General features: G+C 41.9%; 2 protein-coding genes across 4 annotated transcripts in view; both read left to right on the top strand.

The window, feature by feature from the left end:
• The first annotated feature begins 4324 nt into the window (after positions 1-4324).
• MECP2 (methyl-CpG binding protein 2) lies at positions 4325-62293 on the top strand. The gene is made up of 3 exons (XM_089669164.1): positions 4325-4438; positions 47309-47647; positions 55375-62293. The coding sequence occupies exons 1-3, from the start codon at positions 4407-4409 to the stop codon at positions 56390-56392; spliced, it is 1389 nt and encodes a 462-aa protein (XP_089525290.1). The 5' UTR covers positions 4325-4406; the 3' UTR covers positions 56393-62293.
• Positions 62294-137463: 75170 nt separating this feature from the next.
• Positions 137464-144179, top strand: part of IRAK1 (interleukin 1 receptor associated kinase 1) — a 135431-nt gene continuing 128715 nt past the window's right edge. The window contains exon 1 of one of the 3 annotated variants that reach the window (XM_089669166.1): positions 137464-137720. In XM_089669166.1, the coding sequence (XP_089525292.1) occupies positions 137618-137720 (103 nt within the window). In that variant the 5' untranslated portion in view covers positions 137464-137617. The remainder of the gene's footprint in view (positions 137721-144179) is intronic. The other 2 variants (XM_089669167.1, XM_089669165.1) reach the window with 2 other exon arrangements.

Raw genomic sequence — 144179 nt, forward strand, 5'->3', positions numbered from 1 at the left:
AGAAAATATGTGGAAGGGCAATGAGCAAGTTATGTTGTGTCTGTGGCTTCCTCTGCTAGAAATTCTGCTACAAGATATTGGCTATTCCTGCCTGCAAGTTTATGGTCCCTTTCCTTTGCAGTGTGTGAATTAAAGTAGTCGTAATCTATTCAAGTAGCAGCAATAGCACGCAGAGGAACAGAGCTCAGGTTTTAGGGGCACATGGGACATTCTCCAGCATACTGGTGAAAGACATGTAACTTGCTGATTACTTTTACCTCCCTCAAATGTGCAAAGATACTTTTTGGTGTGTTTTAAATGCCAAAGTCAACAAACTTTTTTTTTTTAATTTTTGTCTGTGGCAAACATAGGATATTTTTTCATAACTTGTCCCTGTTACACCTGGACTAGAAAGTGAGAGAACAGTTGTTGCAGGGACAGGAAGGAACAGAAACTGCCAGGGGTTTGAATTCTTTCCCATGCTACTAACAATGTATTTTTGTCAGGGGCCCCATTGGAGAAATTTCCCATCATTTCCTCTTTTTTGAGAAATCGGGGCAAATCTCCCCAAGAGGGACATAGGCAGCAATAAAAACAATAGAGAAGCACAAAGCCCTTACCATTTTTAAAAAGCTAAAAAAAAAGGTGTGTCTGGAGTTAGGCTTTAAAGTCAAGATGGCTCCAAGATAACATTCTTCCAATGTGTCTGCTCAAACTGGGAAAAGACCATATGCCCTTAGGTACGCTATGACTTTATCAAACATCCCCCAAGGAGCATACCTTGAAGGAAGAAGTAACAGGCTGGGTATATTTTCCAAACCCGATCATCACTGGTTTTGCTGAGGGCCCATCCATGGCGGCGTAAGACATGCTAAGCTCCTGCTTCTGCCTGCGGAAAATCCTCTCTCTGCTCCTCCACAGAACCCATCTCCTCTCCCTTATAGGCTATAATGGGAAGGATCACACAAAGCCACAATATGATAAGCTACCATCCTGGGGTACCTTTTTCTCCCCTGAAGATCCACCATTCTACATTACCTGATTTCTCGAAGATAGGTGCATCAATTCACACTTCAAATTACCGATTTGTAGGTACACTGACACACATGACTCCATTAAACTGATGGAGGCCCTAGAAAGTGAACAAAATGCCCAATAATGCAGTGCTGGGCAGAAGCTCCTCCAAAGAAACACAGAAGCATCTTAATCTAATCTCAAATATGGGTTAAATTCACTGAAATTACAATGCATTTGCTTGTCTATACATAATTGTCTCTGTCCCTATGTCACCTGTGCAGAAGAGCCCTGTTGAAGTCTATAAGACTCGATTTTGAAAGGCGACTGCACAGAACACCTGTCATTCCCCAGATTCATAAACATGGCCCTCTGCACAGCCTCTCTCAACCTTTTCAACACAGAGGAACCCTTGAAATAATTTTCCAGTCTCTGGGAACCCCTGCTAATAATTACTATATCTATAACTAACTCATGATACCTTAGTGTGACGATCAGTGGGAGGAATGCCCCTTATATTTGTGGTTATTGGGAAGAATTCCTTACAGATAGCTAAACAGACCAATGGTGTCAGTGGGAACTTATCTGAGAAGAACTTGCTCATTGCTCAAGGAACCCCTAACAACTTTTGGAGGAACCCTGGTGGAGTAGGGGTCAATGCATACAGGATAACTCCTCTTTGTCTGAAAGTGCAATTAGCTCTTGGGTAAACATGGCCCTCACACGGGGTACGGATGCATGTGCCCCATGTGAGGGTCATGTTTATCCACACAGAGAGGCACAGGTGTTCTGACCCATTCACGGGGATGCACAAAATACCTGTGCACAGGGTGGATAAAAATCAATGATTTAAAAAAAAATAAATAAAAAAAATCGTATTTTTTTTATTTAAATCAGATTTTTTTTATTTAAAATCGGATTTTTTGGAATAAAATGCTTTTTGAGGAAAATATATTACCATCCAAAGGTTATTCCATCATGAAATAAAGATTAGTTTTTTAATTATGTAGAATAAGGCTGTATATGTTTAATTTTTTTGGTAAATAAATTCCATGAATCCATTCACAATGTCATGCTCTTCCAGAGGTTTTTGTAAGATTATTGGGCAGTTTCTCTGCCTACAAGATATTATCACAGATGCTCGGTTTACTTTTGCAGTTCTCAAAACTGAATTTGACTCAGCGGAGATCACATGCCTCTTCTTCACAGCAAAAATGTTATAACATGAACAGAGTTAAGAAAAAGACCTTCATCCTAACTTCTACAAACCTATGAATACAGAATCAACCCCTTCAGTGCTAAGTTTCAAGAAGTTCAGTGAATAGAATAGAAAGAATATTTTTCTGATTGTTTGGAGTGGAATAGATCTGCACAAGAAGAAAGTGAAACTAAGTGTGAGGAGGAAGGGGCTGACAGTCTAAGTTTCTTAAAAAATATATATTTTGTTTAGCCAAATTAGTTAACAAACATGGATGTTTAAGCAAATCACATATGCTGGAATGTTATTGTTTCAGTTGAATAAATCTATTTAAATTGTTATTATTAAGGTAATGATTATTTTTCTCCTTCCTAAGTACAAAAAGTTGTCCAAATATGAATGATTAACCTATTAAACTGGGGATAAAAAACTAATATGAAAAGTTGTTATTCTAAAAATCTTCATCTACTTGCATATTAAAGTTATACCAGCAAGAATTAGTCTTTATGTAGAAAACTAGGATTTAAATCAAGCCTTACTGACTAGTGATTTAAATCAGTTTGATTTAGATCAAATCCACCCTGCCTGTGCATCCCCGTGCAGGTGAACACAGCCCTTACATGCTGCATAGATGCATACTCCCCGTGTGAACGAGGCCATATTTTTTAGGTCTCTTGTGCACAGGGCCATCTAGCTGCAGTGTGTCTCTCTGGGAGGTTTAGTGCACCCGGGAGGAATAGGTGCAGCGTCCAACCCCGCTGCGGGCAGTCTATCAAAACCTAAGGCAGGCTGTGGCTGGACACTGTACTGAGTGGTACTTGTATTAAGGGCCTAATGTGTTCAGGAACAGGGATCTGCTACTACAGTGTTCAGCCCGTCCACCCATAGACTTTGACAGGCTGCAGACAGCGGGATGGACGTTGCACCTGACCTAGACGTCTGGCTCTTACTGTTCACCTCTACCATCATAGGAGTGAGCTCTCAAACGGAGCTCAGAGCCACTGCATCAGCAGAGATAAAGCGCATGTAAGGGGGTTTGAATCATAAAAAGAGCTCACTCCTGTGATGGTGGAGGTAACCAGTAACAGCTAGGTGTCTCTCAGCAACATCCTGGGATTTTCTAGTCAGACTTCATGAGCTACGTAAATGGCCTACACCCATAGCAAGGACATTATTCAACTTCAGTCAGATCTGCGCAGTTTGCTTTAATCTACAGATGCCCCTTAGCTGCGTAGGCAGATTTTGTTTTTTGTGTGAAAGTGAACTAACCCTTTAAATGGTTACCAAAAAACTTTCTGCGTGGATAATGGTTGTCTGTAGATGAAAACAAACTGTAGCTTTGACCAAAGTTGAATAATGGCCTATTCTATTGGTGGAGGCACCTCATGAAGAATGACCTGAAAACTGCCAAGTGAGGCCTAGCTGTTGCTGTCCACCTCCGCCATCACAGGATGATTCAAACCCCCTCATGCGCTCTCTCTCTCCCCCTTGATGCAGTAGCTCTGAGCTCAGAATTTGAAAGCTCACTCCTGTGATGGCGGAGGTGTACAGTAATAGTTAGGCCTTGCTCAGCAACATCCTGGGAGTTTTCAGATCAGGCTTTGTGAGGTAGGTAAATGGCCTACACCTATATCAAGGACACTATTGGACTTCAGTCAGACCTGCACATTTATCCAGATGCCCCTTACCTGCATATGCAGCTTTTTGGTAAAGGAGGACTAACCCTTTAGTCTATCAAAACGCGCCAAATTACATTACCGCCAAGCTGTCAGGAATGAATTCTCCGCGTTTTGTATAAACACATACGTTCCATCACAGTGGAATTCTGCTGCTACCTTTACAGTCAGGTCTTATCTCTATTTAAGCCGGGAATGGGTGTCTAGAGGCACTACTGTTGACCATTGAGGAAAATCAGGGAAACATCTCCCCGTTCCTCACATTTTACTGGCTGCGTCGTCCTCTCAGCGTCTCCACAGTACTTGTGACGCACAACTTTGTACCGAGCCTCACACACCCCCCTCTCTCTCTTCTCCTCAGCGCTACTCAATAAAGGCGGGAACGCGTGGCCCCGCCCATTTCCTCTGTACAATGGCACGTCCCCTCACACGAGAGAGAAGGGCAGGTAGGCTCGGCGCGGTGACGTCACCCTTCGCGGCTGCTCTCGTGCCCTGCCCACCCCCCTTCCCTCCTCAGCCTGTGGAGGAGCCGTTAGAAAATGGCCGCCGCGCCGAGCGGAGAGGAGAGACTGTGAGTGCTAGGATCTCGGCCGGTCTGTGTCCCCCCCCTCCTCTTCCCGCCACCCTCCCATTCCCTTCCTTCCACCACCTCTCCCGCCTGCCATTATCTCCCTGTGTGTGTGAGAGGAGGGGGGCGGGTCTGACGGGGTGTCTGTGTTTTTTTTATTTTAATAATGAATCCCTGAGGTGAGGGGGGCGGGGCTGTGTGAGGAGAAAATGTCCCTGTCACTTGGTGCAGATGGCTGTCCTGTGTGCTGGGGGGGCTCTGTGGGGTCAGTGTGGCTCCTCCATCCCTCAGGCCGGGGATGACATTAGCTCAGTGCGTCATTGAAGCCCCTGTGTGAGGGGAGGCCTGTCCTGTCCATAGTATGAGGAGAACACAGGGGCCTGGCAGGGGGATCACTGCAGGACACACCCCTCTCCATACACAGATGTGTCAGGACAGGCTCAGCTAGTCCTGATTCTCCATCACTGAGCCTGCTCTTCTGGGCTGCAGTCACACCGTGGTATGGGTCATGGCTTCAATTTCTATCACAAATGAGCTGAGATCTGTGCGCCGGCACCGCGTGCGGCAAGTCCTGGTGTTTGTGAGGCGCGGGTGCCCAGTCCAGCCTGTCAGATTCAATGGTGAGCTATACTATGCGGCAGCTGGACGCTGTGGTGAGCGGGACGTGCGTTTAGGGTCGTAGACGCCCCGAACGCAGGAATTCTATGTTCCCAAATGCATCCAGCTTGTCAACATCTATGGCGCTCGGTACTGGTGCTTAGGGTTGTATGCCCCAAACGCAGGAATTCTACGTTATGGACGCACGTCCCCGAACACAAACCGCCATGTATTTCACACAGAATCGGCGGCAGGCTGAAATACATGGCGGCTGGATGCTGTGGCGAGTGTTACGCACGCTTAGGGTCATATGCGCAAAGACACGTATGTTCGGAGTGCAGGAATTCTCACGTCACGATGCGGTGAGCGGTTTGTGCGTTTAGGGATGTAGTCGCAAAAACACGTATGTTCGGAGTGCAGGAATTCTCACGTCACAGTGCGGTGAGCGGTTTGTGCGTTTAGGGATGTAGGCGCAAAGACATGTTCGGAGTGCAGGAATTCTCACGTCACAATGCGGTGAGTGGTATACGTTTAGGGATGTAGGCGCAAAGACACATATGCCCCAATCGCAGGAATTCTACATCCCTGAACGCATACAGTACAGCGTCCAGCCTGTCAGGGTTTCTGGTGAGCTGAAATACGCAGCGGCTGGATGCTATGGCGAGCGGTACACGCATTTGGGGCTATATATATATATATATATATATATATATATATATATATATGAAGATACGCATGCTCTGAGCTGAAATACACACCGGCTCGAGCAGTACGCATGTTTCGTGCTATATGCATGAAGGCTTGTACGCCCCGAATGCATATGGTACAGCGTCCAGCCTGTGTTTTAACCCCTTGCCCTCCAGAGGATTCCCCCCCCCCCCCCCTTCCTGACCAGGCCATTTTTTGTGATGAGGCGCTGACAATTGCGCGGTCATGCAACGCTACACCCAAATTAAATGTAGGTCCTTTTTTTTTTTTTTCCGCACAAATAGAACTTTCTTTTGGTGGTATTTGATCGCCTGTGCATTTTTATTTTTTTATTTTTTGCGCTATAAACAAAAATAGACCGACAATTTTTGAGAAAAAACAATATTTTGGAATTTTTAAAACAATAGAAACCTCCTGCGCTACTCAAAATTGGATTATTAATTATGGGGAGGGGGCTGCTGTCACCCAACCATATAACAAATGGATAATGTGCAAAATCTAAAGTGAATTGGTGCAGCGCTACTCCAATACTATACTACTCCCTTACTGCCTTATCCCAAAACACAGATAATTAAACCAATATATGATGTACGATAAATATATAGAATAGAATGCACATAAACAGTTTAGGACATAAAAAATATTCATAAAACCTAAGTGATTAAAAATGCCACCAATGCAATGCAGTGATAACAAATCAATCTCATTAAGTGAGCTCATCTACTAACATGAAAAAAATTAAATAAATAATGTGTAGAAATAGAAACGCCAGTGAGAAAGTCCTGATGGGACTTCAATATATATGAACTATAATAAACAAAAAAGGTGAATCCCTGAATGTGGGATCAATAATCACACTGATAAGAATGGTGACCACAAAGGCTAGAAATTAGCCAATTAAAGTGAAAATGTTTTCATGAATCCCTTAATGTGGGATTCAATATATCACACAATAGTGACTAGTGTAGTGAAATATAGTGATCAACATGAAAAGTGAATCTCTAAATGTGGGATCGAAAATGCATTACTAATGATTAGTGACCATAACAGCCTTAAAATAGGCAGAATTGGTCAAAACAAAAAATCATGAATCCCTAAATGAGGGATTAAATATATCACACTTGTAATGACAATTCAGTGATAATGCAACAAAAAAAAAAAACTATAAATATGTGATATCACACCAAAAAGGTGATATTCAACAGACAATGTTGATATGTCACATTAAAATAGTCAAAAAAAAAAATAAAGTTCAATGTTGCGTATAAACCACCAAATAATACTGCGACTCAGAAGGTGCAGGTGATAGAATTCGCGTGACAACCAGAAGGAAATAATCTATAAACGGCTGAATTGTCCCCTCCTCTCCTTGAACCGACCCAAAGGGCCAAAATGCCTTTTAGCAAACAAGAATGACCATCCACAGCCTGGTCAACCCCTCTGCAGCGGTGGTGTCCCCTTCACAGATTAGTAAACGAAGCAGCAGGATCCCCCTCAGGGATGATATGGTATAATACAGCCAGCTCACGTCAAAAGGTTAGGATATAAAATAAAGATATCTCCCATAGTGTAAATCTGTTTAATATTCGTTAAAACCTATATAGCCAAATGCCCACTCACTTACTCCCAAGTATACAACAAGCTGAAGCAAAACCTCATGCTATGGGTGTACTTGCATGGGCTTATTGGGTGTAGCAAGATGGTGTCCATGCCGGAAATACATCTCCTACGCGTTACGTCCCGTTATCACGTGGCTTCCTCAAGGAAGTCCTTTCCTGAGGAAGTCACATGATAACCCAATTTTTTTTTCACGTTAGATCAGCTCACTTAATGAGATTGATTTGGTATTAGTGTATTGCATCAGTGGCATTTTTAGTCACTTAGAAGGTTTTATGAATATTTGATATGTCCTAAACTGTTTATGTGCATTCTATTCTATTTTACATATTTATCATACATCATATATTGGTTTAATCATCTGTGTTTTGGGATAAGGGAGTAGTATAGTAGTGGGGTAGCGCTGCACCAATTCACTTTAGATTTTGGACTTTTTGCTATTAATCAGGTCCAATAAAAAATTTTAAAACAAATTTTCGTCATAAATTTAGGCAAAAAATGTATTCTGCTCCGTGTCTCTGCTAAAAAAAAAAATCCCAATACGTGTAAATTAATTGGTTTACGTGAAAGCTACAGCGATTACAAATAGCAGAATATATACTGGAATTCTTTTTTTTTTTTTTTTTTTTTACTAGTAATGGCGGCAATTAGCGACTTATAGTGGGACTGCGGCAGGCATTTTGACACTGGGAGGAACTGACTGTGTCACTGACATCCCCAGTGACACCAAAACAGTGATCAGTACTAATAAAAAGCAGTGACACTGTATTAATGGCACTGGGCAGGAAGGGGTTAAAATCGGGGCGATCAAATGGTTAACTGTGTTTTACTGTGAGGCTGTGTCTGTACTTTCCACTGTAAGCACACTGCTTTGTATTACAGGCTGTGCTATGCAGAGCCATACAAAGCAGCGTGCTGGAGCTGACTGGAGAGAACTGTATTGTTTACATACAGTTCTTTCCCCCCACTGGTATTCCTCGGCGATCACCGGATGCTGGCGAGTAGTCACCGGCTGGGAGCCGGTGATTGACAGCCCAGGCCGCGAATGGCGGTGCAGGTAGGGTGCTCGCCCCCTACCTGGAAATGCAAAATATGTGTGTGTGTGTGTGTGTGTGTGTGTGTATATATATATATATATATATATATATATATATATATTTATGTGTGTGTGTGATTTTGCGCACTCCTGCTGCCCTGTAGCAGTATTTCTGCTATAGGGCAGCAGTAAAGTGGTTAAAGAAAGACAGCCTGTTTAAAATCTATGGAGAGCTGAAATATGCAGCAGCCGGATGCTGTGGCAAGCAGTGTACATGTTTAGGGTCATATGCGCAAAGGCACATATCTTCCAAGTATAGGAATTTTACATTCTTGGCATATGTCCCAATGCGGTGAGCAGTATGCGCATTTAGGGTCATGCACGATGGCCCATATACCCTGAAGTACGGCGTCCAGCCTGTCAAAATCTATGGCGAGCTAAAACACAGGGGCTGGATGCTGTGGTGAGCGGTATGCATGTTTGGAGCATATGTGCCTTTGCACATGCAACCCTAAACACAGGAATTCTACATTCTGAGCATACATCTCTGAACGCATACAGTACAGTTTCCAGCCTGTCGGTTTATGGCACATTTAGGGCTGTATGCATGAAGATGCACATGATCCAAACGTAGGAATTCTACATCCCCGAGTGCATATAGTACGGCGCCCAGCCTGTCAAAATCTATGGCAAGCTGAAACGCAGTGGCTGGACGGTGTGGTGGGTTGTACACATGTTTAAGGTTGTATGTGCAAAGGCACGTATGGTCTACACACAGGAATTCTACATTCTGGGTATATGTCACAATGTGGTGAACAGTATGCACGTTTAGGGTCATATGTGCAAAGGTAGGTATGCTCCAAGCGCAGGAATTCTACATCATTGAACACAATACAGAACAACATCCAGCCTGTCAAAATCTATGGCACATTGTGGTGATCCGCACTTGCATTTAGAGCTGTATGCACACAGGCATGTATGCCTCAGATGCGGGGATTCAACATTCTGGCCATACGCCCCGGAACGCATACAGTACAGTGTTCAGCTTGTTAAAATCTATAGCGAGCTGTAATACGCAAAGGCTGAACAATGTGGCAAGGGGTAACCGTGTTTAGGCTAGAATGCATGAAGGCATGTATGCCCCAATTGCTGGAATTGTAGATCCCTGAATGCATATGGTACAGTGTCCAGCCTGTCAAAATTTATGGTGCACTGAAATACGTGATGGTGGAACAATGTGGTGAGCAGTATGTGTATTTATAGCCACGTGTTGGAAAACAGGTATGCTCCGAATGCAGGAATCCTATGTTCTGGGCATATGTCCCTTAATACGTACAGTACAGCATCCAGCCTGTCAAAATCTATTGCAACCTGAAACATGCAATAGCTTAAAGGATAAGTTCACCTTTCGTAACATGCTACATGTTACACCTATATTCAGGGTGTAACATAGTTAGTCTGGCTGAAAACAGACAAAAGTCCATCCAGTTCAAGCATATAAAAAAAAAAAATATTTTAAATAAACGTGGCCGTGCGGGGCTCCACCTGCCCGGCCACATCACTTATTCACAGCATTCTGTGAATGAGTGACTACAAGTCCCGACAGCCTTAGCGGCTGTCAGCTTGTAGTCCTCAATGAACTACATTGGAGCGTCGTGGTAGTTCATTGATTCTTCCTGTCAGTCTATTTGCTTACCTCATACATCCCGTACCGCAAGCAGATATTCTGACAGGTCTGCAGGAGACCTGCATGGCATCAGCAATCTACTGATCACTGGTGTAATGCTTTCCAGGCTCCTGCAGACAAAAATAATAAATTCACATTTTTCTACCTGCAAAAAATGTGCATTTATTATTTTTGTCGAAAAAGTGAGCTTTAACAAGGTAGTGAGCGGTACAGACGCTTAGGGCCATATATAAAAAACACGCAGCGGCTGGATGCTGTGGCGAGCGGTACGCACGTTTAGGGTCGTATGCGCAAAAGGCACATATGCTCCAAACGCAGGAATTCTAATCTCAGGGCATATGTCTCTGAATGCATACAGTACAACAACCAGCCTGTCAAAATCTATGTTGAGCTGAAATACATGATGGCTGAACAATGGTGAGCAGAACTCCCAAATGGGCTGCCCTGTGCATGTCTTGGGAGAAGCACACAAAAAAAACCCGCTTTCCCGCTTTGCTAGGTGTGAATGGGGTCTTGGGGCACGTTCACACCTGCTTTTTTTTTTCTTTGCAAAGCAGTCAGTGATCCTATGTGGTTGTGTGACCCCAGGAGTCTGTCCCTATAAGCTGAATTCACGCCATGGCATGTGTCATGTCACTTGAATGGGTCATGTTCATCTGCTGCTATGCCCACCGAAAGTGACAGGGGATATAATTTCTGCTGTGGCTACGAAACAAAGCATCCTGCCTGAGGCATCTGTACACCCCCAGCTGAGGAGCGGTTGAGGGGAAAATGAAAGGATTCGCAGTGAATCGTTGGATTTGGTTGTACGCAGCAACTAGAAATGAGCCCAGGCATCCTCTGAACTCTTTCCATCTGAACTTTAAAATCGTACTATTTTTTTTGGTTTGTTCAGCTGCGGGCCAGATCATTCACCATCTCAAAGGACATGTAAACAAAGGGGGGTGCTGGTGGCGTTGGTACCCTTATCTAGATATATGGCCGTAATTAGTGACTAAAATAGTGCAACTTTCATGTTAGGATAGAAATGAGTGTGGAGGATGCCGAGCTCATCTCTAAGTAGCAACTCAGTTGGCATTTAGGGCTCATTGAAGTCAGGTGCGTTGCGCTTTATCAATGCAGGCTCAATGCATGGACACTTTAACCCTTTAACCCATGGACACTTTAACCCTAGGTTCACACCTAAGCGTTACTGCCGCGTTTTGCAGAAATGCAGTACAGTCCATTTAACATGATTTCCTATGGGACACGTTCACATCTCTGTGTTTTTACCCGGTGCGTTTTTGGAAAGGGTCAGGGACTTTTTTGAACGCAAAACGTTACGTTTCTGGTTCTATGGACTTAAATGGGAACGCTTCAGAAAATCATGTATTGCGTTTTTGATGTGATTTGCGTTTTAAATCTGCCTAGCAACAAGAAAAAAAAATGCAAAACGCAATGCAGAAACGCATCAAACGCAACCTGCATAGGTGTGAACCTAGGGTAAGGGCTTATTCACACTAGCTTTGCTCTATGAAAAGCAAACCACATGCGGATTGCTCTTTAGAAAACTTTTGAAAGGGAGTGAGGATGCATTGTTTTGCTTCTTCACTGCCCCTTGCTACTCTTTGAACCCTGCACTAGAAAGCGTAACCACATGCAGTTTCAGGGCACTTGCAGAACGGCCCCATTCACTACACACTAAGTCCACTGAAAGCGACAAAGGTTACGATTCCTATCACGGCCACAAAGCAAATGATCACAGCCACGAAAATGGGTACACCCCTGGCGGCTGCCTGTGCAGCTAAAGGGGGAGTAGGGGGGCTTGCAGTAAAAATGTAGCTCAACTGCACAGCTTTACCACCTCTCAACCACTAGTGTGACCAGTCCTTTAAATAAAAAAAAAAAAGCACAGGGAACCAGTGGATTGGTTGTACATATCAAGTATAGATGAGTCCAGGCATCCTCCAAGCTTCCCTTTATCTGAACATAAAAATCACATTATTTTCTAGTCTGATCCGGCGGGTCGTTCACCACCTCACAGGACATGTAAACAAGGGGTGGGATGTAGGTGGCGTCAGTGCCCTCTGCTAGACACATGCCTGTAATTAGTCATTGACACAAAAAGCGTGATTTTCATGTTTAGATAGAGATGAGTTCAGAGGACATCTGAGCTCATCTCTAGCAGCAACCCAGTCTGCTTTTAGGACTCGTTGAATTGGTGAATGCAGGCTCAACCCAGGGGCGCCTAAGTCCTCATGCACACCAGACTTTTTTACAGCGGCTGTTTTTGGCTTTTTTTTTTCTACAGTAAGCCCCCCAGCATGTTATCCTATGTGTCCATGCACACATACACTGTAATCAGCGTTTTTTGGCTGTAAAAAAACCAGGACTGGTGGGTTTCTAGAGGAGTTTTTTTTAGCTGTAAAAACAATGTTACCAACCTTAATAAAACACCCCGTGTGCATGGCGTCTAAGAGTTGATGAGTTTGAGATTATATGCTCTAATGTAAAATCCCAATATTTTTCTGTGCCCAGGAAGCTTTAGATGGCGTTTGCCATTTGCTCCAGTATGGCCGTGTACAGCCATACACTTCTATGGCCAGCTGTATATGTGGCAGCTGCAGCTCCTCCGGTGTGGGTATTGGCAGACATGGGTCAGGCGAGCAGTATACATGTAGCCTTTAAACAAAAAACAAGGGAACTAGTGGATTGGTTGTATGTAGCAATTCCCCTGTCAACTTCTTGTGCTTGTTCACACTAGTGGTTGATGGGTGGTAAAACCCTTTGGGTGAGCTGCTTTTTACCACCCCCACCAGCCATTACCCCCTTTAGCAAAATAGGCAGTGGCTGCAGTTGTACAGTACACATGCTATGCTTGAATTATTTTCCTTTTGCTTTCGGAGGAGCGTAACACCCTCCGAGTGAGACCCATTCAAGTAAATGGGCCACTCTGCAGTTGGCCTGCAACTGCGCGCATTGGACGTGGTTGCGGTGCAAAGGATTAAAGCACACGTTGAGGAGGCAATACAATGCCTCCACTCCACCTGTCAAATGCACTCTGAAGGGTGATCCGAATGTGGATCGCTTTTCAGAGATCAAAGCTAATGTGAATGAGCCCTTAGGTGGCACTGCCTGTTCAAGTTGCACATTAAGGTCATTGGGGCCACAACCTAGAGTCAAACCCTTGATTTATGCAAGCTATTCCCATGTAAATTCCCCTGCAATTGAGTAAAAAAAAAAAAGAGGTGCCTCTCAATTGCGTGCAAATCTTTTCACAACTTGTTCCAAAAAGCAATCCACTGCGGGTTGCTTTTCAGGAGGGTCATTCCTCAAACTGTAAGCTGGCAATAGATGTAAAGATTTCTGAGTGTAATCCATAGATTCCCCCATCCATTCTAAACAGTGTGGATGGGGGAATTTCCCTCTGTTGTAATCTGACAGCAAGCACCCGTGGCTGTCAGAATACCCAAACAGTGCTTGCATCTGATTGGCTGTTGTCACTGTTTGGCCCCTTGACTGCATAGTACAATTTATTACAAAAGTGAGCTTAGCCTTTCAGATGAACGTTCAGATACTTTTGTGAGCACGCTTACATGCGCCTTGCAAGAAAATTCATAGTCTGTTTACCTTGCAGGCCCCCACCCCTTGAAAAGGTTCTGAGCAGTACTGATTATTGAAGCACGCAGGGTTTCAGGCTACTGGAAACCTGGATCTCTAGTGTCCTGCCAGCATGGATCAGCCTAATATAGCTGTAAGGCATTAACACATAATAAAAAAAAACAAACATTTTTTTCTTAACACAATCCGACTAACTATAAAAACAAATAACTTCAAGTGAGTTTAAGAAAATAAATAATTAAAAAAAGGAAAAATACTCCCCTCATACCCCAGATTGTGACATCACTTGGCCTTTTTGCAGGATCCTGGGAAAGCAAATGATCCCAAATCCCATGAAATTATATCTGTAGAAGCATGTTCTTGCAGGATTTGGGATCATCTGCTTTCCATGGATCCCGCAGGAAGACCCGGTGATGTCACTCTTTCCTAGGCTTGTATGTCAGAAGTTGTGTGTGCGGTGAACATTTTTAAGTTTTGTTTTTTTTTTACTGTTTAATTTCAAAGTGTAAATGAGTGGTGTAACCCCTTGATGCCGACATAACATATATATGTGGCCCCAGTGCACTGGGCTTTTTGCCCATGGGGCTGCATATTTGCATATCTCCCGCACAGGTTGTTAGGAGGCGGTACTCCACGTTGTCCTATCAACCAGTGACTCTCTCTTCTGTCAGCGGGGGTTGGTGGGGCTGTATGTACTGCAAACAGGGTGGTGGTGGTGGGGGCGGAGAAGGACAGGAGAGGAACAGCTTGTATAGTGAGGGAGCAGTGTATACAGACCGGCTCCCCTCATTAATCATTTGCTGGTTTTTTTCTCTTTATAGTGCCTAAGGAGCTGTCATTCCACTGCTACTGAAGAAAACAAAGGGGCGGGGTCACTGGGGATGTCACCGGGTGACCCCACCCCTTTGTTTACTTTAGCAGTGGGGCGAATGACAGCTCCTTCTATGCACTGTAAAGTGTAAAAAAAAAAACAAAAAGCTGACAATTACATTTAAAACTAGCAAAGACAGCACAAGTGAGGGAGCCTGTCTGTATACACTTCTCTCTCATTGGATACAATGTTCCTCTCCTCTACTGCCCCTCTTCTTGCACACACTGCCTCCCCTTCCCCACCCCCACAAAGAGGACCTCTCACTTATATGCTATCACTTAGGGACTATTAGTCCTCTATGTGATAGAAATAAATCATAAGTTTAACAAAAAAAAATTAAAAGATACATGAAAAATATATCTATTAAAAAAAACGTGAGCCTTCCCACATCCACATACGCAGGCATGCATAAAAAAAATGCAATCGTTGGGTTGCCTACACAAAAAAATGGCAATTGTGCTAGACATGTTGCATATCACTGTTCACGCCAGAATGAGATCAATAATTTTAGCACCAGAACTCAAGGGTAACTAAACTGATAACCTGTAGGGGCTTTTAAAGCATCACCTATGAAAAATACAGGGTATTGACATGCTGTTTCACGGGTGTACGCAACTTTAATGCTTGACATTGTGGGTATCTATTTACTCGGTGCAACTTCATATTTTATATTTTACCAAAAATTGGGTAAATTATTGTGTTTGTGTGCCCTAAAATTAACTTTAGTGTATTTTTTACTGACATTTTGCATTTTATAAACCGTTGCACTAAGATCATGTGACATAAAGAATTGGAACTACCACAAATTTATTAGTTAGAGCGTCTGCTTTCATAAAATGTTTGGGGGTTTTAAGTAATCTTCAGGCCTAAAAAGGCTCTGGGACCCAAGTGGTTAAGTGGATGTTAAAAACTGATGTAAACAGATTTTTTTTTTTTTTTAAATGTGACTGATCTGATAAAACGTACGGTCCACAAGTGTGAAAGGGGCCTTAGTGTTGTGGCACTTTTTTTTGTAATGGGAGGCAATCATTTTAATTTGCTGTATTGGTGTTTAAATGATGCAGTTGGAAAGATTATTAAAAAATGCAATTGTAATATTGTGTTAAATTTTATCAATATATTGATGACTTGAGGACGTTTACGTAATGTTACAGGCGTAAAGTTTAACTGTTGCATCTCAGTTTGTCCTGATGACTGTTGTCTTTGGTACACAAAGTGATGGGAAATCAAAAATTCTACCATTGTTACTGGAACAAGAAGGGAGGGGAAATCCTTCAGTAAGTATACAAAATGATATTCCTTATTTTGGAGAGATTTCCTCTTTAAGTTGCATCTCTGGGACTAGAAGTGAAGGGAAATCTACTGAACAGGATATAAAAAATGGGGTCTTTATTCCCCTCTTTATCCAAAACTAAAAAGAAATTTGAGCTTTAGCACATGTGCATTAATTCGTTGTTTTAAGGTAACCCATTCATTTGTTTGGGCTGCCTAATGTACCAAAAAGGGTGCATGTATCACTTTTGGCAGCGCACTATATTCTATTGGCAAGGTGCATTGGGTGTCATTCAGAATGAATGGCACCACATCACAACAATGTGCGTAATGTGTTTTAGTACAGTAGTGTGAACAGATCTCCCGCTGCGGGTACTGAATTGTGCTGCAGATTGCCAGAATATCTGAACAGTGGCTGCATCTGATTGTATGCAGGCACTGTTCCGTCGAAAAATTTCCGTTTGGATCCTTCAAATTTGTAATTGAAGGATGTTGGATGAGTGGTGCTGACAGGACCACCCACGGATTGAATTATTGCCTGTTCATTATGAACCCAGCTTCAGTGTATGGCCAGCTTTAAAGTGAACCTTTAACAGTAGGTCTGCTTTAAATGCTCTACTACTATGTGGTTGTAGGAAAATGTTATCTATGGATGAGTTACTCCATCATCTAAAAGTAAAAATTTTCACTTGAACTATAATTGATGCATGTTTTGCCTTTCATACATCCTTGTTTTGCACCGGGTTCAAAATATGGTACTTTGTTTTATGCACTGGTACCTACACATCTGATTCCCCTTGAATAATGATGTTGGACTGGCTCACAATAGTAGTACTAGATCCCCAATTTGCTTTTACTGGTACCACAATTATTAGGAGAATAGGACTCGAATTGTCCAAAAAATCTAGAGTCTCTTGTTCATCTACATTAAAATATAGAATATTACTAAATGAGATTCAGTGCCATTTCAGAAATATTCTTTTTGCATTATTCAAAATTATCTGTAAACACATTATTCTGCTTTCATCTTAAAACCTACTATTTGGCTTCTTTAACCGCCTCCCGCCTGCCATATAGTACAATGACGGACGAAAGGCGGTTCTCTCGTTCTGGGATGACGTCATATAACGTCCCCCCATTCTAACTGTGCATGCGCGGCTCCGGGAGCATGCGGCAATCAGCGGTGCGCTGATCAACAGAAAGAGCCGAAGATGTCAGCTGGGTCATGTGATCAGCTGTGTGCAATCACAGCTGATCGCATGTAAATAGGGAAATGCCGGGTATCGGCATTTCTCGCCTCACGAGCTGACAGAGGAAAGGAGAGCCGGTAATCCGCATCCCTCAGAGGGGACATGTACACTGATCATCAGGGCACTGATGATCAGTGTGCCCTGATGATCTGTGTAGCCCCAGCAGTGCCACCTGTCAGTGTCCATCAGTGCCAGCTGCTAGTGCTCATCCATGTCACCTATCAGTGCCACATTTCAGTGCCTACCAGTGCACATCAATGCCACATATCAGTGCCCATCTGAGCTGCCAGTCACTGCCGCCTATCAGTGCCATATATGAGTGCTGCCTTTCAGTGTCCATCAGTGCCACCTATCAGTGTCCATCACTACAACCTCAGTGCACATCAGTGAAGGAGAAAAATCACTTATTTACAAAATTTATAACAAAAACTAAGAAAAAACTTTTTTTTTTTCTTCAAAATTTTCAGTGGTTTTTGGTTTGTTTAAGAAAAAATAAAAACCCAGAGGTGATTAAATACCACCAAAATAAAGCTCTATCTGTCACAAAAAAATGATAAAAATTTCATATGGGTACAGTGTTGCATGACCGCGCAATTGTCATTCAAAGTGCAACAGCGCTGAAAGCTGGAAATTGGTCTGGGCAGGAAGGGGGTATAAGTGCCCTGTAGGCTAGTGGTTAAAGCAAGCAGTGGGTTTTAAAACAATAGGAGGATAATGAGTTTACAGAGAAGTATGTTTTAATGTATGGTACCATGTTAGGCATGTGTTTAGCACACTGCAGCTCCAATGTGTTATTCACCCCTTCACCCTTAGCCTCTGACCCATATTTATTAAAAAGCTATATAGCCATATGTACTAAAAACCCTGGCCATATACATGGGCAGAATTTCAAACAAAAAATCTTAAGAAAAGAATTTTTTAATAATAAAGTTTGCTAATTTTTGTAGTGATTAGTGGATCAAATTGATGTATATGTTCAACCACAGTAAAGAGAAAATTCCAAGGAACAGGATTGAAAAGTTATCTTGAAACAGGCAATATTTGGCCTGTGTATACCCAGCTTTAATCCTCCACTCAATACCCAAATCACACTTTTGTATATTTTAAATGGCACAGCAGTGTAGCTCCAATGCACATGAGTTGCACTGCTATGCACAGTGAGATACTGCCGTGCGTTGTGGTGCGCTGCATCAGAAAAAATGCTGCATGTATTTTTTTTCTGTTTTGTTTTGAGCTACCTTAAGACAACATATATACAGCAAAGTGTGAGTAGGCGTGAACACTTACCCCCTGGAATATTCTCCTAATATGCTTTCTAACACTTAAACTTGACCATAACCGTTAAAGTGCTAGTTAACCATTTAAAAAAAGTGAACTAACAACTTACACCCTCCCCACCCCCTGTCCTTGCTGTCTGTGGGTGCTGAGCTGTCAGTGTTCACAAAGCTGGTGCAGCAGTCTGAGGATTTTAAAACCTCACTTATCTCTCTCGCAGTGCTTCCTGGACAGATCAGAACGATGCTCTGTGTTGGCTCTGACCAATCAGAATCAAGCTGATCCATCCAGGAAGTGTTGTACAGCGAGGAGGGAGAAGAGCAAGGATTTCAAATCCCTGGGCTGCTGCACCGGATGTGTGGGCACTGACAGCTCAGCACCCATGGAGATAATTACAGCGAGGACTGCAGGAGGGGAGGGTGTATGGTGTTAGGCCACATACAGCTCTCCTGAATGCCTTTCTTCTAGCAGGAGAAAATCCGCATTATTTCATTGGCCAGAATAGTAGTTTATTCTGGCCACTAAAATTAAAGAACGCTGAAACGGTAAACGCGTCTATTGTTTCTAAAATTAGAGGCCCTGAAGAATAAGATGATTGTACGATATTTTCGCTACCTATATTTACAGTAAAAAACATTACAGTACAATTTATTTCAGTGCACACAAACTCATTGTACTATTTTTGTAAGATGTAAAAGAATGAGGTTGTGCTGAGTAGATAGATACCAAATATAACAAGCCTCAGACTTGCGTGTGTCAACAAAACTATAACAAATGATGATTGCCAAAATGATCCAAGTCTGACCTTCCTCCCCTTAACGGTCTCCTCCTCCCCCAGATAATGTCACGATCTCCACCTCAGCCAATCAGAGGAAGCCTAGTATTCATAAAAATACAAGGCACCCTGTGAATGGCTGAGCAGTGTTCAGCCGGACTAGATTTTGTGTGGGGAAACGAGACAGGAGGTCCTCATACTGCTGACGGAACATCGCTGTGTGTAGCCGATGCTGCATATAGTTTATACAGTACTTACAGCACGCACATGTGTTAGTGAGGGAAATCATTTGTGTGAACCAGCATGGTCCAAACAACTATTTTAAGGTTTAATTGTATGTTGACCTTTTCAGAAAAAATTAAAAGGTCAACAAACATACCACAATCTCCCCATCCCCTTGGTCCCCACTGTATTTCTGTGGTGCCCACGTAACTGGTGCAGCAGTCTGGGGATTTGATACTCCGACTCATCTCCCTCTTTTTTTTTTTTTTCTGCAGCGCTTCTGGGATGGGCCAGAGCAATTCTGACTGGTCAGTGCTGACACAGAGCAGTGCTCTGATCCAATCCACCCCGGAAGCCCTGTAGAAAGAAGTGGAAGAAAACCAGGGATTTAACATTCCCCCCCCAAACCACTTCGTTGGCTGCATGGACACTGACAGATCATAACCCACAAAGGCAAGTACAGTGGGGACCATGGGGGGGTTATGGGGTATAATATTCACCTTTTCATGCTTTTTCTGAAAAGGGGAACTAAACCTTTAAATGAAACATGGAGTTCAGCTTTCAATAACGAGCAGGAATCAAAACATGAGAACCCAAATAAAGTAATTAAAAAAAGACACTTCATAACAGTTGCTGTATTCTTATGAAAATAGGTGACTGGGATTTTTCTGTTCATTAACCACTTGCCCTCCAGAGGATTTACACCCCCCCTCTTCCTGACCAGGTCATTTTTTGTGGTACGGCGCTGCTTTACTTTAACTGACAATTGCGTGGTCATGCAATGCTGCACCCAAACAAAATTTACACGCTTTTTTTTTTCCCCACAAATAGATCTTTCTTTCAATGGTAACTGATCGCTTGTGCATTTTTTTTTTTTTGCGCTATAAAAAAAACAATTTTAACCACTTGAGCTCCAGAGGATTTACCCCCCTTAATGAGCAGCCTCTTTTTGCTACTCGGCGCTGCACTAATTCAACTGATAATTGCGCGGTCATGCAATGCTGCACCCAAACGAAATTTACGTCCTTTTTTCACACAAATAGAGCTTTCTTTTGGTGGTATTTGATCACCTGTGCGCTTTTTATTTTTCACGCTATAAACAAAAAAAGGCCAAACATTTTGAAGAAAAACAATATTTTTTATTTTCAGCTATAAAAAATATATAGTAAACTCAAAGTTGGTTATAAATTTAGGCCAAAATGTATTCTGCTCCATGTTTTTGGTAAAAAAATCCCAATAAGTGTATATTGATTGCTTTTTGTGGAAGTTATAGCGTCTACAAACTATGGTATAGATACTGCAATTTACGCCATTTTTTTGCTATACAGCGCTGCGCTAGTTTAACGGACAATTGCGCGGTCATGCAATATGGTACATAAATGAAATTTACATCCTTTTTTCCCTACAAATTGAGCTTTCTTTCGGTGGTATTTGATCGCCTGTGCGGTTTTTATTTTTTTGCGCTATATAAAAAAAAAGGCTGACAATTTTGAGGAAAAAAAAAACAATGTTTTGGATTTTTTTGCTATAACACATGTCCAGTAAAAAAAAAATGCAAAAATCAAATTTAGTCATAAATTTCTGCCAAAATGCATTCTGCGACATGTCTGTGCTAAAAAAAAAAACAATACGTGTAAATTAATTGGTTTACGTGAAAGTTATAGCGTTTACAAATGGCGGGAAAGATACTGGGATTAGGTTTTTTTTTTATACTAATAATGGCGGCGATCAGGGACTTATGGCAGCGACCAGCGACTTATGGCGGGACTGCGGCGGACATTTTGACATTGGGGGGTACTGACTTGGGGTCACTGACATCCCCAAAAACACTAATACAGTGATCAGTGCATAAAAAAAAAAAACTGACACTGTACTAATGGCAATGGGGAGGAAGGGGTTAACTTTATTTTGCAGGGAAGGGTTATAGGAGTGAGGGGAGTGTTTTACTAGGGGGCGGGGGTGTGTACTGGGCGGGACAAGGCTGATCGAGAAAGAGAAACTGTTCTTTCTCGATCAGCTCATCCTCGAGCTGAGAAGGAAGTGACAGACAGCACAGCTACTGCAGCTGTGCTCTCTGTCACTGTTTGCCGCCGATTGCCGGGACATAGCCGCTAAGGAGCGGCTGTGACCCGGCGACTGACATCTGCGGCGGTGATCCGCGGGACAAATAGGGCGGCGGCGCGTCTCGCGCGCGCCCCCTATTTGTTTACAAAACACACGTCTTAAAACGTGCTTTCGCCTGTGAGTGCCGCCCTGCCGCCGTATATGTTCAGTGGCTGGGCGGCAAGTGGTTAACAGAAAAAAGTCATAAATATTGTTTTTTTCTCAAACATGTCCAGTAACAAAATGTAAATCAAATTTCATCATAAATGTAGACCAAAATGTATTCTGCGACATGTCTTTGCTAAGAAAAAAATCCCAATACGTGTAAATTAATTGGTTTACATGAAAGTTATGGCGGTATATATACTGGGATTTTTTACTAGTAATGGCATCGATCAGCGACCTATAGCGGGACTGTGGCTTGCATTCTGACACTGGGGGGGAACTGACTTGGTGTCACTGACATCCCCAGTGACACCAATACAGTGATCAGTGCTAATAAAAAGCACTGACACTACTAATGGCACTGGGCAGGAAGGGGTTAACATGCTGGGCGATCAAAGGGTTAACTGTGTGTAGTTTTACATACTGGGCTGCTTGTGCTTCACTGTAAGCACAATGCTTTGCATGAGCCATGTGCAAAGCAGTGTGCAGGAGCTGACGGGAGAGAATTGTTTTGTTTACAAACTGTCCCCCCCCCCCCGTCCCCCCCCTTCCTGTCGGAGGAGTTGCTTGGCTCTAGTAATCACTACCCGGGACCCGGTGATTGACAGCCAAGGCAGGAAATGCAAAATCATGTGTATATATACGTGATTTTGCACACCTGTGCCACCCTCCTAGCAGTACGTCTGCGGACAGGAAGCGGTTAATCTGCAAAAAATTTAACATAAATTTGAAAAGTGCAGGTTATATAATATTCTTGCAATGGAGATTTGTTTTGTATAAAGTTAATAAATTCCTTCTTTTTTTTTTTATTTTATTTTTTATTTTTTTTTAATTTCAGTATTGACAAACTTTCTTCTTATAAATATGAGATGTCAGCTGCTTGTGGTATTCTTTCAAGTATAGGGATGGGCAGCAGTATTGTTATGGTTTTCTTTCTGTACAGCTGCATTTCTGATCTGATATTGAGGTTAAGTGGGTTTTCCTGTGTGAAATGTGTGTGCATCATCTGCATTTTGCAGCGATATACAGGAACTAAGACCAAAGCATATGTTGTCCAAAACAAAGTGCATCAACATGATAGGTTAATTGTATTCAGATAATAGAAGGTTCTTTTGAAAAAGAAAGATATAAAAATGACTTGATCTCTTCATTGCATCTTTACAGTGACACAGAGGTGGAAGAATTAAAACAGCTGTTATACTTCACCTACATCAATAAAAGTCCGCAATAGTTGTTGCTGTTGTTCAGTATGTTTTTAGCTATGCATGCATTATAACTACATATTTGTTTTACTAAGATTACTGCTTCCTCAATTAATTCCCTTTTTTGTTGATTTTCCCACTTGTCCTGCATTTTCTGTAAAATGCTAACTTTTATTTTTTTTTCCCTTTGACCCACAAACCACTTATCCCACCAGTGTCTGTTCTGTTAGTCTTTGCAAACAATTAATGGTAGAGAAGGATTATAAAAATAATTACAGAATAGTTATGTTTATCTTTGTAATGTAATGCATATTGCACAGTCAAGGGGCCCCAGTACTTGTTAAAACTGAACCTCGCAGAACTAAAATGTTCTACATTGCAATGAGGCTGTGCCCTCACTGTAAGGGTTAATGGTTTATTTGTGACTAGGGAGACAAGGTAAAACCACTTTTATTTACCCAATCCTCCGCTCCAGCAGGCTCCTCTGCATTGCTAGACCAGTCCCTGCAGCCTTTCTCTCCTGCACTTGGGTGGTCTAAGGTCCTCTGACATCATCAAAAACCAATGCATGGACCATAGTTCTCCACTGGACGCAAGGATGCCGAAGTACAGTCCTCTGCCAGAGGATCAGATAAGTAAACATGATCTTACCATCCCCTAGACTATGCAAGTAGTTAACCCTTGCAGTGCAGGCACAGCTTCACTGCAAAGGAGGAATTCTGTTCCGGAGTTCAGCTTTATAAACATTGTGTAGCTTTAAAAATTGAAGTTTAATTTAAGCATCATATTTGTAGGCCCATCATGACTTACCCACAGCCTGAATGAGAAACTACTAATAGGAAAGATGTGCGCCATCCTGCTTGTGATCAGGAATGCCCTGTACATTGGGTATGCTCCCAGCATCACTGAAATGAGCACTTTCCCTCTTTGCACAGTTCTCCTCTGCCACAGAAGCAGGTGAGCTCAGCAGTGCTGTAACAGGAGGGAGACCTCAATGCACAAGACTTGGGCCCTTTTCACACTGGTGCACTTTCCGGGGTGACTAAAGTGCAGGAAAACTATTCCCCATTTAATCCAATGTAACTGTTAACACTGCAGGTGCGCTGTTTTGAAAAGTCCTGCATGCTGCATCTTTGATGTAGGTTTTCAAAGCCCATCAAAAAGCATCTGCGATTATAAGTCAATTGGAATGTATCAAAAGCGCATCATTGTAAAAGGGCCCTACAAAGAGGGAGAGTGCTTGTTTCTATTGATGCTGGGGGCATCTTCACAGACGAGGTGTCCCAGATCACAGGCAGGATGGCACGATGGATCGCTCCCATAAGTAGCTTTTCATCCAAGCTGTTCAAATGAATGCATTGCCACAATCAAAAAAAAAAAAAACGCTCACCTGGCCACATCATTCATTCTGTGTATGGAAGAACTACAACTACCATCAGCCATTGTGGCTAACGGCTTGTAGTTCTCATTGGACTATCAGGAGGCTGATTAGCACTCTAGGTAGTTCATTGTTGCTTCCTGTCATTCAGTAACTGCCTGCCCATCAGAAAAAAAAAGGAGGGGAGAAGGATGGGACTCTTTAGGTACCCTACAGATTTGTTTGGGAACCATTGAGGCAATCTGGGAAGTTGTACGTCTGCAGGGTGCAATTTTTGGCAGGTATATGCCTTAATCTTCTTGCTAATAGAGGCCATGCGTTGTGATGTGTGGCAGATATATGTAGCACCACCTTTGCTTTGAACCCAGTGTGACCTTCCACGCAACCCCCAGATTCACATTCTGTGATATTCTGGTTTGATCTTGCTCTATATGTTGCCTATTGACCTTTTTGGGTGCATGAAGCATTGGGATGGGTGCTTATCTATTGTGACCATTTTCAGGATTCTTAAAGTCAATATCTATTACATCTTGATTCTGGCTTGTTGCCTTTATCTATTGTGCTAGCCGGCTAGCTTTATACTCCTTGTACTTTACCTGAATCTATTCAAGGTCTGCCATATAGGACATGCATCTTTCTTTGTGTGCTATCTTATGTACACTTTTCTAGCTCCTGATGAAGGCTCGCTAAGAGCTGAAACACATTGAGATTCCAAGGTCTCTGAATCCATCTGGAAACTTTTCTATGGATGGAATGCAATCTACTAATCTTTGTAGTTCCAATCCAGTACAAACTGGTCCAGCATATGTGTTTTGTATTATTTGTAATTTTGCTTAATACATTTTGTATTTATTTATTTTTTATTCTAATGATGTTGGACCTAGAGTTCCACCCTTCTCCCCTCCTTTTTCTTTACTACAATTTTTGGGATATGATACTTGTGTTATTGACAGTCATAGACTTGGCACAATTTTATAGTTTACCCATATGAGGTACGGGCAGACGGCTACACTGACAGCCTACAAGAGCCTGAGATTGCACGCACGATATGCTGATCGTGGGTGCAATGCTTTACAGTCTCATAATAAATGCACTGTTTTTTACCTGCAAAAACATGTGCATTTATTATTTTTTTAAAAAGGTGAAACGATCCTCTGCCAATCCCTCCACTGGCTTCCCATTGGCCCATGAATAAAATTCAAAACATTAACAATAACATATAAAGCCATTTATAACTCTGCTCCAAATTACATCACCAATCTTGTCTCCAAATATCACCAAACCGTCCTCTCCGCTCCTCCCACGACCTCCTGCTCTCTAGGTCCCTTGTCTCCTCCTCCCATGCTCATCTCCAGGACTTCTCCAGAGGCTCCCGCATCCTCTGGAATTCTCTACCCTAATCTGTCAGACTATCGCCTACTCTGCTCACTTTTAGGCGATCTCTGAAAACCTATCCCTTCAGGGAAGCCTATCCCTCCTTCAGCTAATAACGGAATCTTCTATTCCTCCTATCAGTTCATCCCCCACAATTGTTACCTTTTGTACCACAAGCCCCTCCCTCTTAGATTGTAAACTCCAAGGATCAGGGCCCTCCTAACCCTCATGTATTGAACTGTATTGTTGCTGTATTGTCTCCATTTATATTGTAAAGCGCTGAGCAAACTGTTGGCGCTATATAAATCCTGTATAACAACAATAATAATAATATCCTTTGAGAATAGTTAAAGCAATCCCTAGGGCGTTCTTTAGATGTATGGCATGCAATCTCCTAATTTAACCACTTCCCGACTGCCCTATAGCAGAAGCCGCTATTGGCTCCTCGACATGTCAATCACCGGGTCCCGGCCGCCGATTCTCTGCTGGGACTTGGTGATTGTCAGCGGAGCTGCCAGGGGAGAGGGCTGTATGTAAACAATACAGATCTCTTCCCTGTCAGCATGAACAGGCTGCTTTGTATTGCTCTGCACAGCAGCAAAGCAGCTTGTCTACACAGTAAAACAGCACACAGTTAACCCTTTGATCACCCCATGTGTTAACCCTTTCCTGCCCAGTGTATAGTACAGTGTCAGTGCTTTTTATTAGCACTGATCACTGTATTGGTGTCACTGGGGATGTCAGTGGCAGTCAGTTCCCCCCCAGCCTCAGAATGCCCGCCCCAGTTCCGCTATAAGTTGCTGATTGCCATCATTGCTAGTAAAAAAAAAAAAAAAAAAATCCCAGTACATTTGTAGACGCTATAACTTTCACGTAACCAATTCATTTACACGTTGGGACTTTTTTTTATAGCAAAGACATGGAGCAGAATACATTTTGGCCAAAATTTATGACGAAATCTGATTTTTAAATAAAAATTTTTATTGGGCATGTTTAATAGCAAAAAGTAAAAAATATTGGGGGGGGTTCTCAAAATTGTCTGCCTTTTTTTGTTTATAGTGCAAAAAATAAAAACACAGAGGTGATCAAGTACCACCGAATGAAAGCTCTATTTGTTGGGAAAAAAAGGACTCAAACTTAATTTGGATGCAGCGTTGCATGACCGCGCAATTGTCAGTTTAAATAACGCAGTGCTGTAACACAAAAAATGGCCTGGTCTGGAAAGGGGGGGAATCCTCTAGAGGGCAAGTGGTTAAATAGCATTTCTTCTACATTTTTGTGTTTCTATTGATTACTTTAGAAAATTTAGTTAAACATCTGATTTGTATTTGCATCATAAAAGCCTAGTTTAGGTCTCTAATTTATTTAGCAAAGCTGTTCCACCTTCTTAGAAAAATAATATAAAATATATAGCACACACTCATACACACAAACATTTTCAGACAAGATTCACACTTTTTCACCCAGGATTCTCAATGTGAATCTTCAGTGAAAGTTATGAATCTTAGGTTAAAACATTTATAAACAGACCCCTTATTGTTGGCCTATTTTGTAATTCCCTTGATGTCTAGGAATCCCCTTTAAAACAATCTGTACACTCTGTATCCATTAATAGTAGTCACTGAAGTGTTTTAGCATGTGTTTGTATGTTTTCAGTGTCCTCCTGCTTCTTACTAATGTTCCATTCTTGTTCACAAACTAAGAACATTAGAGTTTTTGTTTTTTGCTTGCATTGAAAACAATTGCTGATGCAGTATTTTCTATGTACCATTTAGAATTTGATTTTCTCAGTGCAGTATCGATCTTACATTGCTTTTACTGCTTGGCTTTCACTCCTTAAAGTTCAACTCAAAGCAGATAAAAAAAAAACAACTCCAATGAATGTAGATATGTATTCATTAAAAAATAATTTAAATATATGAACACAGTCAAAGAAACGCATGAATACTTGCCTGTCCCTCTGCCATATTCTCAGATTTTTAGTAGACCTACTTGCTGAAAAATATGCCTTTGACATTTCGGGAGGTGCTGGATGCCCGTGTTCTTTGCTAAGCTCTGGGGTTCCTTCTACCAGCCCCTATGCCCCTACAGGATACAGTAGCCACTGGAAGGAACCATAGAATGTGAAGCAGGGGACTGGGCATCTGATGCAACTGACAGTGTGACTTATGTGAAATGTTTTCAGCAAGTTTAAAGCAGAACTCCAGTCAAAACTTTTATTTTCCCATGCAGTGGGGCTGTCCAGGGGCTCAGGGAAAAGCTGTACTTACCCATTCCTCCAATTCGCTGGAAAACCGCTCTTTCCCATGTCCAGTGGGGGAATGTTTCTGCCGTCCTCACATCCGGAGCTGGTGTATGGGCATGACGATGTCAGGAACAGCCTGTTTTCAAGACCGTTAGTATGCGGGCACAGCCCCACTACATGGGAAAATAATAACTTTGCCCAGAATTCTTCCTTAAAGGTTCACTTCTTCTGCAGATGTAATACTAAAGTATACAAGCAACTAAGAACTGCAATGTAAATTGCACCCAGACACCCCCCCCCCCTCCATGCTATAGCATGACAGTGGGGGAGCCACTGCAAGTTATTACATGAAAAACGTCTGCAGCTTCACATGCAGTGAAAAGAATGATTGAGAGCACTCAAACCGTTAATCTCAAAGTTTTAGTCAGGCAAACCTAAGCAAGCAGCATCCATAGTGTGTAAAAGGCTTTGTCATGTAACTATAAGGGCTCCTTTACACCATAATCCTTGTGTTCAATGTATGATTCCACATATGCGTTTACCTACATTTATAATGCGTTTGAGATGCAGTTGTGCTGCACTTTTCGCCATTATTTATGATTTTTTTTTTTCATGGAGTTAACAGTGCATTCACGTGTGCTCTGGTATGTTTATGTGCAAAAAATGCAGCATGGTGTTTTTTTTGTTTTTTTTTACGCACATAATGTGAACTAGGCTGCTTGAAATAGATACATTTTTCTTGCAGATGCCTTCATACTGCAATTACAAACACATTCAGCTGCATCTGGTATACAGGAGCCCTTTAATGTGTATTTGTAATACGTGTGTGGATATATATAAAACAAAATACTAGGGGGTTACATCACAGAGAGCATAATTTATTGCCGCATTAAAGAACGATCTAGCAACTTCTGCATCGCTGCCCTTTTAATTACTGACCTGCACTATGCAGTAGAAATGGAGATATGTCTGTGACTAGGTTCTGAACAGTTTCCATGTGTACAATACTTGAGATGCTAAAGAGGTGTAACCACATGTTAACTCTTACATATTCATAGCAAACTCCTGTTTCTCTAGTTCAGCTCTTTGGAGGTATGTAGAAAGTCCAAAGAGTGAAGGGTCAAGCACAAGCTGATGGCTTGTTTTTCCACCCCATTCCAGCTGTAAAGTGAAAGTGCTCTGTTGCCTGTATTGCTGACAATACCTTTTACAGTGTGGGCAGTGTGGTGCAACATAAAAAATTGCAACTATTTTTTTTATTCTTTGGGTCCTCTGCTTTCAGAAAATATATAATTTTCTGGGGCCAAAAATGGAGAGCTTTGCATGTAAAAAAAAACCCCAAAAAAATGCTCTGGTCTCTTCAAAGATAAGTGTTGGATTGTTTTTTTTTTTTTTTTTTTTTATCCTACTTACCTAGGTGGATGCAGCATTGGTCTCCTGCCAGATCACGTGATCGCTGAGTTCTCACAGCCGCTCTGAGCAAAGAGTAGTGACTGTCAGTCACCGGTGTCTGCTCTGCCCAACTCCACCCACCCCCCTTTAAAGTTGGAATCTTTCCCCAGCCTGGACCAGCTAAGTGACGTCAGCCGACAGCGGGCTTTAGTTGAAAACGAGTCACAGCAGTGCAGAACAAACTGCACTCCTATGATCCACAGGAGAAATACAGCCAAAAGAGCTTTGGCTGTACGTTTTCCTTTTTAAAGCGGAGCTCCACCCAAAAGGGGAAGTTCCGCTTTAAGGACTGCTCCCCATTAAGGATTGGCACCTTTGGGAGGCAGGGGGAGGGGGGGAGCGGGTACCCGAATTTGACAGGTACCTGCTCCCACTTCTGGTCCGATCGCCTAGGTGTTCAGAAACGGAAGGTGTCGTCTCTCCCTGTAGTCTTTTGGGATACGTGACAGGTCCCAGAAGACTAGAGGACCATTCATGAAGCGCAGTGCTACTCGCGCATGTGCAGTGGGTACCGGCTGTGAAAAGCCGCAAGCTATCACAGCCAGGTGCCCACACTGAAGATGCCAGTGCCTGGAATACAGCACAGCCGGTGAAACGGGCTGCGGGGGACACACCACGGGACCGAGGGGCAGGTAAGTGGCTGTTTTTTAAAAGTCAGCAGCTACAGTTTTTGTAGGTGCTGACTTTTATTTTTTGACAGGGTGAGTGGAACTCCGCTTTAAGGCTCCATGCACACTGGACTTTTTAATAACGTTGGTAACGTTAGCTGTGTAAAGTCGCATCAAAAATGCAAGTTTTTCAGCGTTTTTGCATTAGCACTCACCCGTGTTTTTCCGCATTTGTGTTTTTTTAGTATTTTTTAGTGGTTTTTTTTTTACACAAAAAAAATAAATACAATTTTTGCAAAAAAAAAAAAACGCCCATAAACACTGGTTTGCCGCGTTTTACAGCGTTAGAGCATTTTTACAGCTAAAAAACTCCTCTAGAAACCCACTAGTTCTAGTTTTTCTACGCCCCTACCAAAAAACACTGATTAAACCCTCTGTGTGCATGGACACATAGGATAACATGCTGGGGGGTTTATTGGCTGTAAAAAAAAAAGGCCAAAAGCCAAAAAACAGCAGCTGTAAAAATGTCCAGTGTGCAGGGGACTAATTTCCCCGCCAGGGGCGGACTGACAACTCATGGGGCCCCCGGGCAATAGGGGATCATGGGGCCCCTGTCCTTGCCCAAACTCAAAAAAGCCTATGAAAAAGGTACCAAGGGCATCTCATGTGGCCCCCTACTGACCCCGGGCCCTTGGGCAGTGCCCGAGTTTCCAAATGGTCAGTCCGCCCCTGTCCCCCGCTGATTGCAGAGTGTGGGCAACCCTTAGGTAACCTACAAGGGACAGGTAAGTGGCTGTTTTTTAAAAGTCAACAGCTACAGTTTTTGTAGCTGTTGACTTTTATTTTTTGACAGAGTGAGTGGAACTCCGCTTTTAAGTCGGCCTTTCTCAGCCAGGGTTCCATGGAACCCTGGGGTTCCTCCCGAGGTTGCTAGAGGATCCCTGAGCAATGACCCATCTCAAATAAGTTCCCAGTGACACCATCTTTTTAGCTATCTTCCCAATAAAAAAAAGTTTACTTTTGTTGATGGAATTGGTTTAGTGTATGCATTAAGCGAAAGCTGTGATAGTGTGACATAACAATATAGTGATATGTGTTATGTTACAGATCTCTGAGGTAACATCTGTTTGTCACAATGGTAATGATCCATGGTTTGCTCAAGTATAATTTATTGTAGTTCATACATCTGTAATTTCATAATGTGAATCTAAGGGGCAACTGTTTACCATTTTCTTTAGCCACTTGAAGACCAGGCCTATTCTGACATTTGTTTACATGTAAAAATATGTATTTTTCGTTAGAACCCCTCAACATATGTAATTTTTTAAGCAGAGGTCCTAGAGAATAAAATGGTGGGTGTTGCATTTTTTTTAAAGTCACAAAGTATTCACGCAGCAGTTTTTCAAATGCAATTCTTGTGGAAAAAGTTAGAATTCTAGTGCACACAAACATAATAAAATACCCAATTTTTTTGTAAAATGTAAAAGATATTACGCCAAGTAAATAGACCCCCAACATGTCACACTGTAAAATTGCACACACCCATGGAATGGCAACACGCTACGTACATTAAATTATCCATAGGTGACGCTTTAAAAGTCTTTACAGGTTTACCACTTTAGATTTACACAAGAGGTCTGGTGCTATTATTATTGCTCTCCATCTGATGTTTGCAGCGATACCTATATATATATATATATATATATATATATATATATATATATATATATATATATATATATGTATGTATATATATGTATATATATATACATTTTTTCTTTCATCAACTTTATTGCTATTACAAGGGATGAACAGCATTGAACACTTGATCTCGCCTCTGCCCTTAAAGCATTGGATCAAACCAAGATTGGTTCTGATGCTTTTCCTAAGGCAGTAATGGTTTGTTTACAACTGGCAAATGATGAAATGCTCATTGTTTCCGGTTTCTTAGACCATAGAGATGATCAGGTATGTTTCGGTCCTTGATCAACTCTATGGTGAGCTGGCTCCCCGGGAGGGGGGGACATCCTTCCGCTGCCAGTAAAGGCGATTCAGCGGCTTCCAATTTGATGCTAGGATTGCTTTTACAAAAAAAAAAAAAGTGCTCCACCAGCTGGAAAGAACAATGCCAGAATGATGCCTGTAGCTGCAGGTATCATTCCGGTATAACCACTCAAACTCCCGTGACAGATACGTGACGTATCTGTCACGGGAGTTTGAGTGGTTATACCGGAATGATACCTGCAGCTACAGGCATCATTCTGGCATTGTTCACGGGTGCTGAAGTGGTTAAGGGCTGGTTCACACCAGATGTTTTCTAGTCTGTTTTTAAAAAGGCATCTGAGATGCATGTGCAATAATTGACATGTGTTCCTTTGGCCCTAATTCACCCCAGTGTGGTCAGTTCCAGTTTTCAACAAAAGTACAACTTGCTGCATTTTTTTCATCTGGAACACACCAAAATGCACATAAGAAACCATTGTCCTAAGATTTTTCAAAATTAAAGAAAAAAGAGGGAAAAATGCACTGGAATGCATTCAAAAGTAAAACGCACCCGGAACGCTGGTGAACCAGCCCTTGATCACATTTCCTATTCTATCCTGTACCCAGAGGGACTGATCACAACAGAACAAAAGAAACAAAGATTTCATGCTTAAAGCAATTAGGTTAGTTTTAGAATTTGTCATTTTATTGGAAATGTTAAACTGTTTGTAAGGGCCGATCATATCTATCTATGTAGAGGTACCCTCACACAAACCTGCCCGTACTCATATCAACTTTCCTGACTAAGATCATACCCACTCCATTGTCAATGTATTTACATTTGCTATTCATATGCACTGCTGCTTTCTTTCCCTTTTTCTCTATTGATTGTGCCACTTCTCAAGCCTTTCCTCATTTTACCACTTTGTTTATGTTCATTAGCTAAACTCTGTGCTAGTTGCAGAAGTAGGATAAAGAGTTATCTCAACACTGATGACGTGGACAAAATTACACGTGGCTACCTTCACCAAGTTACACATGGATACAAGTGCTGGCCTGTGAACATTGTACTAATGTAGTTTAACTTGTCTATTTCCATTCCAGAATAACGAGGGGCTGTAACACTTAAAGCGGAGTTCCACCTGGAAAAAAAAAAGTCAGCAACTACAAAAACTGTAGCTGCTGACTTTTAAAATACAGACACTTACCTGTCCCGGGGTCCAGCGGTGTCCTCCCCACCGCTGGTTTCACCGGCCATCTTCTCTCCCCTGTGCCGGCACCTTCAGTGTGGGCACCCAGCTGTGACAGCTTGCGGCTCCACAGCTGGGTGCCCACTGCGCATGCGTGAGAACCGCTGCGCTTTGTGAATGGCCCCGTAGTCTTCTGGGACCTGTCACGTGTCCCAGAAGGCTACGGGCAGGGAGAGGGGGGAAGGAAGACTTCCGCTTTTGACATTTACGTCCTATTTTACCCATGAATAGAGCTTTCTTTCAGTGGTGTTTGATCGCCTGTACGTTTTTATTTTTTGCACTACAAAAAAAAGACTGACAATTATGAGAAAAAAAAATATATATTTTTGGCTTTTTGCTATTAAACATGCCCAGTAAAAAATAAAAAAAAAATCAAATTTTGTCTTAAATTTAGGCCAAAATGTATTCTGCGACATGTCTTTGCTAAAAAAAAAAAAAAAATCCCAATACGTGTTAATAATTGGTTTACGTGAAAGTTATAGCGTCTACAAATGGTGTATATATACTGGAATTTTTTATTTTTTTTTTATAATACTAGTAATGGCAGCGATCAGTGACTTATAACGGGACTGCGGCGGGCGTACTGACACTGGGGGGAACTGACTTGGTGTCACTGACATCCCCAGTGACACCAATACAGTGATCAGTGCTAATAAAAAGCACTGACATTTTACTAATGGCACTAGGCAGGAAGGGGTTAACATCTGGCGATCAAAGGGTTAACTGTGTGCTGTTTTATTGTAAGTTGTGTGTGTGCTTTCAACTGTAAGCACACTGCTTTGCATGGCTGTGCTATACAGAGCCATGCAAAACAGTGTGCAGGAGAGAACATACACTTCTCTCCCTCCATCGGTAATGCTCCTCGATCACCGGGTGCCGGCGAGTAATCACCAGCCGGGACCTGGTGATTGACAGCCAAGGCCGTGAATAGCAACGCGAGAAGGGCATGCATGCGGCTCGCGTGCCCTACCTGGAAATGCAAAATCACGTATATATACGTTATTTTGCACACCCGTGCCGCCCTGTAGCAGTATATCTGTTATATGGCGTACAGGAAGCAGTTAAGGGCCAGTTCACACTACATGCATTTTAGTGTGCTCTTTTTTTTAATCCAAAATGCACAGAAAGTAGATTGAGGTTGTCAATGCCATAGTTCACATCAGTGCTTGCAGCTCCAGTACATTCCAGATGCAGAAAAAAAAAGTAGAACAGGTTGCATTTTTCCTGCACAGAACTGTACTGGAACATGGTAAAACACACTGGAACGCATGTATCCCTATTTAAATTGAAGAAAAAGAGATAGAGGATAAAATTACTGGAACGCATAATAAATGCACCAGAACGCGTCAAAAACGTGCATACAGAAATGCATCTGGACTGTTTCTGTCGTGTGAATCGGCCCTTAATGATGTGTAAAAGTCACATAAGAGCATCTAGCACAGTTGTTATAAAACAAATCTGAGTGCTTGGTGCAGAGATTGCTGCAAGGTGAATCATAGATCCTGTTGGTTTTCATTTGATGTAATATAATATAAAAACACAAAAATGGACAGTGTGTACGATTATTCAAGGTTAATAACATTAACATTTTTTAAAAATAAAACGTCTTGATTTTGAAGAGTAAATCTCCAAAATATAAATTGCATTCTGCACGACTATTGAACTACAGGCCTTTAGTAGAAATATGAAAGGTTTCTGTTTTGCATATAGTAGCCAAACATTCCACCCGGCCTCTGTTTTCTTTCTTGTGCAAATTTGAGAATGTAAATAAACGTCTGTGCTTTGGGCAGCATGAATATTATTGATTCTGTGTAGGAGGCTCAATGGAAAAGCAGCAGATACATATTTTGAAGTAGAATTGTCAGTTTATAATTCACAAACGTTATAAGTGATATGTATCGGTATACTAGTACCATTTCTACTTCTCGTTTGTGTAGCACAGACAATTCAGGACTCGCTGTGTATGCAGGGTTGCAGAAAAGTTATCAAGAGTCAGAGCTGTGTTACATTATTTGTGAATTGCAGCTTTATTCACCTTTTCCATGTCTGCATGCAAAAATTAAACAAACTTGTTTTGGGCCCTTGGCTGTACTTGTCACAGACAGCTTCCTCTTGCTATATGATTTTGATTTTTTTTTCTTTTCCTCCTAAACTGTAAGTGGCATCTAACTCTGCAGTTTTGTTATGCTTTCTGGATTAATTAGAATTTAAGTGGAACAGGATGGAGTTTTTTCTTTTAACATTCCTATACATCAGTTATAATTGTATCACATTGATAAGACACTAAATGCATATGAATAATCAGTAAATCTGACATTCACTGCAGGTCAATCTTCTAGGTTTGTGTTTCACCGCCAGCAAATATTTGGTTAAAGTCACATTGACTGCTTTATACCTGTGCTCCTTTAAGTATCCCCACTTTTTCATATACAGTAGAGCTTTACAAAAGCAAGAAATTCTCCCAGTGTCATTGCAGATGATTATCTACCCGAGGTCCTCACTTCAGCTTTCTCGTTATGCTATATTTGGACCATTGGTTTGGAATGTCAGAGGTGAGAAACAAGATATACACTCATAATAAATATATGTACGTACACAGGGGTTGTTTTACTAAAACTGGAGAGTGCAAAATCTAGTGCAGCTGTGCATGGTATCCAATCCGCTTCTAACTTCAGCTAGTTCAATTAACGCAGTGTTTCTCAACTCCAGTCCTCATGGACCCCCAACAGGTCATGTTTTCAGGATTTCCATTATTTTGCACAGGTGATTTGATCAGTTTCACTGCCTTAGTAATTACCACAGCTGTTTCATCTGAGGGAAATCCTGAAAACATGACCTGTTGGGGGTCCATGAGGACTGGAGTTGAGAAACACTGAATTAACGTGTTATTAAACCCAGGACCCTGCATTCACTATATCTGGTCTCTCACAGTACACACAACATGGAAGTTCAATTGGTTTAGTAAACATAAACTGCTGAATACCTTTTCTCATCAGCAGTTAGAGCAGTCTTGTGACTTCAGCAGAGTATTGGTTAAAGCTTGTAGGATGAATTTTTGCTCTAGGAGGATGTGAAACCTCTGACCCTCTGTCTGGATGGACAGTGCTGATTGCCCCTGTGCTGATCATATGCACTCTCCCAAGAAAAAAAAAAAACCTTTCTAGCAATACACACCACACTGAGCATGTGCATGTGACTACGGATTCAGTCTGTATCAGGAGGTCATTTCAAGAAGAGGAGGGGCAGAGGAGAAAGGATCAAACAGCCTTCTTACACAATGCAGAGGATTAACCCCTTAGGTTCCACAGTGAATATAACAAGCATGCTTTACTGCATATACAGACTGATTGTACTGTTGTGGGTTTACTTTAATCTATGACAATAAAACCTGGAAGTTGATTGGTTTCTATGCAGAGCTTTACCAGATTTTGCATTTTCCAGTTTTAGTAAATTGACCCCTGTGTGTATGTGTATGTATATTTATCAGTATTTTTTTTTTTTATTGTTACTTGGTAATGGCTTTGTTGCCCATAAATGCTTTAACACCTGAACCCAGTTTTGCCCTGGCTCTCGTTTTTATTTTGTTACTATGGACCCTTATTTCACTGTGATACAGAACCGACTCAAAAAGTTGAGTTATATACAGTGCCTTGATAAAGTATTCATACCCCTTGAAATTTTCCAAATTTTGTCATGTTACAACCAAAAATGTTAGTTTTTTTTAATTGGGATTTTATGTGATAGACCAACACAAAGTGGCACATAATTGTGAAGTGGAAGGAAAACGATAAATGGTTTTCAAAATTTTTTTTAACAAATATACTAAAAGTGTGGCGTGTATTTGTATTCAGCTCCCTTTACTCTGACACCCCTAACTAAAATTTAATGGAACCGCTTGAATTCAGAAATTACCTAATTAGTAAATAGAGTCCATCTGTGTGTAATTTAATCTCAGTATAAATACAGCTGTACGGATTCAGGTGTTCCAATCCCCTCCATGGCCACAGGTGTATACAATCAAGCCCCTAGGCATGCAGACTGCTTCTACAAACATTGGTGAAAGAATGGGTCGCTCTCAGGAGCTCAGTGACTCCAAGCGTGGTCCCGTGATAGGTTGTCACCTGTGCAACAAGTCCTTCCGTGACATCCTTTCTACTAAATATTCCACGTTCAACTGTTAGCGGGATTATAACAAAGTGGAAGCAACTGGGAACAACAGCAACTCAGCCACCAAGTGGTAGGCCACGTAACATGACAGAGCGGGGTCAGCGCATGCTGAAGCGCACAGTGTGCAGAAGTCGTCAACTGTCTGCAGAGTCAATAGCTAAAGACCTCCAAACTTGGTGTGGCCTTCAGATGAGCCCAACAACAGTGCGTAGAGAGCTTCATGGAATGGGTTTCCATGGCCGAGCAGCTGCATCCAAGCCTTACGTCACCAAGTACAATGCAAAGCGTCGGATGCTGTGGTGTAAAGCACGCCGCCACTGGACTCTAGAGCCGTGGAGATGTGTTCTCTGGAGTGACCAATCACGCTTCTTTGTCTGGCAATCTGATGGACATGTCTGGGTTTGGCGGTTGCCAGGAGAACAGTACTTGCCTGACTGCATTGTGCCAAGTGTAAAGTTTGGTGGAGGGGGATTATGGTGCGGGGTTGTTTTTCAGGGGTTGACTTGTCCCCCTAGTTCCAGTGAAGGGAACTCTTAAGGTGTCAGCATACAAAGACATTTTGCACAATTTCATGCTTCCAACTTTGTGGGAAGAGTTTGGGGATGGCCCCTTCCTGTTCCAACATGACTGTGCACCAGTGCACAAAGCAAGGTCCATAAAGACATGGAGGAGCCAGTTTGGGGTGGAGGAACTTGTCTGACCTCAACCTCCTGACCTCAACCCCATAGAACACCTTTGGGATGAATTAGAGCAGAGACTACGAGCCAGGCCACCTCCCCCGACATCAGTGCCTGACCTGACAAATGTGCTTCTGGAAGAATGGTCCAACCTTCCCATAGACACCCTCCTAAACCTTGTGGACGGCCTTCCCAGAAGAGTTGAAGCTGTTATAGCTGCAAAGGGCGGGGCCAACTCAATATTGAACCCTATGGACTACGACTGGGATGCCATTAAAATGTGCGTGTAAAGGCCGGCGCCCCAATACTTTTGGCAATATAGTCTGTGTCAGGCTATGACATTAGTATTGTAAGACAGAGAAAACTGATTAAGTTACAGAGTCTGTTTGCTGTGCCAATATTTTGCTTTAAATATCTGAATCTTTCAGACTGTAACTTTGTCCATTCAGGACCCTGAATGGGCAAAGTGACAAGAGATTCTGAAAGATAATCAAGAAAGAAATTTGCCATCAGAACCACCACATGATTAAAAGCTGATTTGGATTGTATAATGTAGGTGGCTGTTCACGGATTAAAGTCAGGCCCCATTAACAAAATGAAACTAAATCAGAAAGAGACACATACAAGCTTTCTGGGTAATAAAGGTAACTGCGGAGTCTGCTCTTAGGCAGAAATTTTCCTTAAATCTTAACAGAAAATATATTCAATTTAAAGGAATAAAGGAAAATTATAATGGTATATTTTAGAGGTTTTTTTTTTTTAGACATCTAAAAGTCAGTGGGATGTATTAGGCAGCAAGTAAACATGTTGTCCACGAAGTTAATGCTTTGAAATCAGAAAAATGGGCAATACAGTTTGTTGTGTATGAGGCTGCGTAGCCATAGACTGGCCAGGGTGCCCATGCTGATCCATGTCTACTGCCAAACGCTCCTATAAATGGACACGTTGAACATCAGAACTGGACCATGGAGCAATGGAAGATGGTGGCCTGGTCTCAGGAAACCTGTTTTCTCTTACATTATGTCGATGGCTGGGTGTGTGTACACCTTGGGGAAGAGATGGCACCAGGATGCAGTATGGGAAGAAGGAAAGTCAGTGTGTTGCTTTGGGCAGTGTTCTGCTGGGAAACCTTGGATCCTGCCATTAATGTGGATGTTACTTGACAGGTACCACCTACCTGTAAACATTGCTGCTGTTTACCTTATCACGGAAACTGCCTGATAGCAGTGTCCTCTTTCAGCAGGATAATGTGCCCTGCCACACTGCAAATATTATTCAAGAATGGTTTGAGGAACACAATGCGTTTGAGGTGTAGACTTGGCCTCCAAATCCTCCAGATCTCAATCCATTGAGACTCTCTGGCATGTGCTGGAAAAACAAGTCCGATCCATGGAGGCTCCACCTTGCAGCTTACAAGATTTGCTACTGATGGCTTGGTGCCACATACCACAGAATACCTTCAGAGGTCTAGTGGCATCCATGCTGTGGCAGGTCAGGGCTGTTTTTGTGGCAAAAGCTGGACCCACTCAATATTAGGTGGGTCATCATAATTTTATGGCTGATAGGCGTGTATTAGACATTTAGCAGATAACAAAGGATTCCCAGAGCATTATTGATCAGCTGAAGAGGCAGCAAAGCAGATGCTGCTTTGTGCTGCAGTTTTTCTGATTAAGGCTGGTTCACGTCTTGCTTTTTATTTAAGTACATTTGAGGATCTTCAGAAATACACTACAATCTATTTAACCTTATTTCCTATGGGTCCTGTTCACATACATGCCATTTCCTGCAATGCATTTTTTTCCGAGAGGTGCATTTTTTTTTTTAAATGCAGCACAGTGCATTTTTGGCTCCATTTCTACTGAATTGCATCAAAAACATATTCATGCATATTTTAATGCATTTTCCTGCATTGCAACAGACACAACCCTCTAGCAATATCAACACAAAACCCAAAAAAAAACACATCAAAAACGCACATGAAGAAAAGCAAAATGCACTGGAAAATGCTTCACAAAATGCATCATCCGCACATGCAAAGATATGAACCTGTTCTAAGGAAGTGGACTGAGCTCTGAGCTCTGTAAACTGACATGAAGCTAAAAACTGAAATAGGTATTTGTGTGAAATGAGGATAATGCTCCACCTACTGATTTAAAAGCATAAACTAAAATATTAACGTGGTTCTAAAGGCTGAATGTTTTTTACTTTCATGAATTCAATGCATGAATGTAAAAAAACCTTCAATGTGCAGCTCCCCCCTCAGCCCTTCCAATACTTAACTAAGCCTATATATCATAAAAATGCAGCGCTATGAGTAGATGAGGAACTGATACATATACAATAAATAGAGGAATTAGTCCATGTAGCAGTTGATAATAATAAATATAAAGTGACTTCAAGTGCTCTCCTTTAATTCGTATTCAGGCGTTGTGCGGAACGGTGCAGAAGAAATGCACACTCACCAGAACGCACAGATAAATGAGCGTTTGTATAACATATATTCCCCTCTGGATCGCTAGGAAAAGGTCTGTGATGCGATAACCTCCCTCCAGGACTCCTGGGTGCTCCTGCCTGTTCCCTCAAAAGGTGGCTTGCGGACTTCTCCTTACAACACGCCCTTGTCCAGTGAATGGATGAGTTGCTGAAAAATTGATGCTCCCCAGGGGAGTCAAGACAAGGACATACCCATAGTGTAGTAGGTGATAAAAGAATTTATTCGTATAGTAAGCTACTCGATGATATACAGCTGTATATAAAAGCAGATTATGGACTAACCGTCCAGATTGAAAGATGGCCGCCGGAGCTCCACGATGCTCCGACGGCGTGACGTCACGGCGTTCTTGGCTCCTCCTACGCGTTTCGTGCGCACGCACGTCGTCTGGGGGGAATTGCCAGTGCTCATTTATCTGTGCGTTCTGGTGAGTGTGCATTTCTTCTGCACCATTCCGCACAACGCCTGAATACGAATTAAAGGAGAGCACTTGAAGTCACTTTATATTTATTATTATCAACTGCTACATGGACTAATTCCTCTATTTATTGTATATGTATCAGTTCCTCATCTACTCATAGCGCTGCATTTTTATGATATATTTGGTTTTTAGGGGGTTTGGTTACCTTATGTTCAGCTGCTATTTATTCTTTATAGGTGCGCTCGTTTACATCTCTCTTTTTACTTAACTAAGCCTGATTACGATCCACTGCTGTGCACGAGTGCCTGGCTTTCCTGAGTCTTCCTCACCTTGTTGACTGAGACAGAGCAGCAAGAGCCATTGGCTCTTGCTGTTGTCAATCACAGCCAGTGAAGAGGGAGTGGGGCTGAGCCACACTCTGTATTTCTTCGGGACATACAGGGCCGGCTTGGGAGCATACATAAGTGCCCCCAGAGCAAGCAACTTGCTCTGGGGGCACTTGCTGAAGAGGAGGAGCCAGGAACACCAGCGGGGGGGGGGGGGGGGGGGAACCCAAGAAGAGGAGGATTGGGGCTGCTCTGTGCAAAACCATTAAACAGAGCAGGTAAGTATGGACATGTTTGTAAAATGGGGGTTTTTTTGTGTTGTTTTTTTTTTTTTTTTTAAATTAAAACAACCACCACATCGGCCTCCTCCAGGCTGCAATTTGTATATTCTTGTTCTCTGGCGCAATGTTCCATGCCTACGATACATTAATATTTTGCATGTCTGTTGGCTCTCATTTCCACCTGTCAATGACAGTTGGGGTCTGTACTGCCGATCAGTAACCAGTCATGTCCCTATGTCATCTCTGAAATGATCATTGGCACACACAAAATTCCGTGCGCTTGGAAATGGGCTCAAGGGTCACAATTGATTATGGCTCCATCCTGGCTTTCATAGATGACACTCGCCTTTGTTATTGAAATAATGTTCACATGAAGGTGTGTGTGTTCGTGTTCTGTTGCTCTGTAATATCATAAAACAGATCAGGTTTTTTTTTTTGTGTGTGCCAAAAATAACTTACATACCCTTAAATATATGTATAATATTTAGATATGGAGATAAGTCATAGAGTTATTATCAAAGTGACCTTATCACCACAAAATAAAACAAAAAAATATAAAAAGAAGCAAAATACTCTAAAAGACGTCCATCTACACTTACCTCTCTAGCAGACTGTGTTCTTGAAATGCTGCTCCTTTACTGATCCCTGGCTGCTGAAGGTAATCCAAACTTTCAATCAAACCTTCAATACAGGACCTGTGAGCCAGGCAGGTAAGACCACTGTAAGCAGCAGAGAAAATTGGTAACCAGTCGATTTAAGTTAAAAAACACATGATAGTAATGCTAAATTTGGCCTGGGCAGCAAGGTAATATTTACCTCTGATCACAAAAGGATTCATAAATACGATAACCTATTTACCTGAAAATATCTGCGCAGATATGCACAAAACCACTATACATTCATTTTAAGAGAAAAATAATGAACTATAATTGGGACTTCCAGATTTCCTAAAACTTAACTGACAGATAAAGCAGGTTCCATGGTGCTCCTGCGACCTGAAGCTGGCATATATGACGTATAGCGGTTCTGCCTCGGAGAGACTGATGACATCAACATCGTAATTCACTGTTACTAAAGATTCTGATGTAGCTGCACATTACCTGACATGACCAACTAGTTGAGCTCCAGAGCCAATTAGCTATTAAGCCATCAATAACTTTATTGCTTAAAATACATAAACCTACTAACAAACATAAAAAGCAGGTGCACCTGCTTATGAAAACATCAACAACAGACATATTGGGTATTGCTGCACATGCCATCATTTAAGTGCTTGCTATGGGGGCACCTGAGCAGGCTTGCTCCTGAGCTGCTGCTCTGTCCATCCAGACAGAGCGTGGCTTGGCCCCTTCCCTGCTCTCTCCTTATTGGCACACTGGCTGTGATGGACAGTAGCAGGAGCCAATGGCTTATGCTACTGTCTCAGCCAATAAGGACGAAGAGACCCCGGAGAGCCGCTGCTCTTGTGCACATCGCTGGATTGCACTGGGGTTCAGGTAAGTTTGGGGGGCTGCTGCACCCAGGTTTTTTACCTTCATGGATAGAATGTTATGTCTTAACTTTTTGTGTTGGTGTTAAGTGTTAGCTTTAATTTGTATGTTGCTTAAAGGAGAAGTACAGCCGAAGCTCTTTTGGCTGTACTTCTGTGCAGTTCATTGTGCACTCCTGTGACCAATTTTCAGCTGAAGCCCGCTGTCAGCTCACGTCACTCAGCTGGTCCAGGCTGGGGAAAGATCCCAACTTCAAACTCTTCAGAACTTGTAGAAATGTGACATTTATATACATTTCTAAAAGAGAAAAATTAGTGAACAGTGTGATGTCCTGGAATTGGCAGTGTATCCTTCCAGTGCACACCAGCAGCCTTGTGTTTAATGTTGCTGGTGTAAAAGAGCCTTAAAGTGTTACTAAACCCGGCATTCACTATATCTGGTCTCCCCGGACCCTGCATTCACTATATCTGGTCTCCCAGGACCCTGCATTCACTATATCCGGTCTCCCCGGACCCTGCATTCACTATATCCGGTCTCCCCGGACCCTGCATTCACTATATCCGGTCTCCCCGGACCCTGCATTCACTATATCCGGTCTCCCCGGACCCTGCATTCACTATATCCGGTCTCCCCGGACCCTGCATTCACTATATCCGGTCTCCCCGGACCCTGCATTCACTATATCCGGTCTCCCCGGACCCTGCATTCACTATATCCGCTCTCCCCGGTCCCTGCATTCACTATATCCGCTCTCCCCGGACCCTGCATTCACTATATCCGCTCTCCCCGGACCCTGCATTCACTATAGCTGGTCTCCCCGGACCCTGCATTCACTATAGCTGGTCTCCCCGGACCCTGCATTCACTATAGCTGGTCTCCCCGGACCCTGCATTCACTATATCCGCTCTCCCCGGACCCTGCATTCACTATATCCGCTCTCCCCGGACCCTGCATTCACTATATCCGCTCTCCCCGGACCCTGCATTCACTATAGCTGGTCTCCCACAGTACACACGACATGGAAATGCAATTATTTTAGTAAATATAAACTGCTAAATACTTTTTCTCATCAGCAGTTAGAGCAGCCTTGTGACTTCTATCAGTGTCCAGCAGAGCACTGGTTAAACCTCATAGGAAGAGTTTTCATTTTCCCCTGATTGTCCTATGAGGCTGCAGGAACCCTGACTCTCTGACAGGACCCCTGACAGCGCTGATTTTCCCTGTGCTGAGCACATGCACTCTACCAAGAAAATAAAAACTCTCTAGCAATGCACACCAATCTGAGCATGTGTAGCTTGCCCCCAAGGCTCTGTTCCATCAGCAGATGGATTGGGGACAGTAGAAAAAGGGGAGGATCTGAGAAGTCAGGATCAAACATCCTTTTTACACAATGCAGAGGATTAACCCCTTAGGTTCTACAGTAAGTAGAACAAGCATGCTTTACTGTATATACAGATTGATTTTATGGTTGTGGATTTAGTAACACTTTAAATTTGTGTTGGCATAAATTTACACTGAAAAAATTCCTACAAACTAATGAAAGGAAACAAAAAAATGATATATGAACATTAGAAATGCTAGTAAAGATGCTAAGGAGAACACAAGAAATGCATTTATTAGAGTTTATTCAATGGAAAATAGTCTTTCCGAAGGTTATAGGAGACTTATTGCAACAACTGTGTAAAAAAAAAAAAAAAAAAAAAACAATCTTCAATTTGCTGTATTTTACTTTATCAGCTGCAAATGTATACATTGTATTTGGGACCATTTACACCATTGCAGTGCGTGACGCACATGTGGTAATGAGTGTTGCATTAGGGCAGCCCAGTCATTTGAATGGAGTGCCTAATGCACCAATGCACCTCTATCAGCAAGGTAGGATGGGGTGTCATTCAGAATAAGTGGCACAGTATTGCACTAATGCATGGAACACGTGTTCCAGCAACACAGCAGTGTGAAGAGGCCCTTAGTGTTTGCTTACATTTTTACAAACACTGACAAAGAACAGCTGTTTCTGCCTATCAGACCTGAAATAGCTGCTCATAGCAGTTATGACACCCTAGTTGTCAAACTGAAAGCAGGTCTGGCTGTAATGCATGCCCTAGGTCCTTAATAGGCTAAGATGAAACATTTTAGTGATTACATTGTAAATAACAGAATGTCAAACATAATACAAAATGTATTTATAACGTTTGTATTTATTTCAAAGAATGTGAGATCAAGGTGTCCCTGTGCATCCACATAATTTTCTCTTCAGATTTTGTCATTAGGAGAAAGTGACTAACATTGCAGACTCGATATATTGGAGAAATAATACAAGTGTGTTTAAAAGAATAAGTTCACCTTTTTAGAAAAAAAATAATAAATGCACATATTTTTGCAGAAAAACGTGTATTTTTAATTTTTTCCTGCAGGAGCCTGGAGAGCATTGAACCCGTGATCAGTGGTGCAATGTCAGGTTTATGCAGACAAGCCCTGCAGCTTTCTGCCTATACGGCCATATGAGCTGTCAGTTTGAAAGCTGCAGAATTTGTGAACAAATTATAAGGGTGCATGTCAGTGACCTTGCAGTTGATGTAGAACTACAAGCTGTCTGTCGCAGTGGCTGGTAGTACTTGTAGTTCATTCATTCACAGGAAACTGAATGAATGATGCAGCCATGTGAGCGGAGCCCCGTACAGCCACACAGTTTTTGAATTGTCACAGCGGATACAGGGAGAAGATCCCCCACCCGCTGTCACACATACGGGGGGATTGGTGAGGAAAGGTGGCAGGAGCTTGAACATGTTACACCCTAAATACGGGTTGAACATGTAACGTTTAAAAAGGTAAACGTATCCTTTAACCACTTCCTGTCCGGACATTTTTACCCCCTTCCTGTCCAGGCCAATTTTCAGCTTTCAGCGCTATCACACTTTGAATGACAATTGTGCGGTCATGCAACACTGTACTCATATGAATTTTTTAGCATTTTTTTTGAGACCGTTAAAGCTTTATTTTGGTGGTATTTATTCACCGCTGGGATTTTTTTTTTTTTTTGCTATGTAAATGAAAAAGTCCAAAAATTTTGAAAGAAAGTTGTTTTTCTTTTAAAATTTTGCAAATAAATAATATTTCATCATAAATCTTGGCCAAAATGTATTCTGTTATATTTTTAGTTAAAAAAAAAATACCCAAATTAGTTTATAACCAAAAATCATAATTTTTAAACATTTTTTTAATTTTTTTTTTATATTTTGTATTTATTTTTTTTACATACTGTCAACCTAGCAGTACAGTGTCACCATGGTGACACTGTACTACTTGTGGGGGTGATGATTTTTTTTTTTTTTACTATGATTGCTTTTACACCCATAAAGGATGTAAAAGCAATCATTTCTCCTTCTCTCTAGCTGCATTCTTGCAGCCATTGAGAACTACTGAGTGAGCTGTGATTGGTCACAGCTTGTCACATGGTACAAGGCTGTTGTGGATAGCCTTGTACCATGTGACCTCTGTGATCATTCACAGATTTCACACGTAGTGAGCAATGATGTCACAAGTGACATCTTGCTTACTATCTGCATGTGATCACTGATTGGCCAATCAGTGATCACATGATCGGGACCTCGTACAGGGGTCCCGTCCGACGATCAGTGTTCCACTGTTGCCGGAGGCCACCCGACCCTGCACTGCCACCGTCCGGCTGTTTATATACAACGGCAGGACGGGAGGTGGTTAAGGAAGAAGAGAAGCTGTAGTCTTTTACATTAACAAAACATTAAGAATAATGTAGTATTCAATAAATGGATTCAGTAAGAGGCGATGCTGTGTAACAACAGTTATAGGTTAGTCATCTATCTTATTTAGATCCTATGGATCTTGGATAACCACCCTCTATTAATTTAATATCATTTTAGGCATGTAAAATAAAAAAGCTTGACTATACTTGTGACTCAAGGTTCTCAAAAGTGCCTAATAGTAGATTTTTTGGGTTAAAGGTCATCTGAGATCTTCTTTCATCATGAAGAAATTTGTTTCCAATAACCTTGAATGCTTGGGCAAGTCTATAGCAAATGTAAAATGGTTCCTGGGTCGGAGACATTATTGGCACAACTTGTTCAGTGTATAATGTATACACGATTGAGCTTTATTAGCAGATTTGAGAGTACACGATTTTATGTGTGTAGGTCCTCAGGGCCAGCTTTAAATAAGAGCTCCAAATCCTGAGATTTCTTTGTTTTCATGTGTTCCACAGCATTGGAATTTGACTTCATATGTGACAGAGATACTTTGTGTGATTGTATACATTTTGTAAAAGAAATTGGTAATAATCCTATCGTCTTCTCTTTTTTTATTTTTACACCCAAGGGAAGAAAAAGAAGATTTAGATCAGAAAAACAAACCACCAAAACTCAGGAGAGTTAAAAAGGATAAAAACAGCGATGGAGAGCTATCTGAAGGAGCCCATCCATCAACACAGCAGTCAGGAAAACCCACTGAAGCACGGAAAGCTGAAGTACCTGAAAGCACAGAGGCTGCTGAACCTGCTGTCCCTGAAGCTTCTGCCCTCCCTAAGCAAAGACGGTCTGTGATTAGAGATAGAGGACCTATGTATGATGATCCTACTCTTCCTGAAGGCTGGACGAGAAAGCTGAAGCAGAGGAAGTCAGGGCGCTCGGCTGGAAAATATGATGTTTATTTGATCAAGTAAGTGATTAATTGATGATAATGAAAGTAGGCCTGTCATTTTGCAGTAGATAATACCACAGGGGGGAAGGGGTGAGAAAGGAGGTCAGTGCCACATTTATTTTTCTTCAAGACTGGTGGTACTCTGGTGGCCAACTCTTGATCTAGACTTTGTTGCAAAAAGGTGAGGATTTGTCCCACAGAGTATTTTCTGGGGTGAAATCCTTTCTCGCACCAAGTATACCTTATGATGTATGATGGTAGACCTTGCAATAAATAGACGTTCTGGCTTTTAACATTGTGGGATCCACCATTTTTTAAATATCCTGTCCTTCAAGACTTGGACTTCAATAGTTATGTTGTTAAAGCCTGTGACTGTGAAGTGGGATGGTAAAACTGTCCTTAGGATTGAAGGTCCTAATGATTTGGAAGAGCCCATGGTGCACCTTCCAGGAGTCTGATTAGGTTGAAAAACCACATCCACCAGTTCTTATGAAAAACTTGGAGAATCACCAGAATGTCCTCTATCTCGACCCTGTAGAGCAGATGAGAAAGGCATAGAGATCAGGCTGTTCTGATCCCACGGAGCCAGCAAAGCATCTGCTATAGATAGAGGATCTCTGTATTTAGAGACAAAGCTGCCCAGTTTGTATAACCTGGACAATAAAAGGTCCACTTCTTCCGTCCCCCAGTTGCGACACAAGCCCTGAAATGCCTCCAGGTTTAGGAACTCCCCATGATTCAGGTGTTGCTGGCTGAGGAAGTGTGCCTTCTGTTGTCCATGTCTAGGATGTAAAAGGTGGACAAGCCCAATACGGGAAGTTCTGCCCATGACAGAATCATTTCTACTTCTCTCGCTACTGGAATACTTCTGGTTCCTCCCTGATGGGATGTATACTACAGCTTTGGCCTTGTCTGACTGGATCCTGATCTGATGACCATTCAATCATAATGTCCAGTGCCTATAGGGGCAACCAGTTCACTTAGAGCTCCAGAATATTATTCTGGAGATGAGATTCCTCCAGTGTCCAAGTCCCCTGCACTGACAAGGTGTCTAGGACTCGTCTTCAGCCTGTCTGGCTGGCATCCATTGTGAGAATTTTCCAAGAGATCAGAGGGAAGGATTTTGCCAACCCCAGAACTGGATTCCTGAGTCACGGGACAACACAGTGTTTGTCAGTTTGTACAGAGACTGAGCTAACCAAGATGACAGGATGTTGAGTTGCAGTGTTCTGGGAAACTTGAGTTGCCTTGTATGAGACTGCTATCAGCCCCAGGCCTCACATGCAGAAGGGAAGAGTTGGGTGACCCCTGGACAAAGTCTGGGAGCCTTTTGGGAGAGAAAACTCTGGCTCGAGCTGTTTCTAGGATAAGACTGAGATACTCTTATTAGTTGGCCTCAGTGCTGGCTTCTAAAGGTTCAGGATTCAGCCAAACCTTTGCAAAGTCTGAGTTGACCATGCCTTGTCATCAGCCAGCACCTGTGCTGACTGTTCACTCAACACAGGTTCTCCAGATATCACACAATAGGATCATCCTGGGGGATTAGTAATGCTAGTACAGGGGCCAGAAACTGGGTCCACAGGATAAGTCGAATGGCAGGGCTACAAACTGGAAGTTCTGGGGCCTCACAGCAAAGTGAAGGAAGTGCTGATCTACTAGACAAATGGGGACATGCAAGCATGCATCCTTGATGTCCACAGGGGCCAGAAAGGTTCCCTGATTGAGTGCGGCTATGACAGACCTGGTAGATTGCATGCAGAATTTTTGGAACAGAATAAAGATATCTTTTGGTTTGGGGACTTAGTTTATAATCCCTGAAACCATTCAGCCGCAGGAACTGGGTGATAGCCCTTTCTGCCCCATCAGGTCATGTGATCCAGCAGCTCCGATTTCCCTGTGTCACTGAGCTGCTGCTGCCGGGAGCGGCGGCAACAGATGGGCCAAGGGGTGATGTCAGCTCCGGGAGTTCACAACTGTTGTTGAGAGCTCCCTTACACAGGGAAGCCAGAACTGCTAAATCATGTGACCGGATTGGAATAAAAAAGGTGAGTACAGACTTTTTTTTTTTTTTTTTTACTGGGTATGCAGGATAGGAAGGAGGAGGGATTAGGGAATGGTTTGGGAATAGTTAGTTAGCCTTTTCAAACACTTTAACCATCAGAGCCTCTGGATGAAGCTTCAGAGACCCATTAGACCACAGGCAGATCAAACGATTCTGAAGGAGAAGTTAGCAATCAGGTCATTCATGACAGAGCGAAGGAAGACTCTAGAAGATGGCAGCATTGCAGGCTCTCAGTGTCATGCACTCAAATGGGTGCACTGCAGGCAGCCCAGAGCTGCTAATGGACTTTGGTCTGGAAGAACATATTACAGTAGGACTGTTCCTTGTGTGTCTGGGATCTGACATATGCTGTAAGGCAGGTACAACAAAGCTCAAGGTACAACTCTAGGTCTTGAAGACGTACAAACTAGTTGCTGGTAGCAGGAGTCTTTTTTCAGATGGCCAGAGGTGACTAGGTAACAGTAGATGGGCAGCAAAGAGTAACCTAAAATGAATCCTGTGTCATTTGTGATAGGACTGTGGCAGGACTGTGTTACCCCATGCTGAATGTCGAGCGGAAAAGTGCAGCACTCTACCCAAGGAGTTATTTCAGAGCTCAGTCCCTCAGCATTAACCCAGTGAAAAAAATAGGGATAATAATGACACCCAGCAGTTGTATTCTTCGCTGTGCCATGGCTCTAGGCTCAGAAAGCACCTTACTGCTAACACCGTTCACTCGGGTCTTCAAAGGGCCAAAATGCAGAGCCCATTGGCTGAAGATCTCTTTCCAGGCTTGCCCCACAATTGTCTAATCCAGCAGGGTCTGGGTACTGCCTCCAAAACTTTTGTTGAGGATACGATGATCCCGATAGCTGGGCATAGTGACTAGATCAAGCATTGTAATAGAATCTTTACTGAAGTAAAAAAACTATATATATTCTTGAGTGTACAAAAAAATGCCTATGAAAAAAACAGTCAAGCTGTTCTCAGTAGAGATGAGAAATCTATACTCTTAGGAAACTAGCAAATAACTGTGAAACTAGCAAAAGCAAAGTGCTGGGAGAGGAAGGGACTACACCAGTGCTTGACGGGAAGCTCAATGCACTATGAGACTCACCAGAGCCCCCACAGTTCATTGAGAACTACAATACTTGTAGGCATTCATTCACAGAGCTCTGTGAATGAATGACGTGGCTGTATGGGGGGAGCCCCACATTGTGACAGCGGGTGTGGCTGCTGTCACGGGAGGGGGCTGTCGGGAGAGCTGCAGGAGCATGGTACATGTTCCACTCTAAAAACAGGTGGACTTTTCCTTTAAATCCTTGGTTCCCTAGTGAACAAAGGAAATATGTTTATGATTCTATCTGCCAAATGGTTTGTGAGTTTGTACAGCCAATATTGTGATTTACACACATTTACCACCCTGCCAATTAGGCAGGTGGCTCTACCTCCAGTTTGCTCATTGGACTGTTAGTCAGCATAAATACTCATGTTCATTTAGCAATGCTAAAAGGTGTGAAAAAAACAAGGTTGGTTGTGCAGAATTACAAATCCTTTAAAGGTAGAATAGCATGGCAAGGTTACATAGTTTGTCTGGCTGAAAAAAGACAAAAGTTCATCCAGTTCAAAAAATAAAAAAGAAGTTCTAATCCTATACCCACAATTGATCCAGAGGAAGGCAGAAAAACCCAGCAAAGCATGAACCAGTTTGCTCCTGCAGGGAAAAAAATTCCTTCCTTATCCCCTAGATCAGGGGTCTGCAACCTTTAAGACATAAAGAGCCACTTGGACCCGTTTCCGAGAGGGAAAAAAAGACTGGGAGCCGCAAAACCATTGCAACATTTAAAACAAATCCGACACTGCATATATTGCAAAAAACGCTCTGGTCATGAAGGGGGTTTAAGGGCCCAGTAAGCAAAGGGTTAATCAGGGCCACAGTGTATCGTCATCACAATCATAGCCTTAGGTCAGTGGTGGGCAACCTTTTTTTTCGACTGAGCCAAATCTCGCCAAAACCACGATTGAAATTTATTTTGAGAGAAACATTTTTAAAACTGAAAATACATCCCCCATATAGTAATTCATCCCCCATAGTAATTCATCCCCCATATAGTAATTCATCCCCCATATAGTAATTCATCCCCCATATAGTAATTCATCCCCCATATAGTAATTCATCCCCCATATAGTAATTCATCCCCCCTATAGTAATTCATCCCCCCTATAGTAATTCATTCCCCATATAGTAATTCATTCCCCATATTGTGTGAATTCACTTACCTTTGCTCCGCTCCTCTCGCTGGGTTCCCGCGCCGTTCTGGTCTTCAGGGCGGACTGTGAGAGGAGAGGAGTTCGTCACGCTGCCCCGCCTACATCCGGGCTGCCCCGCCTACATCCTGACAGCCAATGTTTGCCAGCGGGCGCCCGGCACACAGAAGAGCTGCATTAAAAGAGCCGCGGCTTGCCGACCCTATTGCCTGTCACCTGGTGGGCAGTGTGCTCCGGAGCCGCAGGAAAGGTGAAAAAGAGCCGCATGCGGCTCCGGAGCCGCGGGTTGCCGACACCCGCCCTAGATCAACTTTACCTATAAATATTAGTATCCAGTTATATTCTGTGTATCCAAGAAAGAATCCAAGCCCTGGTTATCCCCACTTCAGCGAGGCAATACTGCTGGGTCACTGACCAAACTCAGTAATTAGGCAGAATTACTTCTAGAAAGCTGACCGTTCACTGTAAAAGTAAAAAAAAAAAGGAAACACCCGGCTGCTGTTAATACGTTGGTGCTGCTGCCAATGTAATCCTTACGAGGTTGGGTGAGAGTAGAGAGTCTAGAGCAGAGGAATGAATAAAAACCAGACAATATTATCATTTCAGCTTTTTCTCTGTAGCTCCATGTCTACAGATCCTGTAACGTTTCATGTGAGCTGCAGTGTAATAAAGAAACCTTTGTAAACAAAATAACTCCCCCAGTCTTTCTCACCTGCAGCTCTTATAACTAGGACTGCTGGCTTTTTTTAATTTTTTTTCTAATAAAAACTAAATATGCTTAGTTTCTAATCCCCCTGTTTTGGGTGAATGCAAAGAAACTATTACAATATTTTAATCAAAATCTGATACCATCTTGCCTTGCTGTTAAATCCCCTTAAAGAAAATGTGTCACAGATGCAGGGAATTCAACAGAGCTATGATAAGAAGATATATGAAAACATTTCAATATAAACTGCATGTCATAATAATCTAGTTTCAGTCCGTTTTGAAGTGATATGTAAATCTCAGCATGCTATGAAAGTCAAGGTTGGTTTTGCCCCATCCCACCTATTGTGCTGAAGATGCAGGAGAGGCTGCTGTGAGTTCAGCATTCATAGGAACATTCAGGATTTTCCTGAACTTCTGCTGTGTGTAGCTCTACATCCACTCATTGTTTTGATACATTTTAATTGAAGGCAACTTGCTTTTGCATTTATTCATGATATGTTGAGTTTGAATTGCCCAGGTTTATCTAAACTAATCCTAGTTTACAGCCACCTCACTGCTGGCATAGACCTAATAGGTTACATGCACCTAATAGAGAAGGCAGAATTTTTTTAAAAAAAAAATTCTCTGAGTACCTTTTTACCTACCTAAATCCACCCAAATTAGCTGCTAACACTATGATTAGAACAAGCAGAATGGATAAAAGAAATCTATAAATAGTGCAGCAGTTTTCCTTAAACCCAATACTAGCCATCTGTGTAAAATTAATCATACAAAGAGCTTAAACAGGAAAAAAAATGATCAAAGTAAAAACCATTAAACACTGGTACAGATCTTTCCTTAGTATATATCAGTCCACCCAATGCAATAACAGTCCACAATATAATCTCTTGGTGTAGCTTTTTCTGTACAGTGCATCATATAAATCCACTGTGTTGTGTGCTTGCAATCCAAACCATACAATATCTGCTCAATGATAGTCCCCCTTGATACCCCACTCACTTTCTTGCCTGGATCTAAGCTAAGTCAGGCATGCTTAGAATGGTCATCCTACCCTGGTATTTTACTACTTGGTTAGTCAAACTCCTCTCAAACATTTGTTATATATCACCAGGTTGCCAGGACTATGAAAGTCATAATCAGGGACTCGTTTTAATAGTGAAAGTATACATAGTGGGGGAGCCTGAAGAGTGCACCATCAAAAAACAGTTCTAGAGTAGTGACTTCCATATTTCTTCTGCAACATACTGAACAGCAGCAACCATAGCTTGCACCCTGTAAAAAAGTGATCTCAGCATTTCAAGTGCCTGTATACTATTTTTTTAGCTGCATATTGTGTTTTACCCTCTCTGTGCCAAGTGTATCAAATATGCGGTCTTTCAGCAGGTGGGCGTTGATGCCTAGAGGCCGTATATTTGTGTACCAAGATGTAAACAAACCTGTTCCCAGAGTGTGCACCCTGTGCGCTCCCAGAACAGTTGCCAGGTCCTAACCGCTCCCGATCGCTACTTGTGATCAGTGTGACAGCCAATCACGGCGATCACATGATAATAAACTAAGCCTGCTTCCCGGCATCATAAGCCCCTTAGAGGGCTGGGAGGCGCTGGCATTAAGGGGTTAAAATTGCATAAAGTAAAACTGTAGGCAAAACTTTTTTTTTTTTAGATAGAAAGGGAGAGTTGTAACCCATCAGATTCTTCCTGTCCCATTGCAGAGCCATAGCCAAAACAGGAAATGAGAGGAAATCCCTGCAAATTAAGGGAATTCCTTGGAGACCCCCCTGGTCACCAGACCTAGTGTCCCCATTGGAAGATTTCCCCTCTGTTACATTTCTGGAGACAACCCAAAAGTTTCGGATTTTCTTTTACTTTCACTTTCAATGACAATGATAAACAGAACAAATAGAGAGGGTGAATATCCTTAACGGAGGTGCAGACAGCAAAAATAAAAACTTAAGAGATGTTCTAGACCCTCTCTACTCTGTCCAAAGCTAAAATAAAGAAACTTTTGCCTTTAGATATACTTTAAGGCTTTTAAACCAATTTTCTGATTTAATTGCAATTTTCTCTTTTTCTTCACCCTCCTCTGCATGCATTGTTGTGAGCTGTACCGAAGTTATAGTTGCTTAATGTACCTTTTAGCTTTTTTGTCACTTCATTATTCTTCCATCACTTTTGTTCACAAATCACCATTTAAAAAAATGTAAAAAAAAATTGGGCAGGGGCCAGAAAAGTGCCCGTTCATGTAGAGGGAGGAAAGAGTAATTATATTCTACAAGGGAAATCTTGGAAGTACCACAAATATCTCATAGAAAATATCACAGAAAATGTAAAAAAGGTGAATTAGGGGTTTAAGTTGCTCGTCATTACTCTTTTTATTAACCAGTTGTTACTTTGATACACTCACCATTTGAGGCCTTTCTGGGTTTTTTTTTTCTGCTTCAGCACAGGAAGCAATACAGTGCACTCAAACTTGGCAGACAGCGCCACCTACAGAGCATTAGAAGGTATACATGTAAGCAGGTTTTCCTTCAAAAATGACCAATATTTCCTCCACATATGACTACTTACACATTTTTCTATACACGCGCTCTAAGTGTAAATTTGTATTGTAATTTATCACAACGTGTGTTTCCAAAGATCCATATGCTGATATGTAAGGTATGCACTGCTTATCATACTGTGTGTTAATCTTATTTTGTTGTGTGTGTTTTTTTTTTTTCAATAAATAGCCCAAGTGGAAAAGCTTTTCGGTCCAAAGTCGAGCTTATAGCATACTTCCAAAAAGTAGGCGACACATCCCTCGACCCCAATGATTTTGATTTCACTGTAACCGGAAGAGGAAGTCCTTCTCGAAGGGAACAAAAACCGCCGAAAAAACCCAAAGCTCCAAAACCCACCGGCACTGGCCGAGGAAGGGGAAGGCCAAAAGGCAGCGGGAAGGCAAAGCCAACAGTCAAGCTAGAGGGTGTTCAGGTTAAGAGAGTAGTTGAAAAGACTCCAGGAAAGCTTCTGGTCAAAATGCCTTTATCTGGAAATAAAGAAGAACCTGATGCAACCACATCAGAACAGGTCCTTGTTATTAAGCGTCCAGGTCGGAAAAGAAAATTGGAAATTGACCCGTCAGTAGCTCCGAAAAAACGGGGCCGCAAGCCAGGTAGTGCCAGTGCTGCTGCTGCAGCAGCAGCCGAAGCTGCAAAGAAAAAAGCAATCAAAGAGTCTTCCGTTAAGCCCCTATTAGAGACTGTATTACCCATAAAGAAACGTAAGACACGGGAAACTGTGTGCCTGGAAGTTAAAGACATAGAGACCCCGGTGATTCCACCTGCTGTCACCGAGAAGAGCGTGAAAGTACAGAACCCTGCAAAAAGCCCAGAAAGCAAAAGTAAAGAAAGTAGTCCTAAAAGCAAGAGCACTCTGCCCAAAAAGGAGCAACAGCATCACCACCATCATCACCACCATCACCACCACTCCGAATCTAAGGCATCCACAACTAGCCTGGAGCCAGAGACTTCAAAGGACAGCATAAGTGCCCCGGAGCCACAGGACTTAAGTGTCAAAATTTGCAAAGAGGACAAAGTACCCGAAAGCGATGGTTGTACACAGGAGCCGCCTAAGACTCAGCCTGCAGATAAGTGCAGAAACAGAGGGGAAGGTGAACGAAAAGACATTGTTTCTTCATCCGTACAACGGCCGAGCAGGGAGGAACCTGTTGACACCAGAACACCGGTGACCGAAAGAGTTAGCTGACTTTAAGAAGTTTAAAGAGAAAAAAAAACAAAACATTTAAATAAAGGCAGCTGTTGTCTTTTCTCCTTGTGGGTAGGGCTCTGACAACGCTTCCCTATAAATGAAGTAAAGAAAAGTCTATTTTTCCTCCTGTAGCTTGGAGTTTCGTAGCTTCAGGGTGGGAGTGAATGTCAGTTGTGGATCTTTTTAATACCGACGAGCACAGTGAGTCAGGGGTGAAGACTTCTAACAGAGACAGAAGCAGCTTTGCACTTTTTTTTATACTAAATAGGCTCCTTTGAACATGGCTTACTCTGCATCATACTACTGACCAAGGTGGGCTGTCTCCTTAACGTTTTAGGTATGCCAACTTAAGCTTTGCTCCTATTTAGCACACTCCAGTCCCCATGTCATCTGTAGTGGCGGTCGTGTTGCTGCAGATCAGAATCTTGCATATTTACTTTACCTGTGGTAAATATAAAAGTATGGGGTTTGATTTAGTCCAGACCACAGTATTGCCAAATGATTGTGTCCCATGGACTGAGCCAGGGTATACAGAAGCCTTTTAGCCTTTTACATAGGGTACCATATCTGCCATTTCTACATTCGATCTTTACCCAATGCTCTCTTAATTCTCCTTTTTAGTTTTCAGTGGCAGCTGGCATATTTAAAGGCTATGTAGATATTTTTGTTATTCTTGTGACTTTAGTACATGGTTAGACATATAACTAAAGGGGGGATCTAAGCTTCTTGTGTGAGCCCTTGAGTATTTAATTGAGACTATACTGTTTGAAAGACTATTTTTTAAATAAATGACCCCAGCTCCTTAAAAATGTATTATTGGTGATTGGTCTATAAAATGGTGGCAGTTTGGCAATAAGTTATTTAGTGAGAATTGAAAGAGTGACAGTGGAAGGGATTTTAAGAGACCAAGGGTACTTGTAGTTACAGTGAAAGTTTTGTTTGTCATTTTAGTTGTGTAAAGAACTGTCAGTAATGTTTGTGGACATACATGTAAAAAGAGCAGAAATTAATAATGTTTGATAAAAAGTTAATGTGGGGGTGATAATTAGGTATGCACAATAGACTTCCTAATGAGTAAACTCCTTGAACACTGAAAGCAACTTCTTGATAGCCTGAAGTGGCTGAGAGCATAAATCAGGAGATTTCCCTAAACTATGAAGGTATAATGTATAGTAGAGTCCAAAAGTCTGAGATTAGTATCCAAGAACTGTTTATTTTATCATTTTATATGAAAAAGAGATCATTTGTTTTAACCTAAGCGAAACATTTCAAACAAGTTTATGTCATTTGTCACTGCAAATCAACAGAAATGTATTAGTATTGTCAGTATTTTCAGTGTGCAGTTGGTCCTGTGTACATTTGTTCCATAACCAGAGAATCTTCCCCACTCCTGAACATTTCCGCCACCACGTTTGGGTATAGGTTTTATATGCTCTTGGTGTGATGTGGCTGTATCCTTGCATAAGCTTAACTTAAATACCAACTCCAGACAAAACCTTGTCAATTAATACCTGATGGGTATTGCCTGAGAGGTTCTCTTATTTCTCTCTACCAAAAACATCAAACATCAAAAAATGTCAGTTTTTTTTCAGTCATCCATATACAAACCTTCAACAGTGATTTTTCTGTATTATTAACCCTTACTTTATTTGCACATTTGTTATGTTATCAAAGAATTTATATTGGAAACTGCTGCTCTCCCAGTCATTAGCTGACTGCAAGTTTACTAAGCAGAAATTAACTTTTTTTTTTTTTGTTCATCTGGATATGAATATCATATGATGGTCTTATTTTTTTGTAAATAAGTTCATTTGGTATGCTAGTTTTAGGTTCTTTAACCTCTTCGTGCTGGCGCCTCCCATCCCTTTTAAGAGTTTCAGAAGCTGGGAGGTGGAGTTTTGGAGTTATGTGACTGCCGTGAGTCGCCGTCACATGATCGGAAAAGGTCTCGATCAAAAGGGGAGATCCGGAACCTTTCCGTGAGTCGTGGACATATGTGTTGGGAGCACGCAGGGCGCGCGCTTTCAGCACATATGTATTTTCTAATTGCACGCAAATATGCAGCCGCTCGGCGTCAAGGCCGAGCAGCCGCATATTTACGTGTGATCGGCGTCAAAGGGTTAATCACTTTAGAACTGCATGGTTTTGCTTTGGATTCATTTTAAGGATAATGCACTAGGCCAGTGCGCCTCTGTCTGTTATTGCAGTACCTCTAGACTCCCCCATTCTTGCGAGGGCAGCAAGGCGAGTGCATCTCATGAGGGTCAAGACATGACTGCAGTCTACTAACCTTTTTGGGCCTACTCTCTAAGCACAGGAGTATTAAAGATTTCCAGTTCTTCAACAATACAATTCATGGTATAGCGCTACCATGCAATATGGTGCACTGCAACGCACATCCATTGGCACAGTGAGGTGCCATTTAGAATGAATGTCACTGCGGTGCACCAATACATCTAAAGCAGTGTGATGGTTGCGAATGGTGGCTTAGTGAACTATTAGCGAGAACCTGCAAAAATCTGATAGCTCACTAAATAAACTAACAACCCGTCCTAAACTGCTACAAACATCAAGGATATATCATGTGAAACAATAGATTGTTTTACATATTGTATCTTGAAAGTTGTTAAGATCTATAGAATTCACACATTTATTTGGGGCACAATTGTTACCATGTAAATAATTTGTTTTAAAAAAAAAAAAGTAAATGATATAAATTGTTGATGTACAGGATAGGTACATTTTGGTTTTGCACAAAGCACTTTCAGTACATCTCCACAGAGTTAAAAAAAAAAAAAAAAATTTGAAATAAACATTGTTCTTCAGACTTTTGGACATTACTGCATACAGTTCATTTAGAGATTTGCTGTTGAGAACAAAACACCCTCGAGATAATGCTGTGAAGGAAGCAGCCATTCACCAACCCAAGTTCTATGTATCCGTTCACTGATACATTATCCTGTTACCTGTATATAGTAGTGGGAGAATGGCTCCTATCAGGGCTTAATCACAAAGGTGTTTTGTTTCATTGCCAAGTCTGCTAAAGGATGGCAATTGTCTCTTAAAATTGGCAACATTTTACAATTGTACCATATGGACATCGATACCAAATGTTCTTCCAGTTCGTTGTAGTACAAGTAGATTTCAGTAGTGATAATGTTTGTTGCACTGCTTTTCTTCCTCCACAGAAGAAAAGGCCAAAATGGTGAATATTTAAAAGGGGAAATAAATTCTTGTTTTTTTTTGTTTTGTTTTTTAAATATAATTTTGTAGCTCTATTTAGCTGGACACTTTTTTGTTTTCTTTTAAGTCACATGAAGCTGCGAAACTCTGAGGTTTTTTTTTTTTTTACTTCATTTGTTCTTTCACTTGGCAGTTTTATAAAGACTTCCTATTAGAATTAATTCTGTCAGGAATATTCTAACAAAAAAAACAGCTTTTAGCCTAATTTCACACATATGCGGTCCAAATTTAATCAGTTTTGGTGCGATCAAATTCAGATCACATATGTGGTTCACATATATACATTTTTAAATGTGGTTTACACTTTCCAAATTTGGTTGGATGGCCGTGTATTGAACCGCAAAATTGGACTGCACTGCCCAGAACTCACACATGACCCTTTTTGCAAAACGTGTCTCAACCGCATATATCTGAAACCCCCCCCCCCCCAAGGAACACATTTCAGTTCACTGTCATCCGAGTTCAGACAGTGCAGACCACATCTAAAAAGGCATATATGTGCACAGGGCTTAGTGACCAGTCAGATTCCAGTTGTCATTTTTAGGTCTGTATTTATTTTAAACAAGCTCTGTTCCTTCCACATCGAGCATTGGGAGGATGTACAGAAATGACGCGATCTATAATCAGTAACCACTTGAACTGGCCAGATTACCTTATCAACTGCAATATAGATCTCATCGGGCTTCTAATTGCAGTCAGCAATGGGCTGATAGTACCAAGAGACGTTAATTCAAGATGCATAAAGTTGAACTCCATTTAGAACGAAAACGTTTGCAGTAGTTATGCATTTAGATTATTATCAAGTTACCAGTGCCCACATAATGGAGATATTCATGGGGTTCTTATACATTTAACTTGGCAACTCAATGGTCAGGTGACCCCACAAACACTGCTGCACCCATCCATGCCCAAGTTTCTTCTCAAAGAGCTTTGTGTCTTGAAAAATGATATGGGCATGCATCAGATGAATACTTTGCATCATGCACAAGATAAAGTAAGCTAGAAGGATGTCAGGGTGAAACCTCCCATTGGCTGCCGTGATTTCTGACAATTACATTCACAAATAAGGCACCATATATATTATTATTTATTATTCCTTTGCTTTTATTTAACTGGGGGGAGGAGGGGGGGAAGAGATGCATTTAGTGTTTGTGTTGGTGTAAGGAGGATGGAGCTACACTTTACACATAGAAGTGCGAAACAAGAATGTTGTTCATCCAACTTTTTCTAGTGCAGGCTTAAAAATGAAGAACCTGCTTGGTTGCCAACGGTACACCTTTTTGTCTTTCCACGTTTTACGTACCTCTGTTCAATGTAAAATTCCGCAGTTGGCAGAATACCACCGCTATAGCAATTTAAGTGATGCCTAGAAGTTTGTAGAAGCGGTTCTTCAGCAATAGATGTAAGAGTCTCATCTCCCGGTTAACTGAATGAATGTGAGTTTTGTGTTTTTTTGTTTTTTTTCTGTTTTTTTCCTTAAAGTGTAACGTGAAGGCCTTTGTATTAGTTTTTATCTGATATTTGTTTGTGAGGATGCTGTGGGTTTGCATGATTTTTATACTTCAAAGATGTGCAGAACTCCTAGTAGCTGTTGTATCGATATGTATACATATGATATTTATCAGCACATACCTTCTTGCTTTACAAAAGTATAAGGGCCATGTAACATGTTGCATACATGAGCAGACAATGTTGACCATGTTTTCTTCATGTTCATTCCAAAGCATTTTTCAGTATACTAGAAAAGAAGAAAAAAACATCATGACTACATTGTACTTTATACTGTTCAAAGGATTATTTACATACTTGTTCATGATTACAACATGGCCTACTCTGGAAGTCCTTATTAACCTGCACCTTACTATTTTATTTTTTGGAAAAGCAAAAAAGAGGAAAATATTTTGTTTACAGAGAACTGAGTTCTACAAGTGTGTTGAATGGCAGTGAAAAAACCTATGTATCCTTAGATGACACAAGGAGCATATGGTACTCGGCATGAACAGGAATGAAGTTGCAAAGGGAGGCGGAGCCCTTGTTGATCATGTCTACATCCTACAAGGAACTGTCAATTCTGTGCAGGTGTTCAAAAACCATGTAATGTTTTACGTTGTACAAGTCATGGAATTAATTTTACGTAGGATTATTTTATCATCATTTGAGACTTTTTACATTGTCTTGTTTTATTTCCACAAAAGGTTCTGTTTGGCATGCAGGAATCCGCAAACTAGAAAACAGCTTCAGTACTTTGCGCTCAAGAATACATATTTGACAGTTCAGAGCAACAACCACAGACTTTCTGTAGATTTAGCCTGGTGGTATTGTGTTTTTGTTGTTTTTTTTTTTAACTTCCATATACTACTGGGCTGAAATGACAGACAACTGCTCTGTAAATATGATTTTCAGTACATTGTCACATTTTGTTTTTCTTCCATGATTTATGAGTTGTGCACTTATTTTTTTTTTTTTTTGTAAAATCAGGTGCCCTTCTCAAATGCCTTTTCATAGAGAGCACTTTAGTTATGTCTTGATTGTGTGATTATTATAAGTGAAAGTACCTGTGACATAGGAAAGACTTTGTATCCATACATAAGGAAATAACGTGTGTAAATGTCTGTATACTGAAATATACCAAACAAACTTTGCTTCTAGCATTCATTCAATGTTTGGCCTATTGATTTTCTTTTTTAACTGATTTACGCACATGAAAAAGTTCAAATAAGGATAAGCAATGACTCTGTGGAGGAACTACATGTCCGAGCCTAGCTGCCTAAGGGGTGCCTGGTTACCTATCTTTAAAGCGGAACTACACTGCATCTGAGCACCACAAACCAAAAATGCTATTTTATTATTTTTTATTATTCAACGCAAACTCCCCTATCCATCCATGTCTTCATGCTTTGTTTCTAGTCATGGCCATTTTAAATAAGAACAAATGATTCATCAAACTTTTATTTCCTGAAATCCATCTGCCAGTAGTTCAGGCATGCAGGCAGGGGGGGTCTTCTTAGCTAAGAATGGGAATATATGACATAATTTGCCTAGACCTGGAAACCAGGAAGTAACTGAAGAAATGTTTAAACAAATACATAAATAGGATATACTTTCCTATCTTTTTACTAATGTTAGTAGCATTAAAAATAGTCATTATTGAGAGAGTGAAGTTCCACTTTCACCTAACTAGGCTTTTCTGGAAGTTCCGTCTTTTTTTCTACCTATACATACATAGCCATAAATGTATAGACTGATACCTTGCACTATTTTCAGTAGAGCTACAGTCTATTCTCTTACTCTCCAGGTATCAGGCTATTGGTTTTTCATCCTTTTTACCCAAGGATCTGTTACCATTCTCCTACCATTACTTTTGGCAGCTAGGAGAATAAGCCTCATCTCACATTGTATGATTGTCCCACTTAGCTGTATAAAAATTTCTTGGAAAAAGCGCCAGTATATTTCATATAGCCATACATCTCTCTGCTTTCTGCATCAACAGTCTAAAAGCCATTAAGACCCGTGGAGCTTTTTTTAACATCAGAACTTCTTTTCTCCCTATACAGGTAAATGGAAACGCAGAAGCTATTTAATGCAGCAAATAAACAGGTCAAATGTAAGCCAGAAGTAGGTCAACTACAGGTAAAATATACCTATTGGTGAATTTTAAAAGTCTCAAGCTGGTATGAAATACTAGCAGAATGCACCTAGATGCACTCTGATTTGAGCCCTGGCTCACATTATACGTATCCTGCGGCCTGCATTTGCCCAGGTATGCCAGCCCATTCATATGAATGGGCAGCTGTGCCTGCATTTACCGTAGAAAAAAGGTGCATGCAATTTTTTAAAATGCATGGTCCTTTTGTCAATGCGATTTCTGTGTGGTTTCTGCAAACGCACTGCAGGCTAAGATGCATGGGGTGGCCATTCACAATGAATGGCAGCCCCACGCATCTCATAAGAGCAGCATGATTTAGGTGCAGGAACAGATGTGATTCCCACAACCAGCCCGCACAGTGTGAACCAGGGCTTACCCTTAGGGAAGCCCTTAGTGTGCCTGTGTCATATCCAAATATGTAAAAGTATCAATGGTATTCAGAGGCCTGTTATGCCACACGTAGTCTGTTTATTGCAATGCCCTAAATTATAGAAAGGCAGTTTGAGTGACTGCTATGGGTTCTACTGAGAGGGTTATTAGGGACCTCGGGCTTGTTTCACACATGCTTTGGCTTGTATAAGAACAGTGTGAACAGCAAGCTTTGACAGATTATTTGCAGACCTTTCACAAAGCTTTTCTGAAGCTTTTAAAGTACCATTCAATTCCAGTTTGTAAGTGTTGAAGTCAGAACCTAATAGGAGTGTTGATTGATTGCCATTTTAACCAAGCTGCTAGCAGGCTTCAGCACTTCTTGCAGCTTGTTGAAAGCCTGCTAGCAGCTTGGTTAAAGTTAGAATGAACATTCCCATTAGGATCTATGTTCAATATATACAAACAGCAGAGCTTTAAGCAAGCTTTGTTGAAGCTTTAAAGTACCATTCAGCTCCAAATACTTTGTCACAGCTTACTCTTCACACTGATCTTACGCAAGTTGAAGCCTGTTTGAAACAGGCGGCATCTTGAGCATTGAAGATAGGGTCCCGAGTTTGCAGCAGAGTCTGCATACATGGCCTGTTTAATTCCCTGTCTCGTTGTTTTATCTTTGCTGCATACACACATTAGCAATTTTATTTAGCTTGTGGAAGAGCGTTTAAATGAATAGTAAAACAAAAAAAGTGTTCTGAGTTTACTTTTGGGCCTCTAGGCATTAAAAGTTCCACTTTTAGGAGCAATAGACTTGGGCTTTTACAGGCATTTAGAGAGAAAAATAAATGCTGCCACTGAATGAGCAGCAGCGTTCTGACAGAAAAACTCTTGATGAGCCTAAACGTGTTAATGCTAGGCACGTTCACAGCTTGAACGCTCATCTCACTGACCGGAATTAATCATTATTCTGGCTAATGAAATGAATTCACGCCCAACACATTTACAAAGACAGTGCTTTAGGGGCATTTTGTACGCTGCTTTTCTCCTGCCAGGGCTAGCACCCAGCGTTCATGAAACTTTATACATTTTTGCAGGAGTTTGTGATTGAATATGCATTAAATTATGCTAAAATTAGTTTATTGGCATCAGTTTAAATGCATTCACATCAGATGATTACATGACCGCCTCCGTGTACAATGCAGGCAACCCGGTGCACATAGAAGCATGATGTTAACCATGTAATCTGCACCATTTCCTTAGCACTGCACTTTTCTTACTACACTGTATATAAATAGGTGTTAGTGCTGCAAGCGTGAATGAGGCCGCAGACTCCCTTCATGCTCCATCTTTTCTTAGCTGTTTGTGGTTTTTTCTATTACATTTACTTGTTCCTCCTGGTACCTTTTTTTTTAATACTAAATTGGAAGGTTTTATCAGCAAGGGCAGCCGCTATTTTCCATTGTGGAGACCATTAAATGCATGTGGCTTGGCTTCTAGAAGCAGACGCATCTTCTAATACACTCCCTGACCAATAGCAGAAGGTATACTGTACACAGGGAAACTTTTTCAATGTAAATTGTTTCCCCATGCTATTTCTCATCCTTAGACACAAAACCAGCATTCCAGGTAAAGAGCTTGTCAGTGTCACCAGTTACTGCCCACCACTGCTTTTTGCTCTGTTAAGTCATCCATATGCTGTGCCAACATAGACTGCCATTGCTGACCTCTGTCACTAAACTCAGCGCTGGGACAGTGTCTGTTAGCTCTCAAGGAGAAAAGGTTGAAGTGCACCCCCCGTCCCCATGAGTTTTGAACTGGTTCAGCAGCATAGATTGCAGGTCCTGCACTTTTTTGCACCCCCTCTCGCTGTCTCTTGCCTACCCCTTGGCTTGGCCCTGACTAAACCCCAATAAGTATGCAAGTCGGGAGTTCTGTCATAACTTTCTGGATTTTTTTTGGGGTTAGTGATGTAGCCAGAGATAGCCAGGCAACCTTCATTTTCAAAAGTATAAAATGAACTTGAAACAATTACTATTTTCTGATAAATTGATCTGTAATAATTATGTTAAAGAGAAATTAAAGAAGTGTGGGCTTTAAACAAAAAACATCCATCCCACGTCAGCCCAAAGAGTGAGAGCTGAGCAATCACATGTCCGCTGATGGCTCAGTTCTTGGTCTGCTCCAATGGTAGAGCAGTGTCTGTAAGTCTTCACTCTGCTCCTCCAGCGCTCTGCAGCGCCAGGCTAGGAAGGGGGAGGGTGCAGCTGGCTCTGGCTCTCAATAGCACACTGAAATGCGGAGCCAGGAGTCAATCGGGCAGTGGGGGTGGGTGTCAACAATATTGTTGGGACCCTTCCTGAGCCTGGTTCGGATCTGCTCTGTCAACTGATAGACAATAACCCACTATCAGCTAACTCTGGGTCACAGGAGGAAAAAAATAAGTTTATTCCTGTAACCCACAAGAGAAGTATGGCCAAAAAAGCTTTGGCTATACTTTTAATGATTTAGCATAGTGGTTGGCAACAGTCCCAAACTGTAACATTTATGGCAGGGAAATAAAATATTTTAAACAAGGTCCAGCTTACTGACCTTCAGACTTTAGGGGGAACGGACTGTGGCCATTGGGATTAGAAAAGGTCTTGACATCAGTGAGAATAAACCATGCCCCATTCTTGGGGTCAGTGGGAGGAATAGTGCCCCATCGTTGGTGTCACTGCTCGGAATTGTGCCCCATCATTGGTGTCATTGAGCCCCATTGTTGGTGTCATTGTGAGGAATTATACCCCGTCATTGGAAGGACTTGTGTCCCTTCATTGGTGTAAGTGGGGGTAATTGTGCCCCATTTTTAGCATCCGTATATTAAATAGTGCCAAATAAAAGCAAACAAAGGGTTTCTGGTTTGGAGACCCCTGCTTTATGGTAATACATGGAAATGGAGCCGTAGCTGGTTTTCATTAAAGCGCATGATATAGTTTCTTTTATTATGTTATAACGTTTTGCAAACAGATGCTGCTGTAACTGATAGAACTCCACGCTGAACAATAAGGGCTCATGTACACGGGGCGTTTGGGAAAACTCTTCAGAACGATGGAAACTGACTGCTGGAAAACGTAGGTTAAAAAACGTCAGTTTAGCTGTGTTTGCATACCGTTTTTATGAGCGTTTGCGTTTTTAGAAGCGTTTTTTAAAAGATAACCTCAAGACACCTTCCCAAATGCCCAGAATGCACTGAAAAATAGTAAAAATTTTACTATTTTAGGAATAGAGTGAGCAGATGCAGAGAGAGCAGTATGTGTTGAGATGACCTGTCTTTTCTGGTTGTATTCACTATGGATCCCATTATGAGCATAATGCAGCACTTTCTACCATTTTTTCCTTCACGCGAAACCTGGAACTGACTGTGCTGGTCCATTTTGCATGCATTTTTGATGATGAAAAAAGGCTCTGAACAGCATCTGGACATGGAACAGTTAAAAAACGCTTCTAAATGCAAACGCTTATAAACGCAGGTAACCACATTTACAAGCATTTGGTGTTTGAAACGCCGGTAAAATCTACTCCTGAATGCAAGTTTGGTGCGTTCAAAAAACGACTGTAAACCCAACTGCCTGTAAACGACGATGTGTACATGGACACATAGGAAAACATTAGGGAGAGTTCAGGGGCTGCTGAAAAACTGCTGAACAGCTCCTAAACGTGAGTTTATCAGCTGCAGTGTACATGGAGCCTAATGTGGAGGACGGAGAAGGTAGATCTGTAAATCTTGCATTCTTTGTGCTTCTGCTATTGGTTTCTGCTGATGCTCCCTTGCCGAGCCCTTTTTGTACATCCTGCTGCTGGAAGCATTTTGGCCAGTTTTGAATTATTACCAATAAACTTCTGTAGAGAAATACATGGGCATCTCAATAAATTAGAATCTCATCAAAACGTTACTATATAACTAGACTGTACAAGGACATACTTTTCAGTAAGCCAACATTTCTGTATTAAAAATCCTTTATTTTTATTGGTCTTATGTGATCTTCTAATTTCCTGAGATACTGATTTTTGGGTTTTCATGAGCTGTAAGCCATAATCATAAAAATTAAAATAGAAATGCTTGAAATATATCACTGTGTGTAATGAATCTATATAATAGGTCCCTTTTTGAATTGAATTACTGAAATAAATGAACTTTGATGATATTCTAATGTATTGAGATGCACCTGTACTGTGCTGATTGACAGACACCTACTGAGGCAATGGTTGCTACATGACTTGCAGCTGGGGACCTTCAGAAAAACTGATATCCAAAACAGAGGTAAGCCTGATTTGCATTCAGCTTCCCCCTATGATTGCATATTTTTTTGTTTCTTGCCCTGTATTTTAAAGTGTTCTAGCTGTCCTTAACAACAGCATATACTGAAAAATGATTGCAAGGCCTCGTTATATATTCAAAGATCCACTTCATTGGTTACTTTAGATGGACCGGTATGTATGTGCTTTTCTACAGCTTTAATGCATTACCTTAAGATTCCAGTGTGGCGGTCACCAAAGTTTCCACATTATTAAAGCAGTTAATTGCTGCCTTTGCATACAAAACAGTACAAATCATCTCTGTGTAATAAATACTGGAGTTCCAACAGAGCTGTGCTGTCATGCGTAATAGAAAACTAAACCGCAGTAGCATACGTCAAAGGGTTTCACTGTGAGTCAGGCTTGAGCCTCCATTTCAGGTGCCATCATGTAGCACTGCTACCGCTGCCTGCACATAGTAAAGCAAGGTTGTTTAAAATCGATTCTACTAGCAGAATATTTATGGGCTGCCCTTGATATAATTGACCGAAATATATCCACCCAGATATCATATGCCTACCATGGTAGATGCTGTTTTTCAAATAACACTTCTTGTGTGCATGTAGTCATTGTATGATTTAGAATGCTAGCATGCAGAGCCATAAAGAAGAGCCACACTTCAAGTTGCTGTTTCTTTTTGTCACTTGACTGCAAGTGCTACTAAGTCTATTTGAACAGACCTTATGTTAAGATTTCACTCTGAGCACCCTCAGCGAATGAATGTATAACTAATGCAGGCCATAGACGGGTCGAAAACCGTCCGTTTTTTTTTTAAAAAAAGGAAAAATTGGTCGTTCAATAGGCCGACGTTACCACCAACAGTAAAAAAAAATCGGCCTATTTTCGTCCCGTCTACGGCCGGCATTTAATTACTTCTGTCCCTGCAGAGAGCTCCGCTGTTATATTTGACATGAAAAAGTATTGCGGTTGCAACAATGTATCTATTTGTATCCATTTTGGATACAGATGGTTTTATTCGGATACAAATAGATACATTGTTGCAACCGCAATACTTTTTCATGTCAAATATAATAGCGGACTGGAATTCTTTTTCTTTTTTTCTTCTTTTTCTTTTTCTTCTTCTTGCAGGCCACGGCTCATGCGCAGATTTTTTTATCGGTAAAAAGATCGGCCGATTTGCCCATTATTGCCGGGAAAATCAGCCGCTTTTTTTCCAACTTCACAGATAAAAAAAATGTGCCAAAACCCCGAAAAACGGCCAACCGATTAACCCATTAACGGTGCGAAAATCGGCCGAAAAATCAGCCACTTTTCGACCCGTCTATAGCCTGCATAAGAGCAACATCTTTTTGTTTTTTAGTTCTAGATGGAGTGGAGAGGCATTAGAACACCCGTCAGGCTTGTATTGCTTTCTTTGCCCCATTAGGGACATTCACTCTCACTCTTTGTCCTGTTTTTACCATTGCCGCTGAGAGTGAAAGAAAATTTACCATTTTGGGTTGTCACCAGAACAGGAATAGAGGGTAAATCTTCCAATGGGGACATTAGGTCTAGTGACAACCAGGGATTCCTTCACAATGAAGGGATTTCTTTTAACTTCCTGTTTTTTGTCTATGGGACAGAAAGTAAAGCTAAATCTCTCCAGTGGGACATAAACTGGCAGGGGTTATTACCCTCCCTTACTGTATCCAAAATTTTTACAAATGTTTGCCTTTAGTTCTCCTTTATAGGTACTTCACTGAACCACATGGTGCTGAAGAAGAGTGGCACTAGACAGTACTTTTGGGTATTAATAAGCATGTGCTATAAACCCTAAAACTTCACCCCAAGGAGAGTTGGGGGAGCCTGCTAACCGTTTGCTAGGCCACACTGAAATGTACCCCTTCCCCTAATATTTGTAAAATTGTAACGAAGAATTAGCAGGTTTTAGAACCCATTGCCTTTTTTCTGTGACCTTATTTTGAAGCTTGTGTGGGCTTTACAAATAGAAAAAAAAACCCACGTTCCCCCTTTAATTGGCTTAAATAAAAAAACTTGTTGGTGCTTAGGTTTCATACCTGGTCATGGGTGGACTGACCATTTGGAAACTCGGGCACTGCCCGAGGGCCTGGGGTCAGTAGGGGGCCTCATGAGATGCCCCTGGTACCTTTTTCATAGGCTTTTTTGAGTTTGGGCAATGACACAGGGGCCCCATGATCCCCTAATGCCCGGGGGCCCAATGAGTTGTCCATCCGCCCCTGCCTGGTCATGAAGGTGTCCAGTTTCCTAGAGCAGCCCAGTCAATGTGTTCTTGTGGGAATGTAAAAAAACACATACTCCATGCTGCAGCTCTCCACTGCCAGCTCTAAGCCAAGAACTGAGCGATCACATGACTGCTGATCACTCAGTTCTCGATCTTCCCAAAGCGGAGAGCACTGACCGTCAGTTACTGCTTTCTGCTCTGCCCCCGTCAGCACTCACTGGAGCACTGAGTTGGGGAGGGGGCAGAAGCGGCTGGCTCAGGCTCTCAGTGGCATGCTGAAAGGCTGAGGCAGCTGCTGATCAGGCATCTGGGTAGATCTTGACATGATTGTCAGGATCCTTCCAGAGTCTGGAGCGGCTCTGTGACATTAGCTGACCGCAGACTTTAGCCTGCTGCCAGCTTATTCTGGGTCACAGGAGAGCACACGTAAGTGCATTCCTGTGACTCACAAGAGAAGTATGGTTAGTGACAGAGAACATGGGTTCACTATTATGAATGGAGTCCACCATGCTGGGCATGCCAGGCTCTACTCTCAACATTAGAACTCTTCACAGCTGCTCTCTAGCGGGAGTTTGAAAGATACTGAACTGTGTGCCCTAAAAAAAGGCATTGGATACTGTAGCAATCTTGTAAGCAGGGGCGGACTGACAACTCATGGGGCCCCCGGGCAATAGGGGATCATGGGGCCCCTGTGTCCTTGCCCAAACTCAAAAAAGCCTATGAAAAAGGTACCAGGGGCATCTCATGGGGCCCCCTACTGACCCCGGGCCCTCGGGCAGTGCCCGAGTTTCCAAATGGTCAGTCCGCCCCTGCTTGTAAGGTTTTCCTAGCTTTCCCTAATAAAAACAGGTGGAATCTGGAAGACCCTTCCACTAGCTCAAGTTGGGAAGGAAGCAGGGAATTCCAGTTTTTACATTGGATGCTAGAGCACCTAAAAATATAATTGTAGGATTTGATTTCCTATTGTGCCGCAGGGCAGTAATATGACCTGACTCCAAAGAAAATTAGTTTTGCACTTTTCTCCGGTCATTTCATCCATTAATACCTAGGAGCCACAGTGTGGATGCAGCCTCAGTGCTTCTGATGAATAAGGTCTCAGACCCGCGATTCGGTTTGTGAGTGGAAGGCCTCTTTTTATTATGTTTATCAAATTTTGAACAGGTTATTTCCAACTAAACAAATCAAACTTTACACAAGGGTTGCAATCTACTAAAATTATAGCAAGGTGGTATTTTTTGGGTTTTTGATAGGGGAAGGAGATATTGTCTGAAGTGACTTCTCTTTGAGAATGTTTCTAAGTGACAATAGCAAATGTTCTATTTTAGAGACCTAGTTGTATGTGGCAATTAAATGCACAATTTGATGAATTGTTCAATCTAGGATTCACTAAATGCAATTGTGAATAAGTAAAAGGCATTTCCATTTTTAACAAACTGCCAGTAAGAGAAGAGATATTCAGTGTTCTGTTGTTATAGATACATGTTTTGTCTAATCATTTTTGTTTATGTATGAATAGAACCATATATTTGTGTTTATTTTCATAAATGTATGAAAAGGCATAGATCTGTACTTTCATAGTACTGTTTTTATTCCTCTTCTATCTAATTACCATTTCATTGTGTGGTATAATATAATGGTATTATGCTTGGCCCCACCTGAATGCTCAAAACACATCCTTAGCTATGACCCTCTGGTCAATATATGCTGGACAAGTTGTGGAAAAAGCAAAAATGAAACTGTCTGAGCATATCCAGACTTGACTAATTTGGGCACAAGATTGGCTGCACATGTTTATGAGCATGCCTCTTCATTCTAGATATTATGCAGTTAATCCAGATTTCCATATGTCCTGGTAACAAAAAACTGAAACACAAAAGTAATTGGCATCAAAAAGCTGGAAGTTTTACTGTCCCTGTTCAAGATCCAAGTGCAGCGGGTAAAATAAGTATTGAACATATCACCATTCTTCTAGATAAATATAATTCCAAACCCATGCAATCCATACATACAAATAAGTTCAGAAATTAACCACTTCCAGGATTTACCCCCCTTCCTGACGAGGCAATTTTTTGCAATATGGCCCTGCGTTACTTTGACAATTGCGTGGTCATGCAACACTCCAAAATTAAATTTATGTCCTTTTTTTCTCACAAATGGAGATTTCTTTCCTTTGGCATTTGATCGCCTCTGCCGTTTTTAATTTTTTGTGCTGTAAACAAAAAAAAGACCAACAATTTTGAAAAAAAAAACCCAATATTTTTTACTTTTTTGAATAAAACCTATCCAGTAAAAATGTTTTTAGAAAATTCAAATTTCATCATAAATTTACGCCTAATTGTATTCTGCTCCATGTCTCTGCTAAAAAAAAAATTCCAATACGTGTAAATTAATTGGTTTACGAGAAAGTTATAGCGTTTACAAATGGTGGTGTATATATACTGGAATTTTTTTTTTTTCTTAATAGTAATGGGAGCGATCAGCGACTTATAGCGGGACTGCTGCAGGCATTCTGACACTGGGGGGAAATGACTAACTGCCACTGACATCCCCAGTGACACCAATACAGTGATCAGTGCTAATAAAAAGCACTGACCCTGTACTTATGACACTGGGCAGGAAGGGGCTAACACCTGGGGCGATCAAAGGGTTAACTGTGTGCTGTTTTTTTTTACTGTATAAGCACGCTGCTTTGTATTGCTCTGCCATGCAGAGCAATGCAAAGCAGCGAGCTGGAGCTGACAGGGGAGTGATCTGTATTATTAACATAGAGACCTCTCCTCTGTCTGTTCCTTGGTGATCGCCGGACGCCAGTGGGGAGTTTCCGGCCAGGACCCGGTGATCGAGAGCTGTAGGTGCCAATGGCGCCAATTTTTGTACCCGGAAATACAAAGTCACGTGTGTGTGTGTGTGTATATATATATATATATATATATATATATATATATATATATTAGTGTGTGTGTGTGTGATTTTACACAGCCCTGCCTCCCTGTAGCAGTAGTTCTGCTATAGGGAGGTTGGGAAGCAGTTAAGTTATATGTAATAAAATGTAATGACACCAGGAAAACTTATTGAACACGCTAACTGAAATTCATTTAATACTTGCTACCAAATCCTTTGTCGGTAATGACAGCTTCAAGATGCCTCCTGTATGGAGAAACTAGTTGCATGGTTGCTACATGGTTGAAACTAGTTGCTCTGGTGTGATTTTATGGCCCATTCTTCCACACAAACAGTCTTCAAATCTTGAAGGTTCCATGAACCTCTTCTATGAACTCTTTAGTTTTTTCCATAGATTTTCTGTTGGATTCAAGTCAGGTGATAGCAGGTTTATTTTCTTTGAAACCGACTTAGTGTTTCCTTGGCTTTGTGTTTGGGATCATTGTCTTGCTGAATTGTCCACTCTCGTTTCATCATCCTCATCCTGGTAGATGCAGCAGATTTTTATCAATGTCTTGGTACATTTTTCCATTCATCCTTCAGTGACATGAAGTTTGCCAGTACTGTATGCTGAAAAACAGCCCGACACCTTGATGTTCCCACCTCCAAACTTCACTGTTGGGATGGTGTTTTTGGGGTGACGTGCAGTGCCATTTGACCTCCAAACATGGTATGTATTATAGCATCCATAGAGTTCAATTGTGGTCTCATCTGACCAGACTATATTCTCCCAGTATTTCACAGGCTTGTCTAAATATTGTGCAGCAAACTTTAACCACTTTCCTACTGGACACTTTTACCCCCTTCGTTCCCAGGCCAGTTTTCAGCGCTATCACACTTTGAATGACAATTGCGTAGTCATGCAACACTGCACCCATATGGATTTTTTTTTTTCTCGCAAATAGAGCTTTCTTTTGGTGGTATTTAATCTGGGGGCACTAATGGGAGGCACTGGTGGGTAGCACTACAGGGCATTGATCATCAGTGCCCTGATGATCAGTGCCGATCTGTGCTGTAACATTTGCTGGTTATCGGCAGTAATTTCCTCACGCTGTGACTGGGAAAGTGCTGCCGATATCTGGTACTGTATTTACTTGGTGATCTGCTGTGTCATTAGACACAGCTGATCATGTGGTAAAATGCCGCTGTGATTGGCCTTTTACCTCATGTCCACGGGAGGGTGCGTTCTGGGAGGACGTCATATGACATCCTTCCAGAACTGTACAACCACGCTGTAGCCGCCATTCGGCTAAAGCGCAGCTGTGAAGGGATCAAGCGAGCTTCAACATGCTTTTTTTTTTTTTTTTTTTTTTGCAGCTATGGAGTCTTGCATGGTTAGCGTGCATACTGGCCATGGCAGTTGAGTGCTTATGGTTTTGTTTTTTAACAATTGTACCTGCTAATTTCCGGTCTTTCTGAAGCTCTCCACTAGTGGTCCTTGGTTCTTGGGCAACTCTTCTGATAATTATTGTCACTCCTCTGTCAGAAATCATGTGAGGAGCACCTTGTCGGGGCTGGGTTATGGTGAAATTGTTTTTTTTCCATTCCCAGATTAAGTTTAGAAATCCTTCTGTAACCAATGCCATCAGTATGTTTTCCAATAATAAGGTTGCAAAGGTCTTGAGAGAGTTATGCTTTTACCCATCATGAGATATTTCTTGTGTGACACCTTGGTAATGAGACACCATTTTGTAGGTCATCAGTTGAGACTAAACAGCTGATATTAACTTGCACGAAAGGCAGGATTGCTTTCTAGTGACTGACAGATTTCAGCTGGTGTCTTGGCTTTCCATACCTTTTTTCCCCTCCCTTCATGTGTGATTTTAGTACACATCACTTAATTTCTGAACTCATTTGTTTTGGTTTCTTTGTATGTATGGATTGTTACGGACATGTGGTGAAAATTTCATGTCAGTAGCACCATTAGAATTCTATTTACCTCGAAGAATGGTGATGTGTTCAGTGCTTTACCCACTGTATATATTTGGGAGAGGGTGTCTTTTGGATACTATATGACAATTAATCAGCGAGGTTGTTGTAAACGAATTAGCTGTGGATGAATAGCTTTATTTTCCAAAAGATTATTCAAGCAGAATCCAGAGGAATTGGCTTCCTGCACTATTATAATGTGCAGGAATCTGTCAGGAGTGGCGTACGCCACATTAATTAAGCTGATCGACCCATTTCAAGTCAGTTTTTATTTCAGAGAGCAGATCTGCACCTAATTAACAGTGGAAAAATGGCAGGTTTCCACATAGAAAACTGCCAGTATCCCGCCAGGTGTGAACTTGTATGGGATGTTATCATACTACATGAGCAGAGCCTGCAGGGTTAACAACCCTCCTCCTGCCTCCCATTCTGAGCTGAGCAGGAGGCAGGGATGGCAGAAAGATTGGAGTATGCTGCTCCAGCTTTCATGTTCTCTGTGCTGTCAGACATGGCAGAACAGAGAAATGGACACTCCAAATTAACAAAAGGGTTTGTGCAGCTTTTGCTAATTAGGAGCAGCCTGTGCTCCATTTTTATATTTAAAACAGTAATGCAAGCACAATGGTTTGTTAATTCTTCTCAGTTTGTTCATTTTATTGCAGTGAAAAACTTTGACAAATATTACAGAAATTGGCATGCAAAGTAGTCCATACTTCACACAATATACCTTCAGGAACTACAAAGAAAAGCATGCAAGTAACATTGTTCTGTCCAGCTTACAAAATTATATCTTTTGCATTCACAAATATGGGATATGTTAAATAGTTGAGATGAGTATGAGATATTGGAAATAGCTAAATCTACCTTTTGAAATAGAACTTTGGCCTGCCATTAAAACACAATCTGAATGTAGACAGTTTGGGTGGTAGGCAGAATTCTCAAGTAGAGGAAGCCAATTGATTCCTCTGCTTCTCATATTTAGAAGCCCTAGCTGCAGCTTTAAGCCAGAATTGGTGGGTAATCAGCACACCTATGAGGCACAAAGGATTGCTCTGGGTAACAGGTAAATCATTTTAATATTATTGGCAGACTTATACATGTAATTTTTTTTTTTTTTTATTGTACCCATATGAACAGGACTTTTTTTTTCTGGCATCTCTGCAACTGCAGTTGCTGCATGCAGATATCACATTGAGAGTGTTAGGACAAGTTAGCTTCACAGACATACCCGCTGATTCTAATGTGACAAATGTTGGTGAGCAGTCCACACACACACTGTCTTGTGTTTGGAGTCACTTACCTGCACGCCGGTCGCCATCCGCTATGTCTTAATACACTTCAATGGGCTGTCTGCAAGCAGCACTTGAAGTTGACACTGGGGAACAAATGGCCTGTTCATGCTATACTGGCATGATTGCCCATGTTAATTAAGCCTTAGCAGCCAATAGTGTTTTTTTTCTTGTAGATAAACCGTTTTAAAGAAATAAACCTCATCGCAGACTTCCTCCCAGTGTTCTCCCTCTGTAAGCTGCCCAATTGCTGAAAATGTGATTGTCTGCTCTGTACAATGCAGTAGAGCCTAACTGATCCACAATGCAGAACATCCCACTCTTCTGATATACTCTGTGCAATGGATGTGAGAAAATAATATATCAGTTATATTAAATGTGTTTTTAAAATTAGATTTAGTGTGTTTTAAAATATGGATATAAAATGAACGGTTTTCTTTTCTTTTTTTTTTTTAAATATATTTGCCTGAAATTTTGTAAACTATTACTCCGTGTTAAATAGTGTTTAGTTTAATGTGCTTCCATAGATCAGTTGTCAAGATCTATCTACTGGTACAAAAGTCCAATAAGAAGGCCTGTTCTGTTATCGCTATTTAGGGCATTTTGTTAATTTCACTTAAAGTAAAATTGTGCTTTGCCTATTGATGACAAGGCAACAGGTTTGCTTTTATCACCCTACTCCCTGCAGCATACACTTTTCCTTCGCTCCCCAGCCTCCCTGTTTAGCGACAGGAACCAGTGAAAATGCCTCGTACTCCCAGGTATGGAGTAGCATGCTACTTCCTATATGACATCACTGTCATGTGGGTAGTCCATAGCCCTGTGTAAGCTTCACCTCCAGTGATTTGTAGCTTACTCATGAATTTTGTTTCATTTTTTGTGGTTGAACAGCACGGTAGGGGGAGAGAAAGACATGTATTAAGCTTCTGTGGAGGTCTAAGTTTAAAGTGGTTGTAAACACTTACATCTACCCAGTGAAGTGACTGGGCTCAGGTGATGCATAGAGATTAAACCAATCCCCCTATAAGTTGTAACTGTTTATCTGCAGTCTTCTCTTATCTACATCCATTCAAAATGATGAATTTATAAGCTTGTCTGAGAGTTCAGAAAAAAAAGGGGTGAAGAGCTGAAGTTACACTCTGCAGAGCTCAGTGAGGAGAGCTCTGAGAGTTGGTTGGAGGGAAGAGAGACACCCCCTTCCCACATCACACAGGAACAGAGCTGAGACTGTCAATTTGCTGGAGATTCTCCCGTCACCATTTTTCTCCTGGTGTCAGGAAAACTTGTCAGAAGTGACTCATGCCTATAGCACAGGAACAAAGCAGCTGACAGATATTACACTTAGTGCTCTCAATTTAGACAAGTACACAGTATAGAGGGATATGCTTTGTTCATATTTCATATCTGAGATTTACAACCACTTTAAGTGAACTTGTTGCATTGCCCTTCATGTTGCATAGCATTGATTCAATTTAAACCAACAGTATAAAAGAGACCTTTTTAAAAAGCAGTCCCTAAGCATTCTGTGCAGTAATTGCAAAAAGAACACCGCCATCCATGATTTTGCTGATTGCTTTTACCCAATAGAGCAAAAGGCTGACTACAGTAACATAACTTTAGTTTTCTCATTGTAGATGATGATGCATTTACTTGTGTATTTACGAATGCTTTAAGCAGCTCCTTTATATAAAGAAAAAATATAAAGCATACGTTTTTCTTATATCTTGTGGAGATTTTGATAGCAAAATTTCCTAATATTTCTACGAATGTCTACTGCACACATCCCAGGAAGGGGTCTCAGTCGCTTTTATGGATTATTGTATTTTATATTATCAAGAATGCAATTTTGGTATTAGACACAATCATGGATGGGACAAAGCTAGGGAAAAAATAAAAGATGATTTGCCACTACAGTCCTCAAACCAGCTGGTGACTCATTCCACCAGGCTGAACCTTATCTGAAATACTTTAGGATAGGCTGACTATTTAAAGCTGAATTCCAGGAATAAAGTGAAGGCACACTAGGAGTTCAGTCCAAGGAGGTGTACAACATCTGGATGTATCTCTATTATTTACATCTGACAGGTTTGTTGATGTGGTGGAGAGACATCTGAGAGGAGAGACTAACACACAGCAGTTATGTCTGCCCACCCCTCCCCTCCCCTTCCCTCTGCTGTCCATTCACAGAAGTCTTGGTATTATGTTAACACATTCACAAAATACAAAGACTTCTGTGACTGGGTAGGAGGAGGGGAGCAACAGCGACTCTACTGTTGAAGATGCAGAGATCACAAGGATCAACTTCTGGCTCAGGAAATATAGCGATTGCTATCTGCTGGGAGTACTATAAACCTGTTGGATATAAATAATAGAGATAAGTCCAGGAGATGTCATGCACCTCCTTAGTCCTAACTCATAACACGCCTTCACTTTTTACAAAGGAGCTGAATTCCTGGAATGTTGGAATTCAGCGCTAGCCATTTGAGCCCATAAACTGGTTTCTCCCTAAATCCTATTGAATCACAGACTTTTTTTTCTCTTTTTTATTTCAGTGATGTTTCCATTCTGCACATTTATATAATTTAGTATTTATAGTCTACCCTAGTGTATTATACATAAACACTTGCGACTTTACATCTCTTCCAGTGTAAACACAAAGGGAAACATTGAGATTAAAGTGATCAGTTGTTATACAGCATTCTATAGGTGTGCATGTAAGATGGGAAGCCCAGAAACTGATCAATTCAGCTCCTGGGTTTAGCGCCGGACCCTCTTTGTCACTGATAGCTGGCCGTTCCAATGCTAATGCCGGCAGGGGCCTGCAGGAGCCTCCTTGTACTGGTTTAAAACTGTGCTGGGATAAATAGCCGCTGTCGCTTTGCCATTTTAAAACTGCATTGGGACTCAAGTGATTTTAAATGTTCTCATAAGTCGTGAGAGCCTTTGTTATTTTTAGTGACAGTAGTAGTTGTTTGCAATGAAATCCCTTCTAGAACAGAAATTACTATTTGGGATCCAAAACCATAAAATCTTAGTTTTACACATCACCTGGAAAAGCATGTTTCCTGTGCTTATTTCTTGTAGTTTTGTCATATTATTGTTTTTATTTTATCACAATGTTATAAAAAACTTTTTTTTTTTTTTAAATACAGCATTTATCTTTTTGTCAGATATATAATGGATGCTGTCTACATCTTTCTGAAATTAGCAGACAGATCAGTGGTAATACAAGAATCCCTGACTGCCAGACCATTTATGATGCATAATAGATTGGTCAACTTTCTCCAGTGTTTGGAAAGTGCTTCCACGTGTTAATTTAATTCAGATACACTTGTCAGTTTTGAGAGTATTACATGCTGCTGTGGGTGAAAACAATATACGTGTGCAGCGTAGTGCTCAAGTCAGGGGCGGACTGACCATTCAGTCTCTCTGGCACTGCCCGGGGTCAGTAGGGGGCCCCATAAAATGCCCCTGGTACCCTTTTTTTTTTTTTATAGGCTTTTTTGAGTGTGGGCAAGGACACAGGGGCCCCATGATCCCCTATTGCCCGGGGGCCCCATGAGTTGTCAGTCTGCCCCTGGCTCAAGTGCTAGTTTTAAGCCCAGAGCTCTGGAAAACTGGATGCTTGTAACAGGATAAATATAGAATTAACTTTCTAGCAGAAACCTTTTTTATGATCTTCAGGCTCCATGCACACGTTAAAAACTTGAGTTTTGCCTCGTTTTTTCGCTTTTTTGATTTTAGCAGGGTTTTTTTTTTTATTTTTAAAAACACCCCCACCCCCCAATTTTTGTTTTTTGCTAAAAAAAAAAACAGCCAAAAATGCTGGTTTTGCTGCGTTTTTCAGTGTTAGAGCGTTTTTACAGCTAAAAAACTCTTCTACAAACCCACTAGTTCTGTTTTTTTTTCCCCAGCCAAAAAACACCCGTTTGGTAAAAAAAAAACAAAAAAACACTGGTTTGGGGCATTTTACTGCGTTTTGCCGCGTTGGTGTTTTTACTGCTAAAAAACCCCTCTAGAAGCCCACTAGTCCTGGGCTTTTCTTCCAGCTAAAAACATTGACTATAGACTATGTGTGCATGGACACATACGATTACATATTACATGCTGGGGGGGTTTACTGGCTGTAGAAAAAAACGTCAAAAGCCAAAAACAGGCGCTGTAAAAACGTCCCGTGTGCATGAGGACTTAAGCCCAGCAATCTGCTGCATTGTTATGAATTCCACTTAAGGATAAACTCAGAATGAACAGGCTCCATTTATTTTTCCCAGCTCACAGCAACTTACACAACAGCTGCCCTTGTGGAATTTCTGTCTGTAGACTACACTGTTTTTTACACATTCTTTCTTCTCTTCCCCATAATTGAATGATATTGTATTTTTGCAAGGATAACAGAACAAAAGCCCATTGAATGAAAGGGGTATAGAGTCATGTGAGCCCTGGAATATGGGCACAAAACCATTAACTACACATCTCTGGATTAATATTAACTTTCTGCGATATCCTGAGCACCCTCCAACCTGCACTCAGCACACCTCTGGCTCCCTCCTCAATGCTGCAAAATGCTCAGAAAAGTGAATATGCATTGTTCCCACCAATATGCTGTGTTGCAGGGTCTTTGTAAGAATGTTTTTCTTGCTGCATTTTATGTGCATTAACCTGTATTTTGAAATAAAGTTAAATGGGATTCTTAACAATGCAACATTGTCACAATCTTCATCTCAGCCAATTGTAGGATGCTTTGTATTCATTCACTGAATACAAAGCCTTCTGTGAATGGCTAAGCAGCACTTGGTCCAATTTGATTTTGTTCTGAGAGCAGGATGGGAAGTCCCTGTCCCACTGCCAGAACACAGCGCTGTACCCTGTATGTAACTGAGGCTGCATAGAGTGTATACAACACATACAGCTGCTCCATCAATTAGTTTGTTTGACCAAGCTGGTTCAAATGAACTATTTACTTCACTAAAGTTCATTGAAATGTGGAAAGTGGCTTTAATGTGGTATAAACAAGTCCTTTCATTTCCTGGATGATTCACATGTGAGCTGGTCAATGAACATTGCTGCTGATACCATCCCAATCGGTTGCTCTTCCAGATGGCATATATGATCAATGTAGTAATAAGCAATCTTCCACACAGTTTTGTTCGTCCAGTCTCATTGCTGACATGACTTACACGAGGACAGCCTGGAAGCATGAGTTTAGTTCATTCTTGTACCAGAGAAGTCTACCACTTGTTACAAACATTTCAATTAATGAAATCACAACAGAAGCTGAGTTAAACAATAAAAAAAAATATTTTTTTTCTTTCTTCAGAACTGTCTTTCCTGGTCCCTTTCCAAGGCAGAATAGTTATGGTACTAGGCTCTGCACCTTACCAATCCCACAAGACCAGTGATATGTGCATAAATAAGCATGAATAGACCCCCATTCTTGTAAATAACTCAAAAGAGGGTGGGTGGTATGCTGCCATCACTAGGCATCAGCAAAGAAAACACAATAAGGAACAGTTTTCTGCTCCTGGTGCTTATATGTTGGCATACTGAACACATGTTAACTAACTCACTAATGGGAGGGTTGGATACAACATAGAATGTACTGACAAAAGACCGAAAGAATGTATTGACAAACAAAAGACAGAGACAATATATATATATATATATATATAGTTTGTCTTCCAAATTCCTCTGAAGTGAGCACTACCCCATCCACATTGTGGCATAAAATGCATCGAAAGACTACTTAACTACTTTTGGGCCTGATTCACACCTATGCATTTTTTGGTGCTTTTTGCAGAAATGCACTACAATCCATTTAACATGGTTTCCTTTGGGACACGTTCACATCTATGCTTTTTTCAGCTGCTTACTTTTTTTTTGTAAAGGGTCAGGGACTTTTTAAAATGCAAAATGGTGCATTTTTAGTTCAACAGATGAAGATGAGGTGCTGCAGAAAAGCATGTAGGGCATTTTTTAATCTGCCCAGTAACAGAAACATACAAAATTCAAAACACATCAAAAGTGCACCGCTAAAAGCACTGCTGAATGGATCAAAGGCAAACTGCATAGGTGTGAACCAAGCCTAACAGATGAACTTCAGTGACACTCTGGCATAGACTGCTCAGGACAAAACTACACTTCTAGTGGAATAGTCAGTTTCTTGGGGTGTAAACATTGTTGGATCAGCTTGACTAGCTAGTTAGCAATAGATCTCTTGGAGGCCTCTTCCCCTCTGTCAGAGCCTGTAGGTTTCACAAATAGCCTCTGAAAAGCCCTAAATTGTTTTGTAGCATGAAGATGGAGTCTAGGAGCATGTACAGTTCATACAGAACAATATCCTTCTCAAATATTTAAAGGCAACGAACCATCTACTGGCTTATGTATAAGCTGGGAGTGACTTTGGGGGAAATTGAATTGTCCGAGGAGCTACTCTTTATGGGTAAAATAGGATATAAAAGTCATATTTATTTCACAAATTCTGTGAAAATATCTATAGCCATATCCTAGACCAGGGGTGTCAAACTGGTGGCCCTCCAGCTGTTGCGAAACTACAAGTCCCATCATGCCTCTACCTTTGGGAGTCATGCTTGTAACTGTCAATCTTGCAATGCCTCATGGGACTTGTAGTTTGGCAACAGCTGGAGGGCTGCCAGTTTGACACCCGTGTCCTAGACAGATTATTGTACTGATACTTGCAAAGAAGCACATTTTTTGCTGCTAGAGAATGTAATACATTTGTTAAACTTTTGCAACTTCAACCTTCAAACATCCAGGCCTTCAAGGCTAGGTGCTGTGGATTAGCATGGAGACCATTGTTCTGAGACAGGAACAGAGCCACCATTGGCAGAGGCAATGAAGATCTAAGGAAAGCATCCAATCCCCCAGCTAGCAAACATGGAGGATAATAAATGAAATGGCTACTTTTATTTAGTTCTATAACAGAACTCCAGCCTCCTGAATTCTTCACAATGAATCCTGGGAACTGTATTCTACTGAAGCCTTGGGTGTAAACTCTGGTACAGTATTCTGATTGGTGAAAAGGTGACCTGAAGGAGCAATCTTGAAAAAACAGACATGGCAATATTGTATTGTTGAATTTATCCAGAGATCCTGACATTTCTGCATCCAAACATGAACAATTTCAATTTGGCCCTCACTTTGAAGAACTGGGTGTACAAGGAGTCAAAAAGTCTTGAGTCAGGACAAAAAAAGAAGGTTAATATGTATGCCTTTCCATCCTCTCCTGAATTTGCAGACTGTTCTATAGAAGAAGACATGTCCTGATCAGGATGGGTATAGTTGTTTGCTCATCCTTCTGTCTTGGTGTAAAGGCCTTTTTGTCACTCTATTGATGGCATTAAGTAGCATGCTACTATCTACATCTAGTTTTCTGTGGATGTAGGTTTGCCACACATGCCATCAACCACAGTGCTATCCTGCCTGTGACAGCTTGTAAAAGCATTGTTTCATTGAGAGCCTATATAACATGCTGTTTTCCCCACCCTAACGATCAGTAGTTTTGATGTTGTCTGTGGGTGCTTTGATAACTTTGACCTCTGGTTTTAGATTTACTGCTAATCTGCAGGCTTCCTGGTGGCTTTTTTTTTTTTTTAACGTCAATTTTTTTGCCCAACATACCTAGCAAGGCAGCTGAAAAAAAAAAAAAAGAATATAAGGCATGAGGACAGAAGAAAATAAGCAACAGTGCAAGATGCTTGTCCAGGATATTACATCTGAATGTGGTCAGGCAAACTGGTCATACCAACAAATGTGGAGAAATGAGCAGTAACATGTCACCTAAGTGCAAGATACATGAAAAATGACCTCCTGGTCCAAGGTTGATAAAAATTTAAGAGCTACGAAACCCCACAAAACTCTGTTAACTTGAGTAATAACAAGTGAATCCCTATAAGATGTGAAGAAGCTGCTTCTATCCTTATTGGTACATAGAACAAGGTATGGGACTGCATCCAGAGGAGGCAGAACCTGAGTGGACTCGGCCCAAGGACAAGCAGTCTATAGATGGATCCAAATTCAGCCAGTTCAGCAGCTGAATTTCAATCCACTTATGGCTATTCCTGCTCCAGAGCAGTCAATCTAATGATTGACTTCTGTTTAACTGGCTTGTTGAAAACTTTTCTTTTGATCAGCTACAGTGTTGACTAGTGTATTTTGACAGTGAAGGAGTCCCCCTTTCAGAATACAGTGGTACAGCAGGGAGAATTCCTTTATCCACTACGCTGGTGTGGATGGAGAAATAATCTATGGCCAGTCTAACACTGGTTGGGTGAGCAAGTCCTGAGGATAAAAAACAATAGGCTGCCACTTCAAGCAAAGGTTTATTTATACATGTCACTGGTCCTAAGGGTTGGTTATGGAGCAAAGCCAAGAAATATACTGCAGGGTGCAATGAAGGCACCAGGGAAGAGTTTTTGCAAGTTAGCCAATTTGTGTTCTGATATGAAAAGATAAACATGACACCTATGTGTGCTTAAGGTAAAAGAAATTCATTGCTTAAAATGTATTGGTGGGTTGGTGGGCAGCCAAATGCCAGTTTATATGATTAGACAACAGTGAAAAAATGAGAAATACCACGTCTATTGTGTTTTTGGTTTTTTTTGTTTTTTTACATTGCTATACTTTCAAATATAGTTTTCATCTTGCATACTGTGGGCCTGATACAAGTCTTAGACTACAATTCATTGAGTTGAGCTCATGGTCCTCAATAAAAATCAGACTTTCATATTCTGGCTATGGGTTTCCTGAAAGGTTTGAATCTGGAAGCTGCGGACAAAATGGATACATTATTTTTGTGCCAAAGTTTCCATACCAGTCTCCTTCATGAAAGACTGAAAGAATCGGTTTTAACAAGAGCGATATTTAGTGCACTAAGAGGAATAAGTCCAGATGTATTCTATGATGGCTAGTAAATAAACCACATAGGTAAAGTCCTTAGACTCCAAAAGGTTGCTAAGGGATAATCCAACAATTTGACTCAGTGGCAGCTGCTTAAAAAAGAGCTAGAAGAGACTATGTGAACCATAAAAAAAGAAGAAAAGCAGCGCCATCTAAGTGCAGCAATAAAAACATGCATGCTCCTGACATCACTCCCGCCCACCCTGTGGACCCACACCAAACAGGAAGTGCAGGGAGCCGCCAGCACAGCCAAGGACAGTGCATTGGAGACCTGCCTGAAGCAGGACTGGACCAGAGTTGCACAGCGGTTGACATCAGTTTGACAAGCGCTCATTTGACTACTATTGTGAGTTGCCAATTTTGTAGAAATAAATTATTTGTTTTTATTGCTGCACTTAGATGGCGCCGCTTCTCTTCTGTTTAAAGAATTGGTTTTGTTCCCTATAGCAGCCAATTGGGTATCTGTCCTTTTTCCGATGTGGCCTGAAATGGGAACATAATTACAGCATATTGGTTGTGTTGAGCTGCTCATACCGATTATTCCTTAGACACTTGGATAAAAGGCAAACATATCTTTGGATGTCATAACAACATAGATTTATGTACGTTGTCCCAACAGTGAAGGGTGCAACACTGGCTCGCACATATCTTTTGGAGATACCCACTCCCCTCTTATCCAACAATTTCTTGACTACCATAATAATGGACCCTTAGTAGATTTCACATCTTTTACGTCTGCAGTTCTGCATTGTGCAATACAACAAAAAATGGCAACTGAAAAATAGCTTTGTTCCTTTCAGTGGCTCCCACTCTTTTGACACAGGGACCGTTCTTCACCGCTTCCGTCAACAGCCGCACAAAAACAGGCTTTGCTTCAAGACTCTGTAGTGAATATCATATGACCAAATATACAAGGACTGTTATTTAAATGTATGCTGAGTGCTTTCTCTGTACAGTTCTGCTCTGTTAACACGTGTATCAGACTAGTGCCTGTTTTTCCTTCTTTTCCTCCCCATAAAAATCTCCCCACAAGGTTATTCTCTTTAAAAAAAAAGAAAAAAAAAAGAAAAACATATTTTAAGTTTGTTTTCAGACATTGAATTATTTGCTAGTCCGTTAAAACTGTGGTGTTTAAATTTTATATTTGTGTGTAGATTTTGATGGCTAAAAGACGTCGATAAATGTTTTATCTGAAGTTAGTATTGTTAAAAGAAAATGAAGTAACTGTTCCAAACACAACTGCTTTGTAACACATTAATAAATATGCTGAACGCTACTCTAGTCATGGCCCATTGTTACCCCATAACCTCACCCTTCTCCTGCTTTCCTTTGTCTGTCTTATTTCGAGTGTTTTTTCAAATAGCTCTGATTGCAGCCTTTATAAAATATAACTACTTGTTTCATTAACTAATGCAGCTAAATCTAAAATATGATTGTTTTATATTGGAAAAAAAAACTATATACTCATTAGTTTCCAAAATCATATCAGATAAAGACAATTCACATGGAGGTAATCTGAGTCCAATATAGCAGCCTACAAAATTAGGAGAGTGCATTTACAAAGAGTTTATAGAATGTTTTTTTTTTTAACCCACCCATGTAAAAGAAAACTATTAATACTTCCCCAAAAGACATCAAGTCCTACATTCTCTGAAGATTCTTCAGCATCTGCCATATTTCTGAGTATGTCAGATGCTTGGTCCACCACTGTGGGTTCCTCTCGTTGGCCTTTACCTCACTTCAGGATACAAGTAGGGCCCATGGGAGGAGCCTATCATTTCTTGTCCCGGTAACCTATGGATAAGACTTCCCAGTGGAGACAGCAAAAAAAAAAAAAAAAACCTGAAGTTATAACCCTTCCCCACTCTATTATAAAATTAGAAGGTTTTGGCTGTAGCTGGGATAAAAAATGCATTTTTGTTTATTTTTTTCTATAGGTCCCTTTTCTGCATTTTAACAATCACTTTCTGAAATTCTCCTTCCTGTATCTAGTGTGCAGCTGCATCCAAAAAATGCGAGTGAATTGCATGTATAATGTTGCATTTTAGGGCTCATTCAGATGGCAGAATAGTGCCATTCTCAGTGCAGATGTGTGTGCATCCTCTTTAGAGCTGCATGTAAACGAAGCAAATGCAGCGCCGGCATGGACACAATCATGTCAAAGTTTGACGTGTAGATAGGAGCGGGTGCATGGATCTGAATGCGGAGGCTTTGTGTTAGGATCCATGTACCCTCGTCTACCCTCTACACCATTTTATTGGGTCCATGCTGGAGCTGCATGTGCATCCGCTTCTATTGGCTGCCTGTAAACACTACGAAGTGGATGCACATGCATCTGGCAGCAACTCTGCATGGAGGACGGCTCCAATCTTTCATCTGAATGAGCCCTGACATGCAACATGTTTGAACCCTAGAAGATGATGAACTTACTGGAAACTGTACCAAAATTCCAGCAAGCAAGATTAAACAAAATAGAGTACATAGAAACCCTGAGGAAAAACTGTAACACTGAAAACAACTGGGTTCAGGGTAATCGGCCAGGCCAGAATTCTGAGAGCTGCCACTGCTGGCCTGTTAGTACAATGACCAAGGTTGTCATAACATGGCGAGTCACTGAATCGGATCAAGAATGCTCATATTATATATCCCAGCACATGCTAGTCCACGTCAATTGCCAACTGAAAACAGAACAATAAAATGGACAACCCTGGAGGTCCCACAAAAAGTCTAAAATGTCGGCTTCCTTTTTGTATTCTATAGTAGAGGGTTTTTTTTAGGTGTAATTCAGAAGGGTTATTAAAATACATCTCATGCTTGGAAAAATAAAAACAAAGCACAAACTGATCTCACTTTGATGGGCTCGTTCACACAGGTGGTTAGGAGCGGTAAAGCAGGTGGTTGAGCCTCTGTTTTACCACCCCCTAACTACCCACCAAAACAAGGACCTGCAGCCACTGAAGGCTAGACACACGGTGTGGCTGTGATGCTGTGCTTCATGGGTTTAAAACAATGTAAACCAACGATGCATTCATAGTACAGTATTCAAATGAATGGGGCCGTGCCACAATCACATGCAATGAAGTAGTTGGCATTTTCAGGGGTAAAAAAGGTAGCAAGGAGGCAACATATCACCTCCCAGCTGCCTGTCATCTGCCCTCTGAAAAGCAATCAACTGCGGATTTTCAAAAGGGTGGCAAGGGCTGCCACACATTTAGACAAACCCTTCCTGATCTCAAAGACCTGTGTGAACAAGCTCCTAGGTGTGTTACAATGCATCTGAATTGCAGAGATGTGATTTCTTTGTATCACACACCTTCAGTACAGTACAGATCACATCAATTAGCTGCCTCACACATTACCAATGTTCAAAGAAACAAAATGTAAAAATTACGCAAAATAAAGCATAACAACAATAATCTGTATCTATGTGCAATCTAGAATAAATCCACCAATGTCGTACTCCATGTACAATCCAACCTTCTGGACTCCAGTTCACCACACCAAAATGACCAGCTATTCAAAGGTAAGTCACATAGCAGTTCACAATCTCCTCTCCAAGGAATCAGACTTGCTTTCCTCTATGACCTTGCACTCCGTGTAGATGGATATCCCACTGACAAATCAATATGTTCCTGTACCAGCATACAGTATAAGTGTGCAATGGTAAGGAAAGAGAAAAGACACTTCTCAAAGTGTAATCGTTTTTTATTGTCCATTGAGGTACAGGGATGAAGAACTCAGAAATGTGTGGATTATACTGATGACTTCAGGAGGTTGACACTGACAAAACAAAAAAGAAGGCCTGCCCACTGTAGCCCCTCCCCCTACACACCATGCCTCACTGTTTTTCTATTGTCTTAGGTCAGAGGTGTCAAACTTAAATTACATTGCAGGCCACATAAGCATTACAGTTGCCCTCAAAGGGCCAGTTGTATCTAAGGAGCAGAAAGTGCAGGGTTTGGAGGAGGACCAGAGGAAGGCTTGAGGCAGCTGCCAGGGTCTGCTTAGACCAGGGAAGGCAGAGACAAGGGGGGTGCTACAGCTGCAAGAGAGGCGTAAGGGCCATGTGAAATAGCCTGGGGGGCCAGATTTGGCCGGGGGGCCTTGTGTTTGACACACGTGTCTTAGGTGGTTGGACAATTTGCTCTACTGAAGCAGAACCCTATTTACCTATTCTTCTCTTCTGTTACATTCTTGGTACTTTGTGTAATTTTTTTCTTCAGTTAAGACTTCTAGAAGCTGAGCTGGTCTCCACACCATAGTAGCTATCTGGACCAGCAGATTCTCAGCACAGCCTTGGAGGCCACACCTGTACCGTACAGGATCAAAGATTGCATGGCTTACCTGTATTGTGACCAGGCTCTGGGCTTTATAGTGCTGTACAGGTCCAAGGCTGGGACTTGGGCTCTGTTGTCTTCCAGTCCCTTGAGATTCCCTCAAGAGTAGCGCCTATGGAGGGGGCAAAATTTTACTGGAATATGACTTTCAGGCACTGGGCTCTGCTTGTGGTGCTTTCCTGAACATTGTCCCAGTACAGTCAGGCTAGGTTCACGCTAGAACGTGGTTCAAAACACACCGCATTTGTGATCTGTAGTGGGTGTCAATGATAAAATAACGACCAATGTAGTGACAGACATAGTGCATTTGCCTGCACAGGAACGCATGGAATACAAGTGCCATGCAATCCGGTTGCAGTGCATTTCCAAAAAAAGTTCATGCACTACTTTGGTGCATGAACGGGCTAATATTGCACCGCACTGAATCACATGTGAATTGCACAGGAATGGGTTGTGATTTTTTATGTGATTCATAGTGTGAACCAGGGCTTAGCTGCAGAGCACTCTCCAGTTTCAGAACAGTGTCATAACCTCACGTACAGTTGTGTTCAAAATAATAGCAGTGTGTTGAAAAAAGTGAATAAAGCTGAAAATCCTTCTAATAGCTTTTATTTCCATCCACACAAATGCATTGGGAACACGACACATTCTATTCCAAATCAAAACATGAAGAAAAATATATCAAATTTGTGTTGTTCCTCTAAAAAAATTTAAGAAAAGTGAATATTAGACGGTTCAAAAAAATCGCAGTGTTTGTATTCTTCTTTACAAACTCAAACATTCACTATATAAACTGAGAAATGTTTGAAGATTTTGCTTTCCTTTGAATGACTTCATGAATATTTGGTTGTAGTCGCACTATTTCTGAGAACTGCTGTACATCTGTGTTGCATGGAGTCACCCAACTTCTGGCCCCTGTGATCAGGTATTCCAGCCCAGGATGATTGGACTACATTCCACAGTTCTTCTCTATTTCTTGGTTTTGCCCCAGAAACTGCATTTTTGATGTCACCCCACAAGTTTTCTATTGGATTAACCCCTTCACGCCTAAGGGTAAAACAAATCTAAATGCCTAAGCACAATTCTGCAACATTGACGTGTTAGTAAAACCGTACATATCATCACAACTAGTTTGTACATCCAGGTGGATTATACCTTGTTTTTTTCAGGACAAATTGGGCTTTCATTTGGTGGTAAATGGTAATGGATAGCTCCTAATTTTTTTTTTATTATTAAAGGAAAACTGGACCAAAATAGTAAAAAAAATAATTTTTTTTAATTTAACTGTGTGTTTCTTGTTACGACCATAACCTACCACCAAAGAACAACCCAAAATACATTCTCCAGTTCTTGATGATTGCAGCGATACCATATATGTGTATGTTATTTGTTGTTTGTACCCGTAGTACAGTCCAGAAACAACAGTGCGCATTTTGTTTTTGTCTTTTTTTTTTTCTTTTTTTTTTACATAAAACACACTGTCACTGACATTGACATTAACACTAACTGACACCAATTTTTTTTTAAATCCTGACCTTTGACCCTGACCTTTGACCCTGACCTTGACCCAAACACTAACCCCGGTACTGAACTAGATCAAACCTTGATCTAGGTATTTTTCTTTATTTTTTCTTTTATTTTTTAATATTTATTTATCTTTTTTTTTTTTTTTACAAACTTTTTTTTTATCTCTCTATGTCAGGAGTTCGAGAGATACAATGTATCTCTCTTCTCCATTCATAGAGAGAGAGAAAACAAGGGGGCCGGGCTGCACAGTGATTGATCACTGTGATAGCCAATCAGAGGCTATCACAGCGATCATGTGACCCGGAATCGGGAGTCCCGGGTCCCGATCGTTAGAACGGGACCCGGGGCTCTCAGTGACACCGCGGTCTTGGTGCTGGGAGCGCGCCGAGCGGCGCGCTCCCAGCACAAAGACAGGTACGCAAATATGCGGCCCCACGGAAAAAAGCCCAGGTCCGTGAGGCCGCATAGTTGTGTTACGTCGGCGTCAAGGGGTTAAGATCTGGGGATTGGGCTGGCCACTCCATAACGTCAATCTTGTTGGTCTGGAACCAAGATGTTGCACGTTTACTGGTGTGTTTGGGGTCGTTGTCTTGTTGGAACACCCATTTCAAGGGCATTTCCTCTTCAGCATAAGGCAGCATGACCTCTTCAAGTATTCTGATGTATTCAAACTGATCCATGATCTCTGGTATGCAATAAATAGGCCCAACACCATAGTATGAGAAACATCCCCATATCATGATGCTTGCACCACCATGCTTCACTGTCTTCACAGTGTACTGTGGCTTGAATTCAGTGTTTGGGGGTCGTCTGACAAACTGTCTCCGGCCACTAGACCCAAAAAGAACAATCTTACTTTCATCAGTCCACAAAATGTTGCGCCATTTCTCTTTAGGCCAGTCAATGTGCTCTTTGGCAAATTGTAACCTCTTCAGCACATCTTTTTTCCAACAGTGGGACTTTGCGGGGGCTTCTTGCAGATAGCTTGGCTTCACATAGGCGTCTTCTAATTGTAACAGTCCTCACAGGGAACGTCACACCTTCTTTCATCTTCCTGGAGCTGATTGTTGGCTGAGTCCTTGCCATTTTGGCTATTCTTCTATCCATTCCAATGGTAGTTTTTCGCTTTCTTCCACGTCTTTCAGGTTTTGGTTGCCATTTTAAAGCATTTGCGATCATTTTAGCTGAGCAGCCGATCATTTTCTGCACTTCTTTATATTTTTTCCCCTCTCCAATCAACGTTTTAATCAAGGTACGCTGTTCTTCTGAACAATGTCTGGAACGACCCATTTTCCTCAGAATTTCAGAGAGAAATGCACTGTAACCAGCATGTACAACATTTGCTACCTTCCTTCCTTAAATAAGGGCAATAGATGCCACCTGTTTTTCAAAGAATGAATGACCTCACTAATAGAACTCCACACTGCTATTATTTTGAACATGTCCCTTTCAATGAGTGATTCAATGACAGAATCAGCAGCATGCATGTCATGACTGTTGGGTCTGTTGGATTTCTATTACTCTACTACACCTGCTAGTAAATTATTTGCCATGTAGAAATATCATTTCTACCAAAACCAGTGATTGATCCGGTTAGTGATGTCTGACTGCTATTATTTTGAACACAACTGTACAAACCAATCTGTTACTTCCCCTTGTGCAGGTATACCTATAAGTATACCTCGTGTAAGTATAAATAAGTTTTTTGACCACCAAGAATATAGCATTCATGCAGGGGCCCAGGGGGAGGGGCATGGCTAGAGTGGTGGTTGAGGCCAATACCAATACTCAGGTTGGTTTGAGCTATGCCCATCTCCTCTGCATACTAACGCTTCTGAATTGGTGTCAAGTCTGTTTACTGTGTACTGGCGGGGTAACTTTGAGCTGTCTGGCTTCGAGCAGCACTGCAATGCACATGCTTGTCTAATCACTGAGCATATGGAGCTGTGCATGCCTGTGTGTACAGTGCATGCCTTTGTGTACTGTGCATGCCTCTGTGTACTGTGCACCTGCAGAGTGCTCTTCAGCCAGGGCAGTAGTACTTACCTACAGAGTAACCCAATCTCCAATCTGTCATGCAGATACCTTATCTGGTATTTCTGTTCTGCATTTTTTACACTTTCAGACAAGATGTTTTTGTGTCATTTAACTGCAGTGTGATCTCCAGTTACTAACTGAGTCACCCCGTCTTTGGCTTTCCTGTGATGCAGGCACCTTGGTGATTATATCTGCACTATTAGCTCTGCACAGACTTGTGTGTATTGATCAATTAGTAGCAGTGCACAACCTGGTATTAGAGACGTGGTACTACCTTTGGTGCCACCCAATGTTTGATATCTTCCTGAACTATTTAGTTTTGCTAACAAAGACATCATAGTGTGTTATCGTCAATCGCTGTACTCCAGACTATTCTGAATCCTTAGCAATACCAACATTGATATTATTAGGATCAGAGGTATTACTATGGTATACCCAGTCAGCTGTTTTTTATGTAAGAAAAAAACCTCAGCAAATAAGACATCATGGCATGTTAACTTCACACACTGTTCTCCTCTTTATGTTCAATCCTTTTGCAATATGAGTGCCGTCATTATTAGGAGCAGAGGTATGACTTTGGTATGCCCAATCTCTGCTATTTTTCCTGTAATAAATTGCCTCAATAAATAATAAAGACATCCTAGTATGTTACCCTCACTGCACTCTACATCGTGCTGAGTCCTTTGGAAATATGAGCATTCTCTTTATTAGGAGCAGAGGTATGACCTCAGTACATCCAATCTCTGGTATTTTCCTGCAAATTATGTATCTCGGGAATTAATGAAGGCATCATAGTATGTTACCTTCAAACACTGCGCTACATTGTGCTGGGTCTAATGAGAAGCAGAGGTATTCCTTGGCTATACCCAGTCTGATATTTTTCTGTTTAATTTCTCCCTGGGAAATAAGGAAGGCATCTTTTTATGTTACCTTCATACGCTGCACTTCAAATTGTTCTCTGTGCTTTAGGCATTAGAATGCTATCACTTTCAGGAGCGGAGTTATTACCTTAGTATCCTAGTCTCTGTTATTCACTTCCATAGGCATTCATTTCTGACAAGTCTCCCAGTCATTGTTCTGTTCCTTAGTGGCAGAGCAATATTTCTATACTCAAGAGTTGTGCCCAAATTTCTGAACATTGACTCTATCACTGGATGACTGTAGTAGTTTCCACGTTGTATTGTAAGACCTTGGACCCTGGATACTGTTTTTAGATTCATGCAGTATATAGTACTCTTCTGTATCTAGGCCATGATGAGTGGCTCCCTCTGTAGGATAACCATGTTCCCTTGGATCTTCAATTAGCAGAGTTGTGACCAGGGCCGACTGACCATTTGGAAACTTGGGCACTGCCCGAGGGCCCAGGGTCAGTAGGGGGCCCCATTAGATGCCCCTGGTACCTTTTTCATAGGCTTTTTTGAGTTTGGGCAAGAACACAGGGGCCCCATGATCCCCTATTGCCCGGGGGCCCCATGAGTTGTCAGTCCGCCCCTGGTTGTGACACAGGAACAGCAGGCACTGGCGTTACAACAGGGGTCACAGAAGTCACAGTTGTGATCTGGCCCCTGCTCCAAGGGGCCCTGGGGACTCCCTGTCAATTGCTGTTCTTTAAAGCAGAAGCAGATTCTCCCATATATCACAATGTGCTGTTTTCCTTCTACTTTGCTGAAAGAGTTTTCATCCATCTGGTAGTCATCCTGTCAAGAAGCCTTGTCCCATGAAATATTTTATCTCCCTATACCCAGCCCCCTCCTCACATGCTCTGTGATGTCTTATCTAGAACTGGACACAAGCTGAAAAGAGAGCAGGAAGACTTGCAGCTGTTCAGGGGCTGAGAGTCCTCTCCCTGTGTCAGTCCAGTCAGTGCTCAGTGTAGGGCAGACAAGGAATCGTCCTCAGCAGGCTTTGTAGAACAAACTCTGTACAGACAGCTAAAATGTGTTCATGTGGCCATTGTTCACCAGACAGCACCATTAACTTTCACATTATGGATACTAGTCTTGCCTGCAAAGTGCTCTGGGAATGGTTAGGACATGGACTGGCTGTATTTTTTGAACGTGTGTATTGGAAATGTCCTTCAGTGTGCAGTGAGCCAAACATTTTATTTATTTTTTGCATACAGACAAAGAGAGAGATGGGCACATATAGAAACCACAAGGGCTGGTTCACACCATGCCTGCAAAGGAATTGCAGGGGAACGCACTGTGCATTCCCATGCAATTCACACTGCATGCAAAACACACTCCATTTGCAATCTGCAGTGGGTGTCAGTAAGAAGTTAATGACACCCACAACGCAGGTTGCAAACTCATTGTGTTTGCCAAAACCAGATCGCATGGTACTTTTGTCACAGTGCATTTTAAAAAGTAGTGCATGCATTGCGGTGCAATTTCAATCCATTCAAAATGAATGGGCTCAGTGGTTATGCAGCCTCATAGGACAGTCAGAGGAGAATGAAAACTCGTCCCACAAGCTTAATCAGTGCTCAGCCGGACACTTAGAAGTAACAAGACTGCTGTATACTGCTGATGAGAAAAGGTATTTAGCAGGTTATATTTACTAAATTAATTGCAATTCCATATTCTGTGTACTGTGGAAGACTATATATAGTAAATGCAGGATCCTGGGTTTAGTAGCACTTTAAGTTATCTGATATTTATTTCCTTTCGCTCAACAAGGTCAGTTTTTTCATAGTGTCCTCATTATGCTATTCTGGTCTCATTCTCTTATCTTCAGATTCCTGACTCTTCACCCCTCTTTACAGTAAGGGTTATGTTCTCGAATACAGATTTACACTTTTTTGCTAGATGAAGATTTTTTTCTGCCTATATTTCAGACTGTCACACCTTTCTGTCAACTATTGGTGTATGTTGGAAGACCTCTTCTCATCTATTCCTTTTGAAGTCCATTTTTGTACATTTCCTTTTCCCATGATTCTAGAGTGTGTTTTTATAGGCTTCTATCTTTATCTCACATATTTACAAGGTTGATCACATCACTGTTGGTCCTAGTTTTTCTCATCTATTGTTTCCTCTTGGTGGTTGTTTAGTTGCTGTTCACTTGCTGTTTAGGTCCTACCCTTCAATGGAAATCTTCCACTTGTAGTACTCCTGATGTCAGGAATGGACTCAGCACTGGTGGTGGGACTCACCTGCCGTGTGGGCTACAGTACCAGGGCTGACCAGCGGGTGCTCTCAGCAGCCAGAAGCTCACTCCTGAAGTCAGCCAACACCTGGGGCTGATTGCAGGAGGTGTATTTAAGGAATGACCAGGCCTGTGATCAGGGCCTTGGTGTATGTTTCCCATGAGCCCCTGTACCTGGTATCCTGTGTTCCTGCCTAGTTGCTGACCCTGCTTTGATCCTGACCTCTGCTGACCGTCTCCTGTCGAAACCCTGGCTTGCCTGACCATCCTTCTGCCTGATCCTCTGTACCGTGCTGCCCGTGAGTTACTGAACCCAGCTTGTGACCCTGACTATTCTCTGCCTGCTCCTCCGGTACCTCACTGCCCGCACGTTGCTGACTTGGCCTGCCTGACTACGCCTGACGCTACCCAGACGATCCATCCATCCCGCACGGATCCAGTCACTACTGTCCAAACCAGCCCCTTCACATCAGGCTTTCCCCAGGTACATACCCTCGGCGGACCCCTCTACCACAGTTGGGTGCACTCAGGGGCCGCGACCTGGTCTCAGTCCCGCGCCAAGTCCATCCCCACCATCAGGGGCTCTGGTGAAAAGGCAGACTGGGGCTTAGACTCCGCGCCCTGGGGAATCCTGCTCTGTGGGTCACTAGAGATCCCGCCGGGCGGTACCTAACAGTACCTTGCGGCCTGCCTGACCATTCCACCTCTCCAGCCTGACTACGCCTGTGTTCCTGAAGCCTGCTACTTCCCTGTGTCAGTCCACACATTTCTGGTCATACCCGGATCCCTAACACCTGACCTGCCTTGATAAAACTGTCTCCCCACTGCAGTTCTTTCTTGCAGATGCAAATCCATATAGCTTCTCAAAATTTTCTCTTGGCTAAATTTTCCTGTGGTTAATTCTATATCCTCTGGATCTTTCTGTTGCTGTTGTCTAACCCTCAGCAACTTTGCTCTGAATTCTTCATCCCTGTGTCCCTTAATGAACAATAAAATAGGATTGTTGTTTTCACCATAATATCTTTTTCTTGAAGTTCATTGAGGGAAACAGGTCCCACCCCTCTGTGTCTTGGCCCTATGTAGTGTCTGCTCAAAAAACTGAGGCATCGTATATCCCAGATGAACCCTGCCTATAGTGATTCCTGCTTTCGGGGTTGTGGCCATCGTGTTGCATATATGGTGGTTATTTCCGAGACTGCTTCGTTTTTGGTCTTGTGTCTTTTGGCCTTCTTTACAGCTTGTTCCATCTCCATACGCCGGGAGGCTCGGTATGTTTTGCTTCATTACCCCATATCATGCCTGTTGGCTCATCAGCAGAAGTTGGCTTTCTATCTGTTTCTGTCGGCCACTAAAACAATTGCCCAGGCATGGAAAAGCCCGTCTGTCCCTCTTCAGGGGGTGCGGGACCATATGAAGACTCTGATGCTCAATAACCAGATGTTGAGTATCCGTATAGACTCCTAATGAGAGTTTTGAAAAATATGGGAGCCGTGGTTGATACATACTTTTCCCATGCTCCCCCCAGCTAGTTTGGGTTTATGATGGTGTATGGTGATGGCGTTTCCGGATCCCTGCTTCTGGTCTTGTTTTCTTCTTCCGTCTTTACTCCCTTTTCCTCTTTCTTTTCTGTTTGATTACGTGAGGCGATAGATATTTGCCTTTGTCTGAAAATTTTTGTTGGTGTTATATCACTCTTTCTGTATTTTATGTGCTATTGATTGCCCCTACATGGGCGTGCCTCTTGCATTGTTGGAGTTACAATACTGATTTCTTTATGTTTTATGTACCATTAATAGCCCCTGCGTGGCGTGTCTTTTGTTCTAATCCTTCTTGTTAAATTGTTTACAAAAGTTAATAAAAACCACTGAAATACAAAAAACTGAGGCATGATGGTTAGGGGAGGGCTTATTGTGGGCAGACCTTAAACGTTTTCAACGTCCTTAAGACAGCAGTATAACCCATATGTCTATGAATTCTTCATCCCTGTTTTTCTCAATCGATTTCAAGAAAAAGATTCTATGGTAGGAACAAAAATCCTATTATTATGAAAAAAAAAACAAGCGTAAAACAGCAAAGAACACTCATATGATATAAGTGCATCCAGCACTATCGGATAAGCTCATGTGTGTACACAGCTTCAGTATGTTAGTAATAGAATGTCTCACTAAGTATCAGGCATGTACCAATGTGTCTCCAAGCCCCACCTCATGCATTAAAGGATATGTGTACCTTTCTAATAATAATTCAATGTTACATTTCTCCCCTTGTTTAATTAAATGCCTTCCATACCAAAAGTCATAACATGATGATTTCTTTACATCACAGGCCTTCAGTTCAGTATGAAAGATCAGATGTAGAAAGAAATACCCTCAGAAACCAAGTGACTCCTGGTAGCCATTATTGAGTGAGCTTTAAAATCATGTACATCCAAGGAGATGCTGATATGATTTGTTACAACTCTGTACCAGATTGCCCTTGTATTTGGAAGACTGGGAAATGCATAACAAAGGAACATTTCAGCTGGTTGGTTACTACAAACTTTCAAAGGACAAAAAAAGGTGCACTTTTACATCTGTGAGCTGTATTTCAAAGGTGCTGAAGTACCTACTTGTGTGTAATCACCTTTCATCAACAGGTAGCAGATTTAGAGATGATCACTCACAGCCTTATATGTTCAATGAAAGTCTCTACTTATAGTTTGCTGTCCTCATAATGACCTTAAAATGTATATTTATGCAAAGGAAGTTAAGACATATAAGATTAGAAAAACAGATAGGGGGTAATTAAAAAAATTACAATATGGCTTGTATAGCAAATGTCATTTCCACAAATGTTAGAGCCAAAGGAGTTTTAATTTGAAGAGAATACAGCCATCTGATTTTCTAAAAATGCCTAAACATTCAAACTTAGCTTCTTTGTAACATTGAGATCACTGGTGTCCTGTAAACATTTTTTAATAAGAGCTCCTCTAAAAGTGTGTTTTCTTGTGTAACTGGCTTACTGCATTCCTCGGCAGTGTTTCTCTTATTTTAGCACTAGGAATAATTGTGTGATTAGGTTTAGCAGATCTTGCTAAAATAAATCTTGTAGTAAAATAATAATAATAATAATCTTGCAATTTAGCACATAAAAGTGACTGGAATCCATGTGTTGGTGTCAACAGGACAGCAGGTGAGACCTATAGAGGTGCAGTTGCACTGTGCCAACTTCTGCATCCCTCTGAATGAGCATCTCTAAGCCCTAGTTCACGCTCATGCAGTTTTGGATACGTTTTAGAGAGTACCGAATCCCATGTCATGACAAATAAAATGTTTTCCTATGGAGGGCATTCAGATATATGCAGTTTACACACAATAGGGGTTCTTTACAAAAGCTGCTTTTTTAAACAGTCTCTCTATTTTCCTCTCCATACACATTCATATACAGTTGCAAGAAAAAGTATGTGAACCCCTTGACACTCTGGGATTCTTCTTTACCTCATGCAGCATTCTGCGCTGTGCTCTTGCAGTCATTTTTACAGGACGACAACGCCTAGGGAGAGTAGCAACAGTGCTAAACTTTCTCCATTTGTAGACAGTCTGTCTTGCCGTGGACACATGAACATCAAGGCTTATGGAGATACTTTTGTAACCCTTTCCAGCTTCATGCAAGTCAACAATTCTTGATCGTAGGTCTTCTGAGAGCTCTTTTCTGCGAGGCATGGTTCACATCAGACAGTGCTTCTTGAAACCAGTAAGCCCAAAACAGGTGTGTGTTTTTTAAGGACAGGACAGCTGTCAGCAACACATCCAATATCATCACACTGATTGGAGTCAAGGTTGGCTCACTCCTGGCTCCAATTAGCTCTGGGAGAAGTCATTAAGCTAGGGCCTCACATACTTTTTCCTCCCTGCACTGTGAATGTTTACATGTTATGTGCAATTAAACCATGGCAACATCTAATGTTTGTGTAGTATTATGTTCAGCAGACTGTGTTCTTCTATTGTTGTGACTTAGATGACGTTCAGAGCACATTTTATGCCCAATTCATGCAAAACTCCACGTAATCCCAAGGGGTTCACATACTTTTTCTTGCAACTGTACACATTCATATACACATTTTAACTTTCATATCTTCCTCAGTCTTGAAGAGTCAGATGTAAAACAAGCATTTATCTTGTCATATCCGTCATGTCTACTCACATTTATAATATAGTAATGTTGTAGGTCTTCCCTGGATGTAGAGTCTGTAGTATTTATTACAGTTTAAGGTAATCCCTTGCACTTGCTAAAATAACACTGCTCTATGACAATGGGTTGATGACTGTTGCATAATGTTAAAGAGAGATACCAATCAACTTGTATTTAAATGTGCAAACTCCAAGGACTGTCCAAGTATGGAACAAGTTAGTCTGATAAAAAGTCAGCTTCTATAATCTGTTCAAAAATGTCCTCTTTTAAAGGAAGGTATAATGCTCAGGACTAAAAATAAAATTTAAAAAAATATAATGCATAGGAGTTTGTGTGGCTCCATACAGCCATTGAGTTTTAGAGAGAAGGCCTGATATCATACAGCTACTGTCATTTCTCTTTATAAAACCGATAATGCTCTGTCGCTTGTAATAATTGCAACCTGTATAAAATGACAGTCATTAATGGGCACACTGACCATCTGAGGGTAATTTCTACAGTTCAATTTATACAGTAAATAGCTCTGTAGAAATAAATGTTCACCATTTTGCCATTTACAATGTACAACAGTAGAAAAGTGATTTAAGATATGCAATGCTTTGCCAAACTAATAGTAATTCAGATAGGGGTTATATTTACTTTAGATAGTTAAAACTCTCTGACAGTACAGAAGATTCTACTTGACACACAGTACCACATTGTAGTAAAGATTCTTGAATCCAAATGCATTTCGCCATAAACATAATAAAAAGAGAAAAAGTTACACATAAATAATCCATGCAAAAAGGTAACTGGCAACAGATAATACTCCCTTTGGTGGGGAACTTTGCGCAGTAACATGTGAAAGGCCAAATAAAAATATAAAAGGAGGTTGCAAATATCCTGGGTGTCCACTTCACTATGAATATGCGTGGTCCAAAAACCAAACACAACTAGCAAATTAAAAAATACGTGAACAAGGTGTCAACCAAAAAGCGGTTACAAAAAGGACCAATGCGGTAAACTATGCATAACTGTTGCAAAAAAATGTATTTATTATTATAATAGTAATAAGTATGAATGTGAAAGGCCAGCCTGTGTATATTCAAATATCCAAGTAATAATATGACTAGGAGAAAATACTAAAAAAAACAAAATCTGACTTATGGCTATGTTTCTATATTTAGAAAGGCGCGTGACCGCCCTTTTTCCTGGCTCCTTTTGAGATTTTTTTCCACCCATATGCTCGAGGAAAACAAAATTGATTGGCATAATCACACTGCACATCTATTGCAATCAGAAGGCAGATGGAACCAGAAGCTGTTGACCTCTCCCAATAAATAATGGAATCATCCTCCTGTCTGTGCAGCATGGTAGAGGTGTGGGAATTTTAGGAGTGGCTGAACGAAACTACGAGTTATCAGGGTTGTAAAACAATTCAAAAATATGTATTTCAATTGTGTATGTAGCTGCTTGCTTTGAGTTCCACCTTAAACTACAGCTGCATGCAGAAAGTGTCCCAGAAAGCATAACAACACATATCAACATAGGCCCAACTTTGTAAAACTAGAATGCAGTCTGGCAGCCCACCTACCTTCAGTATGTCTTAAAATTACACAAGATCAGTGGTCTCCAAACTGCGGCCTGATGCGGCCCTTTGCTTGGGACATAATTCCTACACTGAAACCAATGAAGGGACTCAATTTTTCCCAATGACACCAACGATGACGATTCCTCCCAATGACACTAACAATGGGGCCCAATGACACCAATGATGGGTCATAATTCCTCCCATTGACCTCAATGATGGGGCACAATTCATCCCTCTAACACCAATGATTGGGTGCTATTCCTCCCACTGACACCAAAGATGGGGCATTGTCTATTTCCACTGTCGTCAGGACCTTTTCTTATTAAAAATAGCCAAAGTCTGGCCCCCCTAAAGTTTGAAGGACAGCAAACTGGCCCTTTTTTAGAAAGTTTGGAGACCCCTGCACTAGAGGATATCCTTATTCTCCAAAATAGTCCACTATTTAGTACACATCCACTACTTAATGGTCCTGTAATCTCTTTTTCATTAAACCGTCTCGTTGTAATGTCCTCCATGAGCTCCTGAACTTTCCCTTTTCCCCTTCTGTTGATTTGGAATGAGCAGTATGCATTAATTGTGGCCATGTGCGCTGATCTATGCACACTAGAAATCACATAGTCCATAGTCCCTGGTCCATCCCGGGAGCAAGCAAAAGAGAGTGGCTACATTCATACATATAATGGGACTATGAGGTAACAAAGCCACCCTCTATCAGGAAATCAGATCGCAATAAAACAAATGAATTTGAAGGAAACTGTGAGCAATGGAAGGGACTTTTTGAGTTAATACATCCTTGAATAGGATTTTCTTTTTTTTTAAACCAGAGCTTAGTGTCACTTTAATGTGGTCCTTTCATTAGCCTTATGAATCTGAATAAATAAATCTCTGACAAGCCACAAAACCCAGCAGCAGCATATTTTGTTTTAGAAAAGCTCCACTTTTTAGGAATTAGGAAATAGAACATTTCTACAGGACTCTTCTTCACAGGGGCATGCACAAGGGATTATTTACCTGAGACGGGCGGACTGACCATTTGGAAACTCGGGCACTGCCCGAGGGCCCGGGGTCAGTAGGGGGCCCCATGAGATGCCCCTGGTACCTTTTTCATAGGTTTTTTTGAGTTTGGGCAAGGACACAGGGGCCCCAAGATTCCCTATTGCTTGGGGGCCCCATGAGTTGTCAGTCTGCCCCCGACTTGAGATGAATGTGAATGCCAAAATGCAGCAGGCCTAAACAAAGATCCTAGAGAAAGATAATTAATCTCTACTTAGTACAATCATGGCCAAAAATATTGGCACCATGCATTTCTGTCAGATAATGTACCACTTCACCAAGAAAATTGTTGCAATTACAAATGTTTCGGCATTCTCATATTCATTTCTTTTGTTTCTATTGGTATGACACAAAAAAGCAGAGAAACAAAAAGCCAAATCTGACACATTGCACCCAAAACTCCAAAAATGGACTGGACAACATTATTGGCACCTTCTCAAAATTGTAAGAAATAATTACATTTCAAGTTTGTGATGCTCCTGTAATTTGTAATTAAACTCAACTGTATCAATGACCAGGTGCTGACAATATAGAAATCCCACCGGCAACCAGTTAAAATGGTGAAAAATTGACTCAACCTTTCTGTTGTGTGTCTCTGTGTGCCACATGGAGCATGGAGAAGAGAAAGAACAGCAAAGAATTGTCTGAGGATTGGAGAAAAAAAATTGTGGAAAGGCATAGACAATCTCAAGTTTACAAGTTCATCTCCACAGATCTTAATGTTCCTGTGTCCACTGTGTGTAACATTGTCAAGAAGCTTACAGCCCATGGCATTGTAGCTAATCTCCCTGGCTATGGACGAAAGAGAAAAATTTATCAAAGATTGCAACAAAGGATTGTTTGAATGATGGATAAAGAACCTCCATCGACTTCCAGACAAATTCAAGCTGACCTTCAGGCACAGGGTACAACTGTGTCAGCTTGCACTATACGTCACCATCTGAATGAAAAGGGACGCTGTGGTAGGAGACCCAGGAGTATCCCACTGCTGACACAGAGACATATAAAAGCCAGATTGGAGTTTGCCAAAACTTACCCGAGGAAGCCAAAATCCTTTTGGGAGAATGTGCTGAGGACAGACAAAACAAAATTACAGCTTTATGGTAAAGCCCATCATTCTACTGTTTTCAGAAAAAAACAATGAGGTCTGGTGGAGGGTCACTGATGTTTTGGGGTTGCTTTGCTGCTTCAGGCACTGGATGTGTTGACCATGTTCATGGCATTCTGAAATCTGAAGGCTGCCAAAGAATTCTGGGGTGCAATAGACCCTCCAATGTAAATCAATAAAGCTGGAACTCGCAGTAAAATACATGCAACAGAGAAATGCTCCACATAGTGTACAACCTGCGAGTTCCAGCTTTATTGATTCACATTGGAGGGTCTGGAACCAATATTTAGGAGGTAATTCAGATAATTCTCTGTCACTCTTTCGGGCTTTCTTTGGAGGACCATTTTATATCCGTAATGTTACCAATATCATATTAAAGAGCGCTGACTGACCACTCTTAGTAGGGGGTCACAATCCTTCCAGTAAGCCTTGCATGTGAGTGGATGGTGTTACACTGGTTATTTTGGAAGTTTCCTGATTTCATCACGGCATATGGGACTGATTTGATCTGATCTTCATTACACACTCGTTAACACTGTTCAAATATTACTGATTTATTTTCACTTATTGTATAAATCTCACGAGTGGGATTTCTCTGTTTATTATCAGTTTGGTATTCACAGGTTGAGTGCTTCACTGTTTGTTTTACACAATATTTGGAATGCCTGGTATCAGGGTATGGTGTCCAGCTGCTATTTGCTTTAGTATCAACAACTTTTTCTTTCTGAGTGCAGATTTTTTTGGGGTTATATTGGTTGCCGTAATACTAAAGTTGAATAGCTATAGGCCCCTTTCAGACGGGCGTTTCGTTTTTTTCATCAGTTCAGTCATGATTTTTCACCAGTTTACACCTGTTTTTGTCTGTTTACATCCTTTTTTATCAGTTTACATCCGTTTTTGTCCATTTATATCGGTTCTTCATCAGTTTACATACGTTTACATCCATTGTTCATCAGTTTACATACGTTTACATCCATTGTTCATCTGTTTACATCCGTTTTGTCTGTTTACATCCATTCTTCATCAGTTTACATACGTTTACATCCATTTTTGTCTGTTTACATACGTTTTTCATCTGTTTACATACGTTTTTGTCCGTTTACATCTGTTTTTCAGGTTTTTTTTACGGAAGAAAAATAGGGGTTTCTTCCGTTCAAAAAAACGGATGTTAACGGATGCGGACATTAAACGGATGTAAACAGATGATCATCCATTTACATCCGCTAGTCCATAGAAACACATGGGTATCCGTTTTTCATCCGTAAACAGACAGACGAAAAATGGACATACTGAACACCACGTGAAAGGGGCCTAAGCTGAACATGTAAAGCTGGCCATTCACTGAAAATGGTCAGCCAAACAGCAGCTGCATCCAGTCAGGTGCTTCTGCTGTTCGAGCATACAGTAGCCCAGCAGGAGGATTCATCCAACCAGGCTGTGTGTTGTTGATGGAGGAACTTGCAGGCTGAATGAAAAAAACAGCGTCAACCTAAGTATACAAGTCTAAGGGGTATTCATATTTCCTAATGGTGAAAGTAAACAGTTTTATGGATGGTAGGATTGAGCAGAGCAGGTAAACTGATTTGTGATAGTACCTTGCTTGGTTCTTTTTGTGTGTGTGTGTTTTTTTTTTATAGGGAGCTTTTATTTACCAGAATTCATGAAAGACTTGGAATCCTCTGGCATTACAGCTGCATTCACACTGTGTGACTCAAACTGTCTGGGAAAGAGAAAGCTTATTTAAAGTGGTATTAAGCACAAAAGCAAACATTTATTAGATTGCAGCTTACCAATTCATAAATGTGATGGCCGCATTTGTTTTTTTAGGCTTTCTTTTTTCTATTTTCATCTGGTGATCCAGCCAATAAGTCTGTTACAGGTAAGTTACAGGGAGTTTTTTCAAAAGAGCAAGCTCTCCAGCAGAATGTATCAGTTTAAAGATATGAGACAAGCCATTTAACACTAGCAGGGGTGCTTACAATGATCAGCTTTTATTTATGTAAAATCTTTATCCCAAAAGGCAAAAAAGGTTTGCTGTAACTGCTTATAAAGTCTGAGCTGGAGTTTGGCTTCAAAGTGCATTTAAATCTGCTATTACACCTAACGCCCCCTCCCCCCAGAGACTGACAATGCTGCTGGCTGCTTTGCCGCCTGTGCTCATTCATCCAGAGTGGGGGCACTCCAATACAGGAGGTGTGTTACTGGCCTGATCAGCAGGTGAAAACAGAGGAAAAAAAGCCTAACAAAGAAAACTAATGCAGTCACCATATCAAATGATTGGTAAGCTGCAATATATTACATTTTTGTTTTCAGGTTTAATACCGAAAAAAAAACCCCACTGGTTACTCAAGACAATGGTCGACTTCTGTCAAACCAGGACACCCACACATGGATGGGAATGCGCCCGATCCCTGCTGAACCAACCAAATTTCAATCCATGTATGGACAGCTTTAGAATTGGAGTGTTTTTGACCACCCATAGTTTTTCTAAGACTCAAAAGGTAAATGGACAGCAAGTAAGGAAATGAGCATCCGGCCTTTAGGGTGAAATATGACACTTTCCTCATACTAAGTGCTGATTAGAAAAGATAAATAGGAAGCAGTCATGGAGCATGGCGTGAAAAGCAGTGCTGAAAGACAGAACAAGATCAGTCAAAGCAAGGAAACAATTTAGTGCTTTGTGAGAAAGCTAGCCACTAAGCACTGGAGACTGTGTCCTTAGGTAATATCTATGAACTGCCAATCCCACTTCCCTGTCAGCAGGTTCACATGTTAAAGGGCAGCACAGTGGCTAAATGGTTAGCACTTCCGCCTGGCAGTACTAGGGTCGCTGGTTCGAATCCCAACCCCGGCACCACCTGCCTGGAGTTTGCATGTTTTTCCTGCTTGGGTTAATACTCCGGTTTCCTCCCACTCTCCAAAGACATGCTGGTAGGTTAATTGGCTCCTGTCTAAATTGGCCCTAGTATGTATATGTATGAATGTGAGTTAGGGGACTTAGATTGTACGCTCCTTGAGGGTTAGGGACTGATGTGAATGTACAATATATATGTAAACTGCTGCGTAAATTGACGGCGCTATATAAGTACCTGAAATAAATAAATAAAGGCTAAGTTCACCTTTAAAGCTGTTGTAAACACAGTGAAGTAACTGGCCTCAGGTGATACACAGAGATGAAACAAATCCTCCTACATAAGTTGTACCTGTCTATCTGTAGTCTTCTCTTCTCCATGTCTTTTCAAAGTGCTCAATTTTAAAGCTTGTTTGAGGCTCAGAAAAAAGGTGGAGGAGAGCTGAAGTTGCATTGCAGTGCTCAGTGAGGAGAGTCCTGAGAGCTGATTGGAGGGAAGAGACACCCTCCCTCCACACAGCACACAGAAATACAGCTGAGAATGTCAATCTGCTGGAGTTCCCTCCCCTGTTACCATTTTTCTTTTGATGTCAGGAAAACTTGTCAGAAGTGACTGAGGCTGATAACAAAGAGACAAAGCAGCAGATAGAAATGACTCTTAGTGCTCTCAGACACGTACACAGGGATAATGCAACACTTCATCCCAAAAATGGTTGCAATTACAAATGGTTAGGCGTTCTCATGTTTATTTCATTGGTTTGTATTGTTATGACGCAAAAAGAGTGAAGAAACAAAAAGCCAAATCCGACACATTCCATGCAAATGTGAGGGACCGCCGAGCGGCACCACTAGCACTCCACTGGTCAGGCGTGCCCAGAGCGCGGAGCCTAAGCCCCAGGGTACTTGTTCACCAGGGCCCCTGATGGTGGGGATGGACTTGTAGTACCCCGAGACCAGGTCGCCTCTACTGAGCACACCTGTCAGTGGTAGGGGTGTTCGCCAGGGGTTCCAACCAGGGAGAGCCAGATGTGAGGAGGTCGGGTGAGCCCGATGGGATGGATGGATGGATGGCTGAGCAAGTGCGTAGTCAGACAGGCCGAGTCGGTAAGGTAGAGGACGGTAAGGTACAAGGGAGCAGGCAGAGAATCGTCGGGTCACACGCCAGGTCAGCAACAGGAGATCAGATCTAATAAGGGGCATCCAGGGAGAGAGGTCAGGCAAGCAGGGGTCTGGGCAGGAGAAATCAGCAAGGTCAAGAGCAATCCGGGTCAATAACTTACTAGGCACAGGTACAGGAACACAGGAAGCAGGTAAGACCAGAAGGCAACGAAATGACAGCTCAGGGACCTTTAAATATCCCGCCCTGCGCTGCCATTGGTGCCCAGCGGGCGGCCGCGGCTTCTACTGCGCATGCGCGAGCTCGAACGCCGCGGCCGGCCCGGACCTAGTGCCCGTGTACTAGGTGGAGCAGTGCGCCTGCGCCGGGACCATCGCGGCAGGGATCGAGGAGATCCCTGACAGCAAAACCCCAAATATGGACTGGACACAATTATTGGCACCCTCAATTTAATGTTTGGTAGCACGCCCCTTGGAAAAAATAACTGAAATCCATGGCTTCCTGTAACCATCAATGAGTTCCTTCTATCTCTCTACTGGAATTTTGGAGCACTCTTCTTTCACCAACTGCTCCAGGTCTCTCCAATTGGAAGGGTTCTTTTTCCCAACTGCTGTTTGAGATCTCTCCACAGGTGCTCTATGGGATGGAGATCTGGACTCATTGCTGGCCAGTTCAGTACTCTCCAGTGCTTTATCTGAAGCCATTTCTGGTGGCTTTTTGACGTGTGCTTTGGGTCATTGTCCTACTCTAAGACCCAAGACCTCTGATGGAGACCCAACTTTCTGACACTGGACCCTACACTGCACCCCAGAATTCTTTGGCAGTCTTCAGATTGCATAATGCCATGAACATGGTCAAGACATCCAGTGCCTGAAGCAGCAAAGCAACCCCAAAACATCAGTGACCACCCACCATGTGTGACTATAGGGACTGTATTCTTTTATTTAAAGGCCTCATTTTCTTTTATGAAAACATAAGAATGATGGGCTTTACCAAAAAGCAGTCTGTCCACATCACATTCTCCCAAAAGGATTTTAGGATCCTCCTGGGTCTCTTACCATAGTGTTCCTTTTCATTCAGATGGTGACGTATAGTGCGAGCTGACACAGTTGTACCCTGTGCCTGAAGGACAGCTTGAATTTGTCTGGATCGAGGTTCTTTAGCCACCATTAGAACAATCCTCAGTTGCAATTTTTGATCAATTTTTCTCTTTCGTTCAGGGAGATCAGTTACAGTGCCATGGGCTGAAAATGTCAATCTGCTGGAGATCCCTCCCCATCACCATTTTTCTTTTGGTGTCAGGAAAACTTGTTAGAAGTGACTCATGCTGATAAAAAAGCAAAGGAGCAGACAGAAATGACACTTAGTGCTCTCAATTCAGACAAGTACACACTATACAGGGAGATTGCCCATATTTCATGCCCTCTCCAGTCTATCATGAATGCTGCTGCTAGGATAATCTACATTACCAACTGCTCAGTGTCTGCCACCCCTCCCTGCCAATCCCTCCATTGTCTTCCAATTGCCCAGCAAATTAAATTCAAGATACTAACAACAACATACAAAGCCATCCACAACTCGAGCTCGAACACAGCCCCGAGCTACATCATCAATCTTATCTCCAAGTATCACCCAAACTGTCCTCTCTGCTCCTCTCATGATCTTCTGCTCTCAAGCTCCCTTGTCTCCTCCTCCAATGCTTTACTCCAGGACTTTGTCAGAGCCTCTCCCATCCTCTGGACCTCTCTACCTCAATCTGTCCTGCTATCCCCTACTCTGCCTGCCTTTAGGCGAACCCTGAAAACTCATCTCTTCAGGGAAGCCTATCACACCTCCGAATAGACATTTATCACTTCCATCAGCTCATCCCCCACCGTTATAACTTCTTCTACCACTTTCCCCACCCTCTTAGATTTTAAACTCTTATGAGTAGGGCTCTCCTCGAATCCTCGTTTTGATTGCATTGTAGCTGTACTGTCTCCCTTTATATTGTAAAGCGCTGCACAAACTGTTGGCGCTATACAAGTCCTATATAATAATAATAATAATAAATGGATATACTGGGGTTGATTTACTAAAGTCAAATAGGCTGTGCACTGCAAGTGTGGTTGCTGTAGATCTGAGGGGGACATACAAGGAAAATGAAAAAAAAAAACAGCATTTTTGCTTGCACATGATTGAATGAAAGAAATCAGCAGAGTTTCGCCTCATTTCAGACCTTTCCCTGGGATTGAAAGCAACTGCTTGAAGTGCACTTGCAGTGCATTTGCAGTGCACAGTATATTTACCATTAGTAAATCAACCCCACTGTATTCTTGCAGGTAATTGCATTTATTATCTTTTTTTACACAGGAGCCTATGAAGTAGTATATCTGCAATCAGTGGATTGCAGGTGCAGTGTCAGACTCCTGCATACTATCCCTTCAGCTTTCTGCCCATAAGGCTGGGTTCACACTGATGCGTTGTGCAATTCGCAGCGTTTTCTGTGCAAATTCCGCACCGTATCAGAATCGCACCCTGTTCATGTGAACCGATGCAGGTGTATGTACATGGGTGGACTGACAACTCATGGGGCCCCCGGGCAATAGGGGATCATGGGGCCCCTGTGTCCTTGCCCAAACTCAAAAAAAGCCTATGACAAAGGTACCAGGGGCATCCCATGGGGCCCGCTACTGACCCCGGGCCCTCGGGCAGTGCCCGAGTTTCCAAATGGTCAGTCCACCCCTGTGTATGTGTTAAGTTAACAACACCCCAAAATCAGTCTGTAAAACACAGTGCGATGTACAGAATCGGATCGCATAGGTGTGAATACCCATGCGATCCGATTCTAGTGCGGACTCAAAAAAGGGTCCTGCACCTTTTTGGTGCGGGTGCGATGCGATTTAAGCCATACAAAATGTATGGCTCCAATTGCACTGCACACAAATTGTATGTGCTTTGCACAGGAATGCGGTGCGTTTCCTGTGCAAATCACATGTGATGTACCTCACCGCATTAGTGTGAACCCAGCTTCAGTCCTCATGCACACGGGACGTTTTTACAGCGGCTGTTTTTGGCTTTTGACATTTTTTTCTACAGCTAGTAAACCCCTCAGCATGTTATCCTATGTATCCATGCACACTTAGGCTGTAGTCAATGTTTTTTGGCTGGAAGAAAACCCCAGGACTAGTGGGTTTCTAGAGGGGTTATTTAGCAGTAAAAACGCTCTAATGCGGCAAAACGTGGTAAAATGCCGCAAATCTGTGTTTTTGGATCTTTTTTTACCAAAGAAAAAAAATTTTTTTTGGTCAAAAAAACCCACTTAAAAATGCAAACGCAGGAAAACGCCGCTAATCACAGCAAAACCCTGCTAAACGCAAATGCAAAAACGCTAAAAAAAATGCAAAACTTGTGTTTTTAACATGAGTTTACACAGCTAACGTTACCAGCACTATCAAAACGTCCCGTGTACATGAGGAGTCACTCTGTAGGGCTTTCAGTTAGAAAGCTGGAGGAAGGTTCAATGGACTACGAGTACGCAAATTGGTACAACTGCGGCATCCCCTCAAGACATATGCATGATAATGCACTACATATGTACTGTAAGTTACATACACAGTAAACAAAATATATCTATGCTGTAGTGCACTACAACACAGGTATGAATACTCTGCATATTACGATATGCAGTGTGCGCAAACATAATGGAGGTGTGTTTTTTATGATAAGAATTTGGTAAAAAGTATTACAGTGAGCGCTACTTAAATGGAAAGGTATATAAATATGTATATACAACAAAAATGATGAGCAGCTGATACACCGAAAAGGTAACCAAACAAAAACCTCCGATGAAACATATATATCACATAGAATGGTGCAGCGCTAAATAATACACAGTTAATACACACAATATATTAGTGTGAGTTTGTGTGAATTTGTACACATGCGTGATATCACCCCAATGGTGATCTGTGAATTCAAAAAGTTCGATATAATAGTGCGGATCGCGGAGAGATCCTAATTCAGGTGAGTGGACGTCCTGATCCAAGGTGTGATGATAAGTGTGAACCACACAAATAGGTGAAAAACGCACTCACCAGATGTGCGTTTAACATACGCAATATGTAATCCTGCGTCACCAGGCCATAAAACGATCATCAGATCCCAGATCAGATTGCCCCCAGATCACCATCCCGGTTCCACAGAAGTAAGATCATCAGAACTGCTACCAGGTATCACCACCAAGGGTCCAGAATCCTCCAGATGGTCACTGCGAATGATAGCACTCACACAGAGTGCCCAATAAGAGACCTCATAGTGTGATACTGCTTCAGATATCTTTATTCAGGGTTGGTAGGTGTGGGGTACATGAAAAGATTATAGATAAAAAGTTTACTGACCATACGTTTTCCAGGTGTCCACCAATGGTGGTGAGGTGTCCTGCTGCTGCTGCCCCCCTGACGCGTTTCGTGCGATGCACGTATTCATAGGGTTCAGGGCCAGCAACCAGGACATCTGTTTAGCTGCTATTTATATGTGTAAATGACACTTTAGCATAATGCGCCCGCCATCTTGTCGGCTATCGGCGCATGCGCAGAACATCGGCATCGTCTTTCCAAGCTACTGCGCATGCGCGAACGATCGGTGCCATTTTGTCGTGGATCGCGATGCGATCCACAGCAGGAAGTCCTCTACAGTGCGGCGCCATTTTGTTGGCAGTATAAGGAGATAGAAGGAATAGTATTAACTATTCCAGGTTGTTCTAGCAGAACCTTCCTATAGCACCTTTGGGACCCCTGTACTGACCAGGAAGATAATTACTTACACCTGTAGACTCTGGATTGGTGCACAGGGTGTAATTTTAAAAGTAATTAGAAGTGAAAAAAAGGTTGTTTTAAAACATGCGAATTAATATATATGTATATATTCATATAATATATAAAATCACTCCTATTTAGTTTATAATCAAAACAGGTAAAGGGTTAATGAAGACATAAATATTTTCCATGAGTATACAAATATAAATAGCGCACGGGATATATGATCAGATAAAAATACAAGATATGCATTAAAATTGGAATCAACCAGTACTATATGTAAATATATATGAAAACATATGGTCATAAACTACAATCAAAATACAGAATAACGGATACATGATAAAAACACATAATAAAAGAATGTGATACTTAATCAATTATATCACAAAAAGGCCCATTAAAAGTTCATTAAAAACTCCTTAAAACTCATTAAAAATGATGACGAGGAATAAGTGGTAGCATCAAAAGTTTGGCCCAATAATGTATGTTGGTAGCATATATATAAAATCATATTCATAATATTGGTATTTATTCATAAAATGCTCGTAAAGACTCAAATAGGAGATATATACATATATATATCTCTGTAAACATGAAAACACTGATATACTTCCTCCTCATATTATCTATTGTCCAAAAAACAATTCAGATCGAAATCAATATTCAATCCCCTGGGGTGTAAAGAACCAAGTTCATAGATCCACCGCGATTCGAGCTGCGATACTGCCCGTTTTCTATTTGTTCCTCGCCAATGAGCATTTACAATGCCTATGCCCATAAATCTGAGTGACGAGGGATCGCTATTGTGATGGATCTTATAATGTTGTGACAAAGAGTGGTCCTTATACCCCTTCTTAATATTATTAACATGTTCCTTCAATCTGTCTCTGAGGCGTCTGGTAGTGCGCCCAACATATTGAAGGTTACACGGACATTGGAGCAAGTATACCACGTATCTGCTTGTGCAAGTTATAAAATCATCTATGTCATAATATTTGCCCCTCGTTGTAGATGTGAAGCGATTACTCTTATCGGTATGTTTACTGCATCGACAAATGACACATTTCTTGCAGGGGTGGAATCCTTTTAAATTGGTAAACATAATTGTATTTTTGGGTGGATCTACTATATTGGGGGCAATCTTAATTCTAAGTGGTGCCACTTTCCTAAAAATAATTTCCGGTTTCTCTGGCAATACTGTATTTAATATCGGATCAGATTTTAAAATCCCCCAGTTTTTATTGATAATGCTCGTGATCTTTTTGTATTGCAGAGAGTAATTCGTTATAAACGGACATATCTGTTTTTGTTTTAGTTTAGGGATGTTATTTAACATCAAATTTCTGTCTGATTTTCCTATGAGATCAATGGTTTGATCAAGGGTGGAGCCATCATAGCCTTTTGCCACAAATTTATCCTTAAGAATCATGGCCTGTTTATAATAGGTCTCCACATTGGTGCAATTCCGCTTGATCCTAAAGAACTGACCCTTTGGTATATTGCGTAACCAAACAGGATGATGGCAGCTGTCTGTTGAAATGAAGCCGTTTCTATCCGTTGGTTTAAAATAGGTTTCAGTCACTATTTTCCCGTTATAGTTTGTTAACACCAAATCTAGAAAATTAACACTGATTTGACTATATTCAAACATGAGCTTAATGTTTAAAGAATTAAAATTCAAGGTAATAAAAAAATTTAAAAGGGCTTGTTCGTCCCCATTCCATATGAGGAGGATGTCATCAATGTATCTACGATAAAATGAAAGCTCGGGCCAGTCTCTTGCGTAGATGACATCCTCCTCCCACCTGGCCATAAACAAATTAGCTAGGCTGGGGGCAAACTTTGCCCCCATAGCTACGCCCTTTTCTTGCAAATAAAAGTTGTGGCCAAACCAAAAATAATTCCTCGTCATCGCAAAGTCTATGATTTTATGATGTTGAGGTTCATTGACTGTCAATTCTCTATAGGTCAACATGAAAAAATGCACTTTAAGGCTCCATGTACACGGGACTCTTCTGAACAATGGAAACTGACTGCTGGGAAACGTAGGTTAAGAAACATCTGTTTAGCCGCGTTTGCATCCCGTGTTTATGAGCGTTTGCGTTTAGAAGCGTTTTTTAAAGATAACCTCAGGAGACCTTCCAAAATGCCCAGAATGCACTGAAAAACAGTAAAAAATGAACTATTTCAGACATTTTGAGAGAAATAGAGAGAGTAGAAGCAGAGAGAGCAGTATTTGTTGAGATTAGCTGTCTTTTTTTTTGTGGTGTTTGGATGTGTTCCGGCTCATTTATATGCAGAAATTATTGCAGCCGTGTCTAACATATTTTCTTTCATGCAAAACCTTAAAGTATGGTGTACGAGGTCCATTTGAGTACCGGGAAAATGCGTTGTATGCATTTTTCATGATGAAAAAAGGCTCTAGACATCATTTGGAAATGGAAGAGTTTAATAAATTTTCCAAACGCTTATAAACACGGTTAGCATGTTTACAAGTGTTTGGCGTTTGAAACGCTGATAAATCTACTCCTGAACACAAGTTTGGTGCATTCAAAAAAATTACTGTACACTCAACTGCCTGTAAATGACGATGTGTACATGGACACCAGGGGCGGACTGACCATTTGGAAACTCGGGCACTGCTTGAGGGCCCGAGGTCAGTAGGGGGCCCCATGAGATGCCCCTGGTACCTTTTTCATAGGCTTTTTTGAGTTTGGGCAAGGACACAGGGGCCCCATGATCCCCTATTGCCCATGAACTGTCAGTCCGCCCCTGATGGACACATAGGAAAACATTAGAGTGAGTTCAGGGGCTGCTGAAAAAAATGCAGAAAAGCTCCTAAACGTGAGTGTATCAGCTGCAGTGTACATGGAGCCTAACACATGGTAAGCTGTGAATTTGAATTGCTTTCAAATTAATTTTTCAAGCATAATTTATATACTGTATCTAGATGGGGCAGCAATGTTTGCGGATTACATCCACTTCCTGCTTTGCTATTCTATGCAACACCCTATGTGACTAATATCCTCAGCCACAATCCTAAAATATGCATGCACTAAAATACATTTGCTTTCACTTAAAAGCTGAGTGTTTATACACAAGATTGTAAAGCTGGATTTTTTTTACATTGGGCTGATCAAACAAAAAAAAAATGGAATGGAATCCCCATCCACACAAGCGAGGTGGATGGGGGATCCTCCCTGCTGTGCCGTTGTCTTCTGACAGTGGGGACTCCTCCACTATCACAGTACACTCTTCAACTCTGCAGCCGCATGTGCTGATCAAATAAAAATTTCCAACATTCACCAATATTCCTTAGATCGACTTTTCTCTGGAGAAGAAATGGACTGAAATTCATCTGGTCCCTGCTGAACTGGCCGAATTTCGATCCATCTATGACCAGCTTAAAGTGGTTATGAAGGAAAAAGTTTTTTCACTTGAATTCTCTGCATTAACCACTTGCCTACCAGGCACTTATACCCCCTTCCTTACCAGGTCAATTTTCAGCTTTCAGCGCTGCCGCACTTTGATTGACAATTGCGCGGTCATGCAACATTGTACCCATATGTAATTTTGATCATTTTTTTCTCACAAATAGAGCTTTTTTTTGGTGGTATTTAATCGCCACTGGGCGCTTTACTTTTTGCGCTATAAATTAAAAAAGTACAAAAAATTTGAAAAAAAAAAAAAGTTTCTTTGTTTCTATTATAAAATTTTTCAAACAGGTATTTTTTCTCCTTCACTGATGTGCGTTGATGAGGCAGCACTGATGGGCACTGATAGGCAGCACTAAAGGGCACTGATAGGCAGTACTAATGAGGTGGCACGGATAGGCGGCACTGATAGGCAGCACTAATGAGGTGTCACGGATAGGCGGCACTAATATGCAGCACTGATAGGCAGCACTGATAGGTGACACTGATGATGGATACTGATAGATGGCACTGACTGGCATCACTGCTGGGCACTGACTGGCACAACCGCTGGGCACTGACTGGCAGCACTGCTGGGCTGCACTGGTGGGCAGCACTGGTGGGTGGGCACAGGTGGGTGGCACAGGTGGGTGGCACTGGTGGGCACAGGTGGATGGCACTGCTGGGCACAGGTAGGTGGCACTTCTGGGCACAGGTGTGTGACACTGCAGAGTGGCACAGGTGGGTGCACTGCTGGGCACAGGTGGGTGCACTGCTGGGCACAGGTGGGCGGAGCTAGTGGGCGCACTGCTGGGCACAGGTGGGCGGAACTTGTGGGTGGCACTGCTGGGCACCGATCATCAGGGCACTGATCATCAGTGGCCCTGATGATCGGTGCCGATCCTCGCTCTGACAACTGCCGGTTCTCGGCAGTACTTTCCTCACGATCTGACAGCGTGAGGAAAGTGCAGCCGAGAACCGGCACTTGCATTTCCCTGTGATCAGCGTGTCATTGGACACCGCTGATCACGTGGTAAAAGGCTGGTATGATCGGCCTTTTACCACATCTCGTGATCAGCTGTGTCCGTAGGACACAGCGATCACGTAGATCGCCGGGTGCGCGCCCCCTGGGGCGCGCAGGAGAGCGCGTTCTGGGGGGACGTCATATGACGTCCACTCAGAACTGGCTGGCCGCAGTTTAGCCGTCATTCGGCTATCTGCGGTCAGCAACTGGTTAAAAACCTTTAAAAAGTGTCTCCCTCCATCCCCCCCTTAAACACTTACCTGCCAGCGAGTAACCACTGGCCGGCTCACGCACCCCCTACCCGGAAATGCAAACGCACTTATATACGTGATTTTGCGTACCCGTGCCACCCTGTAGCAGAACTTCTGCTATAGGGCGGACGGAAAGCGGTTAAACGTGCTGGAAAAAGTAGGCAAACCCATACACTAATTACTTCAATAAAATCTATATGGAGTCAGTAGTTTGCACACCTGCAGTCCAATTACTGAAATGAGTGTGAAGGTATAGTTTAGAGTTTGATTAATAAAAGACACTTAAATATATTAAGATTGCTGTGCATAAGAAATATCAGCTAATGCGAACCGTGCCTTGCAAGGCACAATGCAGAATCTTCCATGAGGTAAAGAAGAATGCACAAGTAACAGCTAAAGGCTTGAAGACATCACTGCAATTGGCAAATATCCCTGTTCATGAGTCTACCATATGTAAGTTTTTGAACAGGCAGGGTGTACATGGCAGAACGCCATGAAAGAAGCTGCTGCTCTCCATAAAAAAACATTGATGTGCACCTGAAGTTTGCAAAACAGCACCTTGGTAAACCACAACGCTACTGGGAAAATGTTTTGTGGACTGATGGCACAAAAGTTGAATTGTTCAGGAAGAATACTCAGAATTATGTATGGCACAAAAAGGGCACAGCTTACCAACATCAAAACATCATTTCAACAGTAAAGTATGGAAGGAACATCCTAATTTGGGCTTGCTTCAGGGCCTGGACCACGGGCCATCATCAAGGGGAAAATTAATTCCCAAGTTTACCAATATATCCTATGGGATAATATCAGGGTGGCTGTCCACCAGCTGAAGCTTAGTAGAAGTTGTATGGTGCAGCAGGACAGTGACCCTAAGCATTGTTGTAAATCCACCACAGACTGGCTGAGGAAAAAAAAAATTCACCTTTTTTGAGTGGCCCAGTCAGAGTCCAGACCTTAACCCCATAGAGATGCTGTGGAATAACCTCCAGAGAGCTGTTCACATCAGACATCCTACAAATGTGTCTGAGCTGATGTAGTTTTGTAAAGAGGAATGGTCAAAAATTCCTCCTGAATGTTGTGCAGGTCTGATCCAGAGCTACCAAAAGTGCTTGCTTAAAGTCTTGCTGCCAAAGGAGGTTCAACTAGCTATTAACTCCAATGGTTCTCTTGCTTTTTCCTCCAGCTCTGTGAATGTGTAATGGGTGTGTTCAATAAAGACATGAGAAACTAGAAAAGCTACAATTTCTGGGGAAATTGTGTGAAGTGTTCTTGCCTCCACCAGTAGTCTACAACTGGAGTGGGCGGAGTAACTGGGTGGAGTAGCTTGTCACTCTGCTGCCTGCTCACACACCTGTGTTCCTATGGCATCTCACTCTACAGCAAGGGCAACGAAGAGCGGTTAAAAACAAACTGCTCCAACTTGCTCACTTCACTAGCGGTTGCCATCTTCAAACGGTTGTAGTTTAAAAACTATAAATCCTACACCAAAGAGCTTTATATTGTGAGAATCACAAGACCCAGACCTACATTTTGATGCATAGTATGTTTCTGAAATGTTAAAAATGAAGGCACAGTCACAGTTTATAAATTGCCCTTCAAATTTAAGGTGGCTAGAGTGGAATTACAATGTATGTCAATGGGCGGCGTGAGTTGCAAACAAATGGTCATATTGTGAAAACTATCAGGACTATGGCTTAGCCGTGGACATTTTTAGTGGCAGCAGGGATAGCTGAACGTTTTGATATAAGATTTGTGTAGGTGGGCTTGAAAATGAGGGAGTGATGGCAGTTTAGAAATCATGTCCTGATTTTTCAGCTCCCACTCTAGTTTTGAACATTCCGCCATTCATTCCTATGGGACCAATTTCACCACAAAAACGCCGATATTTCGTGAACCATTCGGAGAAACGTTCCACAAAGTAATAGCACACCAATCGGGAACAATCCGCACGTTTCGTTATATTACTGTCTATGTAGTGTAAAAACTGTGGTAAATTTGGCTATAATAATATATATGTGAGATAACAGTAAGTGGTCTTGCCATGCAAGAACACTTAATTACAGTTTATCAGCCTAATCACATTGCATTTGTGTATTGTTATGACTTGGATGAGGATCAGACCAAAATTTTGGGCAAATTACGGTAGAAAAACAGTTAATTCCAACAGTTACATATTTTTTCTTGCCTCTATATGTGTCCTAAAGTTTTCAATTATACATGTCATAGTATACATCCATGCTGAAAGCCAGCCCCTGCAGAGGTCAGAATACCTGAACAGTGCTTGGATGCAGGTTCTGTTCAGCTGAGAATTTTCCAACTGGCTACTGCAACAAAAATGGAAAATTGTATCAAATGCCTTAAGTAATTTTCCCTTTTTGGCACCAATCCATGGCAATTTATATGTGGTTGTATGCTGTCATGTTGGTGCCAGGAAAATGTAAAATTGTATCAAATACTTACTGTAATGTTCCTTTTTTTGGGGGCCAATCCATGGCAGCATACTACCTCATGTATGCTACCATGTTGGCACCAGAAAAGTCAATTGAAATATCTTCTTTTGTTGAACCAAGTGGCCCTGACAGGACTACCCATGAAATGAACTTCAGCTTATCCAGCAGAAATATGGCCTGCATAGGAAAGACTTTGGATCAAGCAACTTACCTATTGTAACATTCTCCTAAAGTGACCCTGTTGAGATCTTTTAGCTTTCCTCTTCAGCGCAGAAGAATTTGGTGGTGCATGCAGCAGGACAGGTAGGTATAAAGATTTTGCTTTGAGGAAGCTACTAGCTTCAGCTTTTTTAAAAATCCTGATAAAGTCTCTTTAGCCATATCTGCATACATTGGGGTAGATTTACTGAAACGGGAGCACTCAGAATCTGGTGCAGCTGTGCATGGCAGCCAATCAGCTTCTAACTATAGGCTTTTTCAATTACCCTTTGACAATAAAACCTGGAAGCTGATTGGTTTCTCTGCAGAGCTGCACTAGGTTTTGCACCGTAAAGTTTTAGTAAATAACCCCCACTGTGTATTGAGTTGAAGTTTACCCATTTGGGTTATGTACCTAATAAAGTGGTGACTTTACAGAAACATACAAATTATTATTAATTTATGAACTTACATAAAAATAATCACATAATAATTCATAATATAGTCATAATAATTACGTAATAATATATACTGTACTATCTACAAATATTTTTGTTAACACAATGATGGTGATGGCAGGGGCGGACTGACCATTTGGAAACTCGGGCACTGCCCGAGGGCCCGGGGTCAGTAGGGGGCCCCATGAGATGCCCCTGGTACCTTTTTCATAGGCTTTTTTGAGTTTGGGCAAGGACACAGGGGCCCCATGATCCCCTATTGCCCAGGGGCCCCATGAGTTGTCAGTCCGCCCCAGGGTGATGGTATATATTTTAATTCAATAGTTGTAGCAGTCCAACACAAATTCAAAAACCTCCATAACAATTATCTCTTCTAATCCGAAAAACAAATAGTATTTCCTTTTTAATCACTTAGAATGTGTTTATTCACAAGGGAAACATCCAGGTGATAGTACATTACAAAGGATTCATATTTGGTCCTACTATTCTATGGTTCATCTATAGCATTATATTACTTTCTGAACTGATAGTACTGATTACCTTTCTTTATTGTTTTAGATTGTAAACTCTTGTGAGCAAAGCCCTCCTAACCCTTTTGTTCCAAATTTCATTGTAACTGTACCATCTTTCTTAGTTTTGTAAAGCAGACTGTTGGCACTATATAAATGCTGTACGATGATGATAATAATAATAATATATTAAAAGCAGGGGCGGACTGACAACTCATGGGGCACCTGGGCAATAGGGGATCATGGGGCCCCTGTGTCCTTACCCACACTCAAAGGATACCCAAAAAAGCCTATAAAAGGTACCATGGGCATTTCATGGGGCCCCCTACTGACCTCGGGCAGTGCCTGAGTGCTCGAATGGTCAGTCCGCCCCTGATTAAAAGTAAATGAGCCAATGTACCTTTGCATATTTATAAGAACCTTTGGCCTTCTGTCAGATACAGAATTACTAGTATTATCTACTAGAGGTGCTGTTTCATCACATATGATAGGACTGTGTGCAATGAAAGTGATGACAGTGATCACTTTGTTCCTTTTCTCCTCATTAGAGGTTGGCACAACAAATGTGTTTAACCCCAAAGGGGCTATTTATGAAGCGTAAAACAAAAACAGTTCATAAGGATAGAGGCTGTGGGCAGCCCAGTTGCTCAGTGGTCAGCACTTTCCCTTTGCAGCACTGAGGTCATTAGTTTAATTCCCAACAGTTTTCGTGAAGTTTATATTTTGTTATGTTTGCTGGGGCTTCTGTTAGCTCTTCCAGTATCTTTCTGCAATCCAACGCTAGCTGGAATTCAACCAGTTTGCAGAGCATTTCCGCAGAAGGGGTGTTAGATAAAAAGCTCAGAGACGTGTGAGTTGGCTTTGCGTGTGCTCAGTATTTCGAAATATGTCAGTTTTGTGGTGTAAATATTGATGCATTTCCAGTGTACCAAAATAAACACTATAAGACAAGTTCCATGAGGCGTTGCAGCAGCCACACCAAATTCAGTTAAAAGCACTATGTAACCACTGTAATGGATATGCAGACTACAGTATCTCCCACCATTGCACGACTCTTCATGCATATTCTACTCTTCCACTTCTTTCTCCTAGTCACCAGGAATGGAATTCTAAGATATTGCGAATCAATATCCTCTTCTACAATTATGAAATGGTGTGCAATGTTAGCACACCTTCAACATCTGGAAGAATTGATTGCCTGGTATGTTATTGAATAGGCTACCTGGACCATGTGGATCCATGTCTCAGGATCCCCACAATTTATTATTTTCTGATTTTATTTTTCCTGCTTTCACACTGGCTTTGACACCCATCACCCCTCCCCCCAACCCCCTCTGTTTTCTATCTCCCCCCCCATACCCTCATTGTTACATGGTTTATAAGGACACAAAAACACATCCAGTTCAACCTATGTGTATGTGTGATTTTTATTCTCTAAAAATTCCCAAAGCCCTCCCTGTATATTCTGCTTCCGGAGGATGACATCAAGTTTTTAGAAGTTGTCCACACTTCCAGCTAGTACCATTTCCTGGGGGAACATTTTGTTGATCTGTGTAATGCCAGCCATAGACGGTTCGAATATCGGTTGGTTTAGTAGGAACCGGCTGAGATTTATACCATGTGTTGGGCAGGCTGAATGTACTCAAGTGATCGATTGATCAACTTGGACACAACGGGGTTTATTTACTAAAGCTGGAGAGTCCAAAATCAGACTCCCTTCTGCATAGAAACCAATCAGCTTCTAACCTCAGCTTGTTCAATGAAGCTTTGGCAATGAAACCTGGAAGCTGATTGGTTTCTATGCAGAAGTGAGTCTGATTTTGCACTCTCCAGCTTTAGTAAATAAACCCCAACCAGTCTGGTTTTCACTAGCGGTTGTTATAGTCATTGCAAATAATCACCGTCTTCTTCCGGTGGGGATGGTTCCCCTACCCCCAGTCGGGAAAACACAATGGCTCAGCAGGAGGGATTCCCATGTCAACACTATCTGTGTTGAAGGGGGAATCAAGCAAATAAATTTGCACTATCTATGGTCTGCTAACTCTTCTTTATGTATACTTGAAAACAATAAAGCTTTAGGCCCCTTTTAGACAGGCGTTCCGATCAGGTCCACCTGCAAGTGTTTCAGGAGGGTGTAAACAAACTTGTGTCCATTTACATCTGCCTACTGCTGGGTTTGATCAGGCCTGTTAAAAAAACAGGAAAGGACTCCATCTTCTTACCTTTAGGCTGGGTAGCCGGGTGTAAACAGACAGTGGAGTCCCTTTACTCCCGGCCTCCCAGAGAGCAGAACGGGTCTGCCTGCGTCTACTCTGCAGATACTGAATGGACACAGATGTCTTCTCAGATCACTTCAGAGATCCCCTGCTGATCACTGTACAATCTGCCCTGTGTGAAAGGGGCCTTACTGTTTTAAAAAGTGCTAAGTAACAGTTTCTATTAATGTCTGATTGCCTGCCCCAAAATAATAAAGCACTTGCGTCGATGTACTCATATAAACACAGTGTGGGTGGGGGGACATTAATAATCAGCACTGCAGCCAGGGGAGAAGAGGGGGGATATGTGCACACAGCCGGTGCTGCAATAAAGGAACGAGAGGAGAAAGAGAAAATTTAGGATGATTCTCCCAGCAGAAGATTACTTCAGACTTGCACCAGTATTTTGGCACATGCCGGTGTAAGTGCACTTGAATCTTGCACACCACCACAGGCACAAATTCATTTTAATTCCTTCTGATTCCTCCTGTATTGAATTGTATTGTAGCTGTACTGTCTGCCCTTATGCTGTAAAGCGCTGCGCAAACTGTTGGCACTATATAAATTCTGTATAATAATAATTACTATGAATTGGTGTACTCCACTTTCAAAAATGAATATAGATATACAGTATAGAAATTGGCACATTTTCAGAGTACACCAGACTGTGTTACTTCTCTCCAGTGTGTTCATAGTATGCAAGTAAGTAAAATAATTGGTACTTGACAATTCCTAGATCTTGTAATAGTCCACAATTCAAAGTCTGCAAACTCTAACTAAATACACGGCTGTGATACACATGCAGGAACTGTTTCAGAATATATGAACTATAGGAAGAGAGAATGAGAGCTTGCTCTGCCCTCACTCTCACTTTCTAGGTCTCTGCAGGGCATAAGAGGAACTCGTTACTCACAAGTGTACAAAGTTCTGGCATGTTTGCCTTAGGCAGGCCATAGATGATACGTTTTTTTTCCTTCCTCCATGGGTGAAATCGCTTGATTCCCCCATCAGCACAATCAGTGTTGATGGGGGAATGCCTCACGCAGCATTACTGTGAGGCTTCCTTGCTAGCAGAGCACAATGATCACTGCTGATGGCTATAGCCGGTAACAGTGATCGGATACAAACAATCCAACAGGCTGGTTGTACTGAAGGCAATCAATGGATTGACTTCAGTAAAACCAGCCTGCCCATAGATGGATTAAATCTTGGCCGGTCCCTGTTGAACCTGCTGAAATTTGATCCATCTAGGGCCGGCTTATGTTTTTCTGTCAACTGTGCCGTCTGCCACCATATTGCCTGGACACATTTAGGTGGAAGACCTAGCCATGTGGGAGCAGGTAAGTAAAAACTGACAACACACACTTTTCAACTTACAAATGCAGTTCCAACACACTTTGCTGCCACTGCAATGACTCGTTTTTCCACTGAAACCCACTGGACGATACACATTTTAACTAACCAATGCTGTATTGATGAAAATTTTCACTATCCTCCACTGCACCCATGAAGATTTTCACTGATTGCCCTTTTCACCCATGTACTTCTCCACTGACTGCCAATGTAATGGTAGACACAGCATTCTTCAACGCAACCCCCAAACTGCCCCTCTCACTTACATGAATCATGGGGTGCTGCTCCCTGCAGGCCTTTGTTTAATTTTTACTTTGGCAAGGCTTTGCATGGCTCCACCCACACAGCTCATCATCCATTCACAGGGATCCATGAATGGATGGACTACAAGTCTCATCTGCTACTGTGGCAGAGGAAATTGTAATTCTCAGTGGAACACAAGTGCCGTGATTTCACTGCATTCATAGTCCATTGATACATCCTTCAGCTCCACCTCCAGAGGTACAGACCTGGGGCTGGAGGAATGATCTGCAGGAGCCTGAGCATTGCACCCGTTGATGCACTAATCGCAGTTGCAGCTCAAATGCATAAAATTAATATATGTACATTTTTTCCTTTTTTCAGTAAGGGGTGGAAATATTTTTTTTCATAAAAAGGTGGAATATGCCTTTAGGGCATATTTTTCACTGTACATCTCCAATGTAATGGCACACCATACGCCACAAACTGCTACACTATGCATGCTGAGCTATCCATTACATTCCCCTGACTGCTGAACTCTGTACCATGCACTGTACATTCATACTGCTAGGAATTTGTTTAGGAAATCAGTATTTCAATACATTTATTGAATAGGCACACTTTTGCTATGAATTTACATTTACAGTTTGACATAATGTTGCCTATTGGGTAGCTGCAGCTTTACAGGTAAGTGTGTATATAAGTACAACTGTTACATGTAGCGGCTGAAGGTGGAAAGTATATCACATGTGACCCATTACAGAAATATAATATTCTAACCTTGAAGTAAACCAGTCACAAGCCTAACCAATTCAAACTAAGCACATGATGACAATCGCACAAGCAGTTTACCATCAGTAAAATTGTAGGTTGAAATGGTCCGTCAATCCAGAGATATAGGCTGAAATGATATGGAAATCTCATCTTTTCCTGACCCTGACTATTCCCTCTTCCAGAGCCTGCTTATTGGTCCTATACCCCCTTTACAACTGCTATACATCCTTAAAGTGATACTAAAGGATATTTTTTTCTTTAAAATTAAAAAAGATGTTATACTTATGATATTGCACAGAGTGGTCCCTTACCTCCTCTTCTGGAGTTCCCCGCCAACACTGTCCACTTCTCTTTCCTCCAAATGCCCCCTCTGCAAGGTGTGTGGGTGCTCTCCCAAGCCAGGCTGTGTGAGCCCATATATACACACAGCGCTGGTAAGCCACACCCCGCCCCCTCTTCACAGAAGTCTGACTGACAGCAGCAGACCCTTATGAAGCCTGTTGCTGCCAGTGTCTCCTGTGAGACCAGGAAGTGATAGAGCGGTTCTCCAGCCAGGACAGCGCTGGAGAGGTGAGGGAGATAGGTGTTTATAGCGGAGTGTTTTGTAGGACAGATAGTGGAGTGTTTTGTCTTTTTTCTTTATTTTGAGTTCTAAAGTCATACACATACTTCTGAGCAACAAAATCTGCGAGAGTATTGCCAGTACAAAACAGAATGTCATGGTAAAACCTTGTAGAGCATCCTGGTACGTGGAGTGTTTTTTCCCTACTACATAGATTGATTGACCACTTCAGCCCCTGGAAGGTTTCCCCCCTTCCTGACCAGGCCATTTTTTGTTATTCAACTGGTAATTGCGTGGTCATGCATCACTGTACCGAAATAAAATGTATACCCTTTTTCACACGCAAATAGAGCTTTCTCTTGGTGGTATTTGATCACCACTGTTTTTTTTTTGTAATATAAAAAAAAATATGAAAAAAAGATCGAGCATTTTGAACCCCTCCCCCCAATATTTTCTACTTTCTGTTATAATAAATATCCAATAAACTCGAATTTAGTCATAAATGTAGGAAAAAATGTATACTGCTACATGTCTTTGGTAAAAAAAAAAAATACCAATACGTGTACATTATTTGGATTGTGTGAAAGCCTCTACAAACTATGGTATATATATTAGAATTTATGCAGCTTTTACTTTCTGACTGCCTATCACATTTCTTGAGGTATTAAAATGCCAGGGCGGTACAAACCCCCCAAATGATCCATTTTTGGAAAGTTGATACCCCAAGGAATTTGCTGAGAGGTATGTTGAGTCCATGGAAGATTTTATTTTTTGCCACAAATTTTTTGAAAACGACAGAATTTTTTTTTTACACAAAGTTGTCACTTAAATGATATATTGCTCACACATGCCATGGGTATATGTGGAATAACACCCCAAAACACATTCTGCTACTTCTCCCGAGCATGGGGATACCACATGTGAGAGAACTTTTGGCAGCCTAGCTACATACAGGCCCCCAAAATCCAATGTTCACCTTCAGGCTTTCAAAGAGCATATTTCCTCATGGCACTTCCTCACTACCCATCACAGTTTCAGAGGCCCTAAAATGCCAGGATAGTACAAACACCCCTCCCCCTAAAATTAAAGTAGACATCCCAAGGGATCTGATAAGAGGCATATTGAGTATTTTGCAGATATCATTTGTTTGTCACAGGGTTTTGAAATAGAAAAAATACATTTTCGTTTTCTTTCTTCATTTTCCAAAAACTTGTGACAACTTGTGAGATCTGCAAAATGCTCACTATGCCCCTTAACAAATACCTTGGAGTATCTACTTTCCAAAAAAAAGGTCACATGCTGCTACTTCCCTGGCATTTCAGGGCCTACCCCAAACATTATATAGTTTTTAAAAGCAGAGACCATAGAGAATAAAACAGTGGGTGTTGCAATTTTTTATGTCACACAGTATTTGCGCAGCGATTTTTCAAATGCAAATTGTTTTCACTGTAGCCTCCCTAGTGGTCTGATTATGATCATATTTCTGTGCTCAAAGTGGTACATTTTTTTTGCACGGAAATATGTATTTTTTTTATTGTAGGCCTGTAATTTTTAGGAATAACTCACTGAAATCTGTCCGAACAAGAGTCTAGTAAACATCCCGGGTATGTTAAAATTTGAAACAAAATCAGAAATTATAATTTAATAAATAATCATAAAAAATAATAATATAATAAACGTAATTCAATAATATAATTAAACCAAAAACACTGAAATTTGAAATAGAGCGCCAAGTTCGCACATCACTAAGCAAAAATCGCAAAGTCGTTTTCAGTGTCTGATGACGAATTTCCCCACGAATCATTATCACTCAATTCTGCAAGTGGTTCTGATTTACTATCGCTGTTCTCTAGCCGGTCTAAAACTGCTTTTGACCTAAAGGGACACTTTTTGGATGCCATGGATGTTTCTCAGTTTCCAGGCATAAAGAACAGTAAAAATGCAGGCAGGGCGCAGGACAAAGGACTCGGGACAAAATGTATGTGAAATGGTTTTATACAGTAATGTTATATTATGTGATTTTAGTGAATTTAGTGAATGTCACTTTTACAACTTTCAAATTTCCCGCCAGTTCCATCTCTGTACGTCCTGACGTCACAGGGAACGGAACCCAGAAGACAGATGCCAGCATCTGCCAGAGGACACTGCAGTGGGGACATTGCGAAAGCAAAGGACAAGGTAAGTGAAGAAGAGATCCCAGAGCAGCGCTGCAGGTAATTCCCGAGTGTAGCTTGGGGTTACCGCTTGCGGTGATGAAACTTTACCCCACAGGCCTGGGCAGTAAGGTGGCACTCCATATATCCTGAAGAAGTCATGTGACAGACCGTGACGTAACGCGTAGGTACACTAGTAGGAGGGGCTTCCGGTGCGCGGTGACGTCAGATCCGATGTGGGCGCCATCTTGGTGCACCCGTTCGTCTTCACCCATGCAGTACACCCTTAATGTGGTGTGAAAGCTTGATTGTCACTACAGAAAAGTGAGTGGGCATTTTTATTCACTGTGTTTTGTTTAATAAATCGGATTTACACTTTGTTGGCCATTCTCTGTCTTACTATTGGGGATTTGTGTGGAGAGCTATACACACAGCAGTGGGGGTAGAGGTTGGAGGCTGTACCAATAAAGGAGGAGAGAGTACCACCACCACTACTAAGGAGACTACCCAGTCCTGGGAGGACCACCAGAGTGATTCATAAGGCTCATTGGCCCTGTGGAGCCTGGGCAGTAAGGTGAGGGGGCACTCCAGCTACTGAGGATTGGCATGATATCAGCATGAACACAAGGCAGTGACAGGTACTCTCTTTCTGAGAAATCTGGGGTCTATTAAACTCTTGATCTCTCCCCTACCCTTCCCAATTTAAAAACGGTGCTGTTTATATCCGGAGAAGCAGAAATGATGAAATGCTTGTTGCTTCCAGTTTCTTAGACACTAGAGATGATTGCAGCCATTCCAGTCTTCGATTGTAGCTCTACAACCCCCCCCCCCCATGCTAGTTCAGCTAGAGCATGGTACCGGTAAGGTAAGTCGTTCTGTCTGTACATGCTGCCCATGCTGCGGATGGTCGGCAAGTGGTTAAGGTAAAAAAAATGTTTACACTTTAGAACCACTTTAAATGCTGGAGTGCTGTCTGGGATGTTCTGGACTGTTGTTTTTAAAAAGCACTGTGTTTACATTGTGTATGTGGTGTTCGCCCTATGTCTATGATCAAGCTATCAGTAGACAGCACAGATCACAGGCAATATGCACAGAGACAGCCACAATGGCTCTGTGCCATGTGACTGCAGTGATGGCTAATCACAGTGATCATAAATGTAAACAGCACTACTGTTTACATTTGAGAGCCCTCCCTCTCCTCTCACAATGGAGGAAGGAGAAATCAATTAATCAACTACCATTCATTCAGGTAGGCAGCAACAGACTCAAGAGGTGGGGTGCGGTTAAAAAATATTACTGTGGGATCAGTTTTTAACGCTTTCAACCCTCTCTTGTACATCTTATCTACTTCTTCTCTCTGTAGTTCCTGTATATTAAGCCCTTCAGCTCCACTATTCTGCACATTAAGCCCCTCATCTTCATGCTCCCGCTGTGTGTGGCCTGTACATTACTCCTTCACCTCCTCTTTCTGTGTATCACCTCAATACCAGCATGTTTCTTTATTTCGCAAATGAAGTGGGAAAATTGGCGGGAAAAATTAGATATCCTTGGTGTGTCTACTCTACAAAAAGTGTGGTTTTGGGGTTTTTTGTACTCTTCTGACATTATTTGATGTCTTACCACAGAAAGAAAGTAAAACAGTTTTTTTTCCTCTAACACATTTGCTCTTTTTTCCTTTTAATGTGGTGGTTATTAAATACCAAAAAAAAAACCTCTATCTAAAAACATGATATTGTATTTATTTGGGTACAGTGTTGGGTGGCAGAGTAAATGTCAGCCAAACTATCACAGCACTGGAAAATGACCTGTCAATGTGAAGAGCAGTCTCTAAACATTAGGTGTGCCTTTTTTTTTTTAATCTTTTTTTAATTTTTTTTTTTCTGTTCATTTTCCTTTTGTATAAAGTTATATTAAATAAAAATATATTATTACAAAAAAAAAAACAAAAACATTAGCTAGGCTCATTAAATAAGCAGTATGGACTGGAGCCAAATTCAACTTGAAGGGTTCATGTACACTGCAGCTGATACACTCACATTCAGGAGCTTTTCTGCGTTTTTTTCAGCAACCCCTGAACTCTCCCTAATGTTTTCCTATGTGTCCATGTACACTATGTTATTTACAGTCGTTTACAGGCAGTTGAGTTTACAGTCGTTTTTTGCACCAAACTTGCGTTCAGGAGTAGATTTTATCAGCGTTTCAAATGCCAAACGTTTGTAAACAGGGATAATCGCGTTTAAAAGCGTCTGTGTTTAGAAGTGTTTTTTAACTGTTCCATATCCAAATGCTGTCCAGAGCCTTTTTTTTATCATCAGAAATGCAAACAAAGTGTTTTCCATGTATTCAAATGGACCTAGCACTCCAGCGTAGTCAGTTCCAGGTTTCACGTGAAGGAAAAAAATGGTAGAACGTGCTGCATTATGCTCATAATGGGATCCATAGTGAATACAACCAGAAAAGACAGGTCATCTCAACACATGCTACTCTCTCTACTTCTGCTCTATTTCTCTGAAAATGTCTTAAATAGTTATTTTTTACTGTTTTTACTGCATTCTGGACATTTGGGAAGGTCTCCTGATGTTATCTTTAACCTCCCTGGCGGTATTCCCGAGTTTAGCTCGGGGTTAAGTTTCAGCACCAAAAGCGGTAACCCCGAGCTACACTCGGGAATACCCTACAGCGCTGCTCCGGAATCCCTCGATCACTTACCTTGTCCTTTGCTCCAGCGATGTCCCCCCTGCAGCGCCCCCGGCCATCTCCTCTGGCCGATGCCGGCATCCGTCTTCTGGGTTCCGTTCCCTGCGAGTGTTGGGACGTACAGGACTTACAGGGGACGGAACCGGCGGGAAATTAAAAAATGTCAAAAAGTGACATTCACTAAATACACTAAAATCACATAGTAAAACATTACTGTATCAAACCATTTCACATACATTTTGTCCCGAGTGCTTTGTCCTGTGCCCTGCCTGCATTTTTACTGTTCTTTCCAAAAAGCATCCCTTTAGGTCAAAAGCAGTTTTAGACCAGCTAGAGAACAGCGATAGTAAATCAGAACCACTTGCAGAATTGAGTGATAATGATTCGTGGGGAAATTCGTCATCAGACACTGAAAACGATTTTGCGACTGAACTCACTCTATTTCAAATTTCAGTGTTTTTGGTTTGATTATATTATTGAATTAAATGTATTATTATTATAGTATTATTTTTTATGATTATTTATTAAATTATAACTCATGATTTCATGTTTCAAATTTTATCATACCCGGGATGTTTACTAGACTCTTGTTCGGACAGATTTCAGTGAGTTATTCCTAAAAATTATAGGCCTACAATAAAAAAACAACATATTTCCATGCAAAAAATGTACCGCTTTGAGCACAGAAATACTGACATAATCAGACCGCTAGGGACCGCTGCGCATAAATGCAGTATGCAAACACGGCTAAACGTTTTTTAAACTACGTTTTCCAGCAGCCAGTTTCCATCGTTCAAAAGTGTTTTCCAAATGTCCCGTGTACATGGAGCCTAACATGAAAAGTGAAGCGTTATGTATTATACCCCTGAGGTCACATGAACATCTAAAATATACATCCACTCCAAATCCCAAATTAAAAAATGCACCAGAGGCACTCATGAACAACCCATGTCAATGCTTTTTGACGCATGATAAAACGCCTGCCTAAAGCTGGCCATACACTATTATATTTTTTTTTGCTCAGCCTGAGGGCTGAAAAAATAATCTAGTAGATATCCCATGCTATACTGCGTGGATAGACATAAATGTCCCACTGTGCCCATTGCCTGTGGTGGCTGTCAGAACAGTGAAGAACAGTGCAGGCGGCGTGCGCCCTAAAATAATCTGCCTTTGATTTTTCAGGTCAAGGATGTCGAGTAAAAGGGCGCTGTCAAAGTCACCCACTAGTCATAATTCAGCAAGCACCAAAGATCCATTATCTCCTGCGCTCAAAGACTCAGATCAAACGGGCGTTAGTAACAAGCAGCGTGTTCATCCGCTGGTGATCAGAGGTTGTGCAGCTCTATCATGAAGCTGGGGAAGCTTGATAAAACTGTAGAAGAAGATGAAAGAAAGAGCGCACAAACCTTGCGCATTACCTCAATAAATAGTGACTAATTTTATTAATAAGGAAATATACTCACAAAGTGATTGTATAACAGGCATAAGTAACCATAATCCACACAGGGTTACAGGTAAATCCAAAAGGGGGGAATGAAGGCTAACGCCTTTAGTGACACTAAACAGGCTGAACTGCTGTAATACTGACACTCAGTGGCTGAATATCTCCTTGCCATGGGAACTCTGCCATACTGAAGTCCCTATTTGCTCAACCCAGCTCTGATGAAGAAGGGAACACCCTTCGAAACGCGTTAGCCTTCATTCCCCCCCCTTTTGGATTTATCTGTAACCGTGTGGATTATGGTTACTTATGCCTGTTATACCATCACTTTGTGAGTATATTTCCTTAATAATAAATTTAGTCACTATTTATTGAGGTAATGCGCAAGGTTTGTGCGCTCTCTTTCATCTTCTTCCATAATTCAGCAAGTTCATTACAATTTGTCTGAAAACTAGGATAGTGTGTAGCCAGCTGAATGCTACAAAAAAACGCACCTCTGTGCACATGCATAGATCTTACTGGGCCTTGAAGCTTTTAAATCTTCATCATAGCCAGGGATTTATCAGTTTTAGGGGACCGTACTAATGGAAGGCACCATATTTCTACAGCGCAGGTTTCGTTAAATTAAAAAAAAAAAAAGTTCCTGTTTTTTGCCCCAGTAGTATGAATCATCCTCAGTCTGGCAGTAATATAAGACAGTATTTACATCCTGCCAATTCTGTCATCAGAAGGATGTGTTTAGTCAGAGACATGACAACCAACACGTTGGGAACGTTTGTTTTATAGATCTCATCTTGAAAATTAATTATGAATTATTTATCTCTGGAGCCAAATACTATATATGTGGTGGGTTTGTAACAAGAAATGGCCAAAGGAGCATAGCACCCCCTTCAGGACAACTTGTGAAATCAGATACTCTGCTGAAATACTGAAATAAACTCTTAGGTCTCGTTTACACTTGACTGCTTTTCCAACTCTTGCCAAACGCCACTACAGCGTTTGACAAGCGTTGGTCCGGCATTTGTGGAGCGTTTTTAACGGTTTAGCGGCGGTTGCTAGGCATTTGCTAAGCGTTAAAAACATCCCACAAATGCCTATAATGAAGCTTGAATGGTGTTAACGCTCTGCAAACGCCCCGCAACCGCGTCGCAACTGCACCGCAAACGCCGGCCGGGCGTTTGTGGAGCAGCACCATAGACTTGAATAGGAGGCTTCAACTCCTCCTGACTCGACCAGAGGCGTCCGTTTTGCCACGACGCGACACTAACGCTCCCGTTTGAACAGCACCATGTGCTGCAATGTGCAGAATTATCCCAGGCGTTTGGGAAACGGTAAAAACGCTTCCCAAATGCCTGTCTGCAGCTTGCTATCAAGGCTAGTGTGAACGTAGCCTTAGTTTGCATTTTAACCACTTGCCTACCGTGCACTTTCACCCCCTTCCTGCCCAGGCCAATTTTTAGCTATCAGTGATATTACTCTTTGAATGACAGGTTTTTTTTAGCTTTCTTTTGGTGGTATTTATTTACCACTGGGGTTTTTATTTTTTGCTAAACAAACTGAAACTGACTGAAAATTTTGAGAAAAAAAGTTTTTTCTTCGTTTCTGTTATAAAATTTTGTAAACAAGTCATTTTTCTCCTTCACTGATGTGCGCTAATGAGGCTGCAGTGATGGGTACTGATAGGCTGCACTGATGGGCACTGACAGGTGGCACTGATGGGCATTGACAGGCATCACTGGTGCGCATTGACAGGCATCACTGATGGGCACTGAAAGGCAGCACTCATATGGCACTGATAGGCGGTACTGACTGGAACTGTTAGGTGACACTGATTGCAATGATAGGCAGCACTGACTGGCACTGATAGGCAGCACTGACTGGCACAGATAGGCAGCAGTGAAAGGCAGCTCTGATGGGCACTGGTATGTGGCATTGATAGGCACTGACAGCTGGCAATTATGGGCAATGACAGGTGGCACTGATGGGGCTACACTGATCATCAGGGCACTGATGATCATTGTACATGTCCCCTCTGAGGAATACCGATTACTGGCTCTCCACTCCTCCTCATCCATGAGAGGATTGCCGATAACCGGCATTTCCTATTTACATGCGATCAGCTGTGATTGGACACAGCTGATCACATGATAGAGCCTATGTCATCGGCTATTTTCTAATTGTTAGTGGGGTCAACTCGATGTTCGTTTTTGACAGCAGTGACGGGGAAATTCGAAGGGGCAGGAAGGAAAACTTTTCTCAATCATGAATTATCAGCCAGTGAATGTGGTTATCGATCAGAAATTACATTCCTTTTAAAATCGAATGTTAAAAACAAAAGACAATTTTCAAACGACATTCGTCCATTCATCAAATGTTCAAAGAATTGCCGTACGACTTTTCTTATGAATATTCTCATCCAGAAATCTACACATGTATGGCCAGCTTGAGGCCTCAAGCACACTGCTGCTCCTAAACTCACATTTGTGGAGCTTCTGGTGTTTTTTGCCAAAGACCCTGATTTCCATTCAATAAGAACCAGTGTCCATGCACGCATGGGCCTTTACCAGAGTTTAGAGGCAGTAAAAGCTCCTCTACTGAATGCAGAAGAGTCGCTTTCAGGAGAAAAGTGTTCTTGCAGAAAAACGCCAGATGCTGCATAAACGCGTGTAAACATGCATTAATGCTAGATCCGCTTAGTGTTCGGGAGTTTTTTTTTCATTTCAATGGCCAGAATAAATTATTTATTCTAGCCAACGAAGTGAATAAATGCCCAACTGCTTGATGCCGGTAAACGATGCTAAGCACAGCACACACCTTTACCAGCTGCCAGAAGGAAATGTCCAGGCCCGTTGTTATCAGTGTCCAGTGTGCATGGACCCTTACTCAGGGGATGTCTTTTTAATTTTTTTAAAGCCCCTTATGAGAATTGAGATGTTGTTGTTGCCATTGGTGAACAAACACCAGGTTCCTTAAAATGTAACTAAAGGCATTTTTTTTTGTTTTGAATAGAATGGAGAGGGATTAGAACACCTATCAGGCTTTTATTACTCTCTGTGTCCCTGTCACTCTCTATTTGTTCTGTTTACCATTATCACCAAGAGTGAAAGAAAATCATACATTTGTCACCAGAACAGGAATAGAGAAGAAATCTTCTAATGGGGACACTAGTTCTGGTGACAGTGTAGAGGGAGTTCTCACTTCCTGTTTTGGCTATGGGAAAGGACGTGAAGGTAAATCTCCCCAATGGGGCACAGATGGCAAAAGACTGACAGGGGTTATAACTCCCCCCATCTGAAATTAAAAAAGTTTTACCTTTAGTTCTGCTTTTAAAATGGTTGTAAACCTCAAACATGAACAAAGCATATCCTTCTATAGTGTGCACTTGTCTCAACAAGAGCACAGTGTCATTTCTGTCTGTTGCCTTCTTCCTCTGCTATCTGCATGAGCCACTTTTCAAGGTTTCCTGACACCAAGAGATAAAAGGTGACAGGGAGGGAGCTCCAGCACACCTCCTATAATTGCCAGCCTCATCTCTGTTTCTGTGTGAAGGGGTGTGTGTTCCTTCCCTTCAGTCATCTCTCACAGAGCTCTGCAGTGTAACTTCAGCTCTCAGCCCCCTGCTATGTGAAAGCTCAGACCAGCTGTATACATTTTGGACTTTGAACAGCTGTAGAGAAGAGAGGGCTACAGATAAACAGGTACAACTTATGTAGGAGGATTTGTTTCATCTCTGTATATCCGCTGAAGATAGTCACTTATACCCCGATCAAATTGTATGCCAATTCGCACCTTATTGTGCGCTATTAGAGCAGTCGTATCGGTGCGGTTCTGACTTGGTTGGAGCCACACCGATTTCTAAACTAGTGCAAGCACTACTTTTGTTGCGATTTGCATAGATATCTGTGTCAGATGTCTTGCAAATCGCAATTGAAATCGGCAGGTCACCTGATTTTGAAATTGGGCGACTTCTCTGTAGGTCGCACGATTTCAAAATCAGTTTTGATGTGACCAGGGGCTTAAAGTTGGAATAAATTACGTATGAAAAAAAACTGGCCCCCCCCCACAAGGTAAAGTCATAATGTGCTATTATGCACTGCATACTAACACATTATGACAGACTTACCTGTGAAACAGAACCCTACAGCGGCGCCCTGTCACCGCTAACGGGGAATCCATCTTACACCCAGTCTTCCTTCCTGGTTTGGCGGCTCTGGCCACTTGAATGGCCAAGCCACGATGATGTTCACGGCTGAGGCACAACTCTCTCAATGGACGACATGCCATCCATTGAGAATGCATTGCCCATGTGCCGGTGACGTTACCAGCTGCTTCACCTGTACACGGTGCATAGATATTTATGGTACCTACCGGTAAGTCTTGAAAGCTATTCATTAGCACTTTGAAAGTATAAGATATACATATTGGTACATGGGAGCGCGGCACTATCTATTTTGAAAATACCGGTAAGTCTTATTATAGTTTTACCTGTAAGTACAAAGCAAAAAAGGAGTCTACTCCTACTTTATCTGGGATTATTTTGTGGGGGGAGGGGGATCAGGCAGAGTGAAGTTCCTCTTCAATACGGGTGTTATACAACATAGTTCCATTGATAAGCCTTGCTGTTCCTTGTTCCTCTGATCGTACACAAGTCCGTCCTGTGGAAAGTCTCCGCTCTCAACTTCCTCCTTCTGTCTCCGGAGGTGCCACACACAAGATGGCCGCCAGGGGCGGACGTTGCCTCCCTCACACAGGCGGGATGGACATGGCTCTGTGTAAAGGGAAGTGATTGGGTGTGATGGAGTTATTCATTAGCTGGACCGTATGAGAGGAGCCGGGCCCGGGGCCCTGTACACCGGACACCATGTCCATAGAGCACGTCTTCCTCTACCACGTCCCCGCCAACGTCATGTACAGCTTCTATGAGGTGATGGACTCTCTGGAGGACTCTGACTGGAAGAAGTTCGGTGAGTGAGAGGAGGGGGAGGGGATAGAATATGGAGATGATGACAAGAGGGGGGAGTGATAGATGACTGAGGAGTGATGAGGGGGTGCAGAGAGACAAATGATTGAGGAGTGACGAGGGGACAGATGACTGAGGAATGACGAGGGCAGATGATGATGAAGGGGTGCTGAGGGACAGATAATGAGTACGAGGTGCTGAGGTACAGATGACTGAGGAGTGACGAGGGACAGATAATGATGAGTACAAGGGAGAGGTGATTGAGGAGTGACGAGGGACAGGTGATTGAGGAGTGACGAGGGACAGGTGATTGAGGAGTGACGAGGGACAGGTGATTGAGGAATGACGAGGGACAGGTGATTGAGGAGTGACGAGGGCAGATAATGATGATGAAGGGGTGCTGAGGGACAGATGATTGATAGGGCAGATGATGAGTGATGAGAGGACAGATGATAATGAGTACGAGGTGCTGAGGTACAGATGACTGAGGAGTGATGAGGGACAGATAATGATGATGAGTACAAGGGACAGGTGATTGAGGAGTGACAAGAGATGGGTGATTGAGAAGGGACAGGTGATTGAGGAGTGACAAGAGATGGGTGATTGAGAAGTGACAGGTGATTGAGGAGTGACAAGAGACGGGTGATTGAGAAGTGACAGGTGATTGAGGAGTGAGAAGTGACAGGTGATTGAGAAGTGACAGGTGATTGAGGAGTGAGAAGTGTGAGGAGTGAGAAGTCACAGGTGATTGAGGAGTGACAAGAGATGGGTGATTGAGGAGTGATGAGGGACAGATGATCGATAGGGCAGATGATGATTGAGGAGTGATGAGGGGACAGATGATGAGTATGAGGTGCTGAGGTACAGATGACTGAGGAGTGACGAGGGACAGGTGATTGAGGAGTGAGGAGGGAGAGATGATTGAGGAGGGACAGGTGACTGAGGAGTGAGGAGGGACAGGTGATTGAGGAGTGAGGAGGGACAGGTGACTGAGGAGTGACGAGGGACAGGTGACTGAGGAGTGACGCGGGACAGATGATTGAGTGACAAGGGGTGATGATTGACAGTAGTTGGGGTGCTGATGGTCATGTGAGTCCTGTCCCATACGGACCAATCAGGGTGACGCCCTCCATCATTGGGGACAGGTGGGGGGCTCCTTTACCAGTGGTGGTGAATGTTCTGTATATTTTTATTCCAATTCATACTCCTGGGGGGGGGATGTTGTGGTGATCGATGAGCAGGGACCATTTTCAGGACTGGTCTGGTGATCTGCAGCTTGTTCTAGTCATTTCTGTTTGATATATTTTGGAAACGTATTACACTGACAGGTGCATGATGAGCCATTTAAAGCAGAACTATGGTCATGAAAAGGTGTTTTTTTTCCTTCCTTCTTCTGTGACTGTATAAATGTGTTTACTGACAGGCAGATTCCACGTATTGCACAGAATAATAAATGCACCCATACTGATTCTGTGGAAATGAAATACTTTTTGCACTGGAACTTGCAGAGTCACTATAGATGAGCCCGGGTGTCAGCTGAAGGTACAGACTTTCATTTATGGGCCTGGAGGAAATATGTACAATGTGTTCACATCACCACACTTGTGCTCCATTGAGAACTACGAGTCCCACGGCTGAGGTGGCGGATGGGATTGGTAGCTTTGCTGTGCCAAATTCAATTAATGACAGGAGTTGGACTGCGGGATTCAGAAAGGGGGTGAGGCAGGACGGCAGGATTCAGAAAGGGGGTGGGGCAAGATTCAGAAAGGGGGCGGGGCAGGACTACTCTATTCAGAAAGGGGGAGGGGCAGGTGGCTGAACATATGATTATATTTACATTACACCCAAAGAGCTTGTTTACACCAGCAATGAAAAGTGATCTGCAATGGGTTGCTTTTCAGAGAGAGGTACAGAAGCGGAGCTCCTTATTGCTAAACAGGGTTTTTAAATGGGAATACCATGCTGCAAGCACAAGCCTAGCCTTGTGGCCCCATTCATATTAAATGCTGGAGTATGAATGCTGCAAAGCCCCCTCCCCATGTACCTTGTGCCATGGGGAACTACACATAGAAAAAAATGTGTGGAGAGATTTCTTTAAATATCTGGTGATCATGCCATTGGTAGGTTCTTCCTCTGACAGGGTGACAACACTATTTCTCCAGCAGTGAAATCCTTTTAGAGTTGTCACACTGTGCATCCCCTGCAGCCACTAAAATGCTGATCAGCATTGTCATCACTAATAACCCTCCTCTTCACTTCACATGCCAAGCTCCTCCCACAGGCATTGTGATTGACAGTGTAGTGCTAGTCACCTTACCCGTAATAAAGAATGAAGGTGTCTCTTCAGGGTGCCTACATGGAGTGACATAGGGTGCCTCCTGGATCATACATTATTATAGGTACTTGTATAGCGCCGACAATTTACATAGTACTTTACCTACAGTACATTCACAGTAGTTGCTGCCCCCAAGAAGCTTACAGTCTAAGGTCCAAATCTCACATGCTTACACATACAAGGGCCAATTCAGGCAGATGCCAGTCAACCTGGCAGCAAGGCGAGGAAACCAGAGTACCCAGAGGTAACCCATGCAAGCTCAGGGAGAACATGTAAACTATGCAGGCACAAAGGAGTATTTACTTCAGGGACCAGGTAAGTAAAGGAGAATGTGTATGCTGGAGAAGAGTGAGGTTAAGGGCCCTTTCACACAGGCATTCAGTCTGGATCCGTCTGTCAATTTTCAGGAGGGGTCCATACTGAACTTCAATGTATGTTTATGGGCAGGCAGATGTAAACAGATGATCATCCGTTTACATCTGTGTCCATTCAGGTCTTTTTTTTTTAATGGAACAAGGCTACGTCCTTTTCTCTTTAGACAGATACAGCGGGTAAAATAAGTTTTGAACACGTCACCATTTTTCTTAGTAAATAAATTTCAAAAGCTGCTATTGACATTAACTTTTTGCCACATGTTCGTAACAACCCATACAATCCAAATCAAAACAAACAAGTTCAGAAATTAAGTTATGTGCAATAAAATGGTTTGACACAGGGAAAAAGTACTGAACACATGAAGAAATGGAGGCACAAAAAGTCATGGAAAGCCAAGACACCCGCAGTAATCCTGTCCCTTGTCAGTGCAAATTAATATCAGCTGGTTCAGTGTCAACTGATCGCCTATAAAAAGGTGTCTCATTATCAAGATGTCACACAAGCAACATGTCATGGGTAAATGAAAAGAGCTCTCTCAAGACCTTCGCAACATTATTGTTGCAAAAGATACTGATGGCATTGGTTACAGAAGGATTTCTACACTTCTGAATGTTCCAGTGAGCACTGTTGGGGCCATAATCCGGAAGTGGAAAGAACATCATTTCACCATAAACCGGCCACGACCAGGTGCTCCTCTCAAGATTTCTGAAAATAATTATCAGAAGAGTTGTCCAAGAGCCAAAGACCACTTGTGGAGAGCTTCAAAAAGACCTGGAATTAGCAGGTACAATTGTTTTAAAAAAAAAAAAAAAAAAACCCAATAATTAATGCGCTCAGCTGCCATGGCCTGTATGCACGCAAGACTCCATTGCTGACGAAAAACACGCATCTGGTGTTTGCTATGAAAATTTTAAAAAATGATTTATTATACTCCAGCCTATTTATCCGTCGGTCTCCGCGGAGTGTGGGCACTGCTCGCACTCTCCAGCTGCTTTTGGTCCTATTTTCTGGTACTGCCCTGTGGCTCAGTCCTTTTGGACCGAGGTACTCGCGTTTATGAAGTGAGTGCGGGCCCTTCCCGAACCACTGACAGTATCAGTGTGTCTGGTGGACGGGGTGGCTCCAACTAGGGCACAATGAACCCTTCTGAATATCCTCTTGTTTTTCACCCGTAAGGCTATAATTCTTCACTGGAAACAACCTCTGGCACCGACCCTTTCCTACTGGAAGGGTCTAGTTATAATATGGCATCATTTTAAGTCCACGTATCTAAGCAGGGGGTGCCCCAGAAAATTCAACAAGGTTTGGCAGTGCCTGAGCTTTCCTGAGCCATGACCCGCCCACTAATAAATTGCTTCCTTGTTGCATTAGTGCTATCTATTTATACAATGGTTTATGATGGACTCTGGATATTTCCACTTCTTATACATTGACCTGATGAGACATTGCCCGGTACTGAGCTGATGTGCTTTTGAAACGCAGCTCTGATTAGTCCTTTATAATATGACTGTATACACTGCTCAAATAAATTAAAGGAAGACTTATTAATCAGAGTCTAGCATCAAGTCAGTGAAACTCCTGGGATATTGATCTGATCAGTTAAGTAGCAGAGGGGGTTGTTCATCCGTTTCAGCTGCTTTGGTGTTAATGAATGAGACAAACCCCAAAACAGGAATGGTTTTACAGGTGGAGGCCACTGACATTTTTTTCCATACTCCTCTTTTCTAACTGTTTTTCACTAGTTTTGCATTTGGCTATGGTCTTTGTCACTTCTGGTAGCATGAGGCCATACTTGGACCCTACAGAGGTTGTACAGGCAGTCTAACTCCTCCAGGATGGCACATCAATACATGCCATTGCCAGAAGGTTTGCTGTGTCTCCCAGCACAGTCTCAAGAGCATGGAGGAGATTCCAGGAGACAGGCAATTACTCTCGGAGAGCTGGACAGGGCCGTGGAAGGTCATTAACCCATCAGCAGGACCGGTATCTGCTCCTTTGTGCAAGGATGAGCACTGCCAGAGCCCTACATAATGACCTCCAGCAGGCCACTGATGTGAATGTCTCTGACCAAACAATCAGAAACAGACTTCATGAGGGTGGCCTGAGGTCCCGACGTCCTCTAGTGGGCCCTGTGCTCACTGCCTGGCACCATAAAGCTTGATTGGCATTTGCCATTTAACACCAGAATTGGCAGGTCCACCACTGGAGCCCTGTGCTTTTCACAGATGAGAGCAGGTTTACCCTGAGCACATGTGACAGACCTGAAAGGAGCTGGAGAATCCGTGGAGAACGTTCTGCTGCCTGTAACATGGTTCAGCATGACCGTTTTGGTGGTGGGTCAGTGATGGTCTGGGGAGGCATATCCATGGAGGGACGCACAGACCTCTACAGGCTAGACAATGGCACCCTGACTGCCATTAGGTATTGGGATGAAATCCTTGGACTCTTTGTCAGACCCTACACTGGTGTACTGGGTCCTGGGTTCCTCCTGGTGCACGACATAGCTTGGCATCTTGTGACGAGAGTATGCAGGCAGTTCCTGGAGGATGAAGGAATTGATACCACTGAATGGCCCCCACGCTCGCCTGACCTAAATCCAATAGAACACCTCTGGGTTATCATGTCTCGGTCCATCCGACGTAGCCAGGTTGCACCTCAGACTGTCCAGGAGCTCAGTGATGAATTCATTCCTCTGTAGGCCGATAATTTTCATTTTCATCAAACGATGGGGCATCCTTGCGTTCCACAATTATCCATAGGTCACAGTCCGTATCTGTATAGATATCCAGCATGATATTTTTCCCCATTGAGATCCGTGCTTTCAAAGTTACATAGTTAGTTTGGCTGAAAAAAGACAAAAGTCCATCCAGTTCAACCAAAAAAAAATCAAGTTATAATCCTACACCCACAGTTGATGCAGAGGAAGGAAAAAAAACTGTGAGAGGGAATTTACAGGAACAAACAATACAGAAGCAGCATATAATCACAAAGGTAAAATTAAGATAAAACCAAGAGACTGACATTGCAAAGCCCTTTCGCACAGGCATTCCAATCAGGTTCGCCTGTCAGTTTTTCAGGCAGACTTGATCAGATGGTTTATGTATCTCAATGGACCAGTGGGTGTAAACTGACTTGTGTCCGTTTACACACGCATCCGATCCACTAAAAAGAAACTGAAGGGGATTCGTTCCATTACCATCTAGTGGATCAGATCTGAGGGCAGTTGGGTGTAAACGGACAACCGATCTGTTTACACCAGGTTGCCTATAGAGCAGAGTGGGCCCAGCCTATGTCTGCTCTGCATAAACTGAACGGACACGGACATATCATCTGCTCCACTCTGCTCTGTTTAGCAGGGGATCAATGGATAGATCCCTTGCTGGGCAAAGCGGATCTGCCCTGTGTAAAAAAAACACAACAAAACCCAGGGCCCAATGATCCATTACAAGTGGATGTTTTATATGAATATCCTGTAGGCCACGCGTCTTGAGATGTTTAGTAAAGGCCAGACCTTTATGAGGTAACTATGTGGCAACCCACAAGCTCTCCCTCAGGGGACAGAGTACCCAATGTTGAGGATTGTACAGAATGGTACCAGTCAGACTTCAATGAAAAACAAAAGGTTCAGCCGGATGGAAAATCTCCCCATCATATGATGCATCAGATCGACATGAAAATAAGTATATGCAGGTGACGTCTCATGAATGCTATAAAGGTGCACTGAAAGAAGCAAAGGGAGGTAGGCCAAAATGT

This window comes from Staurois parvus, unplaced genomic scaffold (genome assembly GCF_062004578.1).
Source record: "Staurois parvus isolate SC_StPar_1 unplaced genomic scaffold, SC_StPar_1.0 ptg000068l, whole genome shotgun sequence".
Classification (NCBI taxonomy): domain Eukaryota; kingdom Metazoa; phylum Chordata; class Amphibia; order Anura; family Ranidae; genus Staurois; species Staurois parvus.

Coding starts and splice junctions, on each gene's coding strand:
- MECP2 (XM_089669164.1), top strand. CDS start 4,407: ATGGCCGCCGCGCCGAGCGGAGAGGAGAGACT. Junction 4,439..47,308: donor CCGAGCGGAGAGGAGAGACT/GTGAGTGCTAGG, acceptor TTTACACCCAAG/GGAAGAAAAAGAAGATTTAG. Junction 47,648..55,374: donor TATGATGTTTATTTGATCAA/GTAAGTGATTAA, acceptor TTCAATAAATAG/CCCAAGTGGAAAAGCTTTTC.